This window comes from Bubalus kerabau, chromosome 4, assembly GCF_029407905.1.
Source record: "Bubalus kerabau isolate K-KA32 ecotype Philippines breed swamp buffalo chromosome 4, PCC_UOA_SB_1v2, whole genome shotgun sequence".
NCBI classification, from domain to species: Eukaryota; Metazoa; Chordata; class Mammalia; order Artiodactyla; family Bovidae; genus Bubalus; species Bubalus kerabau.
The window spans coordinates 56,591,128-56,735,306 of record NC_073627.1 but is presented as its reverse complement, the minus strand read 5'-3'; the positions used below and the strand labels follow the sequence as shown (position 1 = coordinate 56,735,306).

At 44.4% G+C, this 144,179-nt stretch overlaps 3 protein-coding genes, 1 long non-coding RNA gene and 1 pseudogene across 7 annotated transcripts in view; 3 read left to right on the top strand and 2 right to left on the bottom strand.

The window, feature by feature from the left end:
* Positions 1 to 16,749, bottom strand: part of COIL (coilin) — a 22,730-nt gene extending 5,981 nt beyond the window's left edge. The window contains exons 1-4 of one of the 2 annotated variants that reach the window (XM_055577559.1): positions 16,405 to 16,749; positions 2,916 to 4,026; positions 2,711 to 2,797; positions 2,176 to 2,223 (exon numbers count right to left, since the gene is read on the bottom strand). In XM_055577559.1, the coding sequence (XP_055433534.1) occupies positions 2,176 to 2,223; positions 2,711 to 2,797; positions 2,916 to 4,026; positions 16,405 to 16,649 (1,491 nt within the window). In that variant the 5' untranslated portion in view covers positions 16,650 to 16,749. The remainder of the gene's footprint in view (positions 1 to 2,175; positions 2,224 to 2,710; positions 2,798 to 2,915; positions 4,027 to 16,404) is intronic. The other variant, XM_055577560.1, reaches the window with a different exon arrangement.
* A 12,060-nt stretch (positions 16,750 to 28,809) lies between these two features.
* LOC129650880 (histone H2B type 1-K-like) lies at positions 28,810 to 43,972 on the top strand. The gene is made up of 2 exons (XM_055579670.1): positions 28,810 to 29,052; positions 43,739 to 43,972. Exons 1-2 carry the CDS (start codon positions 28,810 to 28,812, stop codon positions 43,970 to 43,972), a joined length of 477 nt encoding a protein of 158 aa, XP_055435645.1.
* Positions 43,936 to 77,065, top strand: SCPEP1 (serine carboxypeptidase 1). 3 transcript variants are annotated; one of them, XM_055577558.1, is made up of 13 exons: positions 43,936 to 44,082; positions 47,009 to 47,157; positions 56,843 to 56,932; positions 58,947 to 59,102; positions 59,485 to 59,559; positions 63,771 to 63,843; positions 69,004 to 69,041; positions 69,546 to 69,674; positions 70,565 to 70,658; positions 71,465 to 71,578; positions 73,566 to 73,703; positions 75,357 to 75,520; positions 76,468 to 77,065. In XM_055577558.1, exons 1-13 carry the CDS (start codon positions 44,019 to 44,021, stop codon positions 76,528 to 76,530), a joined length of 1,347 nt encoding a protein of 448 aa, XP_055433533.1. In that variant the 5' UTR covers positions 43,936 to 44,018; the 3' UTR covers positions 76,531 to 77,065. The 3 variants fall into 3 exon arrangements, with proteins under 3 accessions (XP_055433533.1, XP_055433531.1, XP_055433532.1); XM_055577556.1 differs by lacking the exon at positions 43,936 to 44,082 and adding an exon at positions 44,120 to 44,148 and having other exon boundaries at positions 46,932 to 47,157; XM_055577557.1 differs by lacking the exon at positions 43,936 to 44,082 and having other exon boundaries at positions 46,906 to 47,157.
* A 14,241-nt stretch (positions 77,066 to 91,306) lies between these two features.
* LOC129650879 (eukaryotic translation initiation factor 3 subunit F-like) lies at positions 91,307 to 104,693 on the bottom strand (annotated as a pseudogene).
* A 34,102-nt stretch (positions 104,694 to 138,795) lies between these two features.
* LOC129651436 (uncharacterized) overlaps positions 138,796 to 144,179 on the top strand; it is a 15,015-nt gene continuing 9,631 nt past the window's right edge. The window contains exon 1 of the long non-coding RNA XR_008714139.1: positions 138,796 to 138,858. This is a non-coding gene — a long non-coding RNA (uncharacterized LOC129651436). The remainder of the gene's footprint in view (positions 138,859 to 144,179) is intronic.

The following is a 144,179-nucleotide window of genomic DNA, read 5'->3' as shown; positions in this document are numbered from 1 at the left end:
AAAATACATATAATGACCAACATCTATTTAATATGCATTTTAAAAATCTGTATCATCTAGAATCAGGGACTGATACAGGTTGTGGGACATATAAATTCTATGTTTATTTCCATTTCCTCACATACTGCAGAATTAAACTAATCATCTGCAGTAGGCTGAACACACACCCTGGTCTGCCCAAGACAGGTCTATTTATGTTTCCCTTCAGTATAAATTATCAGTACAATAATAATCCTTTTCATTTGCAAGTGTTCTGATGTACATGGTAAGTTATGTGGTCACTTATATTAAGGGACTAAGATGAAAAGATGGAAATACACCAACTACCCAGAACTAACCAACCAAATCTCTTCATGAACTGATTCTTCTTCTAGCCTGCTTTTGAACAAAGATTCTTAACACGATTTTAAAAGACTTCCAAGGTATCAATTCAGATTGATTCACCGTTGTACCTTATCTATATTGCTATGTTAACATATCGATTATTTCCTTTAAAAATGGACTTACATTCTGAATCTCACATCAAAATAAGAAAGTATGCATTTTAACAAGATTTTAACAAAATTTTGAATGGGTAAGAAAGGGAAGAAAACATGTAATTCTATAATCCCACTGAGTCACACTTTTGCTGAACTGTGATGAAGTTCATATGCCAGTATGAAGTCCCACACAAATATTAAATGAGGAAATTCCAAGGATAATATTTGTGAATTACCTGTGGTTAACTGGTAAGGCAAAAGAAACCATATTAGATCATAGTAACCAATAGGAATGCCGGGCTGGATGAAGCACAAGCTGGAATCAAGATTGCCAGGAGAAATATCAATAACCTCATATATGCAGATGATACCACCCTTATGGCAGAAAGTAAAGAACTAAAGAGCCTCCTGATCAAAGTGAAAGAGGAGAGTGAAAAAGTTGGCTTAAACTCAGCATTCAGAAAATGAAGATCATGGCATCCGGTCTCATCACTTCATGGCAAATAGATGGGGAAACAATGGCCAATAGATAGGGAAACAATGTTTTCTTGGGCTCCAAAATCACTGCAGATGGTGACTGCAACCATGAAATTAAAAGACACTTGCTCCTTGGAAGAAAAGCTATGACCAACCTAGACAGCATATTAAAAAGCAGAGACATTACTTTGCCGTCAAAGGTCTGTCTAGTCAAAGCTGTGGTTTTTCCAGCAGTCACGTATGGATGTGAGAGTTAGACTATAAAGAAAGCTGAGTGCCAAAGAATTGATGCTTTTGAACTGTGCTGTTCGAGAAGACTCTTGAGAGTCCCTTGGACTGCAAGGAGATCCAACCAGTCCATCCTAAAGGAAATCAGTCCTAAATATTTATTGCAACTCCAATACTTTGGCCACCTGATGTGAAGAACTGACTCATTGGAAAAGACCCTGATGCTGGGAAAGAATGAAGGCAGAAGAAGGGGACAAGAGAGGATGAGATGGTTGGATGGCATCACCAACTCAAGGGACATGAGTTTGAGCAAGCTCCAGGAGCTGATGATGGACGGGGAAGCCTGGTGTGCTGCAGTCCATGGGATTGCAGAGTCGGACACGACTGAGGCATTGAACTGGCTGAACCGATAGGAATTCATAAATATATGAAACAGATTCCCATGCCGAAAATAATCAAATTTTCTGGCTGAGTCTGTGCGTGCGTGCTCACCCGGCAGGCTCCACTGTCCACAGGATTCTCCAGGCAAGAATACTGGAGTGGATTTCCATTTCCTACTCCAGGGGGTCTTCCCGACCCAAGGATTGAACCCATATCACCTGCATCTCCTACGCTGGCAGATAGATTCTTTACCACTGAGCCATCTGGGAAGCCCTTTCTGACTAAGAGCTATTTTATTTCCTTTCAAAGATGAGGATCATGGGGAGGGATACTCAAATAACTTTGTGTATCTAAGCTGATTAGAAAAAACTGAGTAAAAAAAAAATCTGTCATTCTCATTCTATATTCCTCCTAGGTATTAAGAAAAGTAACACTGGGAGACTTCAAAGTGATATTATTAAAAAGTTTACATTTTGAGAATGTTTTTATTTTCTACTTTACGGCACTGTTTACTCCATAAAAACCTGTTATCTGTAATTAGCAGCATTAAACATGACTTTAGCTTCTTTAATGTACTGACATTTGATTATTTGTAAATAAAGACCCTTACCTTGTAGTCAGAGACATCAGGAGAATAATTGGATGTTAGTTCCAAAAGCTAAAAAAGAAGAAAAAAACTCACAAATACAGATAGCCCGTGCTTCCCTTTCCTTACTCCTGAGAAAACCAAGCATGCCATGTCTGGGCGCTTACTCCATCACTCAGGTAGCCCTACCAAGGGCCTGTAGCAAAACAGGGCTTCAAGTGGGAAAGGTTCTTTGGGGGGTTTTGGGAGGTTTGGAGGTGACATGTAGAGCCTTTTTTTACTGAGCACTTGCTGTGTTCCAGACATCAGGCTGAGCCATTTTTATTCACTCGGAAAATAATTACTGGGCACCTACTACATGCTTGGCAAGAGAACAGGAAAGATAATGATTCAGGAAGAGTTTTTATAAATATAAATTAGTTTAATAATTCATTAAGTTTTATTAACATAAATTATATTAACTTATAAATACAAATGTAACCTAATGTGTTAACGAATAAGTTTATTGGGAAGAGGAATAAACTCTTTTGTTGTTAACTGTTGTTTTTTAAATATATACCTTAAATGCAATCTTTTCTCCGACTTGAGGGGCAGCTGCTAACAGTGGTAAGAGACTGTAGTCCTTCTTTTGTGTCTCTATGGGATTCTGAAAAACAGTATTAGTCATGAGATTTTGTTACTGGTGAGAAAACGTGAACCCCAACATCAACTCCAGACACACAACATGAGGAAAGGGGAAGACGTGAGCTCACAGCAATACCTACCTGGATGACGGCAGATGAGTTTGTCACTATTTCATTCAACTGCTGTTGCTTCTGATAGTCGGTGTTTCTATTTAAAACGTAGGGAACAGCATGCCCTCGTCCTCGACCTCTCCCCCGCATACCCCGGCCCCTTGCTCCCTTCCAGGAAAGAAGGTCCTCTCCTCTACCCCAACCTCTTCCCAAACTGGCGGGGAGAGTCACGTTGGGAGGAGGACAGAGGACTGTTTGGGCCCGACTGCCACTGTTTGGGTCCGACTGCTTCCACCCAGCGGCGTTTGGAGCCTGTGATGATGGCCCTGGACAATCTCTTCCTACAAAGAGGCCTACAGTTTTCAAGAGCTCTGCAGTACACTCTGGGGTGCTTTTTGGCATCACGCATTGATCGTCTGACTCTGAACTAGAGTCTGAACTAGAAGAGGATGTTCTGGAGGTCTTGCCCTTAATGGGGACAGAGGTAAAACCAGGTTTTGGAGCCGCTTTGTTTGCAGCTGTGGTTTTCACAGAGGATCCGTCCTTTGACACGTCAGTCAAGATTTTCCCTGAGGAATGTCTGACCTCCAAGATGACGTTGCTGAGACCATCACTGGTTGATTCGTGGTAAGACTCAGACTCCGAGGAGGAATCAGGACTGTCTTTTGTTCGGACGGCCATGCCACCTTTCCTGTTGGCTCTCACAAGGCTGTTTCTAGCAGGAAGGGCTTTAGGGCTGCACTTCTGGATGGTCCACTCTTTCACAGACTGTGCTTTAGAAGACTTGGGAGTCTTGGCATGTTTTTTATATTCACGTTTCTCCTTTTTCTTTGGCAATTTTTTTTCAGTCTCTCCATCATCAACCTCCACTGCATCACACATGGCTTTGTTTTTCCTCTTGTTTTTTTTACTCACACTCTGGTCTGTGGTGGCTTTCGGTTCTAAATCCAAGGTCTTCTCACTGTTATTGTTCTCATATCTCTTCCAATGCTTCTTTGAATTTCTGTAATCTAGTTCAGTTTCTTCATCTTCGTCCAACTTAAATGCCCGCTTCTTTGCTTTTCTAGGTGATAAACGAATACTATCCCCATTACTAACTGTTACAGGACTCTCAGCAATTCCTCTCTCTTCTAATTTAACTCTGTTAAAAGAACAAGAGAGAAAGCTTTAGTAATTCATAAGCATGTCTCCAGGACATAGTTATACGCTAACATGACTACATCAGGCAATGAAAAAAAGGTCAAATCACTTCAAGATAAAAGGCTCTTTTTAACAAAATGATCTATGGTGTCACTTATGGTCAACTTTCAAATAACTAGTTTTATTTATTGATCATCTACTGCATCCTAACATTAGATTTTCTTTCATCTAAACACCATTATGAAGTAGGTTTCTTTTCATTTTAAAACTGATCACAAAATTACAGTTCATACAAGTAACTGCCCAGGATCCACAGCCAGTAAGTCACAGAAATGTAACTCAAGCTTGTTTGTCTAATTCCAAAGCTCACAGCCTTTCCACTATGTTATGTGCCCACCCTAAGTGGTGGCTATGCTGATCGCCCATTTTGTTTTGAGTTGTAAGCTGTTTTTTTTAATCAGATTTCATTTTTATTTTGTTTGAATTTAGGAAAACACTGAACCTGTTTTAAACTGTACTGACAGCCATTATAAAATTCTATAACATTTGGTGATTATTAATTTCATGTATCAACCTGGCTTCCCTGGATAGCTCAGTCAGTAAAGAATCTGCCTGCAATGCAGGAGACCCCGATTCAATTCCTGGGTCAGGAAGATCCCCTAGAGAAGGGATAGGCTACCCACTCCAGTATTCCTGGGGTTCCTGCCGGGAGCCGGCATATTGCATATTGAGTGCATATTGCATATTGAGTGCAGTACTTTCCACAGCATCATCTTTCAGGATCTGGAATAGCTCAACTGGAATTCTATCACTGCCAGGAGCCAGCGTGAGGAACTCCGCCCATGACAAAGGTCATGAGGAAGGAGGCTCGGCATACGCAAAGGCGGGATCGAGCCTCAGGAGTCCCCCTGGAAATTCTCGAGCATCTACCCCCCAAACCAGAGTCTGCCTACTTTCTGCTTTGTGCTTTCACCTACACCTCTGACTTTACAGGGGGCTGTCCCCCACTACCTCTCTCTGAAAAAAAGAGTTAGCTTACAGCTCCAGTTAATAATTCCTGGGTGTGACAGTGTTTCAACCTACAAACTCCTTTGGAAATCCTCTAGCCTGCCTGAATGGGTTTTTCCGGCCACATGTGATTGTTCAGAGCCTCCCAACTGTGAGAGGCAGGAGATGTTCTAAACTGCCTAAACACAGATTCCTTTGAGTAGTTAAAAGATTGATTAGAAATTGTATTGGTGAAGGGTTTTTCACTTGTTGGGCCAATGTTTGCTGCTAAGTCTCCATACTCCTTACCTACTGTGTCCTTGGCAGTGTATTGATTGATATAATGGGTGTATAGAAATGTAAAATGCAGCTTTGTCCAATGCTTTTTGGAAGGCTGGTGCCTGACTTTGGAATAATCACCTTTAGAGAAAAATAAGTTTCTTAAAATGTTAACAGGCCTCCGGGCCAGAAGATGATGTCAATCACCTGAACTTTTGCATATGATAAGTTTGAAAGCCTGGCTTAGATTAGAACCAGGAACTGCTGTCCTTGCATGACTCCACCCCTTCCCCCATTATCCTCTATGCATAACTTAAGGTATAAAAACTACTTTGGAAAATAAAGTGCGGGCCTTGTTCACTGAAACTTGGTCTCCCCATGTCACTCTCTCTCCCAAATTCTAGCTGAGTCTCCATCTGGAGCGCGGAACCCACCATGCTTGCTAATTATGCCTGGGCTTCTAAGATCTGACCGGGGAGGCCTCAGTGTCTCCTCTCCTTCGGGAGAATGGAAGGACGCCTGCGGCCTACGTAAGTGGTGCAAACTTCTTGTCTTGAAGTTTTATTGGTCTCCCGCGTAAACCAAGCTACTCAGCCTCTTTTCTCCACTGAATTTTCCTACTGAGCTATCCTCATTCTATTACTCTTTATTATCTCTAATTAACATTTGAATAGGTCGCCTAGCCGTCTCTCCTTTGAATACCCTGGATCAGCCGGGGCTGGACCTCGGCTGGTTCCCTCTCGGCTCAGCTGGTAAAGTATCCACCTGCAATGTGGGAGAACTGGATTCAATCCCTGGGTTGGAAAGATCTGCTGGAGAAGGGAACAGGCACCCACGTCAGTATTTTGGCCTAGAGAATTACATGAACTATATATAGTCCATGGGGTTGCAAAGAGTCAGACATGACTGAGTGACTTTCACTTTCAATCGGATCCTATTGACCCCAGATTGGTCAACAGGCCCTGGGGTACCCAGATATTTGGTTAAACATTGTTCTGGGTGTGTCTGTGGGGGTGTTTCAGAATGAGATTAACATCTGAATTTGTACACTAAATAAACTGACTGCCTTTGTCAGCATGTGTGTGTGCTAAGTCACTTCAGTCGTGCCCAACTCTTCGTGACCCTATGGACTGTAGCCCACCAGGCTGCTCTGTCCACGGGATTCTCCAGGCAAGAATACTGGAACGGGTTGCTGTGCCCTCCTCCAGGGGCTCTTCCCAGCCCAGGGATCGAACCCCCATCTCTTAGTCCCCTGCACTGGGAGGCGGATTCTTCACCACCAGGGCCACTGGGAAGCCCGCCTTTGTGAGCAGACGGTCCCAATATGAATGGGACTCAGAATAAAAGGCTGAGCAAGAGGATTGCCAGCCCCTGCCTATCTTTCAGCTGGGACATCAGAAGAACGTCTCTTCGTTTAGACTAGGAATCAGACTGAAATATACCATCAGCTTTCCTGGTTCTCAGGCCTTTGCACTTGGGCTGGAAGTTTATCATCAGCTTTCCCCGGTCTCCAGATTGCCAACTGCAGATCTTGGGACTTCTCAGTCTCCATAATCTCATGAGCCAAGTCCTTACTGAAAACCTCATTTCTACATCTACAGCTCATGTCTGTGTCAGCTCGTATTGTTTCTGTTTCTCTGGAGAACTCTAATACACAGTTCACCCAACAGCACTTTACTGTAGTAAAGGAATTCCGTTCCTCCATGGACTGGCGACACTTAATTCTAATATGCACAGCCAGAGTGACAGAAACCTGAGTGAGCGTCGCCAATGTCAAGCACACAGTGGGTGTTTAAAAATGCCTGCTAAAAACAAACATTATTCTTTCAATATATTTACATCCAGCTGTACCTTTCATCGAGTACTTTTAGTGACCAGGGAACAATGCAGACAATCATATTTGAAAATAAAGTACAACCAGTGAGTAATACAATAGATTATAAGCATTCTTTATATTTTTGAAGGTACATTAATCCTATGGATTTATCTCAATGTGGTAGTTGAAAAAAATCCTCCGTTATTCTTCAGAATACACAAATATACAGACACATACACATAAAGATAAAATAAAAGCTACTGATACCAGAAGGAGGACACAGAGAGAAATAAAACTCTGAAATAACAGGGACTTACATAATAAAAACTCATTGCCTGCTGTTCTCAGCTGTGGACATCGGCACCTAGCAGCAAGGAAGTAACCCTTAAACTGGCAAACGCTAGTCTGGCATACTGTGAATCTAAGAACAACTGAGGAACTTGCCGGATACGGAACTTTCCATCACATCTTTGATCAATTTGTTTTCACTTGTAGCAATGCAATGATTCAGGTTTGAATTCTGAGATGATAATTAGTACCAAACTTTTCATCACACTTTGAAAATAGATGCAGGAAATCCACGCACCTATGGACACCTTATCTTTGACAAAGGAGGCAAAAAAACATATCATGGAGAAAAGACAATCTCGTCAACAAGTGGTGCTGGGAAAAGTGGTCAACTACATGTAAAAGAGTGAAACGAGAACACTTTCTAACACCATATACAAGAATTAACTCAAAATGGATTAAGGACCTAAATCTAAGACCAGAAACTATAAAACTCTTACAGGAAAACATAGGCAGAACACTCTATGACATAAATCACAGCAAGATGCTACATGACCCACCTCCTGGAGTAATGGAAAGAAAAACAAAAATAAACACATGGGACCCAGCTGAACTTAAAAGCTTTTGCACAACGAAGGAAACTATAAGCAAGGTGAAAAGACAGACCTCAGAGTGGGAGAAAATAACAGCAAACGAAACAACTGACAAAGAATTAATCTCCAAAATATACACGCAGCTCATGCAGCTCAATACCAGAAAAACAAACAACCCAATCAAAAAGTGGGCAGAAGACCTAAACAGACATCTCTCCAAAGAAGCCACATAGATGGCTAACGAACACATGAAAAGATGCTCAACATCGCTCATTATCAGAGAAATGTGAATCAAAACCACAGTGAGGTATCATCTCAGACCGGTCAGAATGAGCATCATCAAAAAGTCTACAAACAATAAAGCTGGAGAGGGTATAGAGAAAAGGGAACGCTCTTTTATCATTGGTGGGAATGCAAACTGGTACAGCCACTATGGAGAACAGTGTGGAGATTCCTTAAAAAAAAAAAAAAACTGGGAATACAACTGCCATACGACCCAGTAATCCCACTGCTGAGGATACAACCCGAGGAAACCAGAAGTGAAAGAGACACGTGTATCCCAGTGTTCATCGCAGCACCGTTTACAATAGCCAGGACATGGAAATAACCTAGGTGTCCACTGACAGAAGAGTGGATAAGGAAGCTGTCATACATACCGCAGTGGAATATCACTCAGCTATAAAAAGGAACACATCTGAGTCAGTTCAAATGAGGTGGATGAACTTGGAGCCTATTATACAGAGTGAAGTAAGTCAGAAAGAGAAAGACAAATACTGTATATTAATGCATATATATGGAATTTAGAAAGACGGTACCAACGATCCTACATGCAGGGCAGCAAAGGAGACACAGATGTAAAGAACAGACTTTTGGACTCAGCGGGAGAAGGAGAGGGTGGGATATTTGAGAGAACAGCACTGAAACATGTACATTACCGTATGTAAAATAGATGCCCAGTGCAAGTTCGATGCATGAAGCAGGGCACGCAAAGCCGGTGCTCTGGGACAACCCAGAGGGTAGGGTGGGGAGGGAGGTGGGAGCGGGGGTTCCAGGTGGCGGGGGACACATGTATGGGACATGTATACCTGTGGCCAATTCAAACTGATGTATGGCAAAAACCGTCATAATACTGTAACTATCCTCCTATTAAAATAAATAAGTAAATGAAAAGAAAACAGATGTAAGACTTTCTGTTCGGTCACTGCGGCTCATTAATTCACTGGAACGCCACACGTGCTGCATCCGCTGCAGGCAGGACCCCTGGCCTTCAGAGGAGCCTTCCAGAGCAGCTTGAGCGTCCCCTCACCCATTCTCAAGACCAAGGATCTGTGGGTACTCGACCTGTGACTGCTGCAGCCTTGCTATCTGCTGCTACTGAAGATAATTTCAGTTTGGAACAAAGACTGAGAAACTAAATGCCAGCCAGGGAACGAGAAACGGCTCACTTGCCCAGTTACCCTTCTTATTAGGGTGGACAATTTTCTGGCAATGCTCTTCATTTCTCCACTTGGATCACAGACAACAAAGTAACTCTCCGCTTACAAACAGAAGTGAACGAGGCTGTCCTTTTACAAAGAACAGTGAGCGACCTGTATAATTACCAGTGGAAACAGACTACCTGTATAGTTACCTGTCTTTGATTCCAAGAAATTTTTAAGACAGACTCCCTGTTCACTCAAACTCTTTGCCAGGCAAACTGGGTAAAATGTATTAAAATGTAAGGGATTCCCTTTAAATCTGCAAGTTCACTTTGAGGATTCTATCATGTATAAATAAAGACATGACCATTTGTACTGCCTGACACCTCCCCACGCCCCCTAGTCATTGCCTGCCAAGGCCAAAGTGACTGAATTCAAATCTTCTTCTGCCTTCGGTTTAAAGTTTAAAATATCATTATTTCAACTTTTCTCATCTGTGAAAATGAGGGTAATAATTATAGTACTCAAATGAGCTACCATATCTAAATGTTAGCTCTAATTTTTATTAATACAATGAATGTATTAATAAAATGAATGTCTTCTGGGGACAGGAGTTGGTGGGTTTTTAATGAACTTGTCCCATCAAATGGAGGTGAATTCAAAAAAGTGGGTGTACGCAGGAATCTGCGATCTCTTGGGGTCCCATCTGTCCCCGGCATCACCACCTACAGAGAAGTCAGTCATCTGAGCAAGGGCACACAGTTAATGAGTCGCAGAGCCAAAATTCGAATCCAGAGCTCTGAATCCAGACCCTGATCTCTTAATCACTCTGCTCTCTTACCTTTCACACAATAGTGAACAAAGGTAACCCACATATTCTTGGCATAAATACAGACCTGTACAACTTTTCTGGAGGCCAACCTGACAGTACTTATCAAATTTTAACATTTGACCAAGTAGTACCCCTTCTAGGAATGATCTGAATCATTGCTCACATACACAAAGATACAGAAGAATCTTCACCACAGAAGTATGTACAGGGAAAACCCAAGGGCATTAGACAAGCACGCTCCTCAATATGACAGAGAAGAGTGCCCGGCATTCTATATTCCTCGAACCATCAGCATGCCACAAAATGAGATTTAGCATCAAGAGACCAAGAGCTGCACAAGGAGCAGCAGCCTTAATGGCAAGGACCTTCTCTGGCATCCAAGATTTCCAGAAACCAGACTGCTCTGAGTCTGGCTCAAACACTGTCTTCACACTCTGCCAGCCTCACAGACATGTCAGAGGGGCTTGGCTGGCCATCCAAGGAGCTATTGATCACAGCAACATGAAATGAGAACTCGTCTCTAATGTTCTGTATTTAATAATAAGCATCAAATGTCACAGGGTCAAAGAGTAACAGAGGAGAGAAGGCACTTTGTTTTCTCACAGAATGACTCTTCAACAGAGAGATCTCACCTCACCTGGTCACAGGCAGGCACCTGTGAAGCTCTCTTCAGGGAGTGTAATAGGCTAAATTGTGTCCCCTTAAAATTCTTCTGTGAAGCCCTAACCCAGAGTACTCTAAAGTGACTGTATTTAGAGACAGAGCCTTTGAAGAGGTAATAAAATTAAGATAAGGCCGTTAGAGTGGGCCCTAGTCCACTGTGACTGGTGTCCTGACGAGAGAGAAAATTTGGACACATAAGGAAACATCAGGTCATGTGCCTTTTTGTGACAACAGAGAAAAGGTCGTGTGAAGACACAGTAAGAGAGATACCCACAAGCCAAGGACAGAGGCCTCAGTAAAAACCAAAACTTGCCAACATCTTAATCTTAGATTTTCAGGCTCCAGAATAGTGAGAGAGAACTTTTGGTTGCTTAAGCCTGTGGTATTTCATCAGAGCGGCCCTCGCAGACTAACGGGGCTCCAGGCAAACGGAGTGCATCCTCTTCCCAAGGGAGATGGAGACCACCTGCAGGAGGCCACTGTCAGCAGCCTGGGGGCAGAGGAGTCAGCTTCTGGGGGTTCAAAAGAAGGGGCTGTGAGGAAGTGACCGCGGCAGACAAGTGTGGAGATGCTCTTGGGCCTCAGGGCTTATTTCTCATGATTCCCACAACCAGGCCCCATGTTGCCTCATGAGAATTCTCTAAGCACTCCTGGCAATCCCAACAAAGCCCTTCTGCTGGTCAAACTCATCTATTCACCAAGTTAGTATTGCTTCTGTCTCCACAACTATACAGGGCCATCCAACGTTTCCCTACCTACCCTTCAGTTACTGCTGAATTCCCTGATCATTTGTGTTCCATAATGATCTCTCCTTTCTCAACCATCTTCTGCACTTAGCAGCAAAACGTGGAATAATTACCCAGTCCACATGACACAACAAGATAATATACAGAAACACAAAACTAGTTTGCTCTACTCCAAAAATATTAGGTACCGTTGAGAAAAGAGATTGTTTTCTTCTGTAGCTCTGAAGAAAAGTGAGTCTGTCTGAGGAAGACAAGCAAATGACTGGGGACATGAAACCACAAAAACATACAAGACTTTTCCAAATTCAACATTTTCCTAAGGTCTGCCCCATTTACCACTGAAGCCAGCTGCAAAGATATTTCTTGACATATGCAACTGTGCACTTGGTGTTTAGGAAGAATTTTGCCTGCCATTGGTGCTGTATGTATTTCCTACAGGAGCTTTCATAGTTTGCCTTTGACATTGCTAACTTCATTATAAAGAGTTTAATTTTCAGATGATTCATTAAATGAAGTACAACTGCAGTTAGCTATCAGCAAGTTATTAATTCATGAAGCAGGAGAGAGATAAAAAAGTAAACCTAACAGGACAGGATGCATTATTTATAATAAACAGTCCCTGAATTGCAGAGAGAATGGAATGAATAAAAAAGAATAACAACTTTTTTTGAAACCAGGACTATTTCAAATTGTCATTGGAAATAGCTAAACATTATTAGTAAATCATAGTGTTCCTGCTTTTATAAGAAAGACAGAAAGATACAAACATGCACTCAAAGATACAGCAACTGTTCCAAATTAAATTCCCTGATGCTATGAAAAAAATCGTATGAATCTGACATACTCTGGGAAAACGAATATTCAACATTCAACAAAGAGCAAGCACAAGGAAGTAGCCGGTTCACAACTCTAATTTTTTTTCACTGTAAATGAAGCTTTTAAAAAGAAGCCTTGATTTTGTACATACAAAATTAATACACAGAAATCACTTGCATTCCTATATAGTAACAATGAAAAATCATAAAGAGAAATTAAGAAATCAATTCCATATACTACTGCAACAAAAATAATGAAATACCTAGGAATATACCTGCCTAAGGAGACAAAAGAAAACTGCAAGACACTGATGAAGAAATCGAAGATGACACAGACAGATGGCGAGACGCGCCGTGCCCCTAGACTGGAGGGTCAGCATTGCGAAAGCGACTGCTCTACAAATGCAACCTACAGACGCGACGTGAGCCCTAGTAAACTGCAAGAGGCATTCTCCACAGAGCTAGAACAAAAAGTCTCACAATCCATACGGAAACACGAACCATCCCAAATAACCAAACAATCTTGAGAAAGAAGAATGGAGCTGGAGGAATCAACCTTCCTGACTTCAGACTATCCTACAAATCTAGTCATCAAGACAGTTTGGAACTGGCACAAAAACAGCAATATAGACCAATGGAACAAGATAGAAAGCCCAGAAACAAACCCATGCAACCTATGGGTACCTTGTTTTTGACAAAAGAGACAAGAATATACAATGGGGCAAAGATAGTCTTTTCAATAAGTGCTGCTGGGAAAACTGGACAGCTACATGTAAAAGAATGAAATTACAACACTTCCTAAAACAGCATACATAAAGATAAACTCAAAATGGATTAAAAACCTAAACGTAAGACCAGAAACTATAAAACCCTTAGAGGAAAATATAGGCAGAGTACTCTATGACATATATCACAGCAAGATCCTACATGACCAACCTCCTGCAGTAATGGAAAGAAAAAGAAAAATAAACAAATGGAACCTTATTACACTTAAAAGTTTTTGCACAGCAAAGGAAACTATAAACAAGGTGAAAACTCAACGCTCAGAATGGGAGAAAATAATAGCAAATCAAACAACAGACAAAGGATTAATTTCTACAATATACAAGCAACTCATATAAATCAATACCAGAAAAACAAACAACCCAATCAAAAAGTGGGCAAAAGACCTAAACAGACATCTCTCCAAAGAAGCCACACAGATGGCTAATAAACACGTGAAAAGATGCTCAACATCGCTCTGTATTAGAGAAATGCAAATCAAAACTACAATGAGGTATCATCTCACACTGGTCAGAATGGCCATTATCAAAAAATCTACAAACAATAAATGCTGGAGAGGGTGTGGAGGAGAGAGAAACCTCTTGAACTGTTGGTGGGAATATAAACTGATACAGCCACTATGGAAGATGGTACGGAGAGTCCTTTAAAAACTAGGAATAAAACCACCATATGACCCAGCAATCCCATCACTAGGCATATACCCTGAGGAAACCAAAACTGAAAGACACACATGTATCCCGATATTCACTGCAGCACTATTTACAACAGCTAGGGCATGGAAGCTACCTAGATGTTCATCTGCATACACACAATGGACTATTACTCAGCCATAGAAAGGAACGCATTTGAGTCAGTTCTAAAGAGGTGGATGAACTAGAGCCTATTAAACAGAGTGAAGTAAGTCAGAAAGAGAAAGACAAATATATATGAACGCAAATATATGGAATCTAGAAAGATGCTACTGATGAACCTATCTGCAGGGCAGCAGTGAAGATGCAGATATAGAGAGCAGACTTACAGCCACGTGGTGGGGCAGGCGGGGAAGAAGGAGAGGGTGGGAGGCATGGAGAGAGGAGCATGGAAACATACACTCTACCCTATGTAAAACACCCAGCCAAGGAGAATTTGCTGTATGGCAGGGAACTCAAACTGGGGCTCTGTAACAACCTAGAGGGGTGAGATGGGAGAGTGAGGTGGGAGGGGGATTCAAGAGGGAGGGGACACAGGTATACCTATTGCTGATTCATGTTGATGTTTGGCAGAAACTAACACAATATTGTAAAGCAATCATCCTTCAATTTAAAATAAGTAAATCTAACATTAAAAAAAAAGAAGCCCTAAATAAATCATTCCAATATATGAATCTGAACTGAAACTGTTAGGGGAAGCACACTGATTGAAACCACCCACCTTGGCAAGGCACCATAGTAACCGTTTGCATGTGTTGTTTTAGGACAGGAGGTCCTGGTAAGGAACATGGAACTAATAAATCTCTTGATGAAAGTGAAAGAGGAGAGTGGAAAAGTTGGCTTAAAGCTCAACATTCAGAAAACGAAGATCATGGCATCTGGTCCCATCACTTCGTGGGAAATAGATGGGAAAACAGTGGAAACAGTGTCAGACTTTATTTTGGGGGCTCCAAAATCACTGCAGATGGTGATTGCAGCCATGAAATTAAAAGACGCTTACTCCTTGGAAGGAAAGTTATGACCAACCTAGATAGCATATTGAAAAGCAGAGATACTACTTTGCCAACAATGGTCCATCTAGTCAAGGCTATGGTTTTTCCAGTGGTCATGTATGGATGTGAGAGTTGGACTGTGAAGAAAGCTGAGTGCCGAAGAATTGATGCTTTTGAACTGTGGTGTTGGAGAAGACTCTTGAGAGTCCCTAGGACTGCAAGGAGGTCCAACCAGTCCATCCTTAAGTAGATCAGTCCTGGGTGTTTATTGGAAGGACTGATGCTGAAGCTGAAACTCCAATATTTTGGCCACCTCATGCGAAGGCTTGACTCATTGGAAAAGACTCTGATGCTGGGAGGGATTGGGGGCAGGAGGAGAAGGGGACGACAGAGGATGAGATGGCTGGATGGCATCACCAACTCGATGGACATGAGTTTGCGTGAACTCTGGGAGCTGGTGATGGACAGGGAGGCTTGGTATGCTGTGATTCATGGGGTCGCAAAGAGTCGGACACGACTGAGCGACTGAACTGAACTGAACTGAACCAGAAGAGTTTGGGAAAGGTCAAAAGGAGACACCACCTGTTCACCCACCTCCCAGAATCCTTTCTGGCATCCTTCTTGGCTGAACAACCCTGCACCACCAGGAAGGACTCTGAGTCAGAATGATTGGCTAAGGACAACCCAGAAACTAATCCCATCACCATAAAACTGCAAGCCATGAGACAGACATGTTCTCCTGGGTTTCCTTACCCTACTGCTCTCCACCGGGTGCCCTTTCCCAATGAAATCTCTTGCTTTGTCAGCACACGTGTCTCCTTGGACAATTCATTTCCTACTGTTAGACAAGAGCCCAGTTTTGGCCCTGGAAGGGGATCCCCCTTCCTGCAACAAAACGACTGTCTTACCATTTTACTGAGATATGAGCCACACGTGACCAATTTACACAACTGCACCTTCACACTCATGTCAGTGTCTTTTTTTTTTTTTAATTTCCAAAAGCGTATTTAAAACTTTGGTTTCCCAATTCAAAGCCAAAAGGTCCCAAACACCAATTTAACTGAACCCAAATGGGACAGAGAACTAGGCCCGCAGGCGGTAAGGCAGGCGCTCCGAGACAGGAGAAACCGCACCTGGGGAAGAAGACACGCCTGTTGGGGTCTGCTCGGCCCGCGAGCCGCCAGGGCAAGGCCGAGTCCAAGGCAGGCCCGCGCCGCGCACCTAACAACGGTGCCCGGTTGAGCAAGCGGTGGGCAAACCGAGGCTGGAAGAGACGCGGGCCCCGCCCAGAGTGCAGGCCGGGGCTTTTCCACGTTCGGCCCCCCACCCTGACTAGACCGGCCAGAGGGCCCCGGGTTCACAGAAGGGCCGCTCGTCAGCCCCCGCCCAGCCGGCCCCTCAGCCCCGCGGCCTCCGGAGCCGGCGGCGCCCCGGCGTGCGCAGGCGCCCGGCCCCGCCGCGCCGCCGCGCCCGCGCACCTGAGGCAGTCGTTGTCTCGTACCAGGCGCGCGCTCTCGGCGGGGGGCAAGAGCGCCCCCTCCAAGTAGAGGCCCAGGAGGGCCCCGGAACTGAAGCCGAAGCGCTGGCGGATCAGACTGATGAGGTCCGTGACGACTCGGCATCCGTTCAGGTCGATGAGAAGCCAGAAAGACGTGCAGTGCGGGGCGCCGGGCGGCGGGTAATCGAATTGAAGCCGTAGCCGAACCGTCTCGGAGGCTGCCATCTTGCTCGATGCGCAACGGAAGCCGAGAGACTCGACCGGGCGACCGAGAGGCGAGCTCGGGGCCCGCCCCCGGGAGCCTGTGAACGTGCGCCCCCTACTGGTGGGGAGTGGTTGCGACAGAACTCTGAAGGGCAACGCGGGGCGGAGGGGATTCCATTCAGTTCAGGGCAGGACGGCGGAAGAGGATAACAGATAGGCGTTTGTTCCTTTTCTCCTGACCACTAGGTAGGGTCCGAATTTAGTCAACTGTCTAGACAAACACTGCTGAACAGTGCTCTTTTTCTAAGATATTTGCTCATATACGTAAAATAACACAGTCTGTTCTGGATTGAGTTATTATTTCTAGTGGGACATCGTTGATCAAAATAGCATGAAACACCACACATTTTGTCACATAATTATTAAACAGGAAAAATAAAATGGACATGGCAATATAGCTATTAATAAATGCAGCCGTGTGTGTGTGTGTGTGTGTGTGTTTTAATCTGAATCTTTGTGAATGAATATTACTAAATAAGACAGGACTCACCATCAATTTTGGACCTGTGTTTTTGGTTTGTTTTTATAGATGTCAATCCCTGAGAAAACTTGCTGACTTATGTAAGTAGATAAGTATGGAGGGCCTTATGTTACTGGCAGTATCAGTCAATTCCTTAAACTCCTTCCAAGGTACATGCTAAACTCACCTACAAATCATGCTTTAAAAACTATTTGCAGTATTCCATTAGCCCATCAACAGAAAATTGGATTAAAGATTTACTGAGCAAGGCCCTGCCCATCAAAACAATACCCAGGTTTCCCCTCAGTCAGCCTTTTTCATCAGGAAGCTTCCAATAAGCTCTCCATCAGAGGTAAGACAGAATGACAACCACAATCACAGAAAACTAATCAAACTGATCACATGGATCACAGCCTTGTCTAACTCAATGAAAGTATGAGCCATGGTGTGCAGGGCCACCCAAGGCAGATGGGTCATGGTGGAGAATTCTGACAAAACGTGGCCCACTTGAGAAGGGAATAGAAAAACACTTCAGTATTCTTGCCTGGAGAACTCCATGAACAGCATGAAAAGGCAAAAAGATAGGACACTGAAAGATGAACAACCCAGGTCAGTAGGTGCTCAATATGCTACTGGAGATCAGTGGAGAAATAACTCCAGAAAGAATGAAGAGATGGAGTCAAAGTGAAAACAACACCCAGTTGTGGATGTGACTGGTAATGGAAGTAAAGTCCAATGCTGTAAAGAGCAATATTGCATAGGAACCTGGAATTTTAGGTCCTTGAATCAAGCCAAATTCAGTTCAGTTGCTCAATCGTGTCCAACTCTTTGCGACCCCATGAATCAGCACACCAGGCCTCCCTGTCCATCACCAAATCCCAGAGTTCACTCAAACTCACGTCCATCGAGTAGGTGATGCCATCCAGCCATCTCATCCTCTCTTGTCCCCTTTTCATCCTGCCCCCAATCTCTCCCAGCATCAGAGTCTTTTCCAATGAGTCAACTCTTTGCATGAGGTGGCCAAAGTACTGGAGTTTCAGCTTTAGCATCATTCCTTCCAAAGAACACCCAGGACTGATCTCCTTTAGAATGGACTGGTTGGATCTCCTTGCAGTCCAAGGGACTCTCAAGAGTCTTCTCCAACACCACAGTTCAAAAGCATCAATTCTTCGGCGCTCAGCCTTCTTCACAGTCCAAATCTCGCATCCATACATGACCACTGGAAAAGCCATAGCCTTGATTAAACGGACCTTTGTTGGCAAAGTAATGTCTCTGCTTTTCAATATGCTATCTAGGTTGGTCATAACTTTCCTTCCAAGGAGTAAGTAATTTCATGGCTGCAGTCACCATCTGCAGTGATTTTGGAGCCCCCAAAATAAAGTCTGACACTGTTTTCACTGTTTCCCCATCTATTTACCATGAAGTGATGGGACCAGATGCCATGATCTTCGTTTTCTGAATGTTGAGCTTTAAGCCAACTTTTTCACTCTCCACTTTCACTTTCATCAAGAGGCTTTTTGGTTCCTCTTCACTTCCTGCCATAAGGGTGGTGTCATCTGCATATCTGAGGTTATTGATATTTCTCCCAGCAATCTTGATTCCAGCTTGTGTTTCTTCCAGTCCAGCATTTCTCATGATGTACTCTGCATTTAAGTTAAATAAGCAGGGTGACAATATACAGCCCTGACGTACTCCTTTTCCTATTTGGAGCCAGTCTGTTGTTCCATGTCCAGTTCTAACTGTTGCTTCCTCACCTGCATACAGATTTCTCAAGAGGCAGGTCAGGTGGTCTGGTATTCTCATCTCTTTCAGAATTTTCTGTAGTTTATTGTAATCCAATGGAACCCCACTCCAGTACCCTTGCCTGGAGAATCCCATGGATGGAGGAGCCTGGTAGGCTGCAGTCCATGGGGTCGCTAAGAGTCAGACATGACTGAGTGACTTCACTTTCACTTTTCACTTTCATGCACTGGAGAAGGAAATGGCAACCCACTCCACTATTCTTGCCTGGAGAATCCCAGGGACGGGGGAGCCTGGTGGGCTGCCATCTATGGGGTTGCACAGAGTCGGACACGACTGAAGCGACTTAGCAGCACACAGGCAAAGGCTTTGGCAAACTCAATAAAGCAGAAATAGTTGTTTTTCTGGAACTCTCTTGCTTTTTCTATGATCCAGCGGATGTTGGCAATTTGATCTCTGGTTCCTCTGCCTTTTCTAAAACCAGCTTGAACATCTAGAAGTTCACGGTTCACATATTGCTGAAGCCTGGCTTGGAGAATTTTGAGCATTACTTTACTAGCGTGTGAGATGAGTGCAATTGTGCGGTAGTTTGAGCATTCTTTGGCATTGCCTTTCTTTGGGATTGGAATGAAAACGGACCTTTTCCAGTCCTGTGGCCACTGCTGAGTTTTCCAAATTTGCTGGAATATTGAGTGCAGCACTTTCACAGCATCATTCAGGATTTGAAATAGCTCAACTGGAATTCCATCACCTCCACTAGCGTTGTTCGTAGTGATGCTTTCTAAGGCCCGCTTGACTTCACGTTCCAGGATGTCTGGCTCTAGGTGAGTGATCACACCATCGTGATGATCTGGGTCGTGAAGATCTTTTTTTGTACAGTTCTTCTGTGTATTCTTGGCACCTCTTCTTAATATCTTCTGCTTCCGTTAGGTCCATACCATTTCTGTCCTTTATCGAGCCCATCTTTGCATGAAATATCTCCTTGGTATCTCTGATTTTCTTGAAGAGATCTCTAGTCTTTCCCATTCTGTTGTTTTCCTCTATTTCTTTGCATTGATCGCTGAGGAAGGCTTCCTTATCTCTTCTTGCTATTCTTTGGAACTCTACATTCAGATGCGTATATCTTTCCTTTTCTCCTTTGCTTTTCGCTTCTCTTCTTTTCACAACTATTTATAAGGCCTCTCCAGACAGCCATTTTGCTTTTTTGCATTTCTTTTCCATGGGGATGGTCTTGATCCCTGTCTCCTGTACAATGTCACGAACCTTAGTCCATAGTTCATCAGGCACTCTATCTATCAGATCTAGTCCCTTAAATCTATTTCTCACTTCCACTGTATAATCATAAGGGATTTGATTTAGGTCATACCTGAGTGATCTAGTGGTTTTCCGTACTTTCTTCAATTTAAGTCTGAATTTGGCAATAAGGAGCTCATGATCTGAGCCACAGTCAGCTCCTGGTCTTTTTTTTTGCTGACTGTATAAAGCTTCTCCATCTTTGGCTGCAAAGAATATAATCAATCTGATTTCGGTGTTGACCATCTGGTGATGTCCATGTGTAGAGTCTTCTCTTGTGTTATTGGAAGAGGGTATTTGCTATGACCAGTGCGTTCTCTTGGTAAAATTCTATTAGCCTTTGCCCTGCTTCATTCCGTATTCCAAGGCTAAATTTGCCTGTTACTCCAGGTGTTTCTTGATTTTCTACTTTTCCATTCCATTCCCCTATAATGAAAAGGACATCTTTTTTGGGTGTTAGTTCTAAAAGGCTTGTAGGTCTTCATAGAACCATTCAACTTCAGCTTTCAGCGTTACTGGTTGGGGCATAAACTTGGATTACTGTGATATTGAATGGTTTGCCTTGGAAATGAACAGAGATCATTCTGTCGTTTTTGAGATTGCATCCAAGTACTGCATTTCGGACTCTTTTGTTGACCATGATGGCTACTCCATTTCTTCTAAGGAATTCCTGCCCTCAGTAGTAGATATAATGGTCATCTGAGTTGAATTCACCCATTCTAGTCCATGTTAGTTCGCTGATTCCTAGAATGTCAACGTTCACTCTTGCCATCTCCTGTTTGACCTCTTCCAATTTTCCTTGATTCATGGACCTAACATTCCAGGTTCCTATGCAATATTGCTCTTTACAGCATCAGACCTTGCTTCTATCACCAGCCACATCCACAACTGGGCATTGTTTTTGCTTTGGCTCCATCCCTTCATTCTTTCTGGAGTTATTTCTCCACTGATCTCCAGTAGCATATTGGGCATCTACTGACCTGGGGAGTTCCTCTTTCAGTATCCTATCATTTTGCCTTTTCATACTGTTCATGGGTTCTCAAGGCAAGAATACTGAAGTGGTTTGCCATTGCCTTCTCCAGTGGATCACATTCTGTCAGACCTCTCCACCATGACCTGCCCGTCTTGGGTGACCCCACAGGGTATGGCTTAGTTTCATTGAGTTAGACAAGGCAGTGGTCCTAGTGTGATTAGATTGACTAGTTTTCTGTGAGTATGGTTTCAGTGTGTCTGCCCTCTGATGCCCTCTTGCAAACACCTACCGTCTTACTTGGGTTTCTCTTGCCTTGGGCGTGGGGTATCTCTTCACGGCTGCTCCAGCAAAGCGCAGCTGCTGCTCCTTACCTTGGACAAGGAGATCTCCTCACTGCCGCCCCTCCTGACCTTGAACGTGGAGTAGCTTCTCTCGGCCCTCCTGCTCCCGCGCAGCCACCACTCCCTGGACATGGGATAGCTCCTCTCGGCCACCACCCCTGGCCTGGGGCGTGGGGTAGCTCCTCCCAGCCACTGCCCCTGCCCTCGGGAGGGGGGTAGCTCCTCTCAGCTGCTCTTGTGCGCCGTCGCAGCTGCCCACGCCCAAGGCAAATTAGAAGTGGTCAAATACGAGATGGCAAGAGTGAATATTGACATTTTAGGAATCAGTGGACTAAAATAGACTGGAATGGGCGAATTTAATTCAGATGACCATTATATCTACTACTGTGGGCAAGAATCCCTTAGAAGAAATGGAGTAGCCTTCATAGTCAACCAAAGTGTCAAATGCAGTATTTGGATGCAATCTCAAAAATGAAAGAATGATCTTTGTTTCTTTCCAAGACAAGCCATTCAATATCACAGTAATCCAAGTCTATGCCCCAACCAGTAATGCTGAAGAAGCTGAAGTTGAACAGTTCTATGAAGACCTACAAGACTTTCTAGGACTAACACCCATAAAAGATGTCCTTTTCCTCGGAGGGGACTGGAATGAAAAAGTAGGAAGTCAAGAGATGCCTGGAGTAACAGGCAAGTTTGGCCTTGGAGTACAAAATGAGGCAGGGCAAAGGCTAACCAAGTTTTGCCAAGAGAACGCACTGGTCATAGCAAACACCCTCTTCCAAAAACACAAGAGAAAACTCTACACATGGACATCACCAGATGGTCAACACCGAAATCAGATTGATATATAAGAATATATCTTTGCAGCCAACAATGGAGAAGCTCTATACAGTCAGCAAAAAGAAGACTGAGAGATGACTGTGGTTCAGATCATGAACTCCTTATTGCCAAGTTCAGACTTAAATTGAAGAAGGTAGGGAAACCACTAAACCATTCAGGTATAACTTAAGTCAAATCCCTTATGACTATGTTAGGTAGTTAGAATAGGAAACAGGAGTCCAAAATGGCGGTGGCTAAAAGACAAGGACAGGAAAAGCCTGAGAAAATAGAGCAAAGGAAGGTCAAAGGAAGGTCCGAGGTTCGGAGTGAGGACATCAGGTAGAACAAACAGCACTTCTGGCTAGCCCAGTTTACATAGGGCAGGCCCAGGGGGGAGAAAAAAAAAAAAAAACATAAAAAGAGGAGCCCTTGCACTCTTCAGGGTGTGGGCCATTGCTGAGGGCAAGGGCTCTGGCCATGGAATGCAGCCTGGCTAGGTTTTGCCTTCGGGGTGAATTCATATGCTGATGAGGGGGAGGCTCATCCCAACCATTGGGGAACCACCCACTCCTCATCTTTTGACAGTGCCTTAGAGCTGTCCTGCCACCTCTGGATGTGTCTTTTGGCTTATAGATTGGGGATTAAGGTTTACTTGAATTTGACTTGTCATCCTGGACCCAATTGATTTTAATCGGTTTATGTTATGCCCTTGTGCTATGTCACTCTGTCAAAGGTTGTGCCCTGCCCCCTTCCCTCCTGTTTCATGCTCTTTTCCTCAGGCCCATCTGGGCCCACAATGTTGCCTCTACAATCTTCTGGAGGGACAACCAGAAAATAGATGGCCCTTGGGAGGGAAATACTGTATAATATCCAATCTCTCTAGATAGTCAGGCCTTCATCTTCCATTTTTCCTACAACTTGTACAACACCAGCATCTCCCAGTGAACCCACTAGGGCTGGCGACAGGCACACAATGCCGGCTAGAAGTCCCTCACTTGGCAACCCTTCAAAGGCAATTGGGCTTCCAGGGATAATGTTTGCCACTTTGGGAGTTAGCCCTGCAGGCCGTTTGGGCCCAAACCCTTACCACCCTTCTCCTAAAGTTACAAACATACCCCTGGATCAAATCTCCACTCCACTTTTATGGAACATCTGGTCTGTTGCCTCTTAACAATTTGTTCTTAAGCCAATTACTAATTCCTACAATCAGGACCCTGCCCCCTTGTAGGCTCCACCGAGACTATTATTAACATACCTTAATGCCCCAACAGGGCCAGATAACCCACTCCTTTATTATGTCCTTAATCCCCAATCTATAAGCCAAAAGACACTTCCAGAGGTGGCAGGACAGCTCTAAGGCACTGTCAAAAGATGAGGAGTGGGTGGTTCCCCAATGGTTGGGATGAGCCTCCCCCTCATCAGCATATGAATTCACCCCGCAGGCAAAACCAAGCCAGGCTGCATTCCATGGCAGGTCATTATTTCTGTTATTACCTAAAGTGGGTCTATGACAACGAAACATTTACCATTGGAGACACCCTAACCTGCTCTTATGAAGGACTAGGGGAAGAAATCAGTGACTTGCAATCCCTTAGAGCAGTAAGAGGACAAGGCTTATGACTGTTTCACTGTTTCCCAGCCTCAGGGCACAAGCTTGGATTGCTTTACGTCATGATATCTATTCCCACCCACAGTGGACAAACCAGCAATGAGTTAAGATTACAACCCCTTAATCCTACCCAGCACTGGTCATGCTGGAGACCTTGAGGATGCCCAACTCCAGTCCGGGGGCCCCAGGAGGTCAACCTGCTTTGACCTGCCTAGGGATCTGATCCTCAAAAGGTTGTCACGCCTCAACCTGCTCGGGATCCGCCAGTCCAGGGGTCCCAGGAGGCCGTCACGCCTCGACCTGTCTGGGAATTCGATCTCTAGGAGGCTGTCATGCCTCAGCCTGCCTGGGGATCTGCACCCTGACCCGGGGACGCCTGGCTCTCAGGTTGCAACAGTACTGGGTAGGATAAGCTTCAGAAAGACTCACCCCTAAGGAAGTCCACCCATGGAAATAGAAGGAAGCCTATTACTTATGGGACTGTGCCTAGTCTCAGCAATAACTCAGGAGCCCAACGAGAACCCCATTGCCTTTCTGGAAAGGCTAAAAGAGGCCCTCCTAAAGTTTACCAATCTGGACTTAGACTCTTACGAGGGACAGGTGATTTTAAAGGACAAATTCCTGTCCCAATGTGCATCAGATATCAGAATTAAGTTGCAACAGCTACAACAGCCGGACCCTGCTTCCTCTTTAGATGAGATGGTCCAGACAGCCACCAATACCTTTTATAACAGAGAACAGGAGAAGCAGGCCAAGGCCCAGGAAAGGGAGAAAAGGAAAGAGACAAGGCACGCCCAGATGCTGGCCACCCTCCAGGGGAGCCCTATGGCAAACCCCGAGTCCTTGAGGGACAAGGCACGAGACAGATGCCTAATCTGTAGACAGGCGAGGCATTGGGCCAAAGACTGTCCAAACCATGACAAGTCTCCTAAAACAGCTTGCTACAAATGCCATCAACTGGGACATTGGGCGGCACTCTGCCCTTGGGACCCAAGAGCCTCAAGGTCAAGGGCCAAGCCTACCCTCACGATGGTTCAACAGGACTGAAGCGGCCCGCTCCAGCCAGTCCACCTGTCACAGATAACCATCACGGGGCTGGAGCCAAGGATGCAACTGGATGTGGCAGGTAGGTCCGAATTTCTTGGTTGACACGGGGGCTACCTACTCTGTCTTGATCTCCTACTCCGGAGCCTTCTCCTCCCACACCTATACCATTTTGGGTGCTACAGGAAAAATAACAACTAAAAGATTGACCCAAGCACTTCTTTGTTGCTGGGATGGACAAATATTTTCCCACCAGCTTCTGGTGGTCCCTGAGTGTCCCTATTCCCTTACTGGGAAGAGACATACTTACTAAACTGGGGACCACCCTTGTGATGGGAAGCTTTTCAGCCCCTAGAGCCCTATAGCTTCTGGTTACTACTGAAGAACCCATTACACCTTCTCCAATAGAGAGGGACCAAAAACTTTGGGAGGACAAAATTAACCCCCAGGTGTGGGACCAGGGGATTCCTGGATGAGCCCACCAAGCTGAACCGGTCATCACTGTCCTCCAAGATCCCACTCGGTTTCCTAACGGGAAACAATATCCCCTCAGAAGAGAAGCTCGGGAGGGACTACAGCCTTTAATAAATGAATTCCTTGCTTGTAGGCTATTGGTCCCCACCAATTCGCCATGTAACACCCCAATCCTCTCAGTAAAGAAAAAGTAAAGAAAAATTATTAATGGTTAATGGTTCAAGATTTCCAGATCATAAACAAAGCTGTAGTTCCCCTCCATCCCACAGTACCCAATCCCTATGTAATTTTGGGAGAAACCCCACCCAGTGCCAAGTGGTTTACAGTCTCGAACCTCAAAGATGCATTTTTTTTTTTTTTTTTTGCATGCCACTGGCTAAAGAATCCCAATATCTTTTTGCCTTTGAGTGGAAGGCCCCAGGAGAAAAACACCAACAGATGATAGTATTACCTCAGGGGTTCAGAGATAGCTCCCACCTGTTTGGACAGGCCCTTAGCCGGGATCTCCTATATCTGGACGTAGATAACCTACTAATCTGCTCTCCAGATGAGAAAAATGCCCAACAACATGCAATTCAGGTTCTAAACCTTTTGGCAAAAAGGGGATATAAAGTCTCCCGTGCTAAGGCACAGATGGTTGAGACAAAGGTCACTCTCACCTGGGAGTTCAGATTACACTCGGGTCCAGGAGGCTGTCCTCTGATTGGGTACAAGGAATCCTCCAGGTGCCCTCCCCAATGACTCGAAAACAATTGCAAGCTTTCCTGGGGCTAACTGGGTATTGTAGAATCTGGATACCCAATTGCCCAGCCCTGATATGAAAGCTTAAAGGGACAGGGTGATTTGATCCCACTGATGTGGGGAACTCCTCAAAAGAAGGCAGAGACTACACTAAAACAGGCCTGAACTCAGGCACCTGCCTTGAGGTTGCCAGACCCAGAAAAAGCATTCCAACTTTACGTCCATGAAAGAGAGGGAAAATAGCCTTGGGAGTGTTAACTCAAAGGCTGGGATCTGAGCCCAGCCTGTAGTTTACTTATCTAAGAGGCTCGATCCAATGACCCGAGGCTGGCCCCCCTGCCTTCGAAATCTTGAGGCTATTGCAATCATGATAGAAGATGCTTTAAAACTCTCCTTTGGGGGCAAACTAACTATTTTTACCAGCCACCAAGTGAAACAACGCCTAAATGGGAGAAGCCATTTATGGATGTCTGATCAAAGAATCCTCAGATATCAAGTAATGCTGATGGAAAATCCAGGCCTCACTATATCCCCTTGTGAGGTTCTTAACCCAGCCCCCCTCCTGCCTATCCCTGAAGGCTCTCTCCCCTTTCGCTCTTGCCTAGAAACCTTGGACCACTGGACAAAACCCCGAGAGGGATTGTCGGAAGATTCTCTGACCAATCCTGAGGAAATCTGGTACACTGATGGAAGCAGCTTTGTCTTGGATGGAAAAAGAAGAGCCGGGTATGCAGTAGTCTCCAATTTTTAGACCATAGAGGCTAAGCCTCTGCCACAGGTACTTCAGGCCAATTAGCTGAGCTCATAGCCCTGACTCAAGCTTTACAGCTGGGAAAAGGAAAAAGAATAGCCATTTACACTGACTCCAAGTATGCCTTTCTGGTGCTACATGCACATGCAGCTATCTGAAAAGAAAGGGGCCGCTTGACCACCCGAGGGTCCCCAATCAAATATGGTAATCAAATTCTTTGACTCTTGGAGGCAGTCCATCTGCCCACTGAGGTTTCAGTCTCCCACTGTAAAGCACACCAAAAAGGGATCACAGAAGTGGCACGAGGGAACCAAGCAGCTGATCAGGCAGCTAGGAGAGCAGCATTACAGAACCATGACCTAATAGGGGCAGCCACCTTAGTTCCACAGACTAATTTGCCAAAAACTCCTTCATATACTGAAGGTGAGACTCTTAAAGCTAAGACTGAGGAGGGCTTTCAAGAAGATCATATGGGGTGGTTGCAAAAGGAGGGACTCCTTTTTCTGCCCGGGAACCTCCAATGGAAGTTGGTTAACTCCTTACATGCCACCACTTATTTAGGGGAAAAGACCCTCCAAAGATTACTAGAAAGGCCCTTCAGAGGAGCAGGCCTCCAAACAACTATAAGGCAAGTGGTCTCCTCTTGTCCCACATGCCAATTAAACAACCCCCAAGGAGCTCGAAGACCCCAGCTGGCCCAGCCCATCCAATGATGTGAGACCTACCCAGGAGAGGACTGGCAGATGGACTTCACCCAGACGCCAGTTTCTCAAGGGTATAAATACCTATTAGTCATGATAGATACATTCACAGGATGGATTGAAGGCTTTCCCACCCGGACAGAGAAGGCTGAGGAGGTGGTAAAAAAACTGCTCCATGAAATCATCCCAAGATTTGGTCTGCCCAGGTCATTACAAAGTGACAATGGGACATCATTTACTTCTAAGGTCACCCAAGGGGTCTCAAAAGCATTGGGCATTACTTATTATCTCCATGGTGCCTGGAGGCCTCAGTCTTCAGGAAAAGTAGAAAGAGCCAACCAATTCTTAAAATCAGCGATAAAAAAGATAACCCAGGAGACCTCCTTGGGGTGGAAGGAGGCTTTACCAATAGCTCTCCTCCACACCCATATTGCCCCTAAGGAACAGGTTGGTCTTGGTCCTTATGAGATGCTATATGGGAAACCTTTGGTTGTGTCAATGACCTCTTCCTAGATCCAGAGGCTCAGACGCTCCGGTCTTATACCATGGCCATTGGGCAATTCCAACAGGATATATGCTTGTGGGGTATGAACCAGGACCCAAAAGATTCTAAGGAGTCACCACTATATGCTCCAGGGACTCAAGTCCTAATTAAAGTCTGGAAAAATGGGTCCCCAAAGGCTCAACTCCAGCCCACATGGAAGGGCCCCTACCCTGTAATACTTTCTACCCCCATAGCAGTTAAGATACCAGAATGTGACTCCTGGATTCACTACTCATGAGTCAAGCCATGGAAGAAAACAGAAGAGGACACTCAATACACCTGTGAGCCCCTGGGAGATCTCAGATACCTATTGAGGACTACAGATGAGTGCCATTCTAATGAACACCCCCAAAATCAATACACCTGTGAGCCCCTGGGAGCTCTCAGACACCTGTTCAGGACTACAGATGAGTGCCAGCCTAATGAACACCCCCAAAATCTAGTTTCTGGGGATAAGATTTCTCAGGACAGCTCTAAAGAGCCAACACAGCTTGGTAGGGACCATACTCCAAAACAGGCAGGAAATAAATCTTCTGATCCCTGAACAAGGAGGGACTTGAGCCATCCTGGAGATGGGAATTTGGAATTGGCTAATGCCCATACTGTGTTGTTGGGTGTTGTCATTATAGACATGCCTGAACCGGCTAAGTCTGCTCCTGCGCCTAAAAAGGGCTCTAAAAAAGCTGTGACCAAGGCCCAGAAGAAGGACGGCAAGAAGCACAAGCACAGCCGGAAGGAGAGCTACTCCGCGTACATGTACAAGGTGCTGAAGCAAGTCCATCCGGACACCGGCATCTTGTCCAAGGCCATGGGAATCATGAACTCCTTTGTCAATGACATTTTCGAGCGCAACGCTGGCGAGGCATCGTGCCTGGTGCATTACAACAAGCGCTCGACTATCACATCCAGGGAGATCCAGACCGCTGTGCGCTTGCTGCTACCTGGGGAGCTGGCCAAGCACGCCATGTCCCAGGGCACTAAGGCTGTCACCAAGTATACCAGCTCCAAGTAAATGTAATATGCCTAGCCGCTGTTAATGGAGAAGGCAATGGCACCCCACTCCAGTACTCTTGCCTGGAAAATCCCATGAATGGAGGGCCTGGTGGGCTGTAGTCCATCGAGTCGCTAAGAGTCGGACACACTGATTGAGTTCACTTCACTTTCACTTTCAATGCCCCTACTAGTCCTTGTTATACCATATTGATGCTGCTTATGATTGTTCCATGTATTATCAATTGTCTAACCTGTTTTGTCTCTGCCCAGGTCGACAAGCTACAACATGCAGTGCCAGTTCCACAAAGATATAAAACTACAGCTGACCATGGAAAATATCACTCACCTTAGATGGACACCGCTATAAGGACTCTGAGGTCTGAGACTAGCAAGAAACGGAGGCCCAATACCACTTGCCATCCCAGTTCAGTAGGAAGTAGGCAGAAAGACCTCAACACCCCTATTCCCAAAGAATTGCACCTCCCATCTCTTGGGGGAATGTTAGGTAGTTAGAATAGGAAACAGGAGTCCAGAATGGCAGGGGCTAAAAGACACGGAAGGGAAAAACCCACAAAAATAGAACAAAGAAAGGTCAAAGGAAGGTCCGAGGACCAGAGGGAGGACCTCAGGTAGAACAAACAGCACTCCTGGCTAGCCAGGAGGAGAAAAAAATATATAAAAGGAAGGACCAAAGGGTCAGGGCTCTCCCGTGTGCTGGTGTGCTCTCCCACTCTCTTCTCTTCACGTCTTTGGGTCCGCATGTCCTCATGCCTCGAGAATGGATTCTCCTGTTATTTTCTAAATAAAATAGAGCTGTAACATGGAGCTGTAACACTGATTTGTCTGAGAGCTGTAAAACCATCTGTCCAAGACCCGAGAACTGTGACGCGCCGAGGTCTTTAACGTCCATCACTCCAAATCTTTGTTGTGACGAGACAGAACCGAGGAGCATACACTCGCCTGACAATTATACACTGGAAGTGACAGATTCAAGGAATTAGATCTGATAGAGTGCCTGAAGAATTACAGACAGAGGTTCATGACCTTGTACAGGAGGCAGTGATCAAGACTGTCCCCAAGAAAAAGACATGCAAAAAGGCAAAATGGTTGACTGAGAAGGCCTTACAAATAGCTGAGAAAAAAAGAGAAGTGAAAGGCAAAGGAGAAAAGGAAAGATATACTCATTTGAATTCAGAGATCCAAAGAATAGCAAGGAGAGGTAAGAAAGCATTCCTCGGTGATCAATGCAAAGAAATAGAGGAAAACAATAGAATGGGAAACACTAGTGATCTCTTCAAGAAAACTAGAGATACCAAGGGAACATTTCACGCAAAGATGGGCTCGATAAAGGACAGAAACAGTATGGACCTAACAGAACCAGAAGATATTAAAAAAAAGAGGTGGCAAGAATACACAGAACTATACAAAAAAGATTTTCATGACCCAGATAACCACAATGGTGTGATCACTCACCTAGAGCCAGACATCCTGGAAGGCAAAGTCATGTGGGCCTTAGGAAGCATCACTATGAACAAGGCTAGAGGAGGTAATGGAATTCTAGTTGAGCTATTTCAAATCCTAAATGATGATGTTGTTAAAATGCTGCACTCAGTATGCCAGCAAATTTGGAAAACTCAGCAGTGGCCACAGGACTTGAAAAGGTCCATTTTCATTCTAGTCCCAAAGAAGGCAAATACCAAAGAATGTTCAAACTACCGCACAATTGTACTTATCTCACACACTAGCAAAGTAATACTCAAAATTTTCCGAGCCAGGCTTCAACAGTAGGTGAACCATGAACTTTCAGATGTTCAAGCTGGATTTAGAAAAGGCAGAGGAACCAGAGATCAAATTGCCGACATCCATTGGATCATTGAAAAAGCAAGAAAATTCCAGAAAAACATCTACTTGTGCTTTATTGATTCCACCAAAGCCTGTGACTGTGTAGATCACAACAAACTGTGGAAAATTCTTAAAGAGATGGGAATATCAGACCACCTTACCTGCCTCCTGAGAAATCTGTGTGCAGATCAAGAAGCAACAGTTAGAACTGGACATGGAACAACAAACTGTTTCCAAATTGGGAAAGGAGTTCGCCAAGGCTGTATATTGTCACCCTCCTTATTTAACTCATATGCAGAATACATCATGTGAAATACCAGGCTGGATCAAGCTGAAGCTGGAATCAAGATTGCCAGGAGAAATATCAATAAACTCAGATATGTAGATGACATCACCCTAATGGCAGAAAGTGAAGAGGAACTGAAGAACCTCTTGATGAAGGTGAAAGAGGAAAGTGAAAAAGCTGGCTTAAAACTCAACATTCAGAAAACTAAGATCATGGCATCTGGTCCCATCACTTCATGGCAAATAGATGGGGAAACAGTGGAAACAGTGTCAGACTTTATTTTGGGGGCTCCAAAATCACTGCAGATGGTGACTGCAGCCATGAAATTAAAAGACACTTGCTCCTTGGAAGAAAAGCTATGACCAACCTAGACAGCATATTAAATAAAACGCAGAGACATTACTTTGCCAACAAAGGTCAGTCTAGTCAAAGCTAAGGTTTTTCCAGTAGACGCATATGGATGTGAGAGTTGGATCATAAAGAAAGCTGAGCGCAAAAGAATTGATGCTTTTGAACTGTGGTGTTGGTGAAGACTCTTGAGAGTCCCTTGGACTGAAAGGAGATCCAACCAGTCCATCCTAAAGGAAATCAATCCTGAATATTCATTGGAAGGACTGATGCTGAAGCTGAAACTCCAATGCTGTGGCCACCTGATGAGAAGAACTGACTCACTGGGAAAAGACCCTGATGCTGGGAAAGATTGAAGGTGGGAGGAGAAGGGGATGACAGAGGATGAGATGGTTGGATGGCATCAGTGACTCAATGGACATGAGTTTGAGCAAGCTCCAGGAGTTGGTGATGGACAGGGAAGCCTCGCGTGCTGCCATCCATAGGGTTGCTTAGAGCCGGACACGACTGAGCGACTGAACTGGACTCCATCAGTCAACAATTCAGTTAGGTTAAATAACGTTAAGAACACAGAATTGGGAATCACCTGACTTGCAAAGAAAGTGTTTAGCCAGTCATTAGAATTGCTCACTTTCCCAACATCTGGGAAGGCACTACTAAGACTTAAGTGATTATTATACCACTTGCTCTTGCATTTAGAGAGTGCCTGGTCTATGGAGTTAAGATGAAGGGTAAAAATGACAATTCCATAAAAATAAAGATATGATCGAAGACCCATGTATTGATGACAGGTGAATAGAGAGATAAATGATTCTGAACTATTATATATAGGTTTGTTAGCAATTTAATCTTATATATGGATATGCATTTTACTTCTGAATATTTTTTGCTACAAATTGTGTAAAAATACATGCTCTAGATATTTTTTCCACTTTTTTCAACGAAATGTACTTCAATATATTAAGCAAAAGAAGACTTGAGTAGCCAAACAAAATTTATCATCTCTCTGGGGCTTCCCTGGTGGCTCAGACGGTAAAGAATCTACCTGCAATGCAGGAGACGACCTAGGTTCCATCCCTGGGTCAGAAGGATCCCCTGGAGAAGGGGATGACTACCCACTCCATTATTCTTGCCTGAAAAATCCCATGGACAGAGGAGCCTAATGGGCTACAGTTCATAGGATTGCAAAGAGTTGGACATGACTGAGCAACTAAGCACTTATAATTCCAAGTTGTATAGAAACACTGCATTCCAATTATGTTAATAAACATTCCACTGTTTCCCCATCTATTTCCCACAAAGTGATGGGACCAGATGCCATGATCTTCGTTTTCTGAATGTTGAGCTTTAAGCCAACTTTTTCACTCTCCTCTTTCACTTTCATCAAGAGGCTTTTTAGTTCCTCTTCACTTTCTGCCATAAGGGTGGTGTCATCTGCATATCTGAGGTTATTGATATTTCTCCTGGCAATCTTGATTCCAGCTTGTGCTTCTTCCAGCCCAGCGTTTCTCATGATGTACTCAGCATAGAAGTTAAATAAGCAAGGTGACAATATACAGCCTTGCCATACTCCTTTTACTATTTGGAACCAGTCTGTTGTTCCATGTCCAGTTCTAACTGTTGCTTCCTGACCTGCATACAGATTTCTCAAGAGGCAGGTCAGGTGGTCTGGTATTCCCATCTCTTTCAGAATTTTCCACAGATTATTGTGATCCACACAGTCAAAGGCTTTGGCATAGTCAATAAAGCAGAAATAGATGTTTTTCTGGAACTCTCTTGCTTTTTCGATGATCCAGCAGATGTTGGCAATTTGATCTCTGGTTCTTCTGCCTTTTCTAAAACCAGCTTGAACATCAGGAAGTTCATGGTTCACGTATTGCTGAAGCCTGGCTTGGAGAATTTTGAGCATTACTTTACTAGCATGTGAGATGAGTGCAATTGTGCGGTAGTTTGAGCATTCTTTGGCATTGCCTTTTGTTGGGATTGGAATGAAAACTGACCTTTCCCATCACTTCATGGGAAATAGATGGGGAAACAGTGGAAACAGTGTCAAACTTAATCTTTTTGGGCTCCAAAATCACTGCAGATGGTGATCGCAGCCATGAAATTAAAAGACGCTTACTCCTTGGAAGGAAAGTTATGACCAACCTAGATAGGATATTCAAAAGCAGAGACATTACTTTGCCAACAAAGGGCTGTCTAGTCAAGGCTATGGTTTTTCCTGTGGTCATGTATGGATGTGAGAGTTGGACTGTGAAGAAAGCTGAGTGCCGAAGAACTGATGCTTTTGACCTGTGGTGTTGGAGAAGACTCTTGAGAGTCCCTTGGACTGCCAGGAGATCCAACCAGTCCATTCTAAAGGAGATTAGTTCTGGGTGTTCTTTGGAAGGACTGATGATAAAGCTGAAACTCCAATACTTTGGCCACCTCCTGTGAAGAGTTGACTCATTGGAAAAGACTCTGATGCTGGGAGGGATTGGGGGCAGAAGGAGAAGGGGACGACAGAGCATGAGATGGCTGGATGGCATCACTGACTCGATGGATGTGAGTCTGGGTGAACTCCGGGAGTTGGTGATGGACAGGGAGGCCTGGCGTGCTGCGATTCATGGGGTCGCAAAGAGTCGGACAGGACTGAGCAACTCAACTGAACGGAAACATTCATTTGATAGAATTGGAATAGTATATCAACATCTCAGAAAGAAGAGTTACTCCCAATACAGTGAAGCTGTTTTCTCAAATTCAGGCATTACTATCTTTCACGTATCAGTGCTGTTATGTGCTTGATTTACAGCAGAATCCACTACATGTTTTCCTAAAGTTAATCTATGTTTAATATTAGATGGTGAAAAAACAAGTATAGTATGTGCCGTAAGGCTATGTAGATGGGATCAGGAGGGAGAAAGATACTTTTCTGTGGGGATAAAAAAGACAGTGCACAGGCTCATTGTCAGGGAATTGTCTTTAGGAAGGTGTCCCAGTGAAAAAGGGAGATGAACTGAATTTTCTTAAAAGCACGCATCCTTTTAGGGGAAGAACACTGACTGAAACCGCCCACGCTGGTCAGGCACCATGGTAACCGTTTGCATGAGTTGTTTTAGGACAAAAGATCCTGGTAAAGAACATAGAGCTAACAAGCCACCACCGACCAGAAGAGATCAGGAAAGGTCAAAAAATCCTCCTCGCTGGCATCCATCTTGGCTGAGCAATGCGTGCACCACCAGAAAGGGCTCTGAGTCAGAAGGATTGGTCAGAGACAACCTGGAAACTAATCCCACCACCATAAAGTCCGAGACTGCAAACCACGTGGCAGAGCTGTTCTCCTGGGTTCCCTTACCCTGCTGCTCTCCACCCAGGCACTCCTTCCCAATAAAATCTCTCGCTTTGTCAGCCCAAGTGTCTCCTTGGATAATTCATTTCCGAGTGTTAAAGCCCACTTTTGGGCCCTGGAAGGGGTCCCCTTTCCTGCAACATACCTACCTCTTCTTAGTGTGTTATACCCCTTAGGACACTCCTCAGGACTCCAGTCTGAAAACTTGAGGCATTTTTCAGCCATGATTTCTTTGGGTACTTTTCCAGTCTCTCTTTCTAGGACTCTAATGGCTTAAATGTTAGAACTCTTTATTACAGTCCAACAGATCTTTGTGGCTCTTTTTTTTTTTTTCCTCAGTTCAGATTGGGTACTTTATATTATTCTTTTAATCCACTGATTATTTCCTCTGTCACCTCCATTCTGCTGTGGAATCCTTCCACCGAGCTTCTTATTTTGGTAATTGTGTTTTTCAGTTCTAAAATTTCCTTTTAGTGACAACCTAGAGCAAATGGACAACTTTCTAGAAACATACAGCCCACCAAAACTGAATCAAGAAGAAACAGATGATTTGAACAGACCAGTCCCCAGAAGTGAAAGTGAATCTGTAATAATAATACTTTTTTTTAAACTCCTAACAAAAGTCCAGACCAGGTGGTTTCACAGGCCAATTCTACCAAACAAACAAAAAAGAACTTACACAAATTTTTCTCAAACTTTTCCATAAGACTGAAGAGGAGGGAATACTCTCAAAGACAGTCTGTGAAGCCACCATCAAACTGATACCAAAACTAGAACAAAGATACCACTGAAAAAAGAAAATTATAGGCTAATATCTTTGATGAATATAGATGTAAAAACTCTCAACAAAATATTAGCAAATCAAATCCAACAATTCACAAAAAAAGATCATATACTATGAACAAGTGGAATTCATCCCAAATTCACAGGGGTGGTTCAACATTTGCAAATCAATCAATGTCACATACCACATTAACAAAAGTCAAAAACCACATGATCATCTCAATAGATGATCCTGGGGTAAGGGGACAGAAAACAAAGCAGGAGGCATAACTCTCCCAGACATCAGAAAATACTGCAAAGCTAAGATAATCAAAACAGTGTAGTATTGGTACAAAAACAGACATACAGATCAACAGAACAGGATAGAAAACACAGAAACAAACCCACATATCTATGGTCAATTACTCTCGACAAAGGAGACAAGAATATAAAATGGGAAAAAGTCTGTTCAGCAACGGTGCTGGAAAAGTTGGACAGTGCATGTAAATCGGTGAAGTTAGAACACACCCTCACACCATGCACAAAAATAAACTCAAAATGGCTTAAAGACTTGAACACAAGACATGATACCATAAAACTCCTAGAAGAGAGCATAGGCAAAACATTCTCTGACATAAATCGTACCAATATTTTCTTAGGGTCAGTCTCCAAAGGCAACAGAAATAAAAACAAAAGTAAATAGAAGTGATGTAATCAAACTTACAAGCTTTTGCACAGCAAAGGAAAACAAAAAGACAACCTCCAGAATGGGAGAAAATATTTGCAAATGATGCATCAGACAAGGGCTTAATCACCAAAATATATCAATACAAACAGCTCACACAATTTAACAAAAAAAAAAAAAAACAATGCCATTGAAAAACGGGGAGACACCCGTAACAGAATTTCTCCAAAGGAGACATATAGATGGCCAGTAGACATATGAAAAGATGTTCAACATCACTAATCATTAGAGAAATGCAAATCAAAACTACAATGAGGTACTGTTAGCAGGAGAGTCTAGAGACCCTTCCTCCTGTGGCCCTGGTTCTTAGTAAAGATGCAAAGAAGAATCTAAGGTCTTACCCATTGCAAGAAAGTCTGTTAACAGTAAGAAAAGAAAGAACAGGTTGTAAAGTTGGACACGTCTGAGCAACGTGAGAACACACAGAAAGGACAAAGAGAACCTCTCAAGAGGGAAGCCCCAAGAGAGAAGTGGGCCATGCCAAGAGAGGCAAATGGCCTTCGAGGGCTGAGAGACAGAGTTTTTACTGCAGGGCCATTTGCATAATCCAGAGGGGTCATTGATTGACAGCCACAGGTTATATTAATATAACAGGATGCTCTACTGCACATGTCCTTCCCATAATTCAGTCTAATTATATGTGTGTATTCAGGGAATATCTATGAGCAGTTAATGAGTCTAATGGCTGCCCAAGGTTAGTTTAGTACAGGATAGTGAGAGGGAACCCACTCCAGTATTCTTGTCTGGAGAATCCCATGAACAGAGGAGCCTGGTGGGCTACAGTCCATAGGGTCACAAAGAGTCGGACACAACTGAGCAACTAACACACAGTGTGATTTGTGCCCACCCATGGGCTAGAATAGGAAAAGTCCAGCCAGTCAGCGGATGGGGGTGTTTTACAGTCCCCTGACTATTTCTGGAGTACTTGTGGGGGTTTATTAGGGGTGGAGTTGGTAAATTGTTTGGTGGGATTAGGTGGCTATTAGATCCTTAGCTGAAGGGGTTGCCTCTTGTTCCTCTCAGCTAACTTCCTGCCTAATAGTATCCCCTCATGCTGGTCAGAATGGCCATCATTAAGAAGTCTACAAATTAACAAATGCTGGAGAAGGTGTAAAGAAAAGAGAACCCTGCGACATTATTAGTGGAAATTCAAGTCCGTGCAGTCACTATGGAGAACAGTGTGGAGGTTCCTCAGAAAACTAAAAATAGGTTCTAGTTTTAGATCAATTACAATATGATCCAGAAATCCCATTCCTGGGTGTATACCCAGACAAATGCTATGCTAAGTCACTTCAGTCGTGTCTGACTCTGTGCGACCCAATGGATGGCAGCCCACCAGGCTCCCCTGTCCCTGGGATTCTCCAGGCAAGAACACTGGAATGGGTTGCCATTTCCTTCTCCAATGCATGAAAGTGAAACGTGAAAGTGAAGTCGCTCAGTTGTGTCTGACTCTTAGTGACCCCATGGATTGCAGCCTACCAGGCTCCTCCGTCCATGGGATTTTCCAGGCAAGATTACTGGAGTGGGGTGCCATTGCCTTCTCCGACCCAGACAAAACTTAAATTCAAAAATACACATGAACCCCTAAGTTCATGATAGCTAAGATGTGGAAATACCCCAAATGTCCATCGACAGAGGAAGAGATAAAGAGGCTGTGTCCTATATATAATAGAGTATTATTCAGTCATAAAAAAGAATGAAATATTGCCATTTGTGGCAACATGGGTGGATCTAGAGATTATCATACCAAGCGAAGTTAAGTCAGAAAAAGAAAGACAAACACCGTATGATATCACTTACATGTGGAAACTAAAATACGACATAGGACTTTCCTGGGAGTCTGGTGGTAAGAGTCTGCCTGCCAATGCAGGGGGCACGGGTTTGATCCCCAGTCTGGGAAGATTCCACGTGCCACGGGGCAACTAAGCCCAGGTGCCGCAGTTTCTGAGCCTGCTCTCTAGAGCCTGTGCTCTGCAACAAGAGAGGTCACCACAGTGAGAAGCCAGTGTATCACAACTAGAGAGTGGCCCCTATTCACTGCAGCTAGAAAAAGTCCACTCTCAGCAGTGAAGATCCAGTGCAGCCAAAGTTAATTAGTTAATTAAAAAATTAAAACCTAACAAACTCACAGAACATTGACTTGTGGTTGCCAAGCGGGGAGGGCGCTGGGGAAGGGAAGGACTGGGAGTTTGGGGTTAGCAGATGTAAACTATTACAGACAGAACTGATAAACAACAAGGTCTTACTGTATAGGAGGTCCTCCAGGGAACTATATTCAATATCCTGGGATAAACCATAGTGGAAAAGAATATTGTAAAATAATGTCTATATATGTATAACTGTTCGTAACAGTTATACATATATAGACATTATTTTACAGTTAGAACTGGACATGGAACCACAGATTGGTTCCAAATAGGAAAAGGAGTACGTCAAGGCTGTATATTGTCACTCTGCTTATTTAACTTCTATGCAGAGTACCTCATGAGAAACGCTGGACTGGAAGAAACATAAGCTGGAATCAAGATTGCCGGGAGAAATATCAATAACCTCAGATATGCAGATGACACCACCCTTATGGCAGAAAGTGAAGAGGAACTAAAAAGCCTCTTGATGAAAGTGAAAGTGGAGAGTGAAAAAGTTGGCTTAAAGCTGAACATTCAGAAAACGAAGATCATGGCATCTGGTCCCATCACTTCATGGGAAATAGATGGGGAAACAGTGGAAACAGTGTCAGACTTTATCTTTTTGGGCTCCAAAATCATTGCAGATGGTGACTGAAGCCATGAAATTAAAAGACGCTTACTCCTTGGAAGGAAAGTTATGACCAACCTAGATAGCATATTCAAAAGCAGAGACATTACTTTGCCAACAAAGGTCTGTCTAGTCAAGGCTATGGTTTTTCCTGTGGTCATTTATGGATGTGAGAGTTGGACTGTGAAGAAGGTTGAGCACCGAAGAATTGATGCTTTTGAACTGTGGTGTTGGAGAAGACTCTTGAGAGTCCCTTGGACTGCAAGGAGTTCCAACCAGTCCATTCTGAAGGAGATCAGCCCTGGGATTTCTTTGGAAGGAAGGATGCTAAAGCTGAAACTCCAGTACTTTGGCCACCTCATGTGAAGAGTTGACTCATTGGAAAGACTCTGATGCTGGGAGGGATTGGGGGCAGGAGGAGAAGGGGATGACAGAGGATGAGATGGTTGGATGGCATCACTGACTCGATGGACGTGAGTCTGGGTGAACTCCAGGAGTTGGTAATGGACAGGGAGGCCTGGCGTGCTGTGATTCATGGGGTCGCAAAGAGTCGGACACAACTGAGCGACTGAACTGAATTGATGTATAACTGAGTCACTTTGCTGTACAGCAGAGATTGGCACAATATTGTAAATCAATTATACTTCAATAAAAATTTTTTTAAAAAGAAACAAAAATAAACACGAGAAAATTTCCTTTTGGTTTTTCTTTGCATCTTCTATTCCTTTGCTGGGACTTTCTATTTCCTTGCTGAGTCTTTCTATCCTTTCATGCATCTCAAGTGTGATAATTCTGTCTGCTTTAAAATGCTTGTCAGATAATTCTAACATCTCCCTTACCTCACTGTCAGCATTTATAAATTTTTTTTCAGTCTGATGTCTTACTGGTTCTGGGTATGAAATTGAAGAAGTTGGAATCTGAACATTTTCACATTACGGTCAGACATTCCAGATCTTATCCTGCTGGCTTTCTCTGATTCCGCTCTGGTGGGGAGGGGAGATACTGCCAGGTGGGGACTGAAGTCCAAGTTCCTTACTTGGGCTCTGTTAGCACAGGTGGGAGTGGCAGGGAGGCTTCATTGCTGCTGCCAATGGTGGGACTTCCTTATATAAGGCCCTGTCCTGGCTGACAAGTATAAATGGATTTAAGCAAGCTCATTTGTCTCTGGCTCCTAATTTATTTTTATATGAGTTTGGAAATTTGAAAAACAAGCTGCATTCTGATACATCCCACGTATAGAGGTAGCACCTACCAGACTTAAACTTAGAAACTGAAGCTGAAAATAGGGAGCATGAAAAATAGCTTTGGCTTCTCTGGGTTTTCCTCACTCCTAAGAATTATTTCCAATCCATTTCTTTTCCTATATTTTCCTGTCCTCATTCAGCTTTGTCATGCCCTTTATATATTCGCTCCTCCTTGACTTGTGGGCTTTGTTCTGGTTCCCTGCCTGCTATGATCCTGTTTGAGTTTTGGAAATCAGTTGCTGTGCCCTTCAGCCCTATTCCTTCAGGAAATTAGCCCTGAAGAAGAGAAAATACACTTTTGTTGCAATTATGCAACAAAATTGCCTACCACACAGATCTGGTAATGAGACTGCCTGCCTACACCTCTTTCCAGATTCACACCACAGGCAGGGAATTGGTAGCTTGTAAGGGGCTTCCCTGGTGGCTCAGTGGTAAAGAATTCACCTGCCAACGCCTGCCAATGCAGGAGATGCAGGTTTGATCCCTAGGTTGTGAAGATCCTCTGGAGAAGGAAATAGCAACCCACTCCAGTATTATTGCCTGCAAAGTCCCAGGGACAGAGGAGCCAGAAGGGCTAAATAACAGCAGCAGTAGTCAGGATCCCACCTTCTGATCCAGACTTACCCAAATCCCCTTATACCTTATTCTCCAACAATTCCCCCATGACTGTGTGTGGTGTTGTGTGCTTAGTCGTTCAGTTGTGTCCAACTCTTTTCGACCCCATAGACTGTAGCATGCCAGGCTCCTCTGTCCGTGGAGATTCTCCAGGTGAGAATACTGGAATGGGTTGCATACCCTCCTCCAGGGGATCTTCCCAACCCAGGGATCAAACCCAGGTCTCCCGCATTGCAGGCACATTCTTTACCATCTGAGCCACCAGGGAGGCCCAGACTGTAGCTCCCTGAATATGCTGTGGCCTCTGAGGCCCTACATACAGTAAAAGTATAATTTATCCTAAACGTGGAAAAAGGAAAAATGCTGTTTGCCTCCCTGACATCATGGCAGAGTAGTTTCAATAGGCCCACATGGCTCTCACAGGGTACTCTCAGATCTGACTTTATGGTCCTATTTGGCTAACCACCCAGTACGGCCTGATCCCCAGTCTCATGGAGTCCACAGATTAGCGAGGAAAAGAAAATTAAAATAAATAACTGCACATGATGATTTTAAAACAATTATGATGAGTATCAGAAGGTAGTCAGTCAGTCCAGTCACTCAGTCATGTCTGACTCTTTGCAACCCCATGGTACAGTATGCCAGGCCTCCATGTCCATTACCAACTCCCAGAGCGTACTCAAACTCACTTCCATTGAGTCGGTGATGCCATCCAACCATCTCATCCTCTGTCATCCCCTTCTCCTCCCACCTTCAATCTTTCCCAGCATCAGGGTCTTTTCCAGTGAGTCAGTTCTTTGAATCAAGTGGCCAAAGTATTGGAGCTTCAGCTTCAGCATCAGTCCTTCCGATGAATATTCGGGGCTGATTTCCTTTAGGATTGACTCATTTGATCTCCTTGTAATCCAAGGGACTCTCAAGAGTCTTCTCCAACACCACATTTCAAAAGCATCAACTCTTCGGCGCTCACCTTTCTTTATGGACCAAATCTCACATCCATACATGACTACTGGAAAAACCATAGCCTTGACTAGACGGACCTTTGTTGGCAAAGTAATGTCTCGCTTTTTAATATGCTGTCTAGGTTGGTCATAGCTTTCCTTCCAAGTAGCAAGCGTCTTTTAATTTCATGGCTGCAGTCACCATCTGCAGTGATTTTGGAGCCCCCCAAAATAAAGTTTGTCACTGTTTCCATTATTTAATTGCAGGGACAAATATCAATAACTTCAGATATGCAGATGACACCACCCTTAATGGCAGAAAGCAAAGAAGCACTAAAGAGCTTCTTGATGAAAGTGAAAGAGGAGAGTGAAAAATTTGGCTTAAAACAACATTCAGAAAATGAAGATAATGGCATCCAGTTCCATAACTTCATGGCAAATAGATGGGGAAACAATGGAAACAGTGACAGACTTTATTTTCCTGGGCTCCAAAATCACTGTAGATGGTGACTGCAGCCATGAAATTAAAAAACGCTTACTCCCTGGAAGAAAAGTTATGACCAACCTAGAAAAGGAAAAGTAAACCGATGGGACAGCATATTAAAAAGCAGAGACATTACTTTGCCAACAAATGTCCGTCTAGTCAAAGTTATGGTCTTTCCAGTGGTCATGTATGGATGTGAGAGTTGGACCATAAAGAAAGGTGAGCACCAAAGAGTTGATGCTTTTGAACTGTGGTGTTGGAGAAGAGTCCCTTGGTCTGAAAGAAGATCCAACTAGTCCATCCTAAAGGAAATCAGTCCTGAATATTCATTGGAAGGACTGATGCTGAAGCTGAAACTCCAATACTTTGGCTACTTGATGCAAAGTACTGACTCACTGGAAAAGATCCTGATGCTGGGAAAGATTGAAGGCAGGAGAAAGGGATGACAAAGGATGAGATAGTTGGATGGCATCACTGACTCTATGGACATGAGTTTGAGCAAGCTCCAGGAGTTGGCGATGGACAGGGAAGCCTGGTGTGCTGCAGTCCATGGGGTCACAAAGAGTCGGACAGGACTGAGCAACTGAACTGAACTGATTTAGGAGTAACCTGACCCTCACACAGCCCTGCAGGTTTGTTTCCTAGCTGTTAAAGGAGTTATTCCGTACACCCTAAGATAAAAATGACCTACACACACACACTTGCATCCTTTTTTCCCTTCCCCTTCCCAAGCCTCTAATTGTCTGTTTGAAACGACTGTTGTCATGTTAACAACTCAGAATTAAGCTAATGACAAATTACCAAGAAAAAAAAACAAAATAAAAAACATTTACTATTGTATTTTAAAGGATGACGTAAAGCACTAGAGGCGGAAAAAAATCTCAAATGCTAACAATGTTTACGTAGTGTCTAAATTTTTTCCAAATTTCCAATATGTCTATAATATGCGTAATTTTAAAGGAAAAATAATTTTAAGAACAAATCTGTGAAAATGGAAGCCCACAGCTTCCAATGACCATCTGACCATTCTTAATCTGATGTGGGGCAAATTCAGCAGTTTGAAAGGCAAGATCTTTTGTTGGGGAAGGAAGAGATGGGCGGGGCAGGAAGAACAATCCTCTGGTTATTTCTCTGTAGCGTCTCAGTCCTGTCGTACAATCTAAGTCAAATCAATGCATTAAGCGCCTCTTCCTTTCTGCTTGTCCCCAACACGGAAAGACAGGCGTAGCGGGGCGAAACGGAACACCCCGGACGCGGCTGCAGGGATGCCGCTGGGACCGATCTGCAGAGGGCGCCCGGAATGCTGTCAGCCGCTCAGCCCGCCCAAGCTTCTCCCCAAGCCCCACCCAAGCCTCTCACAAGCCCCGCCCACCCGAATCCCCGCTCCGCCCCCGCTCAGACCCCGCCCCCTCCCCGCCCGGCTTTGCTCCGCCCGCCCCAGTCACGTGGTGAGGCGCCGAGACCAGCCGGTAGCTGATGCAGTCGCGGGGTATTCATCATGGAGCTGGCCCCGCGAAGCTGTCCTCTGCTGCTGCTGCTGCTGCTTTTGGGCCTGAGCACGGGTAGGTTCGGGCAAAAGATGCTTCAGCGCCCGATGCCTCCTCTCCTCCAGGGATGAGAATCAGTTAGTGGGTTTGTGCTTTTTAAACCGTATTCCTTTGCCGCTGTTTCTACCTTCTGGAATTATTTTGCTTTTGAAACTCATTCAGTTTTTTAAATTCAGAGTTATTTTTCTACTTTTTTTCTGACTCTGGGTATTCTGATGCTTCCTTTCTTCCCTGCGCATAGTTAGAAGCAGTTTTGCAACATGTAAGGTTTGGAGAAGCTGATGATCAATGAAGTTTCCACTATCTAAGGGCCACCTCCCTCTTCCTGCCGTGATTGGCTGCAAAATGAGATTATAAAGTTGTTGTTGTTGTTGTTTTAAGCTGAAACACTCTGTCCAGAAGACTGTAAAAAATAATACCACGAATGGGACACTTTATTGAGAGTAAGACTTCTCCCTGTACCTAATCAGAACAGGCAAGATAATATCTTCCCTCATTGCAGTCCTTTTTGACAGAAACCAGTTCGTGTTTAATATGATGACTTGCAAGTTGATTTTCAGTCTTTTCTTCAAGCAAAATGACTCCTGATCTGAATCAAGAACTGAGAATTACAACTGGCCAGAGACTTGTCTTGTGATCTGAGGCCAGTTGCTTAACTTGTTTTCCCTTCTGTAAAATGGGGATCATATGACCCTTCTGCTTGTATCTGGGAACTATCCAATAGGTTGCCCACCAGATTTTAACAGTGGTCACTGGCAGGGAGGCTTCCCTGGTGGCTCAGCGGTAAAGGATCTGCCTGCAATGCAGTAGATGCGGGTTCGATCCCTGGGTTGAGAAAATCCCCTGGAAAAGGAAATGGGAACCCACTCCAGTATTCTGGCGATGGCACCCCACTCCAGTACTCTTGCCTAGAAAATCCCATGGACAGAGGAGCCTGGAAGGCTGCAGTCCATGGGGTTGCTGAGGGTCCGACACAACTGAGCAACTTCACTTTCACTTTTCACTTTCATGCATTGGAGAAGGAAATGGCAACCCACTCCAGTGTTCTTGCTTGGAGAATCTCAGGGACGGGGGAGCCTGTGGGCTGCTGTCTATGGGGTTTCACAGAGTCGGACACGACTGAAGTGACCTAGCAGCAGCAGCCAGTATTCTTGCCTGGGAAATTACGTGGACAGAGGAGCCTGGTGGGCTATAGTCCATGGGGTCCCAAAAGAGTTGGACCGAACTTAGGGTCTAAACAGCAACCACAAACATTATCAGGAAAGGGAGGAGTGCCAGAGTTTAAGTTAAAACAGACCAAGCCTTATCTGCCATTTTCAAGGAGACTGGAATTTTGTGTTACTTGGTGTGTACTATCTTACAGCCCTATCTATAATAAACATTCCAGCCTTTCTGTTTTGCTCATCAGACCACTTTCTGGTTGCCTTAATCTCCATCCTTATTAAGTTTCAAAACAACATTTTCTCCTCACCTACTCTTCTTATCTTGGGGACCAGTTTTTGTCCTTTTACTTGCCACAGAGGCATGAAATTCAAAAAAGAGGAAGTAGAGGCAGAAAACTCTGATAACCCAGGATCATGCTTTCGTCACAGTTTAACATTAGCCTTTTTTACCCACAGAGTGGTATTTGAGAAAAGACAAGGTGTCACAGCTTGGAGGTTGTTACTTTAGCAAAGGTGACATAGTTAATGTATTTAACCTACTCTTTTCTGATACATATTTTGCAAATGCTAAAAAAGTTAACTTTGGTTAACTCTAAATTGGAGGAAAATTGGAGTTGTGGGATTAAAGAATATATGTATGGCTTCTATAAATTTTCTGCCAAGTTGCCTCCTCAGAAAATTTTGTGCCAGTATGCACTTTTGCCCACAGTGGTGAGGCCAGTCTCCTGACTCATGCAAATAGAGCCACAGCCATCTGTCAAATAAGCAAAGATTTTTTAGTGACTTCATTATTGCTTTAATTTTCATATCTTTGAATATTAGTGATTTTTTTCACGTATTTATGACATTCATATTTCTGTTTTCATGAATTATTTTCTTGTGGCATTTATCCATTTAATTATTAGGATCTTGTTGTTGTTATGACTACTGTTATTTATTGAATGCCTACTAAGTGCTAGGAATTGTCAGCTATCTTGATTGTTGCAAAGATCTTATATTTTTTAATTGATCTAATGATTAAGGAAGTACCTTTCTTCGTATTTATTTCTGATCTTTATTTGTTGTTTTGCCTTTTATTTTCATTGTATGGAAATGTAACAAGTTTCTGTCCTCAACACTCGCTATTTTGCTCTATAGTCCCTGGGAGTCTCTTAAATCATTTCCCCATCCAGAGATCAAAAAACATTCAACTCTATTTTCATATTTTTTTCACATCTAAATTTTAAAAATGAAATATTTGATCCACTGGGAATTCATTTTGGTTAATAGTGTTAAGAGAGGATCTATATTTCTTTTTTTTTTTTTTTTTTTTTTTGCTTCAAGAAAGCTAACAGTTGCCCTGGCATAATATATTGAGTAATTTTGCCCCACTAACTTGTCGATGCCTCTTTAATTGTATACTAAATGAGAAACCAAAATCGATGTGATGCATTTTGAGATTTTTTTTCTTTTTTCCCCTAAATGTAAATCTCTCTCTCTCTTTTAAACAATTATGAGCATGTTTCATGCCTTCCTGTTAAAAATCCAAACATTACAGAGGGTGTAGAGGAAAATGTGAAAGTTTACAGCCCCCTGGGCCTCTGTTAAGTTGGGTTTGCTTTTTCATAAGTTGAAAATTTATTCAATCTAAGTTGAATTTTTTTCCTTTATCTCCACAATGTATTGAAGTAAATACATTAACATAAACCAAATGACCTGCAGCCTAGCCCAGCCGTCCCTCCTAGGCGTGGCATTTACCTGGACATGGACATTCTTCAGGAAAACCGTGTTTGTTTCAGGAGCTGTCGTCAGCCAGCCCCCGGAAGACAGCAAGGAAGTCTGGGGTTATGTGACTGTCCGGAAGGATGCCCACGTGTTCTGGTGGCTCTATTATGCCACCAGCTCCCACAAGAACTTCTCAGAACTGCCCTTGATCATGTGGCTTCAGGTAAAAGTTTTACTGCCTGACCTGAGGTTGAGGCCAGGCTTCCCCCACTTACCATCTTGCTTACCTTTAAAGGCTCACAGCTCAGCAGAGAAGAACTGATGTGGTTCAGCAGCGAGGTAGGGGTCTCCTAGACTTGAGGATTCAGCATCCTTCTGAGGCAGATGAAGGCAGTGTTATTGCCAAGGAAGCCAAATCAGAGAGTGAGCGGTTCTGGCCTTTTGCTGGGGTCCTTTTCTACTAAACCCAAACCAGATAGGGGCAGGAACCCTTACCAGATGCTCTTAAAGTCACATTTGACAATATGCTGATGCAAAGTGTTTCTAGAAGGTTCCAAAGCAAAAACTGAGCTATCCTGACCAGCCCTTCATCTCCCTATCCCCCCAGTCCTTTCCTCGACCTGAATTCCGTGCCCTAGAAAATTGATATTTTGAAAGAAATCAGCCTTTTGTATCAGTGTTGAGTGTTGGACCCTCTCCTTCTCCTTAAAGTACATTTGCATTTTAATCTTGAGCTCTGGTGGTAGGATTGAAGACTAGAAACTGGTTGAAAGTTCTTTGAGGGGCAGGCAGAGGATCCTTCCTTCCATTCCTAAAATGTCTCTCAGAAGTTGGCCCACACCCACCTGGAATCCACAATCTAGGGAGGGGTTGAGGAACGAAGTCTTGCTTCACCTTCTGGAAACTACAGGCTCGACCTGGCTCGGATGCCGGGTTGCTTACCAGTATGTGGGGGTGCCCTGGTCCTCATCCCCATGAGATGTAAATGTCAGTTCGTCCCAAAATGTTGTTATTCCTAAGCAGCTTCCCAGTTCTCCCAGCTTTGCCAGTGGATACAGACTTTTTTTTTTAATTGATTGATGATTCCTTTACAGTATTGTAAAGGTTTGATTTCTGTCATACCCAATGTGAATTAACCATCAGTGTACATATGTCCCCTCTCTCATCAGTCTCCCTCCCACCTCCCAACCATTCCCACCTCTCTAGGTTGCTACAGAGCCCCCGTTTGAGTTCTCTGAGTCTTATAGCAAATTCCCATTGGCTGCCTATTTACATATGTTAGCGTGTATGCATCCATGCTACTCTCTCCATTCATCTCACCCTCCCCCTCTTCTCCCCACCCTTGTCCATAAGTCTCTTCTCTATGTCTGCGTCTCCATTCCTGCTCTGCAAACAGATTCATCAGTGCCATCCTTCTAGATTCCATATATATGCATTAATATATGATATTTGTCTTTCTCTTTCTGACTCACTTCACTCTGTATAATAGGCTCTAGGTTCATCCACCTCATTAGAACTGATTCAAATGTGTTCCTTTTTCTGGCAGAGTAGTATTCCGTTGCGGAGAAGGCAATGGCACCCCACTCCAGTACTCTTGCCTGGAAAATCCCATGGACGGAGGAGCCTGGTGGGCTGCAGTCCATGGGGTCGCTGAGAGTTGGACACGACTGAGCGCCTTCACTTTCACTTTTCACTTTCATGCATTGGAGAAGGAAATGGCAACCCATTCCAGTGTTCTTGCCTGGAGAATCCCAGGGACGGGGGAGCCTAGTGGGCTGCCGTCTATGGGGTCGCGCAGAGTCGGACACGACTGAAGTAACTTAGCAGCAGCAGCAGCAGTATTCCGTTGTATATATGTAGCACGGCTTCTTTATCCATCTGTCGACCAGGTCGCTTCCATGTCTTGGCTATTGTAAATAGTGCTGCAGTGGACACTGGGGTACATGTGTCTTTTTCAGTTTTGGTTTCCTCAGGGTATATGCCTAGAAATGGTATTGCTGGGTCATATGGTGGTTTTATTCCTAGTTTTTTAAGGGCTCTCCCTACTGTCTTCCATAGTGGTTGTATCAGTTTACATTCCCACCAGGAGTGCCAGAGGGTTCCCTTTTCTCCACACCCTCTCCAGCACTTGAGGTTTGTGAATTTTTTGTTGATGGCCATTCTGTCTGGAGTGAGGTGATATCTCATGGTAGATTTGCTTTGCATTTCTCTGACAATGAGCAATGCTGAGCATCTCTTCATGTGTTTATTAGCCCTCTGGGATACACAGTTATTGATGAGATACTGAAGATGAACAGTTTGCAGGGAGGGGCCTTTCTCTCTTAGGATTATGGCAAGTATTCTCCCTGGGAGCTCAGCTGAGGGTGCAGGTAGAAAAATGCCTCCGAAGAAGAAGGCGTCTGTGTGGCCCAGGGGACTTCTGCACCTCCCGGGGGGCTGGAGATGGAGACACGGCAGAGCTGTCAGCGAAGTCCATGCAGTGGGCACATCCAGGTCTGCCTTACTGCCCCTTATAGTTGAGGCAAAACACTTCCCTTTTTCTGGGCTTTGGTTTTCTAATCTGGGAGATTTCAGTGGTTTTCAAACGTTTTATTAATCAGCAGAACTGTTTCCACTCCAAGTGAAAGCTTACAGACCAGCCAAAGCAGAAGGAAGCAGTGTTGGGTGGAGGTGGGGGGCGGAGCGCCAAGCCCACCCACTCAGCCTCCCCTGGTCCTGCAGCCCCTCAGGCACTTTCTGGGCTTCTGGGAGCAGTGTGAAAATCACTGAATTTCAGAAACTGCAGACCTTTTCCTTTTGGTTGAGCGCAGACTAGGGCGATTGTTTTATTTGAATGAGTTGCCAACAGTGCCAGTCAGGACATTTCCTCCTTTTTTCCAAAAATCTAATGACTCGGGGGCTGAACTTGCCTTCCCAAGGCTGAGTGGTGGGGACCCCGCTTGCCGACAAGCAGGAGCTCCTGACAAGTGGCCACACCTGACCTCTCTGCTCCCTGAGGTGCGCCTCTGGCCCCTGGAAACCATCCGGTTTGTGACCTTTGATTACTGTGAGCTGAGATGTTATTTGATGGTTTTCAGCTGGCTAATGAACTGGCTCTTCATCCCCCAGAAACCCAAGGGAAGCTGAAAAGAGTAGGTGTAAGAAAGAGATAATTAATGCAGGTTCAAAGAGGCTCTGTTTCAGCAGCCTGCTGAGAACGTGGACACTAGCTTCTCTGGGCGGGTCTTTGAGAACTTAGGTCGTGTCCTCTGAGTGGAGTAGCTCTGAGTGATGTCATGCGCTGCTTTAAGCACACTTTCAAGTCATTTAAAGTGTTTCAGTTTGTCCCCTGACACATTTGCCACAGAGTCACTGCACAGCCCTGGGCCATGCCCCATCGCAAAGTTCTAGGCAGAAACGATTTTGCAGTAATACAGTCTTGAGTAAAACAAAACAGGAAAATGGGATTTCTCCCACAGAGACCACACCCCTGAGGTTCCAGCCTCCCTCCCTTTCGCTTTGGTTCTATCCCAGCCTAGCAAGTCCACTAGGGTAAAGGGGCCCAGCTTTCACTCCAAGGACCTTTACTCTTTGTGTGTGTGTGTGTAAATTGAAGTATAATTGGTGTACAATATTATATAAGTTATAGGTATGCTACTGCTGCTGCTAAGTCACTTCAGTCGTGTCCAACTCTGTGTGACCCCATAGATGGCAGCCCACCAGGCTCCGCCGTCCCTGGGATTCTCCAGGCAAGAACACTGGAGTGGGTTGCCATTTCCTTCTCCAATGCATGAAAGTGAAAAGTGAAAGTGAAGTCACTCAGTCGTGTCCGACTCTTAGCGACCTCATGGGCTGCAGCCTACCAGGCTCCTCCGTACGTGGGATTTTCCGGAGTACTGGAATGGGGTGCCATTGCCTTCTCCAAGTTATAGGTATACAATATCGTAATTCACAACTTTTAAAAGATTATGCTCGATTTATGGTTCTAGAAAATATTGGCTACATTCCCTATGTTCCACAATATATCCTTGTAACTTACTTATTTCACACGTGTAGTTTGTACCTCTTAATCCCCTTCCCCTGCATTGCCCCCTCCCCCCCTCCTCTTTCCCTACTGATAACCACTGGTTTGTCATCCATAGCTGTGAGTCTGGTTTTTTTTGTTATATTCAGTAGTTTGTTGTATTATTTAGATTCCCCATAAAAGTGACATCATGCAGTATTTGTCTTTCTCTTTCTAACTTACTTCACTTAGCATAATACCCTCCAAGCCCATTCATGTTGCAGCAGATGGCAAATGTTTGTTCTTTTTATGGCTGAGTAGTATTCCGTTGTATATATGTACCACATCTTCTTTATCTGTTCATCTGCTGATGGACACTTAGGTTGCTTCCATATCTTGGCTATTTATAAATAAGGCTGCTATGAACATTGCGTTGCATGTATTTTTTCGGATTCGTGGCTTTGTTGTTTTTAGATATATACCTAGGAGTGGAATTGCTGGATCATGTGGTAGCTGTAGCTTTAGTTTTCTTGAGAAACCTCCATACTCTTTTCCACAATGGCTGAACCCATTTATATTGCCACCAACAGAGTACAAGGACTCCCTTTTCTCCATATTTGTTCTTTTTGTTCTTTTTGATGATTGCCATTTTGGCAGGTATGAAGTAATTTCTCATGATGGTTTTGATTTGCGTTTCCATGATTATTAGCAATGCTGAGCATCTTTTCATGTGCCTACGGGCCATCTGCATTTCCTCTTTAGAAAAATGTAACGTTCTTTTGCCCATTTTTAAATCAGTGTTGTTTTTGATACTGAGTTGCGTGAGCTGTTTATATATGTTGGGTATTAAGCCCTTTTTGGTTATATCATTCACATATTTTCTCCCGTTCAGTAGGTCTTTTCATTCTGTCAGTGGTGAGGACCCTTGCTCATTTCACTGTGTGTTGCATGCATTTTTCAATGTTGTCACATAATTTCTCATGGTTTATGACCCTAGTGTCACATTCCATCGTTTAGGTGATCGTGGTTTACTAACCCATTGCCCTGCTGGGGGACATTGGAGTTGCACCCTTTTGCTGTTCTAAATATGACTTTAATGAACAGCTCCCTCTGACTTGTGAGCTTTTTACTGCTGCATTAGGAAATCTTAGGGTATAGAGTGCATATAATTAAAGAGATTTATAACCTCTCAGTTTTGTAATCGTTAGCTTGGCATAGTTTCAGCACATTAGGTAGTTTCATAACGTCTTTCCCTGTCGGGGTCCTTTACATACCCCTGAGCCCTGACTCTGTGTTGTTCCTTGTTCTCCTTCGGATTTCCCTCTGTAGACTGGCCTGGCTTCTGTTTTGCTGAGCTGTTTCCTTCCATCTTTGCGTATCTCCGTTTCCTATCCATCTTGAACAGGGAGACGGTATCCTTTTACTTGAGGCTGGTTGTTGGGCCTCCCAGCCTCTGAGGTTTTATCCAGAAAAGCACCAACCATCCTTTTCCCCTCACCGTCTCCTGAAGGACCTCCTCCCTTCTCTTAGACCTGAGAACCTCTGCCTCTTATATTCTGAGGCTCCAGCCCTGAGCTTCTGCCCTGAATCCTGCCTCGCCCCGGCCACCCAGGGGACTGAGTGCTTCCTGCCCTGGGACTTCTGTGTTTGCTGCATTGTATCCTGGGGATCGTCTTGATCAAACTGCCCCTTGGTCTGGGTCCCTTGTAAATCCTCAGGGTCACAAGGCCAGTCCCGGTGGCAGCCCTAATTACACGTCCCCTCCATGGGCCCTACTGCTCGTCTGCAAAGGGAGAGTGTTTGGATGAGATGTCTTGAAGTCAGCAAACCCTACATCAGGCCGTGGCTCAAGCTCAGAGAATCAAAGATAGGAAAGCACCCTCTGGGAATGCTTGACCTGGGCACCTCCTATCAGCAAGACTTCAGCAGTTACTAGGGGGCTCAGTGAGTCCAGACGTCCCTGGTGACCCTGTGAGGGCCCTGTCGGGCTCCTGAGCATAAGGCCTTCCTGTGTTCCTCGTTTCTTTGATTATAGGAAACTGCTTTCATTCAGCCTCCATAACCTTCTCTGAGTTCCAGTGGGCAGATTCAAGCAGTTGATAGTTAAGGAAGGGAGGGGGTGCGAGACCAGGGAGAAACAAACCATCAAGAGCAGCCTTGGGGTAACATCCTGTTTCATCATCAAAGGATGTTGTTATATTTCAGTCACTAAGTCCTGTCCCACTCTTTTCGACCCCACGGGTTGTAGTACACTAAGCTCCTCTGTCCTTCACTATCTCCCGGAGTGGACTCAAATTCACGTCCATTGAGTCACTCATGCTATCAAACCATCTCATCCTCTGCTACCCCCTTCTCCTTTTGCCTTCAGTCTTTCCCGGCATCAGGGTCTTTTCCAGTGAAATGCATCTTCACTTCAAGTGCCAAAGTATTGGAGCTTCAGCTCAGCATCAGTCCTTCCAGTGAATATTCAGGAGTGATTTCTTTTAGGATTAACTGGTTTGACTCCTTGCTGTCCAAGGGACTCTCAAGAGTCTTCTCCAGACCACAGTTTGAAAGCATCGATTCTTCAGTGCTCAGCTTTCTTTATGGTCCTGTTCTTACACTGTACATGACTACAAGAAAAACCATGGCTTTGAATCTACAGACCTTTGTTGGCGAAGTGATGTCTCTGCTTTTTAATATGCTGTCTAGGTGTGTCGTAGCTTTCCTTCCAAGGAGTAAGCATCTTTTAATTTCATAGCTGCAGTCACCATCTGCAGTGATTTTGGAGTACAGGAAAATAAAATCTGTCACTGCTTCCATCTTTTCCCCTTCTATTTGCCATGAAGTGATGGGACGAGATGCCATGATCTTAGATTTTTTAATACGGAGTTTTAAGCCTGGTTTTTCACTCTCTTCTTTCACCCTCATTAAGAGGTTCTTTAGTTCCTCTTTACTTTCTGCCATTGGAGTGGTATCATCTGCATGTTTGAGGTTGTTGATATTTCTCCCAGCAATGTTAATTCCAGTTTGTGATTCATTCACCCTGTGTTTTGCGTTATGTACTCTGCATAGAAGTTAAATGAACAGGGTGACAGGATACAGCCTTGTCATACTCCTTTCCTAATCTTGAACAAGTCAGTTGTTCCATGTCCAGTTCTAACTGTTGCTTCTTGACCTGCATACAGATTTCTCAGGAGACGGATAATATGGTCTGGTATTCCCATCTCTCTAAGAATTTTCAACAGTTGGTTGTGATCCCCATTGTCAAAGGCTTTAGCATAGTCAATGAGGTAGAAGTAGATGTTTTTCTGAAACTCCCTTGCTTTCTCTGTGATCCAGTGAATGTTGGCGGTTGATCTCTGGTTCCTCTGCCTTTTCTAAATCCAACTTGTACATGTGGAAGTTCTTGATTGATGTGCTGCTGAAGCCTAGCTTGAAGGATTTTGAGTAGAACCTTGGTAGCATGTGAAATGAGTGCAGTTGTGCAGTAGTTTGAACATTCTTTGGCATTGCCCTTCTTTGGGATTGGAATGAAAATTGACCTTTTCCAATCTTCTGGCCACTGCTGAGTTTTCCAAATTTGTTGATATATTGCATCATCTTTTAGGATTTCAAATAGCTCAGCTGAAATTCCATCACCTCCACTAGCTTTGTTTGTAGTAATGCTTCCTAAGGCCCACTTGACTTCACACTCCAGGATGTCTGGCTCTAGGTTAGTGACCATACCATCATGGTTGTCTGAGTCATTAAGACCTTTTTTGCATTGTTCTTCTATGTATCCTTGACCTCTCTTCTTAATCTCTTTTGCTTCTGTTAGGTCCTTACTGTTTCTGTCCTTTATTGTGCCCAAACCTTGCACGAAATGTTCCCTTGATATCTCCAGTTTTCTGAAAGAGATCTCCAGTCTTTCCCATTCTGCTGTTTTCCTCTCTTTCTTTGCATTGATTGCCGAGGAAGGCTTTCTTCTCTCTCCTTGCTGCTCTTTGGAACTCTGCATTCAAATGGATGTATCTTTCCTTTTCTCCTTTGCCTTTAGCTTCTCTTCTTTTCTCAGCTATTTGTAAGGCCTCCTCAGACAACCACTTTGCCTTGTTGCATTTCTTCTTCTTGGGGATGGTTTTGATCACTGCCTCCTGTACAATGTTATGAACCTCCATCCATAGTTCTTCAGGCACTCTGTTTACCAGATACAATCCCTTGAATCTATTCATTGCCTTCACTGTATAATCATAATGGATTTGATCGAGATCACACCTGATTGGCCTAGTGGTTTTGCCTGCTTTCTTCAATTTAAGTCTGAATTTTACAATAAGGAGCTCATGATGTGAGCCACAGTCAGCTCCCAGTCTTGTTTTTGCTGACTATATGGAGCTTCTCCATCTTTGGCTGCAAAGAATATAATCAGTCTGATTTAGGTTTTAACCTTTTGGTGATGTCCATGTGTAGAGTTAACTCTCGTGTTGTTAGATAAAAATGTTTGCTGTAACCGGTGTGTTCTCTTGGCTAAACTCTGCTAGCCTTTGCCCTGCTTCATTTTGTACACCAAGGCCAAACTTGCCCATTACTCCAGGTATCTCTTGACTTCCCACTTTTGCATTCCTGTCCCCTAAGATGCAAAGGACATCCTTGTTTGGTGTTAGTTCTGGAAGGTCTTGTAGATCTTCGTAGAACCAGTCAACTTCAGCTTCTTTGGCATCAGTGGTTGGGGCATAGACTTGAATTACCGTGACTTTGAATGGTTTGTCTGGGAAATGAACTGAAGTCATTTTACCTTTTTTGAGATTGCATCTAATTACCCCATTTTGGACTCTTCTGTTGACTGTGAAAGCTGCCCCATTGCTTCTAAGGGATTCTTGCCCACAATCATAGATATAATGGTCTTCTGAATCAAATTCACCCATTCCCATTCATTTTAGTTTACTGATTCCTAAGATGTCCACGTTCACTTTTGGCATCTCCTATTTGACCACTTCTAATTTGCCTTGATTCATGGACCTAACATTCCAGGTTCATATGCAATATTCTTTACAGAATCAGACTTTATTTTCATCAGCAGGCACATCCACAGCTGAGCGTCATTTCCACTTTGGCCCAGTCTCTTCATTCTTTCTGGAACTATTAGTCATTGCTTTCCGCTTTTCCCCGGTAGCATATTGGACACCTTCTGACCTGGCAGGATCATCTTCCAGTGTTATATATTTTTGCCTTTTCATACTATTCATAAGTTTCTCAGCAAGAATGGTTTGCCATTTCCTCCTCCTGTGGGCCACATTTCATCAGAACTCTTCACTGTGAACCACCTGTCTTGGCCCTGCCTGGCATGGCTCATGGCTTCATTGAGTTACACAGGCCCCTTTGCCACAGCACGGCAGTGATCCATGAAGGCATCATCAAAGATTACATACGACAATACCTTTGAACTATTTTGCTTATATTGAAACACCCTCCAGGTAGGAGAAGGTGATGATTAATTATAATATGCCGCCCTCCAGCATGTAGACTCCAGACCAGTTGGACCTGAAGGTTGATGAGGTTGACGCCTTACCTTACCACCAACCCATGAGAAGAGTGTCCATGAGCTGATCACACCCTCTTTGGACAATTTCGGTTAATATAAAACTTGTCACTGTCTTCCCCAAGTTGGGATGCTTGGTTTTGAGGGCATTAGCCTGCTGTGTCCCCCATTACCTGGTGAAGTGATAAAGCTGCCCTGTCCTACTTCACCCACAACTCTGTCTCTGAGATGTGATTCGGCACCGGTGCACAGAGAAGCTGAACTTTCAGCATCCCTGGCTCAGTGGGCCAGCTGTGTCCTGTGTGTAAGGTTGACCCAGCCATCGCCAGGTCATAGATCATTTACAGTGAGTGTGGTCGTTAATGTAATGATGAAGGTTTAACAGACATTTTCTCCGAGTTTATTTTTGCTTCTTTCTTTCTTCCTCAGGGTGGTCCAGGTGGTTCCAGCACTGGCTTTGGAAACTTTGAGGAAATCGGGCCGCTTGATAGGAATCTCCAGCCACGAAAGACCACCTGGGTACAGTGAGGAAGGCCCCGCACTCTCAGTGCCACGTGGCCTCTCGCAGACTGAGCCCCACCTGATCCCATCCCATCCCCAGGTTGAGGGGCTCCACCCTGCCCCCGCCCTCTTCCTCTGTATGCAGGGGGGCCTTGGGTGCTTGTCCACAGGCCTCCTCTCCACCAGCTGCTTCCATTTCTGAAGGCAGCTTGTCCTACACCGGTCACCTTCCCAACTCCGTGACCTTTCTCTCCACTTCCCTGCAGAAACCTCCGTCTGCTCTCGCAGACACCTGGGCCTTGGCATTACCCAGGTGCTAGACCTTGCTACAGTCTCAGACACCAGAGTCCCACCCTCTGGCCACGACCTCCAGTCCTTTCTTTCTTCTCCTTCCCTCCTATCTCAGTGCTTGTCTTCCTCCAGACCTCAGACCCCTTGTCTTCTGCCCTTTTGATGCCTCTCTCGTTCTCTGACTCTGCGCTGCTCCTTCATTCTCAGCTTCACCTCCTCACCTAGCCCCTCTCTGACCAGCCCCCACCCCCCCGGCTCCCTTGTTCTTCTCCCTCCAGTCTGGGGTCCGTCCCGCTGTCCCCACGCTCGACCTCTGCCCCCAGGCTGCCCGATGCTGAGGGGCTCGGTGGGTGGGGGTTTTGCTCTGGGCTCGTGGCCACCCTCTGCTCTGTGCCTCTGCCCCTCCCCCATCTGCTGATGGACCCTTAGGTTATTTCCACCTTTTGGCTGTGATGAGTAATGCAGGCAACATTAGCGTACAAATACTGGTTGCAGTTTCAGTTTGGGGGGGAATTTCTGGGTCCTTTTGTAGCTCTGTGTTTAATACCCAAGGTTGTTAATATTTTTCATCCACCCCTCTTTCACTGCCTTTCAGGGGTGCTTTCAAAGGTCTCCCCCACTCCCACCCTGTAATCTACATGCCACACAAATGAAACTCTCCAATGCCAGTCCCTCCTTCGTTTACCGTCTTCAGATTCCCAAAAGATCAGATCCAGTTTCCGACACGGAAATTGGCTCCTGCTGCCCCCAGTCACACCTCCCAGCTCCTCTCCAGTGCCCTCTTCCTTCAGGCCTTTGCAAGGGCGATTCCTGGGCCTCGACTTCATTCCTGGGGCCACCCAGTCACACCCAGCTCACCATGTTCACCTGAGACGCACTTCAGGAACACCTCCTCCTGAAGCGCCCCTCAGAGTCCTTTGATTTTCTTGTCTGTCTCCACACTGGTCCTCAAGTGGATTTACTTTTGACTCAGGGTCTTTGCACAGGCTCTTCCCTCAGCCTGAAACATTCTTACACATGCTTCCAGGTGAAATATCACTTCCACTTGCAGTAGCAGAGTGCCCCTCTGGCTTGTCCCCAAGCCTCCCATGACAGAGAGAGTCACGTGACTGGGGCAGAGAGCTGGAACAGGAAGTGAGGAGAAGCTGCCCTTGGTCCTGATGCTGACATTACCTATCCAACTTTGTGACCCTGGACAGGTCCTGGGCCTTTTCTGGGCTTTGATTTCCTAAACAGTAAAGGACATGGCTGGACTGTGTTATTACTAGGGATCCTTCAGGATATAAAATTCTAAACTTTTGTGGGAAAGGTAGTAGAATAAATTCTGTTTTTGTAGTGTTCAGCAAAGCCAGCCAACGTGGAAACTGGATTCATCTTAAAGAAAACACATGTGTGGTCCAGACCTCCTCCTTCTGCTTTGAGCTGTTGCTCAGACTGACACCGCACAGTTGTCCCTGTGCTAGGGCATTACATCCAGGACGTTCATATTGCATCAAAGTGACAGCCTGGATGCCTCAGTCCCCATGCATATGTGACTTTCCCTTCTTGGCTCTCCTTTTCTTTGCTGTGCTAGTCCGTGTCCCTAGTCCAGATTTTTTTAGAACCCATTTTAATAACAGACCATAACCACACTGATATCCTCACATGTGTGGCTTTTGTTGAGCTCACAAAAGATGATCAAAAGATGGTTGGGGACTGGCTGGCTGATTGCAACATCTGACTTTCCTGGGGTGGCGTGTAGCTCCAGTCGGCCAGCCTCCTGTTTGTGGATAACCCCGTGGGCGCCGGATTCAGTTATGTGAACAAGACCAATGCGTACGCCAGAGACCTGGCCACCGTGGTATCAGACATGATATTTCTCCTGAAGAGCTTCTTTGATCTCCACAAAGAATTCGAGGTAAGCGGGGCCTCAGAAACAGCTCAGCGAGGGGCTCGCAGTCATAGCACTGAATCCATCAGGTGCAAACACCCACAAAGAGTTACACGCCCAGCTCATTCCAGAGAAAACTTTTTTGTACCCAGGGATCAGGTTGTGGGTTTCTGTCGTCTCTAAAGATGGTTTTAGCTTGAAAGAATGACCCTGCACCCAGTATTCTCCTGACACATAAAAATCAGATATGGGAGGAAAGATCAACAGAAGCAGATTTGTTTTGCCTGGCCATTACATGCAGTAGAAATTTGAAATGGATTCATGTGAATTAAAAGGCATTCAGGAAAAAAAAAAAAAAAAAAAAGGCATTCAGGATATTTAATTCTTTATAAATTCTTTTTCTTCCTAGAGGATTCCATTCTACATTTTCTCAGAGTCTTATGGAGGAAAGATGGCTGCTGGCATCGCTCTAGAACTTTATAAGGTAACAGGGACGATGACTTTGTTGTTTGGTTCCAGACCGAAACTGATTGTTACTTGTACTCACCTGATAATTAGATATACTTTGAATAAGACCTTGTACATGGAAAGTAAGAGTAAGTCTGTAGAGGGTGAGATGGCTGGATGGCATCACTGACTCGATGGACGTGAGTCTGGGTGAACTCCGGGAGTTGGTGATGGACAGGGAGGCCTGGCGTGCTGCGATTCATGGGGTCGCAAAGAGTCGGACACAACTGAGCGACTGATCTGATCTGAATGACCATAAAAAGTTTCAAAAAGAATGGTGAAGTTGGCACAGTTCCAGTATTAAACAAGCTATTGAGCTGAGAGAAGCAATGTGGTGCTGGTGAAGCAACAAACGCAGATAAATGTAGCAGGTCAAAGAGTCTGGAAGCATATTTTATCTGTACTTGTATATATGTGTGTATATGCATGTGACTGTATGTGTATGATACATATATATCATACTTACATAAGATCATATATAAATGATAGGGTGGTATTTCATATCACTGAGGGAAAGACAGAAGGTTCAGCAAATGGTTTGAAGACAAATGGCTATTACTTTGGAAGTTGGTAAAGTTAGATTCCTGCCTTGCATGAAACATCAGTGTTTTGCTTTGACTGCGCTGGGTCTCTGTGGCCGCACATGGGCTTTCTCTAGTTGCGATGAGCAGACACTGCTCTTCGTTGCGGTGCACAGGCTTCTCATTGTGTTGGCTTCTCCTGTTGTGGAGCACGGGTCGAGGGTGTGTGGGCTTCAGGAGTTGCGGCTCATGAGCTGCAGGGCTCAGGAGTTGTGGTTCGTGGGCTTAGTTGCCCCGAGGCATGCGGAATCTTCCCAGGCCAGGGATGGAACCCATGTCCCCTGCATTGGCAGGGGGAGTCTTAACCACTGGACCACGAGAGAAGTCCAGAACAGCAGTTCTTGATAGATTAAAAATTTTAATGTAAAAATCAGAACTATAAGAGTACTTGAAAATATAGAAGAAAAGATTTATAATCTCGGGTAGGAAAGTTTTCTTTCATAAGATGAAAAGCCAAAAAGAATAATTTTGACATAATTTAGATCTAGAAATTTAAAACTTCTTAGAGTTCTATAAATAATTTTAAAAGATATATATACAGACTCACAAATATATAATAGAAAAAGTCTTCATGTCAATAAATCCACTTAAAAAAGGATATCATAATATAAATTTGCCAAAAGATATGGGGAAATAATTTATTGAAGAAATGCAAACAGTCTGTGGACATGTGAACGGTGTTCAACTTTTATTAGTAAATCAAAGCTGTGAGATTTGCAAATATTTTAGAAAATTGGTAACCCCCAGTTTTAGTAAGAAGTTTGTTTCTTGGCAGGAAAGCTATGACAAACCTAGACAGTGTTGAAAAGCAGAGACGTTACTCTGCCACCAAAGGTCCGAATAGTCCAGGCGATGGTCTTCCCAGTAGTCATGTGTGGATGTGAGAGCTGGACTGAAAAGAAGGCGGAGGGCCGAAAAACTGATGCTTTCAAACTGTGAGAAAACTCCTGAGAGTCCCTTGGACAGCAAGGAGATCAAAGCAGTCAATCTTAAGGGAAATCAACCCTGAATACTTGTTGGAAGGACTGGTGCTGAAGCTGGAACTCCAGTATCTGATGCAAACAGCTGACTCGGAAAAGTCTGTGATGCTGGGAAAGATTGAGGGCAGAAGGAGAAGGGGATGACAGAGGATGAGATGGTTGGATGGCATCACCAAAACAGTGGATAGGACCTTGGGCAAAGTTCGGAAGATAGGGAAGGACAGGGAGTCCTGGCATGCCTCAGTTCATGGGGTCGCAAAGAGTTGGACGTGACTAGGCGACTGAATAACAGGGAAGTAAGTGCGCTCATTCACCTTTGTTAGGAAGGAAAATTGGTAAATCATTTTTAAAAGGGCAGTTTGGCTATATCTGTCTGCTTATAAAATGTATGTGCCTTTTGAACCAATAATTTCACATCTAAGAGTCTGTCCTGTGGGAATACTTATACATGCATGTGTGTTAGAGGATGTTTAGTTCATCATCGTTTACAAAGTCCATAAAAGGAAAACAAGCTCAGTGACTATCTGTTCAGTTCAGTTCAGTCACTCAGTCCTGTCTGACTCTTTGCGACCCCATGGACTGCAGCATGCCAGGCTTCCCTGTCCATCACCAACTCTCGGACCTTGCTCAAACTCACGTCCATTGAGTTGGTGATGCCATCCAACCATCTCATCCTCTGTCGTCCCCTCCTCCTCCTGCCTTCAATCATTCCCTGCGTCAGGGTCTTTTCAAATGAGTCAGTTCTTCTCATCAGGTGGCCAAAGTATTGAAGTTTCAGCTTCAGCATCAGTCCTTCCAATGAATATTCAGGACTGATTTCCTTTAGGATGGACTGGTTGGATCTCCTTGCTATCCAAGGAACTCTTAAGAGTCTTCTCCAACACCACAGTTCAAAAGCATCAATTCTTCAGCACTCAGCTTTTTTTATAGTCCAACTCTCACATCCATACATGACCACTGGAAAAACCAAAACTTTGACTAGGTGGACCTTTGACAGCAAAATAATGTCTCTGCTTTTTAATATGCTGTCTAGGTTGGTCATAACTTTTCTTCTAAGGAGCAAGCGTCTTTTAATTTCATGGCTGCAGTCACCATCCGCAGTGATTTTGGAGGCCAAAAAAATAAAGTCTCTCACTGTTTCCATTGTTTCCCTATCTATTTGCCATGAAGTGATGAGACCAGATGCCATGATCTTAGTTTTCTGAATATTGAGTTTTAAGCCAGCTTTTTCACTCTCCTCTTTCACCTTCAAGAGGCTCTTTACTTGTTCTTCCCTTTCTGCCATAAGGGTGGTGTAATATCTGAGATTATTGATAAGCTTGGGCTTCCTCCAGTCCTGCATTTCTCATGATGTACTCTGCATATAAGTTAAATAAGCAGGGTGACAATATACAGCCTTGACATACTCCTTTCCCAATTTGGAACCAGTCTGTTGTTCCATATGCAGTTCTAACTGTTGCTTCTTGGCCTGCATATGGATTTCTCAGGAGGCAGGTAAAGTGGTCTGGTATTCCCATCTCTTTCAGAATTTTCCACAGTTTATTGTGATCCACACAGTCAAAGGCTTTGGCATAGTCAATAAAACAGAAGTAGATATTTTTCTGCAACTCTCTTGCTTTTTCAATGATCCAATGGATGTTGGCAGTTTGATCTCTGGTTCCTCTGCCTTTTCTAAATCCAGCTTGAACATCTGGAAGTTCATGGTTCACCTACTGTTGAAGCCTGGGTTGGAGAATTTTGAGCATTATTATCTATAGAGGATTACTTAAGTGAAATACATGGATCTTTCCATGATGGACAGTTTGCAGCCATCGGAAAGAATGGGTAGATCTGTGTATATATACACATACAAATATATATATGTTTATGAAACCAAAGGAAGAAGTTAGAATAATATATACCATGTTAACTGTGGTTAACTCATGGTGGGGCAGAGGTAAAGTTTTTTTCACATTTTTCTCCTGTCTCCTTCTGTGAGTAAATATTTTACAGTGAACTTGTATGACCTTTTTTTTTCATTGAAGTATAATTGATGTTCAATATTATATGCTCCCTACGTACAGTATAGTAGAGGCAGTGTTAGTCGCTCAGTCGTGTCCGACTCTTTGTGATCCCACAGACTGCAGCCCCCCAGGCTCCTCTGTCCATGGGATTCTCCAGGCAGGAATACTTAAGTGGATTGCCATTCCATTCTCCAGAGGATCTTCCCAACCCAGGGATCGAAGCCAGGTCTCCCGCATTGCAGGCAGATTCTTTACCATTTGAGCCATAGGGAAGACTCTCATGTACAATATAATGATTTACAATTTGTAAAGATTATACTCTGTATATTCCATGTGTCCCTTCTAAAGAAGACAGGGGCTACACCAGAGCCCACACAAATCCTGCCAACACCCTTGGGAGAACTTCACAGTTCCTATTCATTTTGCAGATGGTGGGCGGCAGGACAGTTACCCTTGTCCTCTAGTGGATGTCTGAGGTCTTTGGGTCCCCAGAGCATCCCGGGTGGGCAGAAGCGTTCTGTGCTCAGGAAAGGCCGTGTGTTAAGGCCTGACTCCCTCCTGTTGAGGAAGGGAGGGAGGCCCCTAGGTCTTCTTGACAAGGATGTTTCTTGGCTTCTCTTTCAGGCTATTCAGCAAAAGACCATCCAGTGCAACTTTGCCGGGGTTGCTCTGGGTGACGCTTGGATCTCTCCCATCGGTAAGTAGGACATTTTCGGATTTCTTTTTTGGCAGGGGGCAGGGGTGGGGGTTGGGGAAAGGTGTGTTGGCGGGGCTGAGCTGCACGATGTGCAGGGTCTTAGTTCCCTGACCAGGCATCAAACCTGGGCCTCCTGCACTGGGAGCGACTGGGCTGGCAGGGACATCCTCAGTCCCCATTGTGAAAAGCACTGCCCTTTGTGTGTCCTTTCTGGATGAACGTCCTAGGACACTGTGACGTTGCAGAAGCCTTGACCCGAGACCTAAGGGGTCAGCGGGCATCCTGCCAGCTGTCTCGCTCAGAGTGACAGAACTGGCCTTCCGCGTCCTTTGAGGGTCTCATCACAGCTGCGTTAACAATACTAAACACTTTATATGTGTTAACTTTGCTGAAGCTTAACAACATCTCCATGGGATGGTTGGTGTTATGGTCCCAGGTTTGGAGGTGATGAAACTGAGACTCAGGTTAAGCAATTTTCCTGAAGTCACACAGCTAAACCCAGGACGCACATGAAGGCAGCAAGCACTTAGCCGTCGCCGTGCGTCCCTCCTTGGGACCAGTAGGTCAGCCTCCTCCTTTGCATGTGCTCTTTGTCTGGTCCCAAACCTCCCGAATTCAGCTCGCATGACCCACCTGCCCTTATGAGTCTGTCTGCCCAGCCCTGAATCCCTTTGTCTAGGTGCACCTTACGTATCGCTCTTCCACCCCAGAAGTACTCCCTTTTTGGAGGAGGATTACTGTTCACTTCCATGTGCAATTATTAATTGCTTGCTAGGGAGCACCTGTTGTGCTCAGTGCTAGGAAAGATACACAGACCTGCTTCATGCCTTCAAGAAGATCTGCACAGTTCAATGTGGTAACCATAGCCACAGTACCGAAATCAGATTGATTATGTTCTTTGCAGCCAAAGATGGTGAAGCTCTATACAGTCAGCAAAAACAAGACCAGGAGTTGACTGGGGCTCAGATCATGAACTCCTTATTGCAAAATTCAGACTTAAAGTGAAGAAAATAGGCAAAACCACTAGACCATTCAGGTATGACCTAAATCAAATCCCTTATGATGATACAGTAGAAGTGACAAATAGATTCAAGGGATTAGATCTGATGGACAGAGTGCCTAAAGAACTATGAACAGAGGTTTGTGACATCATACAGGCGACAGGGATCAAGACCATCTCCAAGAAAAAGAAATGCGAAAAGTCAAAATGGTTGTCCAAGGAGGCCTTACAAATAGCTGAGAAAATAAGAGAAGCGAAGGGCAAGGGAGAAAAGGAAAGATATACCCATCTGAATGTAGAGTTCCAAAGAAAGCAAGGAGAGATAAGAAAGCCTTCCTCAGTGATCAGTGCAAAGAAATAGAGGAAAACAATAGAATGGGAAATACTAGAGATACCAAGAGAACTTTTAATGCAAAGATGGGCACAATAAAGGACAGAAACAGTATGGACCTAACAGAACCAGAAGATATTAAGAAGAGGTGGCAAGAATACACAGAACTATACAAAAAAGATCTTCATGTCTCAGATAATGATGATGGTGTGATTACTCACCTAGAGCCAGACATCCTGGAATGCGAAGTCAAATGGGCCTTAGGAAGCATCACTACAAACAAAGTTAGTGGAGGGAATGGAATTCCAGTTGAAATATTTCAAATCCTAAAAGATGATGCTGTTAAAGTGCCGCACTCAATATGCCAACATATTTGGAAAACTCAGCAGTGGCCACAGGACTGGAAAAGGTCTGTTTTCATTCCAATCCCAAAGAAATGCAATGCCAAAGAATGTTCAAACTAGTGCACAATTGCACTTATCTCACACACTAGCAAAGTAATGCTCAAATTCTCCAACCTAGGCTTCAACAGTACATGAACCATAAAATTCCAGATCTTCAGGCTGGATTTAGAAAGGGCAGAGGAACCAGAGATCAAATTGCCAGCATCTGTTGGATCATCAAAAAAGCAAGAGAATTCCAGAATAACATCTACTTCTGCTTTATTGACTATACCAAAGCCTTTGACTGTGTGGATCACAGCAAACTGTGGAAAATTCTTCAAGAGATGGGAATACCAGACCACTTTACCTGCCTCCTGAGAAATCCGTATGCAGGTCAAGAAGCAACAGTTAGAACTGGACATGGAACAACAGACTGGTTCCAAATTGGGAAAGGAGTATGTCAAGGCTGTATATTGTCACCCTGCTTATTATTTAACTTACATGCAGAGTACATCATGCGAAATGCCAGGCTGGATGAAGCACAAGCTGGAATCAAAATTGCCGGGAGAAATATCAGTAACCTCAGATATGCAGATGACACCACCCTTATGGCAGAAACTGAAGAAGAACCAAAGAGCCTCTTGATGAAAGTGAAAGAGGAAAGTGAAAAAGTTGGCTTAAAACTCAACATTCAGAAAATTAAGATCATGGCATCTGGTCCCATCACTTTATGGCAAATAGATAGGGAAACAATGGAAACTGAGAGACTATTTTTTTGGCCTCCAAAATGACTGCAGATGGTGACTGCAACCATGAAATTAAAAGATGCTTGCTCTTTGGAAGAAAAGCTATGACCAACCTAGACAGCATATTAAAAAGCAGAGACATTACTTTGCCATCAAAGGTCCATCTAGTCAAAGCTGTGGTTTATCCAGTAGTCATGTATGGTTGTGAGAGTTGGACTATAAAGAAAGCTGAGCACTGAAAAATTGATGTTTTGAACTGTGGTGTTGGAGAAGACTCTTGAGAGTCCCTTGGACTGCAAGGAGATCCAACCAGTCCATCCTAAAGGAAATCAGTCCTGAATATTCATTGGAAGGACTGATGCTGAAGCTGAACCTCCAATACTTTGGCCACCTGATGAGAAGAACTGACTCATTTGAAAAGACCCTGATGCAGGGAATGATTCAAGGCAGGAGGAGAACAGGACAACCGAGGATGAGATGGTTGGATGACATCATTGACTCGATGAACATGAGTTTGAGCAAGCTCTGGGAGTTGGTGATGGACAGGGAGGCCTGGCGTGCTGCAGTCCATGGGATTGCAGAGTCAGACATGACTGAGCGACTACACTGAACTGAGCCACATATGACTATTTATATTATAAAATACAATAAAAATCAAATCTTTTGTCTGCACTACTATCATTTCAAAGTATCCAGTAGCCACAGGTGGCTGTGGACTTGTTGTGGACCACACAGATACAGAACGTTTCCGTCACTGAAGAAAGTTCTGTTGGACATCAGAGGTACACATCCAGGATCAAACTACGGCTTCTAAGTCAAGTCTGTCCCGCCACCCTGCTTTAGTAAATAAGCTTTTTGCTGGGACACTAGCGTGCCCATTCATTTGTAGAATACAGGCCATCTGTTTGGAGCCTGCAATAACAGAGTTGAGTAGTTGCAGCAGAGACCAGCTGACCTGCAAAGCCAAACACATTTACTGTTTGTCCCATTACAGAAAAGGTTTGCCAATCCCTGGACTAGATAAAGCAGGAAATGGGATGCCTTGGAGGACTGCAGTTGATTCTTTATAAGAAACCGAGGCCCAGGCTTGATGGTTTAGCTGGAGAGGAGAATGACAGCTAGTTTCTGAAGAACCTGGTGTGTCTGCATTTCTCAGGGTGTGTCCTGAAGAATACCAGCCCAATTAAGTGCTATGCAAAGGGCTCCATGGCCAAATAAGTTTTGCAAGTGCCAAATACTGGCCCCACCTCCTCAAGGTTCACAGGCATATTAAAGGCTCTGATAAGTCCTGCAGTTTAAAAAAAAAAAACGTTGTCTTTTGCATAACCCCAAAGGTATTTAGCCAACAAATCATATTTCTGTATTAATACCTAGGGTAACATCCTGCAGAAGTGAGGTTATTTGAAACAGACTTTGAGATGCTTGGGCTTTGGGGGAACTGTTGAAGGCTTTGTAGCAAAGGAGTGGTGTATTAGCCATTGTGTCATCTTAATGCCCTCTTGTAAGTTAAAAATGTTCCTGTTGCTCGACATCTCCAGTATGATGGCTATCAGGGATATAAAAGAGAGACATTGAATATATAAGGGCTGTGTTTTCATTTACTCTTTTCTCCTTTTGGAGAAGCTATTTTGTTACCCTACCCTAATGATTGGAGTAGGAAGTGACAGCCTGCTCCAGTATTCTTGCCTGGAAAATCCCATGTACAAAGGAGCCTGGTGGGCTGCAGTCCATAGGGTCACAAAGAGTCAGACATGACTGAGTTACTGAGCATGAGTGCCATGTATTCAAATGTGCTCTATAAGTTACGGTCCTTGATAGAAGTCAAAGTGTGTGTGAGTCACTCAGTCGTGTCCAGCTCTTTGTGACCTCATGGACTGTAGACCACCAGGCTCCTCTGTCCATGGAATTCTCCAGGCAAGAATACTGGAGTGGGTTGCCATTTCCTTCTCCATTGATATAAGTCAACTATACTTCAATTTAAGAAAAATTACAGAAAACAAAAGAAAACCACATAAGAAAAAAAAAAGTTGTGCTTGCTACCTTCTTAGCACTTCTATCAATGGACTAGCCTTAGTTACGGTAACTGTGAACTTGTCCAAACCAAGCCCAACTGTTCTCTGTGAAGTTGGGTGTTGTCTTACTCATATTTGTCTCATAAAACTCATTGGCTTTACTCCAGTTCTCACGCCTTTAAATTCTCAGTGTACTTTTGGAATTGAAATGAATTGATTGGCAGTATAGCCCCAGATACTTGATGCAATCAGTATTCGTCCTTAATTAGCTCCTTGGTGGAAACTTGTGTCCTCAAATTGGAGGAGCGGGCAGGGTGCAGAGCAGAGCGGAGCAGAGGGCAGGGAAACACCTTGTACCCTCACAGTCTAGAAGCGTGCAGATAAGCGCTGCTGCTGCACACGCACGGCCTGTCCGTGGAGCCGTCCCTGGCGCTGACTCACTGGCTGGGCCGGTATCAGGCCAGATTAATGTGGCCCTTTAGCCCTGACTCAACAGAAAGGTTCCACACCCTCACCCCACCTCCCAGCCACCAAGACATGAGCCCTGGTGGGTTAAGGAGCCTTCAGACCCAAAGCCACTGTGTTTCTTGCTTCTGTCTCTCTCTGCTTTGGGAGGAAAGCTGGTTAGGTATTTTGAGGGGAGGACAATCACAGAAAACTCACTCTGTCCCTACGTGGTGTCCTTTAGATTCGGTGCTCTCCTGGGGACCTTACCTGTACAGTGTGGTAAGTAGACGAGTCCAAACTCTCACCCTGATAGCCCAGCTGACTTCCTCTGGCTCTGTCTGCAGGAGGGACCAAACTAGTTGGGTTTGTCTGTGCGGTTGACACTGCCCCTTCGGGACCTATTTAATAATCCGTATCAAGTTGAAAACCCTAAGCAACAGCCAGCCTTGGGGACAAATTTAAAGAAACATCAACACAGTTATCCCATTGCTCCAGGTACTAGACATGCACATTTTAAAATCTCCCCAGATTTTTATTATAGACATTTCCAGATACGCAGAAAGGTTGATCGATCATGGTGAACACCCATATAGCCATCACCTAGTCTTGGTTGCTATTTTCTGGCATTTCCCTCATCAGTAAACACAGCGCTTGTTATGCTGTGCTTTTCTATGAACGTCCCCCTTGCTCCTGCCGCCCACTTTTTCTGTTACCCATCCCTACCCTGAGTGATGCCAGAGTTCTGTCTCTTGCCAAGTAGGAGTGTTCTTGTTTGCATTCCAGTCTCTTCTAGATGACCAGGGTTTGGCAGAGGTGTCTAATGTTGCAGAGGAAGTCCTGGATGCCCTGAGCAAGGAACTCTACCAAGAGGCCACCAGGCTCTGGGAGAAAGCAGAAATGGTCATTGAACAGGTAAGAGGGGACGCGTTTGGGCCAACCTACTTGGCTTTTCCCTGGGGGTGAAGGGACCTTGGTTGGTATTGTCAGGGCTGGGGTCTATCCGGAGACTGCCCACAAGTCTGGAAATGATGTCAAGCTAAACAATATATCTGACCAGTCTGAGCAGTGACAAGGTCAGAAAGCCACCCAGCCTGCAAGACTTGCCTGTCCCTCAGCTGAAAGTATGGATTCTATAAGAAAGAATATGACCCGCCAAGGTGAGTGTTTGGGTCCTTGCCAGCCAGCATTCTGGCCGCACTGAGCCAGGAGGAAGTATCCACAGGTTGAGGACTTGAGTGTGTAGGACCCTCTGCAGATTCTTCCTGGAAATTAACACACAGGCTCTTGGTTTTCTCCTGTGGCTTTGGAGCCATCCTTGGATGAGCTACCCCCAGGAGACCGGGTTGGCACTGCTGATCTCGGGGCCTCCAGAGCTTATTTCTTTCTGGTCTGAGCAAATGTACAAAATTAAAGCTGTCCTTAGACAATATGGAGAAGGCAATGGCACCCCACTCCACTACTCTTGCCTGGAAAATCCCATGGACGGAGGAGCCTGGTAGGCTGCAGACCATGGGGTCACGAAGAGTCGGACACGACTGAGCGACTTCACTTTCACTTTTCCCTTTCATGCATTGGAGAAGGAAATGGCAACCCACTCCAGTGTTCTTGCCTGGAGAATCCCAGGGACGGGGGAGCCTGGTGGGCCGCCGTCTATGGGGTCGCACAGAGTCGGACACGACTGAAGCGACTTAGCAGCAGCAGCAGTAGACAATATGGGGAGCCAGGTACCTTACTGTTTTGCAGCTCTGGGAATGGATAAACAAAGAAAAGAAATAACACAATTCATTTCTTGTGTATTTCAGAACACAGATGGGGTGAACTTTTATAACATCTTAACTAAGAACTCTTCTGCGTCCAGAGTGGTGTCGAGTCTAGAATTCACCCAGAAACACCTTGGTGAGTGGACCTTGACGTTGTGAGACCATGTCTCAGCTTCCCTGCGTCTACCAATTTTTTGAAAAGTTTTATTGACATATAAAGTTTTATTGACATAAAAACGTTTTATTGACATAACATTCACCCATGTTGTATAATTCAGTGGGTTTTAGTGCATTTAGAACATTTCATCACCACAATCCTGTTTTAGAACATTTGCATCACCCCAGACAGATCCCACATGTCTGTCTGCAGTCAGTTTCTTTGCCCACTTCCAGCCTCAGGCAACCACTAACCTGCTTTCTGTCTCTCTAGATTTGCCTTTTCAGGACATTTCACATAGATGGGATCATGCATGAGGTAGTCTTGCACTTAACACGGTGTTTTTGAAATTTGGAAACCAGCTTCTACACGTTGAATTACAATGTTAAGCCTCCTAAAGGCTGGATTGAGTTGTCTTCACTGCGGGTGCTGAATGCCTGATAGCCTCCCTCTATATAGAAGCTGCCAGGTTCCACTCAGGTGGATGATTTCCTTAGACTCATGGTCCATGATTTCCATGGACTCAGGTCCATGATTTCCTTAGGCCGTGCTGGAAAACCTTATTGGCCCCAAAGGACATAAAATGCACCAGTCAAAGTCAATAAAGCCTCTCCACTTGGAACACGTTCCTGACTTTCTCCCCATCTGGGGGGAATCAGGGGACCACTTTTCATCTTCCAGGTGCAAGCCTCCCTCTCACAGCATCCCTGGCAGCTTAGAAAAGAGGGAGGGCCTCTTGGTCTTGTTTCCAGTCCTTTGACTCACCGTGTACCAGTTTGTTTTAGTTCATCTTTTCCAACGCCACGTGAGACAGCTCCAGCAGGATCCCTTAAGTCAGCTCATGAATGGTCCCATCAGGAAGAAGCTCAGAATTATTCCTGAAGACTGCATCTGGGGAGGTAACTTGTGTGACTTCATGAAGTGTTGTTTGTAGAGCCGGGGGTGAAAGAGGTGACAATTCAAAGCCTCAGTTTGTAGAATGGGTGTTAGTGGTGGTGATAAGTGTGTTTAGTTGCAGGTAGAACATTATTACCATTCACATTTGATAGATGGGCAGACATACAGAGACAGTGAACGGCATGCCAAAACTGGCTCAGAATAAAGGATTGGTGAGGTAAGTGGGTGGGGAAAGAAATGAAGCGGTTGGTTGTAAGTTGATCACTGTTGAAGCCAGGAGTGGGTCCATGAGAATCATCATCACTCTCTCCTCGTTACTTTTATGTCAATGTGAACTTTTCCGTCATAAAAACTTGAGAGTTTAAAAAGCCGTGCCCAAGGCCACGGTTGGTTGTGAGTGTATTGGAAAAAAAAAAAAATCATTTTTCGACAGGGTTTGAGCAGGTCGGCCTCTGCAGGCATCCTGATGTGGATGATGAGGTCTGGCATCTGTTGCCTTCTGGTCTGAAGGTCATAGGGGGAAATATGGGGGTCCTCAGGGACCAGGATGAGGGAGAAATAATCTAGCAAAAGTTCCTGCTCAATCTTACGGGGAAGCCATGAGCAAGCGGGACTCCCATGCTCCTGGAGGGGGAACCCGCCAAGCTGAGGAGGGTTTTGTTCATGTCCAAGCGCCCCCAAAGCTATGCTCCGTGGGGTGGAACCTTGACAGCTGCAGAGAGACTGGGACTGGGCCAGCCTCCCAACCCTCAGAGAGGTCAGCAGAGTACTCGTCCTAGACCTGGTGTCTTCAAGTCCCCGTCACCCCCTGGAGTTCTTTAGAAATGAAGGGAAGGTTCGCTCAAATAAAAGAATGCAGTTTCAGAGCCGTGAGGGGTGCAGACAGCCGTGGGGGGCTGTGGCGCTGAGGAAGAGCAGATGTGAGCATCCCCGGGAGGCCAGGTGCAGGCCAGGCTCACGAGAACACACCTTGTCAGCTCAGCCCCCTCCTCTTACCCTCATGGCTGTGTCATCTGGCCCCAGCTTCTCTTGTTACAGGGACTTTTGCAGATGAAAACTGCTAAGGACAAACTCCCTCTGGCTCTGGGTGTGCCCGTGTAGGGTCTGGAAAGGAGACTCTCCTTTCTGGGCACCCTCGGTGTCCTGAGCCCAGTCTGTAGTCTGCCAGCTGTGTGTTCCTATCCCAGCTTACCACGCGCTGTGTTGCCCAGGGCGTGTTTCTCAGCCTCTCTGAGCTTCATTTCCTTGCACAGAGTTGATGAAAGAAGGAGGCCATGGGATGTTGCTGACACAGGATGTACTTAGCACAGTGACTGGCAGATAAAATTCAGTGGTGGCTGTTGCCCTTGTTTTTCATCGTGGTCAGGGATCCAACAAGAATGCTGTGCAAACTGCCTCCCCTGTTGCCCGGGGCTGGTCATCCATGTGGCTATACCAGGGACAAGCTCCAGCTATGTTCAGGGCCGGTTTGTTGATGATTTCAGTTAGCCCTACTTGTTGAGAACTTAACACCTGGCCCTGGGGGAAAGCAAACATCAGAAACCTTAGCCTTGGTGTTACTCAGTAAAGGAGGAAAACTCAGCTAACCCCAAAGCCGTGGTGTTGGAGAAGACTCTTGAGAGTCCCTTAGACTGTAAGGAGATCCAACCAGTCCATGCTAAAGGAGATCAGTCCTGTTTCCTTGGGCATTGGCCTTCTCTCGGTTTCCAACCCTCATGACAAACAGCATCTGCTCTCGTCACAAGCACCTGAGTGAATAGAGTGTGTGTGCTGTTAGTACTCGCCTTCTGCACGGCCAGCCTGGGGCACGGATTTCTGGGCCAGCGGGTTCTGGGCCAGCGGGTTCTGTTGGGGAAGCAGCTGTGTGTTCAGTCTTCCTCACATGGTGCGTGGCGGTCACTCTTGAGGTCCTGGAGGCTCTGGACTGAAGAGTGCCTCTTGTTCAGGCAGGATCCAAGCCGCTCTCTCTTTTTCCTTCCCCTTGTGCAGGCCAGGCCCCCATCGTCTTCCTGAACATGGAGGGGGACTTCATGAAGCCGGTCATCAGCATTGTGGACGAGCTGCTGGAAGCCGGGGTCAATGTGACCGTGTATAATGGACAGCTCGACCTCATCGTGGACACCATGGGTAGGAACCAGTCTGAGGGGAGCAAGGAGGCGGTGTCGTGGATGGAGCTGGCCCCTTGCTCAGGGGAGGGAAGTGACATTGATGTGGCAGGAGGAGGGCCATTTTCCGTTACCTGCATCCACCTCTGACCTTGGCTCTTTGAAGAGGGCAGGGCTGCCCAAGGTGGTGACCCCCTCAGAGAAGTCCGGCCTGTCCTTCTTTTGAGGTCTTCAGTCAGTCAGTTCAGTCGCTCAGTCGTATCTGACTCTTCGTGACCCCATGAACTGCAGCACGCCAGGCCTCCTTGTCCATCACCAACTCCCAGAGCTTGCTCAAACTCATATCTATTGAGTCGGTGATGCCATCCAACCATCTCATCCTCTGTCGTCCCCTTCTCCCGCCTTCAATCTTTCCCAGCATCAGAGTCTTTTCCAATGAGTCAGTTTTTCTCATCGGGTGACCAAAGTATAGGAGTTTCAGCTTTAGCATCAGTCCTTCCAATGAATATTCAGGACTGATTTCCTTTAGGATGGACTGGTTGGATCTCCTTGCAGCCCAAGGGACTCTCAAGAGTCTTCACCAACACCACAGTTCAAAAGTGTCAATTCTTTGGCGCTCAGCTTTCTTTATCGTCCAGCTCTCACATCCATACATGACTACTGGAAAAACCATAACTTCAACCAGACGGACCTTTGACGGCAAAGTAATGTCTCTGCTTTTTAATATGCTGTTTAGGTTAGTCATAGCTTTTCTTCCAAAGAGCAAGCGTCTTTTAATTTCATGGCTGCAGTCACCATCTGCAGTGATTTTGGAGCCCAAGAAAATAAAGTCTGTCACTGTTTCCGTTGTTTCCCCATTTATTTGCTATGAAGTGATGGGACCAGATGCCATCCATGATCTTAGTTTTCTGAATGTTGAGTTTTTCTGAATGTTGACCTTTAGAGGTATGATTAAAGAAAAGGTTAATTCCCACCCCCACCTCAGAATTTAGAAAGATGTTTCCTTGACCATTGGACAAAGATACCAGTTAGCTAAGGGAAAACCTCTCTTTTTGTGTCAAGGAGAAGGTAACACTGCAAGGGGAAGGCTGCTGACCCTAAACAGCTAGGACCCAGGGGACGTGGTCTTTGTGGGGTCACTGCCATGCTGCCTGCCACCCTGTTCCCACCTCCTGGTTTCAGGAGGGCCAGGGAGAGGCTCAGATTGAGACATGTGATCTGGCGAGCGTGAGCAGCACTGAATATTTCTGCGACTTGTGAGCCAAGATCACTGAGGACATTTTGAAACGGTTCTGCATTTCTTCCATGTACTCCCCACGTGGTCCACCGTCTGCCTACCTGGGGCTTCTCTGTCCTCCTGGCAGCCCTGTCTGCCCCCAGAGGTCCCAGGCTCCTTCCTTCAGAGCGGGGGAGCCATGGGAGGGTCATGGGCAAAAAGCACAGCTGTTAGGTTTGTCCTGGGCAGCCTGGCTGTGGCTGGGGCACCTAGTGCTACAAATGCAGAGTCTCAGGTCCCACCCGATGTACTACATTGGAATTTGCATTTTAGAAGGATCCCAAGTGCATTTTGTGTGCCTCCCCGCTTTCAAATTCTGTGCCAAGTTATAGGACCCAGATTTCGGTTTCTGCTCTCCTCAGCTCTTCATGCTCGGCCATGCTTTGTCCCTCTTGCCAGGGCAGGAGAACTGGATGCGAAAACTGAAATGGAAAGAATTGCCCAAATTCAGGCAGCTGAAGTGGAAGCCCCTGCACAGTGACCCCACATCTTCAGAAACATCTGCCTTTGTCAAGTCCTACAAGAACCTGGCTTTCTACTGGATTCTCAGAGCTGGACACATGGTGAGAGTCAGCGTCTGTCCCAGATTCACGGCTCTGGGGGTGGAGGGAGCCACATGCGCTGGTCTCATAGGTGCCTGGGGCTTGGTGTGTTTGCTTCACTGAAGTAGTCAATCTGCTGAGAGATTTAATGCTGGGATCTCTACCCTCTGCTCTTCAGGTTAAATGAGTTGAATGTTGCTTTCCTCTGGACAGTTTGTCCTGAATAGGAGAGAGGGAGGAATTGTCTTTCCCTAATGTTTTTTGCTTTTTTTTTTAATTTTTATTTTAACGGCTGTACTGTTTTGTTTTATTTATTTATCTGATTTTTTGACTGCGCTAGGTTTTTCTCTAGTTGCGGTTCACAAGAGAAAAACAGTGGATTCTCTCATGGCAGAGCAGGGGCTCTAGGCACACAGGCTTCAGTCCTTGCAGGTCATGGGCTCCAGAGCACTAGCTCAGTAGCCTGGGCTACAAGGGCTGAGTTGCCCTGCGGCATGTGGCATCTTCCCAGACCAGGAATCGAAGCCATGTCCCCTGCTTTGGCAGGAGGATTTTTAACCACTGGACTACCAGGCAAGTCCTCCCTGATGTTTTGAGGGAGTGATATTCGAGCTCAGTCATCTGTAAGGCTGAGCGCAGTGCAGGGTGCAAGGCAGGGAGTGCATGTTAGCAGCAGTGGTCCTGGAAATTACGGAAAAGGAGGCATGTTTCCGTCCTGAATGTTGTCTGGACCCCTGCAGCCCAGCATCATGGGAGCTTGGAAAAGTGTGTGTCCAGCACGGGGGTCATTTCACAGAAGGGGTGCTCTCTTGGGTGCTCTCTTGAGGATGGCACCCAGGCAGGGCTGTCCTCCCAGGGTGTTATCACAAAGCTGGTCCCCTTCCCGGGAGCAGGGTCTCGGAGCCAGCCCTGACCCCAGCCCCAGGCAGAGAGCCGGGAGCACTAACGCGGATCCTCCTTGCTTCCAGGTTCCTTCAGACCAACCAGACATGGCCCTGAAAATGATGAGGCTGGTGACTCAGCAAGAATAGGCTGGCCTGGGCTGGCTGCAGGTGAACTGCTTGGCCTCAGGGCGGAGCCTCTGTGAGCAGTCTGCTGCTGTAGGAACCACCCTTCTCCCCTCGAGTCTGACTCCAGGGAGAAGCTGACTTGGGCTGATTGTGAAAGTTTCCGTCAGCTTTGGCAGAGAACAGAATCATTGCCTCTGTAGCAACTTGCAAATCATTTCTGCTTGTGAAGACTTTTTTTTTTTAATGGATTTGTTTTAATCAAAATGAAGAGTTGAAATAGCTTAATATTTTCTTATTATAAAAGCACATTGTGTGACTTACAGAGAAAACCGGAGATGCAAACAAAGAACCAAATAAATATCTATATGCTCCTTTCCCAGGGAAAAGCACTGTTACCAGTTAAGTGTTCTTCCTACAACCCTTTTTTTGCTATATATACATACATTTTTTTTTTACAAAAACACAATCATTGCTGTGTTATGTCATGGTTCACTTTGTTCACACATCAGTATGTCCTAAACACCTTTTCGTGTCAATAAATTGTTCTCCTATAACATTTTAATGTGTGCTGAGATTCAATTTTATAGCTGTACCATAATTTACCTACTAAATACTCAGTTGTTTCCCATAAGCAGTTTCTAGTTTGTTGCTTTTATAAATGGTGCTCTGGTGATTTATTCTGATAGTTACATTTTTATACACATTCTTATCATTTTATTACAAAAATTCCCCAAAAGTATACTGGTCAGGTCAAAGAATTGTAACATTTTTTAACTGCTGAGTTCGGGACTTTTAAGTGTAATTCATGGCTTATGATCTACAAAGGCTTCGATGATAGCCTTGAAACAAATACCACTTCTGATAGTTGTGGGGCTGAGGTTTTGAAAACCCAACACAGAGTCTTATCCTGCTGAGTGTGGGGAAAGAGTTACAATGGGTTAGGCCTGCAGTGACCAGCCCCTTCTGACCTGATGCTAAAACAGACTTCTTGGGTGGTGCTCCACACTTGCCCCCATGAGTTGGTTTGCTGTTGGGGAGAGAGCAACTCCTGTGTGTCTACTCCTGTGTGGACCAGGAAGAACTGAGAGTCTTGTACTGGGTCCCCCTAGACTCCACCAGTGAATGGCGGTCTCCTGTCGCTTCTGCTGGGAAAAAATTTCACTATGAGTATAACTAGTTACTGAGTCTTATGAGCCCTTGAGACATTGAAGTGGACAAGTTGAATTCCCAACCACACAGGGTCTTTTTTGTTAGAAGTTAGGGTATGTTGGGGAAAGGAATGCAAGTTTGAGCATTAGAATATGTCATATGTGTGGCAGAGTCCAATGAAGCTGGGACTGCAAAGCTTTTTTGCCCCGGAAGCCCTTCTGTCGCCACCTGAGGAGGTTAGTCTCTTGCCCTGATATCCTATAACCAATTCCCAGACTTGCCTAAGGCCTCTGTTGCTGCTATATTATATCCTCTCTCAAGCTGTGCCCATGGCTTCATGGGGATTTTCTGCGAGTGGACTCAGGAAGAAGAGTCTCAGGTTGGTTTTCAGATGGTTCTGCATGATTGCCGTGCATCACCTGAATGTGAGCAGCTTTGGCACTGAAGCTCCTCTCTGGGACAGCCCAGATGGTGGTGAAGGGGAGTCCTCCCGGTGGGCAGAACTTGGGGAACTTGGTTTATTTTGCCTGCAAGGAGAAGTGGCTGAAAGGAAGGGTCTGCACCAAATCATGGTTTGGTTGGAGAGTGGAACTGGAAGGAGCACAATGAAAAAATGGAAGGGTCTGAAGAAGAGGTCTGAGGATAGAGCCCTCTGAATGGCAGAGCAGGAAGATATTTCAGTTCCATGGCATGCTCATCACAGGGTAGAGGAAGGGCTTGATAATCGAGTGGTTGGGATGACCCATTTGGTAGACATCAGACAGTGCCCCCCACCCCAGCAACTCCTGTGAGCTCATGAACAAAGTGGCCCTGGCTATGATGGGGGCTATGTATGGGCTCAGTACCAGGAGCGTGTGTCCATCAAGACTGACCTGGCTACACCTATTGCTGAGTGCCCAATCTGCCAGCAGCAGAGGCGGCACCGAGCCCCTAACGTAGCACCATTGTTGCAAAGACTCAGCCAGCCACCTGGCATCAGGTTGATTACCCTGAACCACTGTCATGATGGAAGAGGCAGCGAGCCACTCCTACTGGAACTGCCACTTGTTCTGCATGTAGATTTCACTGCCCACAAAGCTTCTGCCAAAACTGCCATCTGTGGGTTTCCAGGACGCCTCATCCGCCATCGTGGAATTCACAGCAAATGAAATACAGCCGTGGGTTCTTGCTCTTGGAATTCACTGGTCCGTCCTTATTCCCCATCATCTTGAAGCAACCCCTTTGACAGATGATTGACTGGTGGCTTTTTGAAGATTCAGTTATATTCCCAGGTAGGTAGTGACACCGGGCAGGACTGGGACAGTGTCCACCGGTTTGTGATGAATGCTTGAATGCTCTAAATCAACATTAGTTTCTTCCATACCCTGGATTCTGAAGTTCAGGAATCAAGGGATAAATACGAACGTCAGTCTTCTCAGGGTTAACGATCCAACAAAGTTTTGCTTCCCATCTCTGCAGCTTTAGCATCTGTTGGTCTAGAGATCGTCATTACAAAGGGAAAAATGCTTTCACTGTGTCACTTTGAGAAACAGCAAAGACTGCATTAAATTGGAACTTGAAGCTGCCATCTGGCATCTTTGGGCACTGAATCAATAGGCAAAGTACTGGCTGGGGTGATTGACCGGACTAGTAAGGGGAAAAAGGGTTGCTGCTACACAGTGGGAGTGAGAAGGGATACTGCAGGAGACCCTTTGGGGTGCCTCTTAGTACTCCCATATCCTCTGATTAAAACCAATGGAAAAGGGATAAACAATAAGATCCTACTGTACAGCACAGAGAACTATATTTGGTATCCTAAACAAAACGGATAAACAATAACGGAAAAAAAAATTTTAAGAATATATATATAACTGAATCTATATATAAATATAACTGAATCACTTTTCTGTACAGCAGAAATTAATACAACATTGTAAGTCAACTAAACACCAATTAAAAAACTAAAAGATAAATGGAAAACTACAACAACCCAGTTTAGACAGTCAATGTCCCAGACTTCACAAAAGGCTGGAGTCATCTCACCAGGCAAGAATCGAACAACTGAGGTGCTTGCTGAGGGCAAAAGAAATACGAAATGAATAGTAGATGATAGTGGTTGTAAATACTAGCAGGTGGCCTTGTGACCAGCTCTGGAATGAGCCCTCTAATAGTTACAAATATTTCTTCCTTACTTTGATGTGAATATATTTTAATAAATATTAACTACAATGGTTTTATCTCCTCTCTCTATCATTGAATCTCACGTGACTCATAATCACTTTATATGTAAGTATTTTAAGTTACAAGAAGTCAAAACAGGAGTGTAAATCAGCTAGGAAAAGAATGAACATTCAGTTCAGTTCAGTCACTCAGTCGTGTCCGACTCTGCGACCCCATGAATCGCAGCACACCAGGCCTCCCTGTCCATCACCAACTCCTGGAGTTCACTGAGACTCACATCCATCGAGTCAGTGATGCCATCCAGACATCTCATCCTCTCTCATCCCCTTCTCCTCCTGCCCCCAATCCCTCCCAGCATCAGAGTCTTTTCCAATGAGTCAACTCTTCGCATGAGGTGGTCAAAGTACTGGAGTTTCAGCTTTAGCATCATTCCTTCCAAAGAAATCCCAGGGCTGATCTCCTTCAGAATGGACTGGTTGGAACACCTTGCAGTCCAAGGGACTCTCAAGAGTCTTCTCCAACACCACAGTTCAAAAGCATCAATTCTTCAGCGCTCAGCTTTCTTCACAGTCCTACTCTCACATCCATACATGACCACAGGAAAAACCATAGCCTTGACTAGACGGACCTTTGTTGGCAAAGTAATGTCTCTGCTTTTGAATATCCTATCTAGGTTAGTCATAGCTTTTCTTCCAAGGAGTAAGCGTCTTTTAATTTCATGGCTGTAGTCACCATCTGCTGTGATTTTGGAGCCCCAAAAAATAAAGTTTGACACTGTTTCCACTGTTTCCCCATCTATTTCCCATGAAGTGATGGGACCAGATGCCATCATCTTTGTTTTCTGAATGTTGAGTTTTAAGCCAACTTTTTCACTCTCCTCTTTCACTTTCATCAAGAGGCTTTTTAGTTCCTCTTCACTTCCTGCCATAAGGGTGGTGTCATCTGTATATCTGAGGTTATTGATATTTCTCCCGGCAATCTTGATTCCAGCTTGTGCTTCTTCCAGCCCAGCATTTCTCATGATGTATGCTGCATAGAAGTTAAATAAGCAGGGTGACATTATACAGCCTTGACATACTCCTTTTCCTATTTGGAACCAGTCTGTTGTTCCATGTCCAGTTCTAACTGTTGCTTCCAGACCTGATACAGGTTTCTCAAGAGGCAGGTAAGGTGGTCTGGTATTCCCATCTCTTTCAGAATTTTCCACAGTTTATTGTGATCCACACAGTCAAAGGCTTTGGCATAGTCAATAAAGCAGAAATAGATGTTTTTCTGGAACTCTCTTGCTTTTTCGATGATCCAGCAGATGTTGACAATTTGATCTCTGGTTCCTCTGCCTTTTCTAAAACCAGCTTGAACATCTAGAAGTTCACAGTTCACGTATTGCTGAAGCCTGGCTTGGAGAATTTTGAGCATTACTTTACTAGCGTGTGAGATGAGTGCAATTGTGCGGTAGTTTGAGCATTCTTTGGCATTGCCTTTCTTTGGGATTGGAATGAAAACAGACCTTTTCTAGTCCTGTGGCCACTGCTGAGTTTTCCAAATTTGCTGGCATATTGAGTGCAGCACTTTCACAGCATCATCTTTCAGGATTTGAAATAGCTCAACTGGAATTCCATCACCTCCACTAGCTTTGTTCATAGTGATGCTTTCTAAGGCCCACTTGACTTCACATTCCAGGATATCTGGCTCTAGGTGAGTGATCACACCATCGTGATTTTCTTGGTCATGAAGATCTTTTTTGTACAGTTCTTCTGTGTATTCTTGGCACCTCTTCTTAATATCTTCTGCTTCTGTTAGGTCCATACCATTTCTGTCCTTTATTAAGCCCATCTTTGCATGAAATGTTCCCTTGGTATCTCTAATTTTCTTGAAGAGATCTCTAGTCTTTCCCATTCTGTTGTCTTCCTCTATTTCTTTGCATTGATCGCTGAGGAAGGCTTTCTTATCTCTTCTTGCTATTCTTTGAAACTCTGCATTCAGATGCTTATATCTTTCCTTTTCTCCTTTGCTTTTCAGTTCTCTTCTTTTCACAGCTATTTGTAAGACCTCCCCAGACAGCCATTTTGCTTTTTTGCATTTCTTTTCCATGGAGTTGGTCTTGATCCCTGTCTCCTGTACAATGTCACAAACCTCAGTCCATAGTTCATCAGGCACTCTATCTATCAGATCTAGTCCCTTAAATCTATTTCTCACTTCCACTGTATAATCATAAGGGATTTGATTTAGGTCATACCTGAGTGGTCTAGTGGTTTTCCCTACTTTCTTCAATTTCAGTCTGAATTTGGCAATAAGGAGTTCATGATCTGAGCCACAGTCAGCTTCCGGTCTTGTTTTTGCTGACTGTATAGAGCTTCTCCATCTTTGGCTGCAAAGAATATAATCAATCTGATTTCCAAAGGCAAAAAAGGGACCCTGACCCTGATGCTCTCCTGGGGATGTTGTGAGAATGGTTTTGGTTGTAAAAGTGGTAGTGTGTCATGTTAAACAGAAGCATGGCTTTGTTTTTGTCTCTATTTGAGAGTAAATGTGGTTTCAGGCAATGTGTGGATACCAAGTTAAAAAGGGGTCGACCGTAGTCTTTGTAATGTTCCAACTTACTTCAGCCAAACTGTTTTCCAGAATTAAATTTCCTCTGTGTTTCTGATTAGAATGGCCCACAAGACTGGAGATTCTATAACATTTGTAGGATGGAATTGTAGGGAAAAATTGATTTTTCCCTATATGTGAGCTGCTGCTTCACCTTATTAACTCTTGTCTTCTCATCTGTTTCTTAATTTCTTGTTTCATGAACTCCGTGTTTGCTTTAATTTCCTTGAGTGGGAGCAAAGTATTTAGCATTGCCTAGTGCAAACCTTCCAAGGACTGTTCCTCGTCTATTTCATCCGTCTTTTGTGTTTTGTGTTAATTTCCTCCATTTTAGTTGAGATTGGTTATGGGTATTTTTCATGCTTGTTTGTTTATGCATATGAATGAGGGTACCCTTTGAATGAGGGTAGTTATAGCATAATCTCATTCCCCATCCTGTTTGTTTGGTTAACTTTCAGATTGTTCCCTGAGTTTTTATTCTGGAAGATTGGATGTCGTGGGTCCATATGGCCTGTTTAGTTGTTATCTGCCTAAGGGAGGTAGATGCTGGGATCTCAAGCGATAAGAACAGATCTTCCTCAACTTTCGATGGGGTTGCTGCTGCTGCTAAGTCGCTTCAGTCATGTCCAACTCTGTGTGACCCCATAGACGGCAGCCCACCAGGCTCCCCCGTCCCTGGGATTCTCCAGGCAAGAACACTGGAGCGGGTTGCCATTTCCTTCTCCAATGCATGAAAGTGGAAAGTGAAAGTGAAGTCGCTCAGTTGTGTCCGACTCCTAGCGACCCCATGGACTGCAGCCCACCAGGCTCCTCCATCCATGGGATTCTCCAGGCAAAAGTACTGGAGTGGGCTGCCATCACCTTCTCTGTTTGATGGGGTTACATCCTGACAAACCCATCACGTGTTATAAAATAATAAGTTGAAACTGCATTTAATATACCTACCTTACCTATCTTATCTAGCATAGCCCCAGCCTATCTTAAATAAGCTTAGAACACTTACATTAGCCTGCAATTGGGCAAAATCATCTAACAATACAATAGAGCTATTGTATAATAAAGTACAGACTGTCTCATGCGATTTGTTGAATACTGTACTGAAAGTGAAAACCAGAATGGTTGTCGATGTCTCACGATCGTGTGGCTGACCGGGAGCTGTGGCTGCTGCCGCTGTCCAGCATCCCAAGAAAGCGTTGTAGCAGGCATCCCTACCCAGGGAAAGAGCACAGTTCAGCATAGGATGGAACTTCCCTGGTGCAGTGGATAGGAATCCACCTGCCAGTGCAGGGGACATGGGTTCGACCCCTGGTCCAGGAAGATTTTACCTGCCACGGAGCAAGTAAAGCCCATATTCTGCAACTGCTGGACCTACACTCCACAACTGCTTGAGCTTGCACACTCTCGGGCCTAGAGCCACAACTACGGAGCCCACGAGAAAGGGCAGCTCCTGCTCACCGCAACTAGAGAAAGCCCACGCACAGCAACAGAGACCCAGCGCAACTGAAAACAAGTCAATAAATAAGTAAATAACTTTTAAAAAGAAAGCAAAATCTGATGTATGGTTTCTACTGAATGTAATTTGCTTTGCATCATCATTGGAAAATTGGAAGGCAAACTGTCGCAAGTCATGGGCTATCTGTATTGGGAACCTTCCTTAGGGCCCTATTCACTAATGGCAGAGGTGCCTAGATTTTGCTGTGGTCCCCTGCTGTAGGATGAACCAACCACTTTTTGCTTTTTGTTTTTGGGGGGTTTTGTTTTGTTTTTTTGGACCAATCACTTTGGCAAAAAGCAAAGTCCAGAGAGACCTAGGGACTCCTTATTTGCTTCATCAGAGCAAGTGAGAGAGAAGAGTCAGGGAGAGAAGGTGAGCAAGGTGGAGGTCACCTTCCTTCATAGCCTGATCCCAGAATGCTATCTTATCACCGGCTCTTAAGAAGCAAGTCAGTAGGTCCTGCCCTTGTGTAGGTGAAGGAAATTACACAAGGATGTGAATACAGGAAGCAGACATCCCTGGCAACCATTGACAGACTGTCTACCAGGTGGCTTAACACTCATTTTCTACTGCCTCCCTCTATCTTTTTTCACCTCGGAACTCTTCTTGTCAAGAGAAGGGGCAGAGGAGAAAACATGATGATGTATAGACTTTCAGGATCTCCTCAAGTCTCACACACCTGAGGTAGAAGGGGCTTCCCCGTGGCCTTAAGTTCAACTCCAAAATCCTTAGTTAGTTCAGTTCAGTCGCTCAGTCATGTCCAACTCTGCACAAGTGTAGCTTCAGCATCATTCCTTCCAAAGAACACCCAGGGCTGATCTCCTTTAGAATGGACTGGTTGGATCTTCTTGCAGTCCAAGGGATTCTCAAGAGTCTTCTCCAACACCACAGCTCAAAAGCATCAATTCTTCAGCGCTCAGCTTTCTTCACAGTCCAACTCACATCCAACTCTCACATGACCACTGGAAAAACCATAGCCTTGACTAGACCTTTGTTGGCAAAGTATTGTCTCTGCTTTTGAATATGCTTTCTAGGTTGGTCATAACTTTCCTTCCAACGAGTAAGCGTCTTTTAATTTCATGGCTTCACTCACCATCTGCAGTGATTTTGGAGCCCCCAAAAATAAAGTCTGACACTGTTTCCACTGTTTCCCCATCTATTTCCCATGAAGTGATGGGACCAGATGCCATGATCTTTGTTTTCTGAATGTTGAGCTTTAAGCCAACTTTTTCACTCTCCACTTTCACTTTCATCAAGAGGCTTTTTAGTTCCTCTTCACTTTCTGCCATAAGGGTGGTGTCACCTGCATATCTGAGGTTATTGATATTTCTCCCGGCAATCTTGATTCCAGCTTGTGTTTCTTCCAGTCCAGCATTTCTCATGATGTACTCTGCATAGAAGTTAAATAAGCAGGGTGACAGTATACAGCCTTCATGTACTCCTTTTCCTATTTGGAACCAGTCTGTTTTCTATGTCCAGTTCTAACTGTTGCTTCCTGATCTGCATATAGGTTTCTCAAGAGCAGGTCAGGTAGTCTGGTATTCCCATCTCTAGGGAGATGCAAAAGTATGGGCTCACAGAAGCACTCCCATGATATGCAGCTCAGCTATCTGGAACGGGTATCCTGTGTTTTCACAGCCTGAGTTTCCTCAGGGCTCACCGTAGGGAGTGACTGCAGGCTGGTGGCTGATAGGTGGCAGGAATTCTTTTCATCCCTGTGTTCCCTCAGCACTCACTGGCTCACTGCAATCAGAGATGAATTCGACATCCTCTGTCCACTGCTATGGCAGGAAACAGTCCATTTCTCTGGAATTTCAACCCTCAGCGATACTCACTTTTGGCCTTGTCTGCACATGAAATTTGTCACGTTCTCTCTCTCTCTTTAGGCCATGCCACGTGACCTGTGGGATCTTGGTTCCCGACCGAGGCTCAAATCGGGTCCTCAGCAGTGAGAGTCCTAACCCCTGGACCGCCAGGGAGTTTCCTGCCACATTTTCTCATTTCAGAAATGTGGTGTTTTCCTTTTGCTCTGTTCTCTTTTCAGGTTTCTTGGCAGATGTAGCAGTTCACTGTCGCAGAAGTCTTGGGAGCACCACCTTCAGCGATAGCGAGGAGAACTGCATTTCTCACAAGGAATTGTGACTTAGGGCCATCCATTGCATGGTTAGCTGCACTTTTTGGAGCCTATGCTGTAGGGTAGGTAATCAGGCAGATTGTAGGCTGAGTGTCCAATATGAGAAACTTTCTGAATGAGGAATCACCTGGCACTGGTCAGAAGGGCCATTATCAAAAAGACTGCTGGAGAGAGTGTGGAGAAAAGGCAACTCTCCTACACCTACACTGTTGGTGGGAACATAAATTTGTATGGCCACTTTGGAGAAGGATGGAGGTTTCTTTAAAAACTAAAAGTAGAACTATCAGATGATCCAGCAGTCCCATTCCTGGGCATCAGATCAGATCAGATCAGATCAGTCGCTCAGTCGTGTCCGACTCTTTTCGACCCCATGAATCGAACCACGCCAGGCCTCCCTGTCCATCACCAACTCCCGGAGTTCACTCAGACTCACGCCCATCGAGTCAGTGATACCATCCAGCCATCTCATCCTCTGTCGTCCCCTCTTCCTCCTGCCCCCAATCCCTCCCAGCATCAGAGTCTTTTCCAATGAGTCAACTCTTCGCATGAAGTAGCCAAAGTACTGGAGTTTCAGCTTTAGCATCATTCCTTCCAAAGAAATCCCAGGGCTGATCTCCTTCAGAATGGACTGGTTGGATCTCCTAGTATATTGTCACCCTGTTTATTTAACTTATATGCAGAGTACATCATGAGAAACGCTGGACTGGAAGAAACACAAACTGGAATCAAGATTGCTGGGAGAAATATCAATAACCTCAGATATGCAGATGACACCACCCTTATGGCAGAAAGTGAAGAGGAACTCAAAAGCCTCTTGATGAAAGTGAAAGTGGAGAGTGAAAAAGTTGGCTTAAAGCTCAACATTCAGAAAACGAAGATCATGGCATCCAGTCCCACTTCATGGGAAATTTCTGGGCATACATCCAGAGAAAACCATAATTTGAAAGGAAACATGCACCCCAATGTTCATTTACGATGGACAAGACATGGAAGCAACCTAAATGTTCATCAATAGAGGAATGGATAAAGAATATGTGATACATATATACAATGGAATATAAAAAAGAATGAAATAATGCCTTTTGCAGCAACATGATGGACCTAGGGATTATTATACTAAGTGAAATAAGCAAAGACAAATATCATATGATATCACTTATATGTGGAATCTAAAAGGATTATAAAAATGAATTTCTTTACAAAACAGAAACAGACTCATAGACTTCAAAAACAAAACTTATGGTTACCAAAGGGGAAAACTGTGGGCAGGAGCAGGGGGAAGGGATAAATTAGGAGTTTGAGATCAACATACACACACTGCTGCTGCTGCTGTTGCTAAGTCGCTTCAGTCGTGTCTGACTCTGTGCGACCCCATGGACTGCAGCCCACCAGGCTTCTCTGTCCATGGGATTCTCCAGGCAAGAACACTGGAGTGGGTTGCCATTTCCTTCTCCAATGCATGAAAGTGATAAGTGGAAGCAAAGTCGCTCAGTTGTGTCTGACTCTTAGCGACCCCATGGACTGCAGCCCACCAGGCTCCTCCATCCCTGGGATTTTCCAGGCAAGAGTACTGGAGAGGGGTGCCATTGCCTTCTCCGATACACACACTACTATATATAAAATAGATAATCAACAAGGATCGACTACATAGCAAAGGGAACTCTATTCAATACTCCAGTAATAACCTATTTGGGAAAAGAATCTAAAAAAATGGACCTATGTATATGTGTTAATATAACTGAATCACTTCACTATACACCTGACACTAATATAACATGTAAATCAACTATTTTTAAGAAAAATTAAATTTAAAAGAGAAGTCCTCTGTCTTAAAATGAATCTGTCTTCTATTTTAGGCTACTTCAACCACCTGGGCAAGTCTTCCCTGACTGTAGCCCTCTCCCATCTTGTCCCCAGAGGACTAAGGCTCTCACTGCTCAGAGACCGACTCCCTTGGATCGCCACTGCTTTCTCACATGTTTCCCCATCAGACTGTAGAGCTCTTCTGGGAACAGAACGCATCTCACTCATCTTCAGATCCTGTAGCTTTCCCAGTCCCTAAAAGCACAGGGCAAACCCTCGACAAACCAAACTAAATTTGAGCATCACGCAGCAGCCTGGAACCTACTTGAGAAATGGAGAAGTGCATCTCCAGTTGAATGCTTGCATTTTCATTTGGGACTTAGGTGATGTCAGACTTCCCCTCACTGAGCAGCCCTTTCACCCGTCTCTCATATCACTCGATAACCTTAGGGGGATTCTTGCCTGGGGCATATTCATTGCATCATTTGTGTTACATCTGTTTGACATTTAACGTGGACCAACTTGAAATCTAGCTTGGGTTGCATTTTTTTCTGTCACCTCCTTAGAGTCTTGATGAGCTTCTTGATATGCCAAGTCTTACTGGAGATACGTAGGACTCCAGTCCATCAACAGATACGTGGTATTTTTTTAAGTTAAAAATGTTTTTTTATAATTATTTTCTTATCACTGGTTGATCTCGAAACCACTTTACAAAAAAGTATTTTGCCCTTCTTGACTCTCCATCTTACAACGATTTACATTTCTTCATACACGCTGCTAATAACTAACCATTGCCATGTACGAAACACTGGGGCAGGTGTTTACATGCCTCATCTCATTTATTCTTCACATCAACCCCAAGAAATGGGCACCTAAAAACACCACCGTATTTTATTTATGAGAAAATGGGTTTACTGAGATTAAGAATAATCTCTTCCAATCTCGATCCATATGGAATCTTTCCTCCCAGTTTTAAGGTAAAGGTCTGCAGCCTTTAATAATCTCTCTGTACCATGAAAAGATTACCACGGTGAGTTTGGTGAACATTCATCATCTCATATGGGTTTAAAATGAAAGAAGCTATATTTGCCTTGTAATGAAAACATTTAGGATTTACTCTCTTAACAACTGCCATGTAAAACATTGTTGTTCAGTCGCTAAATTGTGTCTGACTCTTTTGCAACCTCATGGATTGTAGCCTGCCAGGCTCCTCTGTCCATGGGATTTCACAGGCAAGAATACTGGAGGGGGTTGCCATTCCCTTCTCCAGGGGATCTTCCTGACTAAGGGATCAAACCCACATCTCCTGCACTGCATGTGGGTTCTTTACTGCTGAGTCACCAGGGAACCCCCTACAACAGTGTTAATTATACTTACTACGTTGTACATTACATCCCTTGTACTTTTTTATTTTATAATTGGTCCAGTTTCCCCGACCCCATCTCCCACCTTTGCTGCTGCTGCTGCTAAGTCGCTTCAGTCGTGTCCGACTCTGTGCGACCCCATAGACGGCAGCCCACCGGGCTCCTCCGTCCCTGGTATTCTCCAGGCAAGAACACTGGGGTGGGTTGCCATTTCCTCCCACCTCCAGTAAACACCAGTCTGATCTCTATTTCTATGAGATTGTTTGTTCATTGTTTGTGAAGTATAATTACCCTACAACACAATGCTATGTTAGTTCATGTTATACAAAATAGTGACTGAAAATTTCTGTATGTTTCAAAATGATCATCACAATGTGTAGTTACCATCTGTCACCATACACAGATGTTATATAATTATTGATTATATTCCCCACACTATAATTTTCATACCCATGACTCATTTATTTTGCAACTGAAAGTATGAGCCTCTTAATCTTCCTCACCTATTTCTCTCCTCCCTCTGCCACCTCCCCTGTGGCTACCACCAGTTTATTTCTATATCTATTGTTCTCTTTTGTTAAGTTTGTTCACTTGTTTTGTTTTTTGGAATCCACATATAAGTGAAATCACGCAGTATTTGTCTTTCTCTGACTTGTTTCACTTAGCATAATACCCTCTAGGTTTGTCCATGTTGTGGCAAATGGAAAGATTTCGTTCCTTTTTACGGCAAAGTAAAATTCCACTGTGTGTGTGTGTTTGCAGTGACTCGATGGACGTGAGTCTCAGTGAACTCCGGGAGTTGGTGATGGACAGGGAGGCCTGGCGTGCTGCAATTCATGGGGTCGCAAAGAGTTGGACATGACTGAGCGACTGATCTGATCTGATCTGATGTACATATATCATATCTCCTTTATTCATCGATTGATGGACACTCAGGTGGCTTCCATATTTTGACTATTGTAAATAATGGCACAGTAAACATAGGTGCACGTATCTTTTCTAATTATTCTTTTCATTTTCTTCAGATAAATTCCCAGTAGTGAAACTGATGGATCATTTGCTAGTTCAATTTTTGACTTTTTGAGGAACCTCTATACTACTGTCCATGGTGACCACACAATTCACATGCTTATCCACAGGTTATAAGAGTTGCCATTGCTCAGGACTTCCCTCCTGGGCCAGTGGTTAAGAATCCACCTGCCAACGCAGGGGACTTTGATCGCTAGTCTGAGGACTAAGATCCCACATACCGCAGGGCAACTAAGCCCATGTGCCCTAAAGCCTGTGCTCCACAACAGGAGAACTCACCGCGCCGAGCCACTTGCACACCCAGCTGGAGGGTAGCTCCCGCGCACTGCAGCTAGAGAAGGTACGTGCACAGCAATAGAGAACCTATGTGCCACGATGAAAACCCAACATGGTCAAAAATAAATAAATAGAGAACCTATGTGCCACGATGAAAACCCAACATGGTCAAAAATAAATAAACAAAGATTAATTGACAATAAAAAAGAGTTCTCATTTCTCCACACCCTCACCCACACTTGGCATTTGTTGTCTTTTTAATAATAGCCATTCTATATTTAAAAAAACAAACAGTAGCCGTTTTGATAGCTACGATGTGATATCTCATTGTGGTTTTTTTTTTGAAGTATAGTTGATTTACAGTGTTCAAGTGTATAGCATAGTGATATGTGTGTACACACATACATTTAATGGTGAAAAGTGGAAAGTACTTCAACTTAAATATATACTTTTTCAGAGTCTTTTTCCATACAAGTTATTACAAGACACTGACTATAGTTCCCTATGGTATACAGTAAGTCCTTATTATTTATGGTTTTCATTTACATTTTCCTTATGGTTAGTGATGTTGAGCATCTTTTCATATGCTGGTTGGCTGTATGTATGTCTTCTTTGGGAAAATATTTAGATTATTTGCTCACTTTTTTTCTTTCACTTACAAAAGGTAGCCTGTGTTTCTTTAGAGTCACAAGCAGTTGACTGAGTCAGTGTGACTCAAACCACAAAGATACCATTTCTCCTTCGCTCCTTTCTGGGTCCCAGGGTTGGCTGGGGCCCAGCATGGCAGGAGGGCTGCCTTCACAGATTCACAGGTTCCTCATTGCGGGCAATGTGACTGCGAGAGGTTGACCAGATAGTTCACCATCAACAGGTCATTGATGTTGTTGTTCAGCATGGTCTGGAAGTCCTTGGGAACTCTACTGGGTACTTGGTTAACCAGACTTATCAAGAAGTGGCCCAGGGTATTGTTGGCTGACACCTTTCCAGACAGCGAGCCCTCCACACACTGCAACAGAGTGCTGGGGGGCCGCCGACTTGCCGCAGGTCACTGGAGAGGATGACCACCCGGTAGGGACTAAAACAGGTCAGGTCAACTCCAACGCGTCCAGTGTCTAACATGGGTCTTTCACCGTCAGAAGGTGACCATCGCCCCCAGGACCCTCCGAGGAACATGCATTAAAGTGCTGACAAGGCCTGGACGCTGGTGTCCACCATGAGGTGGATGGGGTTGGGGGCTTCTGGGCTGCAGTACTCAATGGATCAGCACTGAGTGCCCCGTGATGCTGTGAGCCGAAGCGTGCCAGCCCAGAATGGGCTCCTCTGGAGAGACTTTCCTGTGCACTTGATACATGTTCTTAGCGAATTCCACGTCAGCAGTCACCTCATCTCCTGACTCGCTGTGTGGCACTGAAAGGCAATTGGTGACTTCCACTGAGTGCGTGTCAACAGATCCCAGCAGGGTCCAGATAACTCAGGCAGCTCCCTCGTTGCGTCGCTCATAGCTGTCCACGATGGAGGCCAAGATGACCACGCGGCAGCCGGGGAAGGGGCCTGGGAGGGCAGGGCCAGACAGCAACTGTGAGGGGGGTCTGCGCTGGGGCCGGGGATGAGGCCGCAGCGGGGGCTTTGGGTGGGGTGGCGGGAGGCGCGCTTGCCGGTACTGCTGGTGTGTGACCATCTTGTCGAGATGGTATTTGCTCACTTTTTAATTGGGCTGTTTTTTGTGTTTTTATTGTTGAGTTGTATGTATTCTTTGTATATTTTGGATATTAACGCCATATAGGAAATACTGTTTGCAAAGATTTTTCTCTCCCTCTATAGGTGATCTCTTCATTTTGTTGACAGTTTCCTTCTCTGTGAAAAGCTTTTTAATTTGATGTAGCCCAATTTATATATTTTTGCTTTTTTTCACCTGAGGCAATGTATATTAAAAATATTATTAAGACTCAATGTAAAAGTATACTGGTTATATTTTCTTGTAGGAGTTTTATGGTCTCAGATCTTACGTTTAAGTCTTTAATCCATTTTGAACTTATTTTTGTCTGTGGTGTGAGACATATTCAGCATGTAGCTGTCAAGTTTTTTCAACACCATTTATTGAAGAGGCTATCTTTTTCCCATGATATATTCTTGCCTATTTTGTCAGAGATTAATTGCCCATATAAATGTAGGCTGATTTCTGGATCTATATTCCATTCATTGATCTACGTGTCTGTTTTTGTAAGAGTATGATACTGTTTTGATCACTTTAGCTTTGTAGTATAGTTTGAAATCAGAGCACATGATACCTCCAGCTTTGTTCTTCTTTCTCAAGATTGTTTTGACTATTCAAGATCTTTTGTGTTTCCCTACAAAGTATAGAATTATTTGTTCTAGTTCTGTAAAAAAAAAATAATGCCATTGGTATTTTGATAAGTATTGCATTGTATCTGTAGACGGCTTTGGGTTGTATGGTCATTTTAACAATATTCATTCTTCCAGTCCATGAGCACAGGATATCTGTCCATCTCTTTGTGTCATCTTTAATTTCTTTCATCAGCATCTTATAGTTTCCAACTATAGGTCTTTTACCTTCTTAATTAAATTTACTTCTAGGTATTTTATTATTTTTTAATGAAATTTGACTTTTTAAAGATTTAATTAAATTAAATTATTTATTTAAGTTTTGGTTGTGCTTGGTCTTGGTTCTGCCTGGGCTTTTCTCTAGCTGTGCTGAGCCGGGGCTACTCTCTAGTTGAGGTGCACAGGCTTCTTTCTGCGGTGGCTTCTTTTCTCGGGAGTATGGGCTCTCGGCCGTGGGGGCCTCAGTAGTTACGGCATGCGGGCTCCGTGGTTGTGGCTCCCAGGCTCTAGAGCACAGGCTCAATACTTACAGCCTACAAGCTTAGTTGCTCTGAAGCATGTGGGAATCTTCCCAAATCAGGGATTAAACCCCTGCATTAGCAGGCAAATTCTTTACCACTGAGCCACCTGAGAAGCCCTTTTGATGGGATTTTAATTGAGACTATTTTCTTAACTTCTCTTTGTAATAGTTAAATAAACTATGAGTTTTTAGAAGCACAACAGATTTATGTATATTAATTTTATATCCTGCAAATTTACCAAATTCATTGATGAGTACTATTAGTTTCTTGATGGCATCTTTAGAATTTTCTATGTATATTAGCATGTCATCTGCAAACTGTGACAGTTTTACTTATTCTTTTCCAATTTGGATTCCTTTTTTTTCTTTTTCTTGTCTGATTTCTGTGACTAGGAGTTCCAACACTATGTTGAATAAAACTGGAGAGAGGGGACATCTTTGTCTTGTTTCTGATCTTAGAGGAACTTTTGGCTTTTCACCATTTAAATTTTATTTATTTATTTATTTATTTTTGGCTGTTCTGGGTCTTCAGTGCTGTGCATGGGCTTTCTCTAGCTGTAGTGAGTTGGGGCTACTCTCTAATTGCAGTATGTGGTCTCCTCACTGTGGTGGTTTCTCTTGTTGCAGAGCTCTAGGGTGCACAGACTTCAGTACTTATGCTGCATGGGCTTAGTTGCTCCATGGCATATGGGATCTTCCCGGACCAGGGATCAAACCCATGTCCCTTGCCTTGGCAGGCGGATTCTTAACCACTGGACCACCAAGGAAGTTCCAGCTTCTCACTGTTCAGTATGGTGTTAAGCTGTAGGCTTGTCATATATCACCTTTATGATCTTAAGGTATGTTCCCTCTATATCCACTTTCTGGAGAGTTTTTAATCATAAATTTAAATCATAAATTATGAATTTATCAAAAGCTTTTTAATAAAATTTTTGTGTTTCTATTGAGATGAGTATACGATTTTTGTTCTTCAGTTTGTTAATATGATATGTCGCATTGACCTGTGAATATTGATCCATCCTTACATCCCTGGGGTAAATCCCACTTGATCATTGTCTGTGATCTTTTTAATGTATTCTTGAATTCAATTTGCTAATATTTTGTGGAGGAATTTTTCATCTATGTTCATCAGTGGTATTGGCCTTTAATTTTTGTGTGTGTGGTAGCTTTATCTGGTTTTGGTATCAGGGTGATGCTGGCCTTGTTGATTGGGTTCAGAAACATTTCTTCCTCTGCAATTGTTTGGAATTATTTGAGGAAAATAGATGTTAACTCTTCTCCAAGCAATTGGTAAAATTCACTTATGAAGCCATCTGGTCCTGGACTTTTGTTTGTTGGAAGTTTTAATATTATTGATTCAACTTCATTACTGGTAATTGGTCTGTCCATATTTTCTATTTCTTCTTGATTCAACCTTTTGTACATTTCTAGAAGTTTGTCCATTTCTTATAGGTTGTCCATTTTATTGTTGTATAATTGTTCATAGTAATTTTGTTAGTAATATGATCCTTTCTATTTCTGTGGTGTTGGTTCTAATGTCTCATTTTTCATTTCTGATTTTATTAATTTGGGCCTTCTCTATTTCTTTATTGATGAGTCTGGCTACAGATTTATCAATTTTGTTAACCAGCTCTTGGGCTTCCCTGGTGGCTCAGTGGTAAAGAATCTGCCTATCAATGCAGGGGACATGGGTTCAATCCCTAGCCCAGGAAGAGTCCACTTGCCATGGAACAACTAAGCCCATGTATGATAACTACTGAACCAGAGTTCTAGAAGCAACTTCTGAGCCCACATACTGCAACTACTGAAGCACATGTGCCTAGAGCCCATGCTCCATGAGAGAAGATGCTGCAATGAGAAGCCTGTACAGTGCAACAAAGAGCGGCCCCCACTCACAGCAACTAGAGAAAGCCTGTGTGCAACAACGAAGCCCCGTAGCAGCCACAGACAAAGAAGTCTTAATAAAATAAAAACAGTTGCTAACATACTTTAAAAAAGAACCAACTCTTAGTTTCACTGATCCTTTTTTTCCTCTCCATTTCATTTATTTATGCTCTGATGTTTTTATAGTTCCTTTAGGTGTAAAGTTAGGTTGTTTGCATGAGATTTTTCTTGTTTGCTGAGGTTAGCTTGTATCACTATAAACTTTCCCCTTAGAACTGTCTATGTTATATAGACTTCGGATTGCTATGTTTTCATTTTCACTTGTCTGTAGGTACTTTTTGATTTCCTCTTTGATTTCTTCATTAATCCATTAGTCACTTGAGCTGATTTTCTCTATCCTTGATGATCGTTATCTGAATACAGTTGTAAAAAATAGTTAACTCTCCAAATACTTTTTCTGGATTCATGGTACAGTTTCATACCTTCTTCTACGGTCAAGAAGAGAGAGTTCAAGCTCAGGAACCATATGGAAATTTAATTTTTTAATGTTTTTAATCATCATGTATTTATATTTTATGCTCTACCTTTTTTTTTCATTTAATAGTATTTCAAATGAAACTTTCTAGTTATTGGAACTTCTGGATTGGTGAACACATCAAGGTGCTGGGAGAACCATGTGTTTAGAGAGGGCATGGAAACTGCCCTCCCTCACCCCATACTGCGCCCTATGCATGTCTTCCATTTGTCTATCCCTGAGTGGTATCCTTTGTAATAAACCAGTAATAGTAAGAATGTTGTTTCCTGAGTTGTTCTAGTGAATTATTGAAACTTGGAGAGGTATTTGTAGGAACCCCCCAATTTGTAGACAATTTAGATAGAATTGTGAGTACCCTGACCACCCATTTGTGACTAATGTCTGAATTATGGGACTAAACCCTTAAACCTGTGGTTTCTGATGCTAACTCAGGTGGTTAGTGTCAGAATTATACTGAATTGTAAGACACCTAATTGGTGTTAGAGAAACAGAGAATTGGTTGTTGGTGAGGGAAAAAAACCCACACATTTGGTATGAGAAGTATTATGAGTTAAATAAGTTCTTTCATTGTATGAAGAAAATATGGTATTTGTTAAAACGGTCTTTGCTCAGTGAAACATGCTTTGGGAAGAGGGAAAAATGAAAGAATTGGGTATGAGGAACCTTTAATCCCTGGTGGTCACATGGTCACCCACAGTATGGAGCAGCTGCTGTGCTAGGATAAGTTATTGATACTAACAGTAAAAGTTAATAATTCATGGGGAGTTGGTCCACTAGATACATAGGAACTACAAACTAATAAGAAAAAAAAGTCAAATACACAGTCCTTTGGTTATTACTACCTGTAAAGACTAGAATGAAATTAAAAGAGTGCTGAATCAGAACTTGATGCTGAACCAAACTCAGATGTCTATCAGTCTGAGGTTCAGCCTCTAGACTCAAAGCTACTCCCAAAGGGAAGGATTGATTATGTGGGGAAACAGAGCAACTCTAATACCTCTGGTCACCATGGAGGTGGTCCACATTGGCAGAGGGCAAAATCAAGAAACTATTGAAACAAGAGGGTATAGTATGAAGAATCTGCCTTATTTTGTGGATTGGTGTATCAGCTTCCTGTAGAACCATTAGTAGAGTGGATTATGAGAATAATTTAGGGGCACTGTCTTTGGTTTTGAAGGTTGCAAAGTGGAAGAGCATGTTTAGGTTGATGTAGGACCTGCAGCTCAGTATGGAACAATCACAGATGGCGATTCAAGATCCAGAAATGCTGTAGGTTATTCCCAAGGAAACACCAGTCTGGTGAATGAAAGCCAACATAAATTCTGTTTACCCTGAGAAGGGAGGCTATCTGACTCTCCCTATAAATTCCAAATGAACATCACACATGAGACAGCTGATATGTTCTGATGCAAGCTGTGTGGGACCGGCTTTATGATAACTGGTATGGTCACCTGCTGAATATGCCCGTGTTAATATAAAACAATAAGACAGAAGAAAAATGGGTTTATTTGGGAACACCAAAGAACTTCAATTCAGGACATAAAATCCTTGATGAAGCACCAAGTCTTCAGAAAAAGAAAAAAAAAATGCTGGGTTTTGGTTTTTTTTTTAATATAGGAAAAGGGGGAGTTGGGAACAGCTGTTGCAGATAGAGTCCATTGGTGGACTTGCCGGGTGTTCCAGTGGTTGAGACTCTGCCTGCCAATGCAGGGGACACAAATTCGGTCCCTGCTCCGGGAAGACTCCACAGGGCAAGTGGAACCAAGCCCATGCACCACAACTACTGAGCCTCAGTGCTCTGCAACAAGAGAAGCCGCTGCGAAGAGAGGCCCCACACGCCTCGACAAAGAGCGAAGAGCAGTCCCTGCTAGCCCCAACTAGACAAAGTCCCCACGCAGCAACAAAGACCCCAGCACAGCCAAAAATAAATAAATAAATAAAAGACTTGACCATCAGGGATTTAAAAACAAAAAAAAGAGCCCATTGGAGGAACATGGAAGCTCCAAATATAGAGGCTTTTCATTGGCTGAGTTATGACAAGCTCTCATTGACTGGGCTGTTGCTGGGCAAGGAGAAATTCTTCCTCTGCTCGCTTGGTGTAAAGCATTAACCTTTTTCCCGTTGGATATACAAGGGTAATATCTCTTCCTATAGGGCCTACAATTGACTTCAGGTGCTAGTGCCTGAGAGCTCCCCCTTCTGGCCTCCTGACTCCATTTTAAATGAGAGTTCTGTTTATTAATTTTCAACCTGTTACCCAGGTCATGATAAAAGCCGTGGTTAAGGTGGGTGCTGCTGCTGCTGCTGCTGCTAAGTCGCTTCAGTCGTGTCCGACTCTGTGGGACCCCATAGACGGCAGCCCACCAGGCTCCCCCGTCCCTGGGATTCTCCAGGCAAGAACACTGGAGTGGGCTGCCATTTCCTTCTCCAATGCATGAAAGTGAAAAGTGAAAGTGAATTCGCTCAGTCGTGTCTGACTCTTAGCGACCCCATGGACTGCAGCCTACCAGGCTCCTCCATCCATGGGATTTTCCAGGCAAGAGTACTGGAGTAGGGTGCCATTGCCTTCTCCAAGGGGTAGTGGGGTGCAAGGAGATCCAACCAGTCCATTCTGAAGGAGATCAGCCCTGGGTGTTCTTTGGAAGGAATGATGCTAAAGCTGAAACTCCAGTACTTTGGCCACCTCATGCGAAGAGTTGACTCATTGGAAAAGACTCTGATGCTGGAGGGATTGGAGGCAGGAGGAGAAGGGGACAACAGAGGATGAGATGGCTGGATGGCATCACCAACTGGATGGACGTGAGTTTAGTGAACTCTGGGAGTTGGTGATGGACAGGGAGGCCTGGTGTGCTGCAATTCATGGGGTCGTAAAGAGTTGGACACGAGTGAGCGACTGAACTGAACTGAACTGAAGGGGGGTGCCCTATTTCACTGGGCACCATGTGTAACTTTACTGCTGCAAAATCAGCAATAATCCCAGAAGCCTTTTTGAATCTGCTGTCTCAGCTTCTCCTCATGGGCTTTGCAGTTGCCAATAAAAACACCAGGTTAATGAACAAGCGAATGTGGAAATGTTGAAGTTGAAGGAGGGTCAAGGAACACAATCCAGCAGGGTGGAAGTCTTTCGAAATGAGATAAATTAAACTGAACATTGATTGGATTGAAACAAAAGTCTTAATACAGCAGGATTGAAGGTTGGGTGGACAAAAGGGAACCCCCCCCACCCCCCAGGGGGCTCCAAATAAGTCCAAAAGGGACCCCCTGGTGGGACCCAAATAAGTTCATTCTATTTACTTTCAGTTTGAAGAGCTTTTTTTTTTTTTAATTTATGAAGCTGGCATACAAAGAATTGCAATGAGAAACCTGACCTGGGATGGGGCAATAGCTAGGCAGTGAACCAGGATAAAGGCTGTTAAAGTAACCAGATTAGGGCCAAGATGGAGTCATTCATGCTAAGCCACTTGTCAGCAAACCAAAACTGCACTGAGTGTTTATGCTGGGCTCTCCCAGGAAAGAAGAACCTAGGCAGACCGTCAGCTTTTGGCCGCTCAGCGCAAGTTACCTGGCCCAGCGCTTCTAAGACTTCCCTTTCCGCCATGCAAGGAAAGAAACCCTGCCTTAACCAGTCTGCAAATGCCCAGTGTAACTTCCCTCTTCCTACTCCCTTCTGCCTATAATTCTTGCCTTGTACAGCTCTTTGAAGCTCCTATATATTGCTAGATTGATGCTCCCCAATTTATGAATTTCTGAATAAAGCCAGTAAGATCTTTACATTTTACTCGGTTGAATTTTTTTCTTTAACACACCTGACAAAAGGCCAGAGTCCCCAGGCTCAGCCCCTTGCAGCAAAGCGGACCCAACACTTTATGTACTTGAGTGGGTGAAATAAGGGAATGAAGGAGAAAACCCTAGGACTCATTGACATGGAAGCCCCATGCCCTGTATCAGTGAAGCCTGAGGCAGGCTTCAGTGAGATGGAGAGAATACAGTGATAAATGGGCTGATAGGATGAAGATGAAGATTTGGGTGAAAATTGTAAGGCTGACGTGGACTTTATGTGAAAAGAGTGTGTCTTCTTTACATGAACGTTCTGAGGGATGGATATCATGTCTGAGCGGGGACCACCTCCCTTACCTACAGTTAGAGATGTGAGGATTGATGGGGTTAACGTGAAAGTTTAGATGAAAATTTGTATATTTGAAGTGGTTGCATCCTTTTTATCTGAATGATTATGGGGCTGGACATTATGTCTGACTAGGGAACTGTTTCTGAAAACAGAAAGTTTGTAAGTGTGTAATACTGCCTTCAGGCAGTATTAATTGGATGTGCCAAATTGGAACCAATAAGACTGCCTGAACTCAAACAGTATAGAGTACAGACTGGAGTCCTGACGTGGACAAATTCTCTATGCAGTAGCTGTGTGTGGTGCAGACTGGGACTTATTGCAAAAGCCTGTGAGCACCTCCCAGGGCTACGCACTAGGATTTTAATGAATTTCCATCTGAGGGGCAATACTAGCTTGCTATCAGACATTAATCAAAACTGCCCATAAGATTTAAGGATAGGAAAAAATCTTTATACCTGAAATGCCTATGATGTCTTGGATGACATCAGAAAAATACTATCAGGGAGGGCATTGCCCAGAAGAGTTCCATAATAAAATGGAAATTAAAAAAAATCAACTATATTACAATTAAAATAGACTAAAGTGAAATGGTTTTTTTCCATTTGACTGTGTGGATCACAATAAACTGTGGAAAATTCTGAAGGAGATGGGAATACCAGACCACCTGACCTGCCTCTTGAGAAACCTGTATGCAGGTCAGGAAGCAACAGTTAGACCTGGACATGGAACAACAGACTGGTTCCAAATAGGAAAACGAGTACGTCAAGGCTGTATATTGTCACCCTGCTTATTTAACTTATATTCAGAGTACACCATGAGAAATGCTGGGCTGGAAGAAGCACAAGCTGGATTCAAGATTGCCGGGATAAATATCAATAACCTCAGATATGCAGATGACACCACTCATATGGCAGAAAGTGAAGAGGAACTAAAAAGCCTCTTGATGAAAGTGAAAGAGGAGAGTGAAAAAGTTGGCTTAAAGCTCAACATTCAGAAAACTAAGATCATAGCATCTGGTCCCATTACTTCATGGGAGATGGGGAAACAGTGGAAACAGTGTCAGACTTTATTTTTGGGGGGCTCCAAAATCACTGCAGATGGTGACTGCAGCCATGAAATTAAAAGATGCTTACTCCTTGGAAGGAAAGTTATGACCAACCTAGATAGCATATTGAAAAGCAGAGACATTACTTTGCCAACAAAGGTCCATCCATGGCTCATGTACGGATGTGAGAGTTGGACTGTGAAGAAAGCTGAGCTCTGAAGAATTGATCCTTTTGAACTGTGGTGTTGGAGAAGACTCTTGAGAGTCCCTTGGACTGCAAGGAGATCCAACCAGTCCATTCTAAAGGAGATCAGTCCTGGGTGTTCATTGGAAGGACTGATGCTGAAGCTAAAACTCCAATACTTTGGCCACCTGATGTGAAGAATTGACTCATTGGAAAACACCCTGATGCTTGGAGGGATTGCGGGCAGGAGGAGAAGGGGACAACAGAGGATGAGATGGCTGGATGGCATCACTGACTCGATGGACATGAGTTTAAGTGAACTCTGGGAGTTGGTGATGGACAGGGAGGCCTGGCGTGCTGTGATTCATGGGATCACAAAGAGTTGGACACGACTGAGTGACTGAACTGAACTGAAAGTGAAATGGTTTATACAGCATCATGCTATCAATGGAAAGCAAGGACTCACAAGCAAGGAGCCTCTTCTCCCCTAGCACTGACTTTGAAACTGTATGAGGAGTTGCCAGATTCTGCCATTACTTGGACAGTGCCCTGTAAATGCCTTGTAAACCATTCTCAACTGGCCAACAAAAAGTTGCTTCGTTTATGAATCACAGTCATAAGGTGAACAGATAGCATCATGTTTGGAAGGCCACCACTCTGATCAAAGAAGTGAAGTGAAGTGAAAGTTGCTCAATCGTGTCTGACTTTTTGTGACCCCATGGACTGTAGTCCATGGAATTTTCCAGGCCAGAATATCGGAGTGGGTAGCCATTCCCTTCTCTAGGGGATCTTCCCAATCCAGGGATTGAAGCCAGGTCTCCCAGATTGCAGGTGGATTCTTTACCAGTGGAACCACCAGGGAAGCCCCTGATCAAAGAAGGCAAGAACAAGTCAGCAAGGTGAGCTGGACTGCATGCTGTTTTCCTAGCAGTGGTGGGAGAATCAAACAGTAATAAAAGCCCCTGTGTTTTGGGTTTCCCCTACTTGTGGGCAAAGATCTATGCCTAAAAACAAACAAACAAACAAACAAAAAAACCTATGCCTGTGTAATGAAACCTGCACAAAACCCCCATACAACAGGATCCTAGGAGCTTTCAGACTGGTGACCACATCATGGTGCTGAGAGGCTGATGCACCCGGAGCGGACACGGAAGGTCTGTGCCCTTCACCCCCCGCCTTGCCCTGTGCATGTCTTCCATCTGAAGGTGAAAGTGTTAGTCGCTCAGTCGTGTCCTGACTCTTTGTGACCCTATGTTCTATAGCCCGCCAGGTTCCTCTGTCCATGGCGTTCTCCAGGCAAGAATACTGTAGTGGGTAGCCATTTCCTTCTCCAGGGAATAATAAACCAGTAACAGTAAGTAAACAACAACAATAAACTTTCCAGTTTATTTATATAATTTATGTAATTTATTTGTTCATAGCACTTCTATGAAATTAATATATAATAGTTTATGTCATTCATCTCTTGTTGGCTTCTTTTTATATTTACGGCCACAAGCATCCTGTATCTACAGCAAGATAATATTTTGAAATATTCATCTTTATGGTTTTCTTCTCTACTGATCCAGAGACATCTTAAATGTCATAGGAAGAATTGCAGTTGTTAAAACAGGAATGCGGGCAAGAAGAAATAGTTAACTTTTGATTTTCCAACCTAAGGGCCTGAAGCCTACTTAAGAAACATTAGGAAACCACAGTCTTTGATTTTGCAATGGAAAATAAAGGACATTTGAGGATCAAAAGGATCCTGCAAAAAAAAAAAAGGGCAGGGAATGTGTGCCTGAACAACAGACGATATCAAAGATAAACAAAGCTGAATACTAGCTCAAGTGGTGAGGATAGATTTTATTCAGTAATACTATTGCCACAGGGAAGAGAGTTCAGCATAAACTCAACTTCAGTTTTGCAGGGGTTGAGACAGAATTATACATTTGGGATCAGTGGTACATAAATGGCATATTAACTGGCTCCCCAATATAATTTCTCTTTTTCTCCCCAGTTGAGATGTAATTGACCTATGACCTGTGTAAGGTATGCAGTGTGTTATTTTGATAATTTGTATGTTGCAATATGATTACTACCGCAGTGTTTGCTAACACCTCTATCATGTTACCTAATTGTCATTTCTTTTTTGTGACAAGAACTATTAAAATTTAGTCTCTTAGCAACGTTGACGTTTATAGTACAGCATTGTTGATGATAATTACTTGCTGTGCGTTAGATCTCCAGAACATATTTACTAGTTGCGAATTTGCACCCTTAAACATCTTCCCAGTTCCCCCATTCACTCGGCTCCTCCCACCCGCAGCCCCTGGTAACCACCATTCTGCTCAGTTTTTCATGAGGTCACCTTTTTAGGTTCCACCAAGTGACACCACTCACTGTTTGTCTTTGTCTGGCTTGTCTCCCTTAGCACGAAGCCCACAGGCTCCATCCATGTTGTTGCAAATGGCTGAATTTCCTTCTTTCTCTTGGCTAAACGGTATTCCACTGTGTGTGCATATATATAAATTTTCTTCATTCTATCAGAGTCTTAACTTTGTTCAGGACACCATGTCTCAGGTAAAAGATACTTTCTCTGACTTCCTGGCTGCTGGAAATGACCAGTTCTGACCAATGACAGGTAAACAGAAGTAGCCAGGTAAGAGTTTCAGGAAACTTTATACAAAGTGATAGATTGGACTTTCATGCATTTTTGTCATTCCCCCATATACCTGCTTTGGGATATGGAAGCTGGGGGCAGAGCATCTATCTTGTTATTTAAGGCAAAAAGAGCTTGCGAATGAAAGCTACATGTGAGTGTGGTAGAGGGGATCAAGGGCCCCTCGGACGCTGATGACTTGGCAGGCTGCTGTGCCAGCCCCAGATCGTATATTTTTAATCTTACTAGAAAACAAGCCCCTCTTTGGTTGAGCTAGTAGTCACTTTTTCAGCTGTACAGTTGTCCCTCTGTATCCGTGGGGAATTAGTTCTGTTGCAGGAAAGAGGACCCCTTCCAGGGCCTGAGAGCAGACTCTTGTCCAACACTTAGAAATCAATTGTCTAAGGAGACACAGGCTGACAAAGCAAGAGACTTTGTTGGGAAGGGGTGCCTGGATGGACAGTAGCTGGGGAAGGGAACCCAGGAGAACTCCAGCACGTGGCTCGCAGTCTCAGGTCTTATGATAATGCGGTTAGTCTCCCGGCTGTCTCTGGCCAATCATTCTGACTCAGAGTCCTTCCTGATGGTGCGCCTCACTCAGCCAAGGTGGACTCCAGTAAGAAGTCTCGGGGGTTGGTAGGACATCAGGACTGGAGTCTCATCTCTCCTTTTGACCTCGACCAAATTCTTCTGATTGGTGGTAGCTTGTTAGTTCTGCATTCCTTGCAGGGCCTCCTGTTGTAAAATAACTCACACAAGTGGTTACATCGTGTCTGGCCAGAGCAGGCAGTTTCAGCCACTGTTAGGTTCCCCTAACAGTTCCAGGACCCTGCCCACAAGGACACCAAAATCCAAGGATAGATCATACAAAGCTGGCCCTCCACACACCTGTGGGTTCCACATCCATGGTACAGGTCAACTATATACAGGCAAATGCGGTCCTGATACTGTTGGCAACTGAACCCAAGGGCCTTAATGCAATTGCACAGGAGTATGTCTAGACTCGGAGAAGGTGATGGCACCCCACTCCAGTACTCTTGCCTGGAAAATCCCATGGATGGAGGAGCCTGGTAGGCTGCAGTCCATGGGGTTGCGAAGAGTCGGACACGACTGAGCGACTTCACTTTTCACTTTCATGCATTGGAGAAGGAAATGGCAGCCCACTCCAGTGTTCTTGCCTGGAGAATCCCAGGGACGGGGGAGCCTGGTGGGCTGCCGTCTATGGAGTCGCACTGAGTTGGACATGACTTAAGCGACTTAGCAGCAGCAGCAGCAGGTCTAGACTGTAAGAGGAGGGCTTAGGAAGACTCCTGTGAGAACTTGTAACACTAACTGCCGGATACTGGAGGCTGACTCGCAAGGGAGAATGTTCAAAAGAGTGCTTAGAAGTATTGGCAAGACCAAGAAGCAAAGTGGGTAAAAGAACAAGCTCTGTCACCAGAATTCAATCCTGGCTCATGTCACTACTAGCCAGGTGACCTACAGTCATTGACTTAATTGTTCTGTGCTTCAATGTCCTTATTTGTAAAATGAGGTTAACATAATAATAGGGTTATTATGATGAAGAAATGCGGAGCTTATACAGTAAGTTCTCAGTCAACACTAGCTGTTGTTATTGTCAATCATTCCACAGAAAGAGGATTTTCTCTTTTTTTGGAAAGACTTATCTCTTGGGAAGCCTGGCAAAGGGTACTACCCGCCATGGGATTATCAGACATGGGTCATGGGAATAGTCTAAAGAAATTTCTCTCCATGGTGTCACAAAATTCCTTTTCCAAGTCTGCCTGGCTGGCCGTGAAGTTGTACACTGGCAAAAAGTTTTCCATTCAATAAAACATTTAGAAGTGTTTGTGGAGCCCCTTTCACGCACATGGAGGGTGTTGGGTGATGGTGGGATACAGAAATGAATGTAATATAGTGTGTGTGAGTGTGTGTATTTATGGGAGAGTGGGTGGCCACAGCAGCTGCTGCTCTCTTGTTTTTGCTGGACTTGAACCAGAGCAGGTGTGAGCCTGAGGAAGCACCGCATGAAGTCCAGGGATAAGGCCAACTTGGCAGAAGGCAGAGCCAAGACAGATGCAGTGTGCCAGCGCAACGGCACGTTTGAGCCCTGGGTCAAACAGCACCTTGTGAAACCTAATAAAGGGAAACCCTACGAAAATGAGTCAGGAGAGCAGAAACGGGAGATCCCGTGGGGTAGGAAATGGCAACCCACTCCAGGATTCTTACCTGGGAAATCCTGTGAACAGAGGTGTCAGGACGGCTACAGTCTATGGGGTTGCAAAGAGTCAGACACCACTGAGCAACTGAGTATGAGTACATGAGCAAACAATTCAGATCCCAACAGGAGAGAGGTATCTTGAATCTCCAGCAGGAAGTAACACTGCTTTACCACCTGCAGAAAGAAGAAAAATGATTCTCCTTGCCTGGTAACAATATACAGCCTTGACATACTCCTTTCCCTATTTGGAACCAGTCTGTTGTTCCATGTCCAGTTCTAACTGTTGCTCCTGACCTGCATATAGATTTCTCAGGAGGCAGGTCCGGTGGCCTGGTATTCCCATATCTTTAAGAATTTTCCACAATTTGTTGTGATCCACACAGTCAAAGGCTTTGACATAGTCAATAAGCAAGAAATAGATGTTTCTCTGGAACTCTCTTGCTTTTTCGATGATCCAACAGATGTTGGCAATTTGATCTCTGGTTCCTCTGCCTTTTCTAAATCCAGCTTGAACATCTGGACGTTCACGGTTCACGTACTACTGAAGCCTGGCTTGGAGAATTTTGAGCATTACTTTACTACTGTGTGAGATGAGTGCAATTGTGCTGTAGTTTAAACATTCTTTAGCATTGCCTTTCTTTGGGATTGGAATGAAAACTGACTTTTTCCAGACCTGTAGCTGCTGCTGAGTTTTCCAAATTTGCTGGCATATTGAGTACAGCACTTTCACAGCATCATCTTTCAGGATTTGAAACAGCGCAACTGGAATTCCATCCCCTCCACTAGCTTTGTTCGTAGTGATGCTTCCTAAGGCCCACTTGACTTCACATTCCAGGATGTCTGGCTCTAGGTGAGTGATCACACCATCGTGATTATCTTGGTCATGAAGATCTTTTTTGCACAGTTCTTCTGTGTATTCTTGCCACCTCTTCTTAATATCTTTTTCTGTCCTTTATTGTACCCATATTTGAATGAAATATTCCCTTGGTGTCTCTAATTTTCTTGAAGAGATCTTTAGTCTTTCCCATTCTATTGTTTTCCTTTATTTCTTTGCATTGATCACTGAGGAAGGCTTTCTTATCTCTCCTTGCTATTCTTTGGAACTCTGCATTCAAATGGGTATATCTTTCCTTTTCTCCTTTGCTTTTCACTTCTCTTCTTTTCACAGCTGTTTCTCAGACAGCCATTTTGCCTGTTTGCATTTCTTTTTCTTGGGGATGGTCTTGCTCCCTGTCTCCTGTACAATGTCATGAACCTTCATCCATAGTTCTTCAGGCACTCTATCTATCAGATCTAGTCCCTTAAATCTATTTCTCACTTCCACTGTATGATCATAAGGGATTTGATTTAGGTCATACCTGAATGGTCTAGTGGTTTTCCCTACTTTCTTCAATTTAAGTCTGAATTTGGCAATAAGGAGTTCATGATCTGAGCCACAGTCAGCTCCCGGTCTTGTTTTTGCTGACTGTATAGAGCTTCTCCATCTTTGGCTGCAAAGAATATAATCAATCTGATTTCAGTATTGACCATCTGGTGATATCCATGTATAGAGTCTTCTCTTGTGTTGTTGGAAGAGAGAGTGTTTATTATGACCAGTGCATTCTCTTGGCAAAACTCTGCTAGCCTTTGCCCTGCTTCATTCTGTACTCCAAGGCCAAACTTGCCTGTTACTCCAGGTGTTTCTTGACTTCCTACTTTTGCATTCCAGTCTCCTATAATGAAAAGGACATCTTTTGGGGGTGTTAGTTCTAGAAGGTCTTGTAGGTCTGCAAAGAACCGTTCAACTTCAGCTTCTTCAGCGTTACTGGTTGGGGCATAGACTTAGATTACTGTGATATTGAATGGTTTGCCTTGGAAACGAACAGAGATCATTCTGTTGTTTTTGAGATTGTGTCCAAGTACTGCATTTTGGACTCTTTTGTTGACTATGATGGCCACTCCATTTCTTATAAGGGATTCTTGCCCACAGTCGTAGGCTGCACAGACCTTATTTTGGGGGGCTCCAAAATCACTGCAGATGGTGACTACAGCCATGAAATTAAAAGACACTTGCTCCTTGGAAGAAAAGTTATGACCAGCCTAGACAGCATATCAAAAAGCAGAGACATTACTTTGCCAACAAAGATCTGTGTAGTCAAAGCTATGGTTTTTCCAGTCATCATGTAAGGATGTGAGAGTTGGACTATAAAGAAAGTTGAGCACCAAAGAATTGATGCTTTTGAATGGTGTTGGAGAAGACTCTTGAGAGTCCCTTGGACAGCAAGGAGATCAAACCAGTCAATCCTAAAGGAAATCAGTCCTGAATGTTCATTGGAAGGACTGATGCTGAAGCTGAAACTCCAGTCTTTGGCCACCTGATGCAAAGAGCTGACTCATTGGAAAGGACCCTGATGCTGGGACAGATGGAAGGCAGGAGGAGCAGGGGACGACAGAGGATAAGATGGTTGGATGGCATCACTGACTCGATGGACATGAGTTTGAGTAGGCTCCGGGAGTTGGTGATGGACAGGGAAGCCTCACGTACTGCAGTTCATTGGGTCGCAAAGAGTTGAACATGACTGAGTGACGGACGGAACTGAACTGTCTGGTAACATCTCAGCCAATGAGAGACTGCCACAACTCAGCCAATGAAAACCCTCTATTCTAGAAAACTCCCAGTTTTCCTCTAACAGACTTTTATAATAGTTCCTCTCAACTTCCCCTTCCCCTTTATAAAAGTTTTCCTCTCTTTTGCTTTACTGGGACTTGCATGTGGTTTTCCATAACTGCATGTCACAAACTATAATTTTTGCTGCCCCCAAATAAACCCGTTTTTTTGCTGATAAAAATTACTGGCTGTTTATTGTTTTAGGTTAACAAGCTGAAGTGAGAAGTGTTTTCCAACTTCTCATATATGGGATCCAATAAATTGTTTAAACCATTTTGAATCAGATTTTCCTTCACTTACAATTGAAACAGACCTTACTGAGGCAGGTGATAACACTTGCCTCCTGCCTTAAAATTTACTGATGGCCTTGTTCCCAGTTGTTAAAACCCTAATTAAATGAACTGTTGAAATTGCATAACTGGCCAGTTTTAGAACGTGGAACAAATTCTAAGTAAATATATTTTTTAAATGGAAAATTTCAAACAAAAGTAGAGGCAATGATACAACGAATCACCATGCATCTATCACTCTTTTCCAACAATTATCAACTCACGAACAAATTTATTTCACCTATTCTAGCCTCCATCCCCTGAAATGAACTGTTTTAAAGCATATCCCATGCTTTGTGTCATCTGATTAGTGTGCCTGGACCATAGCAGTGCATCATATCTGCCAAGGAGCAGGGAGAGGGGACATCTGGCCCCCTTGAGACCCCAGCTCTTCCAGCAGAGAACTCCCCTTGATGATGGTGAGTCAAAAAAGCTGGCTCTCCATTTTAAGTGGTAATAATAGTAACACAAAAGAAACATGGGGTGACCAGGAAAAGCTTTTGTGTAGGAGGAAGAATTAAACTGAGCTCGATGAGATGGGTAGAATGTAGGTACCTAGAGAGAGAGACGAACAGAGAAGGCAATGGCACCCCACTCCAGTACTTTTGCCTGGAAAATCCCATGGATGGAGGAGCCTGAGAGGCTGCAGTCCATGGGGTCGCTAGAGTCGGACACGACTGAGCAACTTCCCTTTCACTTTTCACTTTCATGCATTGGAGAAGGAAATGGCAACCCACTCCAGTGTTCTTGCCTGGAGAATCCCAGGGACGGGGGAGCCTGGTGGGCTGCCGTCTATGGGGTCACACAGAGTCGGACACGACTGAAGTGACTTAGCAGCAGCAACAGCAGAGAGACGAAAGAAAAGGATGGATTTATTACTTCTAATATAATATTAAGAAGTAAGAAAAATTGCAAAAATAAAGAAATGCAGGAAAAACAGTCATTAAAATTCTCTTTAACCAAAAAGCCACTGGGGTTTGGATTTTAATGTTTGATTTTTGTTTGCTTGTTTTCTGTGTTTCTTTTTTATATATAGGTTAGGACTTCCCTGGTGGCTTAGACAGTAAAGCGTCTGTCTACAATGCGGGAGACCTGGGTTTGATCCCTGAATCGGGAAGATCCCCTGGAGAAGGCAATGGCACCCAACTCTAGTACTATTGCCTGGAAAACCCCATGGACAGAGGAGCCTGGTAGGCTACAGTCCATGGGGTCACAAAGAGTTGGACACGACTGAGCGACTTCACTTTCCTTTCCTTAGTTGTAACTGTACTGCAAGTTTACATCCCTATATTTTTATTTAACAGGGTAAGCAGTTTTCTAAGTTACTGTGAATTCATTGTAAACTTTTTTTTTTTTGGCACAGCATGTGGTTCACGGACCTTAGTTCCCTGACCAGAAATTGAACCTGGGCTCCAGTAGTGAAAACACCAGGTCTTCACCACTGGACGACCAGGGAATTCCCTGTAAACATAACTTTTTAAAGATGCATAATATTTCCTTAAGGACATGTTGCATGGTTTATTTGATCAATCTCTCATATTTTGGCATTCTGATTCCTTTTATTATGTGTGATTATATATAACTATGCAATGAGTACTATTTTCGTTTAAAACCTTTTCTGAAATTTTGAGTTAATTACTTAGTGTAGGGACTACCAAAAGCAAAATTACTGGTAAAAGAGTGTGAATATTACAAAATAGGGCATTTCTAATACTGATTTATACCGTCTCATATCATTATCTCAAAAGGGGATTCAAATTCCAGATAAAATTGATAAGAAACATTAAATTTAAGAACATAGGACTTAGAGTGTATGTCACAGAAATGTAATTGAAGGTTTTTTTGGTGGGGAGGGAGGGCTGCACCGCATGACTCGTGGGCTTTTAGCTCCTCAACCAGGAATTAAACCCCGACCCTGGGCAGTGAAAGCCCAGAATGATCACCACTGGACCACCAGGAAATTCCCTTAGAAATATAATTTTTAACTGTGCATGCAGCTATTCAGGAAAAAGAAAGACTACATTTTCCAACCCGCCTTGGAGCTAAGTGATGACATTCTGACCAGTGGGATATAAGCAGCACAAGAGTCTCTTGATGGGCTTTGCTGGTGTCCCAGTGACAAAGAATCCACTTGCAATGCAGGAGCTAGCTACAGGAGACTCAGGTTCAATCCCTGGGTCAGGAAGATACCCTGGAGTAGGGCATGGCAAGCCCCTGCAGTGTTCTTGCCTGGAGAATCTCATGGATAAAGGAGACTGGTGGGCTACAGTTCATAGGGTCAGATATGACTCTGATTTACCCCGTACACACACGCACATTCTCTTGGCAGTAGCTGGAAACCTTCTTCAATGAGTGCCTTCTGCCTTATTTTAACTCTTTTTTTTTTTTTTAACTTTGCCGGCTAGTGATATGGGTACAATCATTCAGGATGATGAACATAAGGACAAGAGCCTAGGCTTGGTGGGGTGACAACCTGGAAAAGGCCAGGGTCACTGAGAACTTTGAAGAGTGGACCCCCCTTTTCCACTGTTTCTCCTCTCTTTGCACAGGAGAGAGAAAGTCCATTGCAAGCCACTGGTGGTTTGGGATTTCTACCAGAACAGCCAAACCTAATTCAAACACAATGTGGTTTTAGAAACTGGAAACAACAGTGTTACAGATGCTTTATTTTACCAGCCCAGAGAAGGGAAGAGTTACTGCCATGGGAAAAAGCATTTCAAATGTACTTTGAGACCATGTTATGAGGTTTGGTTTACATATTCCTGATTCTAACAAAAAAGAAAACTTCAGTGTCAATAGGAGGAAATTCCAAGTAAGACTATGGAATTCATGACATCCAACTTCCAATTTAGTTGCCTCAAGTGTAAAAGAAAAGAAAGGAGTAGGAGAATGATGAATATCTCCCAATTTATCTTGTTTCCAGAGATTACCATCCGTACTCTAAGAACTATTAAAAGGCCCTCTTGAGAGAACAGCAACCAAAAATAAAGTGGCATTTGGCATTTCTCTGGGAACACATTTAACTCTCCTCTGAGAAGAATAACCTGCTTTAATTTGCTAAAGCCCAAGTCTAGCCCTGTTTTCCTCTGAGCTGGGAAAAAGAAATCCCTGAGAAAATATTTTGAAACAACGTCGATCTGAAAAAAGAGAAGCAAAATGCCAAGTCAAAAGAAAGTTGTGTTAGAATGCATTTTGGTGAAAACACAGATACTTGGGGGCTCAGATCTATGATCTGTTGGGAATGGGGAATCAGGGATTTTGTTGTTGTTCATCAAAAAAAAAAGGGACTCATTTCTGGAAGCAGCAAAGGGAGTGAAATATTTTGCTGAGAGGTTTAGAAGCAAGCCTGGCCCTTGCTCTTTCCTGCCAATGGAATTTGTCAGCAGTCAAAAACAGGATCAGATTCAAAAGCAAAGAGCAGCCTCTCCAGAACGAAATATCATCAGCAATGACATAGCGTCATTGGATGTCCTCTGGTATAAAGAATTCTCTCCAGGCCAAATCTCCCCAGGCTCATGGTTCTCGCTGCCAAACCATGTGTGATAGGCCTGGCCAGTTCCTACAAGATCTACTTTTTCTCTCTAACTCATCCTGGTTGAAGTTTTGGCTGCTTGCAGTCACCTCTCAAGCAAACTGTAGAGGGTATATCCAGTTTGTGTTTATACAAAGCAAAATGTTAATCTGAGCCAATTTCTTCTCACCAGTCTGCACGCCTCTGAACTACTCCAATCAGGGTTAACCTGTGAAAAGCGAAGTGGAGTGTTGTCTTAGGCAAAGCCTAGCAGAGATAACAAATCTGTTTCCAAAAAAAAAAAAAAAACACAGTGCATCTCAAAGCCAATAACATTAAAAAGAAATCTGGCACCATTCTCAGCCATTCTGTTATATGATTATTAACCTTCAGAAATTCAAATTATCCATTTATGTATGGACTTTTGGAGGTTTCTGATGTCATCAGTCTTTTTTGAAATAGACAATTCACCTCTGGGGTAAAGGAAGGAGTTGTAGAACTAGGGAGTGAAATCTATAATCTCTTGGAGGGGAAAAGAAAAGGACTGGGCATGCAACTTTAATCACTGATGGATTTTAGAATCACATGCCAGTGTGTTCCACCAGCAACACAGCTCATTATTATCTTGGGCTTTTTCTTAAAAAGCCACCTGCCTGTTGTCCCAGAGGCCAGAAGTTTGTTCTTGCTCCTTGCTCACTTTCCCTTTAAAGACTGTTAGCGTTTCAGCTGGTAAAGGTCCAAGTGCCCTCTGGACTCGTTGGCATGACATGTGCGTTTTCCAATTTGGAAGCAAAAGAACGTGTTCTCCAGGGAGGGCTCTTCAAGGTAATTGCTCTCTGAGAGATTCCTGCCACTGCGTTAGGCAACCTTCACCGCAGACCAATCCCTCTCACTGTTAGAATGGGCTAGAAATCCAGAGATGGAAAGATGGGAGCTCAGGACAGACTTGCCGAGACCTTTGAAACCAGTGACCTTTCCACACAGAGGAGATGGGGGAAAGGCCAGCCCAGGCCAAGGCAGCTGAATGCCTCCCCTGCCCTCCCCTCCCAGGCACAGCAGCTTTCCACTGCCTTCCTTTTTCGAAAGAGCGTCAGTGAAGGAGGTTGGTAGAGGAGCTACTGTGTTAACCAGGATTCCAAGCAGAAGGAGAACACCACTTCTTTGGAATAAAGTCTTTAACAAATCACCGGGGCTGGAGGGCTGCACCCAGGGGATGTGGTTCGCCAACTCAAGTGAGAGAGGCTGCAAGAGGAATCTGGGTGTGTAGCGAGTGAGAAGGGGAGGGGAAGAAGGAAAAACCCAAAAAAGCGCTAAGTCCTCCCTGGGCCATTACCTGCCACCTCAGGCAGGGAACGTGGTGGGGGTGAGGAGGTGGAGAGGCTGGGGTGAGGGGTGACCAACAAATGGGCTGTGGGCTGGAAAGAAGTATGGAAGAATAAAAATGAAATTGTTGGGACTTCCCTGGTGGCCCAGTGGTTGAGAATCTGCTTTCCAATGCAGGAGACTTGGGTCCGATCCCTGGTTGGGGAACTAAGATCCCACATGCCTTGGGGCAACTAAGGCTTGGGGCAACTAACTAGGTCCACAACTAAGACCCAACGCAGCCAAATAAATACTTAATTTAAAAAAAAATGAAATTGTTTCCTGTGAGTCATGGGCTCTGCTCTGAAATCTTCAGTAATGTTTCCGTTGTTTCCTGTTGTGGCGAGTGCATCCTTTTAGGAGACACTGAGGAGCTGCTGAGTTCGGCGGTCTGCAGACCCTGGGTGAAAGAGGGAGCAGCTGGACGCAGGAGACAGAAGAGCCCCGGCTAGGTTACGGCACTTTTGTTCCTCATGTGTGTGCGCATCGCCACCCTGGAAAACAACAGCCAGAGTTGTTTGGGGGTGGAGAAGGGATGCTGGAAGCCCCCAAGGTGCGGGTAGATGTGAAGTTGAAACTGCTTGACTGCAAAGCTCATGCTTTCACTGTCTGTATAGCCACATCCCCTCCCCCGCCGCCTCCACACCCCAGCCCTGCCCAAAGCCCCGTGGTAGTTCATGTCTACCAGCTTCTGGCCCCTGCTTCTGGCAGGAGGGGCATAAATGGAGTGGGTTTTGGAGCCAGACTCTCTGGGTTTGAATCCTAGCTCAGCTGTTTGCTAGTAGTATGATGTTGGGCAAGGTATTCAGTCTCCCCATCTCAGTCTCCTTATCTGCAAAGGCAAGAAAATAACTGTGCCTGCTTTACAGAGGTTTTAGTGCACAATGCACTAAGTGTTAGCTGTTATCGTGATTTCTGACAACAACACAGGATCATGCCGTGGACAGCCCTGTAGATCCAGCTTCCTGAGCCACAGAAAGAATTCAGGTTTTGAGGCCAGACTGGGTTCCAACCTCAGCTCTGCCCCTTCCGCTGAGTCACTCTGGGCAAATTACTTAACGTCCCTGTGAAAGGGGTGAAAAACACCTCCCCTGAGGTGCAGGGTTGTTGGGAAAGTGGACTAACTTGAAAAGGAGCTGGCCAGGGACTGTCCATCTGTTTTAATCATGACACGGTCTGGCGGCTCCCATACCCTAACTCTGCTTTACCACGCACATGTTCTAAACAGCTCTGGGGGCTCCCAGGACATCAGACGGTCCCCCGTTTGGTCCAGTTTTGTTGCTGCTGCTGTACTGGATCTTCATTACAGCACATGGGCTCTAGCTGTGGCGTGCAGGCTTCTCTTGCTGCCCAGCACAGGCTTAGTTGCCTTGTAGCATGTGGGGTCTCAGTTCCCCGACCAGGGATCGAGCCACATCCCCTGTGTTGCCAAGTGGGTTCTTAATCACTGGACCACCAGGGAAGTCCCTGGCTACGTTTGATTGGAGTCAAACTCATGTCGTGCGAATTGTTTCCTCTGTGTTGTCTGGAAACCCAGTTGGCCTCATTTTAGCATCTTGCTGGGCAGATTGGCTGAACAATGACAAAGGCTGTTTTGAGACCGCTGGAAAAACCTCAATTGGTTGAGACAGAATAAACTAAGTCAAACACATTTATTTGTAGCTCAGCTGGTAAAGAATCCACCTGTAAAGCAGGAGATTCTGAGTCAATTCCTGGGTAGGGAAGATCCGCTAGAGAAAGGATAGGCTACCCACTCCATTCTACTTGGGCTTCCCTGGTGGCTCAATTGGTAAAGAATCTGCTTGCAATGCAGGAGACCTGGGTTCAATCCCTGGGTTGGGAAGATCCCCTGGAGGAGGGCATGGCAACCCACTCCAGTATTCTGGCCTGGAGAATCCCATGGACAGAAGAGCCTGGCTGGTTACAGTCCATAGGGTTGCAAAGAGTTGGACTCGACTAAGTGACCTTCACTTCACACACATTTATTATGTATGAGTCAAATGTTCCCCCCTTTCCTCCAGCTTGGGGCTGTTCTCCATATTAACTGCCTCTTCCTCCTCTTCCAAGGACCTCCCCAAAGGCTTTGGTCCCTGACTGCCACCGTCATAACGCTTACTCCTCTAGGATGCCAAGCCCATTATAGCCCCTCTAGAAGGCTTGAGTTCCCTTTGTCTGTTGCATGGGGACCAAGGTGTTTTGTTTGGCTATTGTAACTCCAGAAAGTTGAAGGACTTAGAAACATATATATCATTATATATGTGGGTAGAGATGCATTGAAATCGCCCTAGAAGAATACCTCTGAAGACTAATGTCGCTATCTCTAAATGTGAGATAACACGGTTATTTAAAAAAATATTTGTTTTCTGTTGATCTATTTGGCTGTGCCAGGTCTTAGTTGTGACACACGGCATCTTTTAGTTGCAACATGTGGGATCCAGTTCCCTGACCAGGGATTGAACCCAGCCCTACCTGCTTCGGGAGCACAGAGTATTAGCCAACAGGAAAGACCCAATAATGTGTTTTTAATTTTGTAAAAAATCTGTACCTTCTAATCTTTTTTACAATGAAAAGTGTGGCTTTTGCAACAGGGGAAAAAATAATTAAGTGGTGTTCCTAACTAGAAAACCCATCCAACAGATATTTATCAAGGCTGTATTGTGGCTAGCACTGGGAGTGGCGCTGGATGAACAAAACAGATAAGACCTTTGCACTCAGAGAAACTGTAACAGGCTGAGGGAAACCCTCAGTAAACAAATGAATACATCAAGACAGCATGGGGTGCGTTGTTCACTTACGAAGGTGTTCTTATCGCTCCTTGCTGTTCTCTGGAACTCTGCATTCAGCTGGCTATCTCTCTCTTTCTCCTTTGCCTTTTGCTTCTCTTCTTTTCTCAGTTATTGTAAGGCCTCCTCAGACAACCACTTTGCTTTCTTGCATTTCTCTTTCTTTGGGATGGTTTTGGTTACTGCCTCCTATACACTGTTACAAACCTCTGTCTATAGTTCTTCAGGCACTCTATCAGATCTAATCCCTTGAATCTGTTCATCACCTCCAATGTATAATCATAACTGATTATAGGTCATATCTGAATGGCCTAGTGGTTTTCCCTACCTTCTTCAATTTAAGCCTGAATTTTGCAATAAGGAGCTCATGATCTGAGCCACAGTCAGCTCCAAATCTTGTTTTTTGCTGACTGTATAGTGCTTCTCCATCTACAACTGCAAAGAATATAAGGAGAGGAAAGAAAGCCTTTTAAGTGAACAATGCAAAGAAATAGTGGAAAACAATAGGAAAGACTAGAGATCTCTTCAAGAAAATTAGAGATACCAAGGGAGCATTTCATGCAAATAAAGGACAGAAATGGCAAGGATCTAACCAAAGAAGAAGAGATTAAGAAGAGGTGGCAAGAATATACAGAAGAACTGTACAAAGAAGTTATAATGACTGGGATAACCATGATGGTGTGGTCACTCACCTAGAGCCAGACATCCTGGAATGTGAAGTCAAGCAGGCCTTAGGATGCATTACTACAAACAAAGTTAATGGAGGTGATAGAATTCCAGGTGAGCTATTTCAAATCCTAAGAGATGATGCTGTGAAAGTGCTGTATTCAATATGCCAGCAAATCTGGAAAACTCAGCGATGGTCATAAGACTGGAAAATGTCAGTGTTCATTCCAATCCCAAAGAAAGGCAATGCCAAAGAATATTCAGACTACCACACAATTGCATTTATTTCACATGCTAGCAAGGTAATGCTCAAAATCCTTCAAGCTAGGCTTCAGCAGTATGTGAACCGAGAACTTTCAGATGTACAAACTGGATTTAGAAAAGGCAGAGGAACCAGAGATCAAATTGTTGGATCATAGAAAAAAAATCAAGAGAATTCCAGAAAAACATATACTTCTGCTTCATTGACTGCACTAAAGCCTTTGACTGTGTGGATCACAACAAACTGTGGGAAATTCTTAAAGAGATGGGAATACCAGACCACCTTACCTGTCTCCTGAGAAACGTGTATGCATATCAAGAAGCAATAGTTAGAACTGGACATGGAACAATAGATTGGTTCCAAATTAGGAAAGGAGTATGTCAAAGCTGAATATTGTCACCCTGCTTATTTAACTTTTATACAGAGTACATCATGTGAAATGCCAGGCTGGATGAATCATAAGATGGAATCAAGATTCCCAGGAGAAATAGCAACAACCTCAGATATGCAGATAATGCCACTCTAATGGCAGAAAGTGAAGAGGAACTAAAGAGCTCTTGATGAGGGTGAAAGAGGAGAGTGAAAAAGCTGGCTTAAAACTCACCATTCAAAAAACTAAGATCATGGCATCTGGTTCCCCTGTAAATAGATGGGGAAAAAATGGAAACAGTGACAGATTTTATTTTCTTGGGCTCCAAAATCACTGCAGACAGTGACTGCAGCCACAAAATTAAAAGACACTTGCTCCTTGGAAGAAAAGCAATGGCAAACCAAGACAATGTATTAAAAAACAGAGATATCACCTTGCCGACAAAAGTCCATACAGGCAAAGCTACGGTTTTTCCTGTAGTCATGTACAGATGTGAGAGTTGGACCATAACGAAGGCTGAGCACCAGAGAATTGATCTTTTTGAACTGTGGTCTGGAGAAGACTCTTGAGAGTCCCTTGGACAGCAAGGAGATCAAACCAGTCAATCCTAAAGGAAAGCAACCCTGAATGGTCATTGGAAGGACTGATGCTGAAGCTGAAGTGACAATATTTTGGCCACCTGATATGAAGAAGCCACTCATTGTAAAAACCCTGATGCTGGGAAAGATTGAGGGCAGGAGGAGAAGGGGATGACAGAGGATGAGATGGTTGGATGGCATCACTGACTCAGTGGACATGAGTTTGAGAAAACTCTGGGAGATGGTGAAGGACAGGAAAGCCTGGTGTGCTGCAGTCCACGGGGTCACAAAGAGTTGGACATGACTTAGCAACTGAACAACAGCAGCAGCAGCAAAGTGGGATGCATGCAGCAGAAAAAATGACCTGAGTGCTGCAGTTGAGAGTGGTGGAACCTGCTTGAGAAGGCGGTTAACAGAGGATGTTTAGGCTCAGGTTTTTTAGGAGGAAAAAGAGGCTGCAATGCACACAGTGCGTGGAGGACAGTTCCAGACACTGGAAGTGGCTCTGGGATGGTCCTAAGACAAGCGCAAACTTGACATAAGGGAGGGAGTGTTTGAAAGTGCAGATGAGATTTGGAGGGAGGAGCCAGTTCACGCAGAGCCTCTAAGCTTTGGTGAAGTGTTTGCTCTTTAGTCTGAATGCAAGAGGAAGACTGTTAAGAGGCTCTTGAAAGAAAGGAGGCTAGGGTGGTACTCATGAGATGGAAAGAGGTCCATGGATTGAGGGCATTTTGAAAGCAAAAACATGCTGTTGGATTGGAGGTGGGGAATGAGGAAGAGGGGAGTGCCACTGACGGCTTCCCGTGCTGACTTGGATTTTCCATCAAAGTGAGACAGACTGTGGGAGGAACAGGTTCGGACAGGTTAAATTTCACAGGACTGGGTTTATTAAAAGGGCAGCATTCAAAGTGACTCAGCCCTCTGATGTAATCAAGTTCAATGTAAACAAAAGTTGCTTTGGCATAACTCAAAAGCTTTATAAAGCTTTGGTTCCTTATTTATAGACCTGTGAAGGACTTGAGTCATGTATTCCTTTGAGTTGTACTTGATTTCATTTTATGGATAACCATACGTGCTACGGGGGCAGTTGGTAGTTGAGGGTTTCATAAAGATAGCAGGTATAACCCTTGTGAAATAAATGTCATATTTTTATGGCAAGACTAGAAATTTAAACAAAAAATTGTGTCTGCCCTGCAGCCTCCTCTCTGCCCTATTGTGACTGTGTGTCTGTGCGTTGACCAGACCTTTCCCATCAGCAAGAACACCTGCTTTAGAGCAGCATTCTCATAGTATCGATCAGTGCATGTGAGCACAGACGCTTCAGTCGTGTCTGATTATTTGCTACCCTATGGACTATGGCCCACCGGGCTCCTCTGTCCATGGGATTCTCCAGGCAAGAGTACTGGAGTGGGTTGCCATGTCCCCTTCCAGGGGATCTTCTCAACCCAGGGATTGAACCTGTGTCTCCTGCACCTTCTGCTTCACAGGCAGATTCTTTATCGCTGAGCCACTGGAGAAACACAGTATCGACCAGACAACGCCTTAAAAGATAGCACTCCTTCCTGTTCTTGTAAGCAGTGATGGGACCCACCGTGATGACGTTTAGGTCTGGCTTATATAAACTGTCAATAATATGTCATTTGAAGTACCGCCCTCTGTCTCATAAAACTTAGATAACCGAGTCTTGATTTCTAAGGGGTGGAGCAGTCCTCAGAATTCTGAGATGCTCTTCCAAGATTATGATCCTCAAATTAGGCTCAAATAAAATTTTCCATTTCTTTCTTAGATCGATTGACTAATTTTTTTTGTCAACACCCTCATGGATAGCAAAGGTCTACTATAGATAGATAAATACTAGACAATATGTTCTGGAGAAATTATTGGAATAATGTCCAATAAAACTTTATGGAAAATATAAAGTGGCTGGTTGGTATGCAGTCTCTGGATAGAAAATAGCTGTCCTTTATCTAGCACTCACTAGTAATATGTGTTGCTCATTCTGTTATACATTGTAAATAAAAGTCCTATTTGAGTCACATGTTATTTATCATGCAATTTACATATGAGAAAAAAAGGCTCAGGAAGGTTAAGTAACTTGCACAGAGTCACGGAGCTAACAAGGGGCGGAATCTGCATTGGACCCAGGTCTCGCCTGACTAGAAAGCTTGGGCTTCTATGAGGCATATATCTTTGGTCTGGCTGCATGGGATTTGGAACAAGGAAGGGTTTGCGGGGAGTGACACCCATGGAAAGGCATGACTGCTGAGCAGACCTGTCAAAGTCTCTGGAGCCCAGCGTGGCGCTCTGTAAGCAGACTGCCCTTCAGAGGGCTCCTGAGTTGGGTGGAAATGGCCAGGTCCTGGCTCCCCTACTCCAGCTCACCCGTGGGCTGGGAGGGCGCCTAAGAAGAGCGTGATCTCAGCTCGAAAGCTGGGCTGGACCTCGATGACTGCCAGTTAGCTGTCTTCCGTGCGTCTGGGCAGGAGCCCATCCTGCAGTGGGGATGTGAACGCAGCATCTCCTTGTTTGCCACATGCTCTACACATTGCCAGTGCCCCTTCACCCAAGAACAGCCAGTCTGCTGGTTATCCACTGCTGTGTAACAGATTGCCCCCAAATGCAGCAGCTTGAAGCAGAAACCATTCATTATCTCATAGCTCCTGCGGATCAAGAGTCCAAGCCTGGTTTGGCTGGGAGCCTCCAGCTAAAGGTCTCTCATGAGGTTGCAGTCCAGTGGTCCTGGGGTTGCAGACTCGTCTGAAGGTTCCTCTGAGGAGAATATGCCTCTGAGCTCACTCGTGTGTGGTTGGCAGGCCTTTGCCCCTCCTCACGGGGGCCTCTCCACAGGACTACCCCATGGCATGGCAGCAGGCTTCCCCCAGGGACAGAGAGAAAGAGGACCCAGGGTGGAAGTCATGGCCCTTTAAAACTGAATCTTGGAGATGACATCCTATCACTTCTGCCACATTCTATTTGTCAGAAGAGAGTCCGTTAATCCAGTCTATAGTCAAGGGATGTGAGTACAAGACGGTCAGAAGGCAGGGTCCACTGGCAGCCACTGTAGAGGCTGACCCCACAGGAAGGTGCATATTCAGACAAATACCAGTGATGACAATTATAATTTTTGCTACCGTGTTTTGACCATTTGCTATGAATTAGCCATGGGATTCGGAGAAGGCAATGGCACCCCACTCCAGTACTCTTGCCTGGAAAATCCCATGGATGGAGGAGCCTGGAAGGCTGCAGTCCATGGAGTCGCTAAGAGTTGGACATGACTGAGCGACTTCACTTTCACTTTTCACTTTCATGCACTGGAGAAGGAAATGGCAACCCACTCCAGTGTTCTTGCCTGGAGAATCCCAGGGACAGGGGAGCCTGGTGGTCTGCCGTCTCTGGGGTTGCACAGAGTCAGACATGACTGAAGCGACTTAGCAGCAGCAGCAGCAACAGCCATGGGATTTGGCCCTGACATATATCATTTTATGATTCCTTCATTCATTCAAGACTCATCAGATCTCAGGCCCTGGGAGCCTCTGAGAACAGAATGATACACGAAGTGAATTCCTGCTCTGGACATGAGGTCCTTAAATTATAATTTGTTGTAATTTGACAAAGGAGGGAAAGAGCAGTCACACAGATAGTAGGTAAGTGGCTGAGCCAGGAAGGCAAAACCGGTCAGTGTGTTTTCTGAAGACACGTCAGTAATTTTTCTGAAGACACTTCACTACTCCTGAAAACATCTTATTCTGAGATTGTTCTCAAGTGTGAGGAAGGAATAAGTCACAAAGAATTCACGTACTGTGATTCCGGGTGTACGAAGTTCAAAAACAGGGGCTTGCTTAGCAGGATACAAATAGTGTTGACACTGAAGATGAAAGAATGGAAATGAAGCCCACAAGTTAGGGAAGCAGCCTCTTCTGGAGGTGGAAGGGAAAGTGGCTTGGGGTGGGGGGTTCACAAGATAGTTCCGGGGGCAGGGTAGTGCGGCTGAGTGCCCTTCTAGACCTCACTGATGCTTATATGGGTGTCCAATTTATAATGATGCATTAAACTGTACATGTGCTTTTATTTATTCCTTTGTATGTATCAGATGCTTGATAAGTTGCTTCAGTTGTGTCTGACTCTTTGCGACCCTATGGATCGTAGCCCACCAGGCTCCTCTCTCCCTGGGATTCTCCAGGCAAGAATACTGGAGTGGGTTGCCATGCCCTCCTCCAGGGGGTCTTCTGATCCCAGAGATTGAACTCATGTGTGTTATGTCCCCTGCACCGGGAGGCGGGTTCTTTACCACTAGCGCCACCTGGGAAACTCTCACAATAAATGAAACGACGATAAAAAAACAACTGTGTTGGGACGTCCCTGGTAAGACTCCGTGCTTCGGCTGAACGGGGCACAGTTTTGATTCCCGGTTGGGGACCCAAGATCCCACCTGCCTCAAGGTGCAGCCAAAAACTTTGCATTGAGTAGGACATTATTTGCCAGGTGCAGACACCTGTGATGGAAGGTAAAGCGCTCCCTGTTACAGACCAGGGGGCATAAAGTCTTTTTGCCTTTGGCACAGATGGACCCACAGTCTTGAGACGTTTGGGTGTTGTTTCCAGGGCTCCGAAGAGCTCTGGCACCACAGTTCTTTATGGGTCAGTGCAGAAAGGAATTCAGCGAGAGGCGAAGGGATAGACAAGAAGGGATTTGCTAGAACAGGATGCTTGTAAGGTTCACAATTAGGCAGGCGAGCGTTTCACTACCCCAAGGAGTCTGTGGGTTACATTTTTATAATCAGAGGAAGGGAGAGGAAAGGGAGAAGCTCCCCTTTGTCTTTCTTGAGTAGACATAACGTTTCCATCATCAGTTCCTCCCCTGGATGGGGGAGGGAAGTCTTCTCGTCCCTGAATAGTTGGGCCCATACTGTCATAGCGCTTCAGGAAAATATATTCAGATCTCGGCACAACGGCCGTCTTTCATTTTGAAAAGTCACCTTTCGGTAAATGATTGATCTTTTGTGTGCACAGGGCCTGTTTGGCGGATCATTAATTTGATGATGCTGGGTAGGTCGTAGGCCTTATTTTTCTACTATTGTTTTATTGTTTGGGGGGTGGGCACTGTGCAAAGAACATGTCTTAGGGGCCAAAGGGCATGTTTGTGGGGGGCTGGTTATGAACTCACTGAGCTTACTGGGCAGGATGTAGGTCTCACGCCACCATTGTTTTATTGTTTTGGGGTGTCTCCTGCTTTGTTGCACGGTTTTGTTGCTAAGCAAGTTATCTTGATTCCATCGTTAAGCACAGTTTTGTTGCTAAGCAAGTTATCTTGATTCCATCGTTAAGCAACCCAATCTGACTTTGAGGCTAAGTGACCTGTTTTGCTTTAGGCTTCAAACAAGCCCACATTGTTTCAGAATTTTCCCATTACTTTCTGGAGTGATCATTAGTCTTACTGTGATCTCTCAAAGCCCTCTGAAGTTCCCTTTCTATCTACAATTCCCTAATGGGGTTTCTAAGCTAACTATTTGATTATCCTATTCTAGCCCTGTCAGCCTGGCTCACCACTATATTCTTAACATGTGTTACACTCAAAATAAATTAGGAGAAAGACAGTGCTTAGTGAGATCATCTTGCGATTTGATACAACATGTCTGAGCAAGTGGGGTTTTCTATTTCTGAAAGGACTGCTGGAGACTGAAACGGGATTCCCATTATAACAATGGCCACTTAGATCATTACAAAGAAAAGAGCAACTTTGTATAAAAGTGCCAGGGAAAGCTCACTCCCAGGGTGTGCAAGCCTGAATGCTAAGTCACTTCAGTGGTGTCAAACTCTTTGCAACCCTATGAACTGTAGCCCACCAGGTTCCTCTGTCCATGGAATTCTCCAGGCAAGAATACTGGAGTGAGTGGGTTGCCATTTCCTACTCCAGGGGATCTTTCCAACCCAGGGATCAAACCCGTGCCTCTTTGGTCTCCTGCTCTGGCAGGTAGGTTCTTTACCTCTAGCCCCACCTTTGATGCCCCCATTTCCAGGGTGCCTCAGATTAAATTGGGCTTAAATTCACCTCTTTTCAGAACCGGTTGAAAAAGCAGAAGGGTCTTTTAAGTTGGGTTCTTTTTGAGGCTGCAAAGTCAGATCAGCTGGAAATACTTGAAAGGGATTTGTCCACCAGGAGGGATAGAGGGCTGGGGATGGAGAGCGGGGAGATGTCCTATCTCTTTGGGGGATTTTGAGTGCCTTCTACCCAGTCCCACTTTGGTTAGATGGAGCTTTGCTTTCTGAGTCACCAGCCTCCTAGATGCCCTCATGACAGTGGCCTTCTTCTATCAGTTGCAGCGGAGGTAGGGTTGCCAGATAAGTACTAGATGCCTGTTAAATCTGAATTTCAGAGAAATGGTGAGTCATTTTTTAGTGTTAAGTATGCCCCAAGTATTGCATGGGATATAATTATTTTTACTTATTTATGTGGGCTTCCCTGGTGGCTTAGACAGTAAAGACCCCACCTGCAATGCTAGGAGACCTGGGTTTGGTCCCTGGGTCAGAAAGATCCCCTGGAGAAAGAAATAGCAACCCACTCCAGTATTCTTGCCTGGAGAATTCCATGGACAGAGGAGCCTGGCAGACTACAGTCCATAGGGTTGCAAAGAGTCAGGCCTGACCGAGCAGCTAACACTTTCACTTTCAAGTATGCATTTACTTATTTTTGGTTGCACTGAGTCTTCATTGCTAAGCGTGGGTTGTCGGTCAGGGGCTACTCTTGGCTGTCGTGTGCGGGCTGCTTGTTGTGGTGGCTTTTCTTGTCGTGAAGCATGGGCTCTAGCCACATGGGCCCCAGCAGTTGCAGCACTCGGGCTCAGTAGTTGTGGCTCGTGGGTCCAGTTGTGGCATGTGGGATCTTCCCAGACCAGGGATCGAACCCGTGTCTCCTGCATTGACAGGTGAATTCCTGTCCACTGTACCACCAGGGAAGTCCAGGATATACTAAAAGAAAATTATTCGTTGCTTATTTGAAATTCAAATCCAACTATTCAACTGAGCATCCTAACATTTTCATTTGTATATTTATTGGCAACTCCCAGTAGAGGGCATCCAGCATCTAGCAGAGGAAAGGACAACTGGATGCAGGCGACACGCTCCTGGGCTCCACGCAGCCAGCTGTGCATTCTGCTTGCTTGATCTGCTCACAGTGCCCTCCCTTTTGCCAACACTTGGAGGTTTCTACCTAGTGTGTAGGATGCACACCTGCTCTGCACAGGATATTTGATGATATTAAGGGATCATCATTAACTATGCAAGGAGATCCAACCAGTCCATTCTGAAGGAGATCAGTCCTCGGTGTTCTTTGGAAGGAATGATGCTGATGCTGAAGCTGAAACTCCAGTATTTTGGCCACCTCACGCGAAGAGTTGACTCATTGGAAAAGACTCTGATGCTGGGAGGGATTGGGGGCAGGAGGAGAAGGGGACGACAGAGGATGAGATGGCTGGATTGCATCACTGACTCGATGGACGTGAGTCTAAGTGAACTCCGGGAGTTGGTGATGGACTGAGAGACCTGGCATGCTGCGATTCATGGGGTCACAAAGAGTCGGACACGACTGAGCAACTGAACTGAACTGATGAAGTATAATAATGACATTGTATATTTTTAAGATGGTCTTATCTCTTAGAAATGTATACTAAAATGTTTATAGATTAAGCAATGTCTGACATCAGCTTCAAAATAATATGAGGAAGAAACATATGTTGTCAAAAAGGAGAAGGTAGATCATGCGACTTCCCTGGTGGTCCAGGGGTTAAGAATCTGCCTGCCATTGCAGGGCACACCGGTTTGAGCCCTGGTCCAGGAAGATTCCATGTGCCGCGGGGCAACTAAATCCGAACACCACAACTACTGAGCCTATTGCTGCAACTACTGAAGACCCTGTGCCCTAGAGCCCCTGCTCTGCAATGAGAGAAGCCACCACAACGAAAAGCCCACACACAGCGACAAAGACCCAGCACGGCCAAAAAAATAAATAAATAATTTTTTTTTTTTTAAAGGTAGGTCATGCATGCTGCTGCTGAGTCACTTCAGTCATGTCTGACTCTGCGACCCCATAGATGGCAGCCCACCAGGCTCCCCCATCCCTAGGATTCTCCAGGCAAAAACACTGGAGTGGGTTGCCATTTCCTTCTCCAATGCATGAAAGTGAAAAGTGAAAGTGAAGTTGCTCAGTCGTGTCCAACTCTTCACAACCCCATGGACTGCAGCCTACCAGGCTCCTCCATCCAGGGGATTTTCCAGGCAAGAGTACTGGAGTGGGGTGCCATTGTCTTCTCAATGCAATCCCTATCAAGCTACCAATGGTATTTTTTTGCAGAACTAGAACAAATAATTTCACAATTTGTATGGAAACAGAAAAAACCTTGAATAGCCAAAGCATCTTGAAAAAGAAGAATTGAACTGGAGGAATCAACCTTCCTGACTTCAGACTATACTACAGTATAGTCTTTACAATATAGTAGCTTTACAGTCTACTAAAGCTACAGTCATTAAGACAGTATGGTACTGGCACAAAGACAGAAATATAGATCAATGGAACAAGATAGAAAGCCCAGAAATAAATCCATGCACCTAAGGACACCTTATCTTTGACAAAAGAGGCAAAAATATACAATGGATAAAAGACAATCTCATTAAGAAGTGGTGCTGGGAAAACTGGTCAACCACCTATAAAAGAGTGAAACTAGAACACTTCCTAACACCATACACAAAAATAAACTTGAAATGGATTATAGATCTAAATGTAAGACCAGAAATTATAAAACTCCTAGAGGAAAACATAGGCAGAACACTCACCGATATAAATCACAGCAAGATCCTCTATGACCCACCTCCCAGAGTAATGGAAATAAAAGCAAAAATAAACAAATGGAGCCTAATTAAACTTAAAAGCTTTTGCACAATAAAGGAAACTATAAGCAAGGTGAAAAGACAGACTTCAGAATGAAGAAAATAAAATCAATTAAACAACTGACAAAGAATTAATCTCCAAAATATGTAAGCAGCTCAATACCAGAAAAATAAATGACCCAGTCAAAAAATGGGCCAAAGTAAACAAACATTTCTCCAAAGAAGACATACAGATGGCTAGCAAACACATGAAAAGATGCTCAATATCACTCATTGTCAGAGAAATGCAAATCAAAACCACATGAGGGACCATCTCACACCAGTCAGAATGGCTGCCATCAAAAAGTCTACAAACAATAAATCCTGGAGAGGGTGTGGAGAAAAGGGAACCCTCTTACACTGCTGGTGGGAATGCAAACTGTTGCAGCCACTATGGAGAACAGTGTGGAGATTCCTTAAAAAACTGGAACTATAACTGCTATATGACCAAGCAATCCCACTGGGAATACACACCGAGGAAACCAGAATTGAAAGAGACACATGTTCCCCAACGTTCATTTCAGCACTGTTCACAATAGCTAGGACATGGAAGCAACCTAGGTGTCCATCAACAGATGAAGGGATAAGAAAGCTGTGGTACCTATACACAATGGAATATTACTCAGCTGTAAAAAAAAAAAAAGAAAAAAGAATGCATTTGAGTCAGTTCTAATGAGGTGGGTGAACCTGGAGCCTATCATACAGAGTGAAGTAAGTCAGAGAGAAAAACACCAATACAGTATATTAACACACATATATGAAATTTAGAAAGATGGTAATGACCCTATATGCGAGGCAGCAAAAGAGACAGATATGCAAGGAACAGACTTTTGGACTCTGTGAGAGAGGGCGAGGGTGGGATGATTTGAGAGAATAGCATTGAAACATGTATATTACCATATGTGAAATAGATCACCAGTCCAAGTTCAATGCATGAAACAGGGCGCTCAAAGCCTGTGCACTGGGATGACCCAGAGGGATGGGATGGGGTGGAGTTCGGGATGGTGGACACATGTACACTCATGGCTGATTCATGTCGATGTATGCCAAAAACCACCACAATATTGTAAAGTAATTAGCCTCCAACTGAAATAAATTAATTCATTAAATTAAAAAATTAAAAACAACAAAAAAAAGATAGAGCATGGTTTCCTGGGAATGGCAGTAGAGAGGGACTGCAAAGGGGCACAAGAAAATTGAGGGATGATAGAAATGTACTGACTTTTGCTTACAGAAGTAGTTTCAAGGATGTATACATCTGTTTTGTGCATGAGCAGCCGCTCAGTTGTGTCTGACTCTTTGTGGCCCCATGGACTGCAGCCCACCAGGCTCCTCTGTCCATGGAATTCTCTAGGCGAGAATACTGGAGTGGGTTGCCATCTCCCAACCAAGGGATTGAACCTGCATCTCCTGTGCCCCCTGCATTGGCAGGCGGATTCTTCACCACTGTGCCACCTGTACATCTGCTGCTGCTGCTGCTGCTGCTGCTAAGTCGCTTCAGAATCCCTGGGATTCTCCAGGCAAGAACACTGGAGCGGGTTGCCATGTCCTTCTCCAATGCATGAAAGTGAAAAGTGAAAGGGAAGCCGCTCAGTCGTATCCGACTCTTCGCGACCCCATGGACTGCAGCCTACCAGGCTCCTCCGTCCATGGGATTTTCCAGGCAAGAGTACTGGAGTGGGGTGCCATTGCCTTCTCCGTACATCTGTTAAATCTCATCAAATTGTCCACTAATAAATGGATGTGGTTTATTGTATACAAAATGTACCTTAATAAAGGTATAACCTCAATAAAAGTACTAGTTGAAAACTAAAATATGGAGGGGACATGGCTAGGGGTGTGGATGAGACAGGATTGGTCATGGATTTCTGGCTTGGGGGTGTGCTGCTTACACACAGGGCTCATTACACTGACCACCTGCTTTTTGAACTGTGTTCAGAATTCTCCATGATAAAAAGATTTCAAAAGATAATACGCAAGGGGAAGAAAATTCCAAATTAGATTTTTGGGGATTTCTCAGAGAAATGTTAGTCGTTCATTCATGTCTGACTCTTTGAGATCCTATGAACTGTAGCCTGCCAGGCTCCTCTGTCCATGGAATTCTCCAGGTAAGAATACTGGAGTGGGTAGCTGTTCCCTTCTCCAGGGGATCCTCTCAACCCAGGAATCGAACCCAGGTCTCCTGTATTGCAGGCAAGTTCTTGACCACCTCAATAAAAGAAAGTGGTTAAAAAAATAGAGTTGATTCATATAACTGCAAATGACTGAAAGATGGCTATTATCTGGAAGGATGCTATACTTGGATTTCCTCTAAGTGACTGAAAATTCTCATTACACATTAATGAAAAAAAATGAGAATCCAAAAGAGTAGGAATGTAAAATAATACAGTCACTTTGGAAGATAGTCTGGCAGTTTCTTAAAAACTAAACATAGTCTTACCATATGATCCAGCAATCACATTTCTTGGTATTAACCCAAATGAGTTGGAAACTTATGTCCACACACAAACCTGCATACAAGTGTTTCAGTTCAGTTCAGTTCAGTCACTCAGTCGTATCCGACTCTTTTCGACCCCATGAACTGCAGCATGCCAGGCCTCCCTGTCCATCACCAAGTCCCGGACTTCACTCAGACTCACGTCCATCGAGTCAGTGATGCCATCCAGCCATCTCACCCTCTGCCATCCCCTTCTTTTCCTGCCCCCAATCCCTCCCAGCATCAGAGTCTTTTCCAATGAGACAACTCTTCACATGAGGTGGCCAAAGTACTGGAGTTTCAGTACTTTTCAGTATTTTTAGCATCATTCCTTCCAAAGAAATCTCAGGGCTGATCTCCTTCAGAATGGACTGGTTGGATCTCCTTGCAGTCCAAGGGACTCTCAAGAGTCTTCTCCAACACCACAGTACAAAAGCATCAATTCTTTGGCGCTCAGCCTTCTTCACAGTCCAACTCTCACATCCATACATGACCACTGGAAAAACCGTAGCCTTGACTAGATGGACCTTTGTTGGCAAAGTAATGTCTCTTCTTTTGAATGTGCTGTCTAGGTTGGTCATATACAGGCTTTATTCATAACTGCCAAAACTTGGAACCAAGCCAGATGTACTTCAGTAGGTGAATGGATAAACAAATGATGGTACATTCATACAATGTAATACTAGTCAATGATAAAAAGAAGCAAGCCACTCGGGGGCGGGGGTGACGGAAGTGGGGAAAATATGGGTCAAAGAGTGTAAACTTCCAGTTAGGAGATGAACAAGTTTGGGGATCTGAGGTACAGTGTGGTGGTTATGGCTGATAATACTGTTTAATTTACTTGAAAGTTGCTAAGAGAATAGATCTTCAACAGTCTCATCACACACACACACACACACAAGAAATGGTAACTATGTGGTGGATCTGAGGTGGTAGCTAATATTACAGAGGTTATCATTTTATAATTTATAAATATGTCAGATCAACACATTGTACGCCTTAATGTTACACAATGCTTTGTGGAATGATGCTGAAGCTGAAACTCCAGTACTTTGGCCACCTCATGCGAAGAGTTGACTCACTGGAAAAGACTCTGATGCTGGGAGGGACTGGGGGCAGGAGGAGAAGGGGACGACAGAGGATGAGATGGCTGGATGGCATCACTGACTCAATGGACGTGAGTCTGAGTGAACTCCGGGAGTTGGTGATGGACAGGGAGGCCTGGCGTGCTGCGATTCATAGGGTTGCAAAAAGTCAGACACGACTGAGCGACTGAACTGAACTGAACTGATACCTCTTCAAGGCTAGAAAGAAGGAAGGAAGGAAAGGAGCTGGGGAGGGGCCCACCAAGCCAGGCAAAGCCTTGGAGGAGGCATAAATGCTTACTGCTGAATGAAAGAAGCCACTCTGAAAAGATCACAAACAGTGTGACTCTAGATCTATGACATCCTGGAAAAAGCAGAACTGCAGAGACAGTAAAAAGCTCCATGGTGGCAAGAGGTCTGGGGAAGGGGAGGTATAAGTGGAGCACGGGATTTTTCAGGCAGCGAAAGCATTGTCTGATATTCTGCACGACGTTACATGCTTGTCAAAACCCATGGAAATGTATGACACAAAGATGGAGACTTAGCATCAACTAGGGCCCTTCGTGAATAATAACGCATCAATATTGGTTCATTAATCGTAACAGGTATAACACACTAATGCCAGATGTTAATAAGACAAGGAAGCGTGCACTTGGGGAGAGGGGCTGTATGGGAACTCTGTACTTTCTGCTCAGTTGTTCTATAAACCTAAAACTGCTCTAAAATATGTCTGCTAACTTTTCTAAAGATAAGGAAAATAGAAGAAGCAAATCCAAATGAGATATTTTGGAATTTTTCAATAAGGGAGACGTGCTTTTAAAAAAAACAAATTGGAATTAGATTTGGTTAAGATAATTGTGAATGCCTGGAAGAAAATTATTACCATCTAAAGGGATTTTGCGGAGAAGGCAATGGCATCCCCACTCCAGTACTCTTGCCTGGAAAATCCCATGGATGGAGGAGCCTGGTAGGCTGCAGTCCATGGGGTCGCTAAGAGTCGGACACGACTGAGCGACTTCACTTTCACTTTTCACTTTCATGCATTGGAGAAGGAAATGGCAACGCACACCAGTGTTCTTGCCTGGAGAATCCCAGGGATGGGGGAGCTTGGTGGGCTGCTGTCTCTGGGGTCGCGCAGAGTCAGACACGACTGAAGCGATTTAGCAGCAGCAGCAGCAAAGGGATTTTGGCTTCCCAGGTGGCGCTAGTGGTTAAGAATCGGCCTGCTAATGCAGGAGACAGAAGAGACTCAGGTTGGATCCCTGGGTCTGAAAGATCCCCTGGAGGAGGAAGTGCCAACCCACTCCAGTATTCTTGCCTAGAGAATTCCATGGACAGAGGAGCCTGGTGAGCTACAGACCACAGGGTCGCAAGAGTCGGACAGGACTGAAGTGACTTAGCACACATGCGCTCAGAGGGATTTTACGCGCAGATTTTCTGCACACATGTGCCCTCCGGTCTCTCTGTTTAGCCCATCAGCATCTTGTAACGGTCTAGTGTATGCACCACTGTTTTCTAATTCGGAAGGGTGACTTCCGCTTGCAAATGGTAAAATTGCGGGCTGTGTAGAGGGGGGAGGCTTCCAGAAATTTGATGAGAGTGAGGATATGCTTTGAAATATTAATCCAGGGACTTCCCTGGCGCTCCAGTGGGTAAGACTCCATGCCTCCAATGCAAGAGGTGGGGGTTCGATCCCTGATCGGGGAAGTAAGATCCTACATGGTGTGGCCGAAAGGAAAGAAGGGAAGAAAGATTAATCCAGCCACACTAACCCTGCTGACAAGGCTGGGAAGTTGGGATACTGAGCTTCTATAAGCCTTCGCTTGGCAGAGGTGGCCTCCCTTAACTGTTGGAAACCAGCCTCCCACCTCCGGTTTGGGAGACGCACCCAGTTCCCAGGCTCTGACTAAAGGAGATAGTGAAAAGCTCTGACTGAATGCTGCTGGCTGGGAACAGAGCCACCTATCAGGTGGAGAAACAGGTTGTGCCTAACTCGAGGGTGCTCCCAAGTGGCTGTGGACCCGCAATGGTCCCTGGCAGAGAGAGGCAAGAAGTTTGAGTTCAGTTCCATCACCACATGCAGAAGCTTGGAATACAGAACCCTTGATGTAGCTTCCACTAGTGGGCTGGATATGAGAGCATCACAGGGGCTCAGAACTACCAATGATAACTAGCAGTTATTCAGCATTTGCTCTGTACAAGCATTATGTGAAATACCTCATTTAATCTTCCCAACCATCACGAGGCAGGTACTATTTGCATCTCCATTTTAAGAGGAGGAGGCACACAGACATTAAATAATTTTCCCAGGTCACAAAGCTATTATGTAGTAGAGCTGGGACCTGAACTCTGCCTGCTAGACCCTCCCACCTGTCCTCTTAAACCCTGTCCTAGGGAAAAACGAAAGAGAAAGTGTTAGTTGCTCAGTCGTGTCTGACTCTTTGCACCCCCATGGATTGTAGTCTGCCAGGCTCCTCTGTCCACGGAGTTCTCCAGGCATTCCCTTCACCAGGAGATCTTCCTGACCCTGGGATCGAACCTGGGTCTCTTGCACTGCAGACAGATTCAGTACCACCGAGACACGAGGGAAGCCCTCTGTCCTAGCGAAGAAGAGAGCAGACAGATTAGAAGGAGGGACTGCTCTCTTAATGGCTATAATGTCTTTGAGTCATTACTGCTTGATGAGGCTACAGTAATGTGGGTCTATCAGTAATGCAAGAACCTGAAGGGGAGGGGGCTGCTGAGGAAGGTGACCAGCTGTGATGAATGCTCTCTTGTTAGATGAAAGCTGTTCAAGGTCAGAAATGTGTCTCTTTCCCCCAACACCTTGCACGGTCATAGGCACATAGTAGATGCTCAGTAAAAGTCCGCTGAGTGAAGGCAAGAAAGACTGTCTTCTAGGCCACCAGAGCCATTTACATGGAATTATCCCCTGGGGCCCTAATAAATACTTGATTGCTTGCTGGTGATATTTTTTATTGTGATAAAAATACATCAACAGATAGAACACAATTGACCGTTTTAAATTGACTTTTTTTTTTCCCCAAAAAAATAAGCTGTCCTTTTAATGATACCTTCAGAGTTCTCATGGGTCATCATCATATAATATTTGAACAGGAGAGTGAAATTTTGAAATTCAATGTTTTTCATGATTACAGTCCAATCAGAAACCTCATATACATGCCCCTGCAATGTTCTCTGTGCTCCAATGGGATTGAGGATGGAGAGAAGTGGCTACCTCAGTCTGGTGCTGAGTGAGGTGGAAGTGAGCAATTTAAAAGCATAAAAGAAGCCGTCCTCTGGTTAAGACTCTGCACTTCCAATACAAGGGGTGCAGGTTCAGTTCCTGGTCAGGGAACAAAGGTCCCACAAGCTGTGCCAAAGTATATATATAAAATGCAAATGAAGAGCATTGTTCATGAAGGTGATTGATGTCCCAGATCTGGTACTTGGGATCATAGTCTGCAATGAAGTGGTGACAATACCTTAACCCCCTTAAATGAGCTGCGCCATTTTAACCATTTTTAAGAGTGCAGTTCGGTGACCTTAAGCACATTTACATAATTGTGCATGCTGATGATTTTAAATGATACACAGATTAACAAAGCAACAATCTCTTTCCTCTCTAAACTAGTCTGTATTAGTGTTGGTCAGGATGGCGTGGGTTATGTTCTAGTAACAAAAGCTCCGAAATCTCAGTGGCTGAAAAAAAAAAATAAAGCTTTGTATCTTGCTCATGCCGCATGTCCATTGCAGGTCAGCTGGGAGCTCTGTCCCACGTCACCCTCACTCTGGGAACCAGGCTGATGGGAAAGACACTACCTGGAGTATTGCTGATTGCTACTGGCAGAGAGAAAAGAGTGGCGGACTTTGGGCTGGCTCTTAAAAAATCTACTCAGGGACTTCCTGGATGGTTCAGTGGTTAAGACTGCATGCTCCCGAAGCACGGGGCCTGGATGCCTGGGTTCAATCCCTGGTCAGGGAACTAGATCCCATATGCTGCAACGAAAGATCCCGCACGTGGCAACGAAGACCTCTGCAGCCAAACTAATTTGTTTAAAAATCTGCTCACACGTAACTGGTCAAAGCAGGTTGTGTAACCACCCCTAACTTCAAAGAGAATGTGGAAGTACAGTCCTATCACATCTCTCGGAAGAAAGTAGTAGAGTCTTTGTGAAGAGCCCTGTGAATACTAAAGTCTGTTTCAGTTACAAATGGCAAATCATATTCGAATTGGCCAGAGCAGAAAAGACTTTGCTGACTCAGCCTAGGGGTAGCTGGCTTCAGACACAGCTGGATCTAGGTACTCAAAGACGTCTTCAGGGATCCATCTCCCTTTTGTTTGGGCTTCATGCTCTCTACTTTGGGTTTCATAGTCTCTACTCAGAGATGCCCACACTCATCCAGGGAAAGAACGAATGTCATCGCCTCTGACCTTACTCTCTCTTCTGGCTTTCCTTCTTCTGATGCTGGATTATACTGGTGTGTGTGTGTGCCTGCAAACACCCATGTACATCCATGTATATGATGCTGTGAGCAACTATATTTACATGCTTCTGTATAACTTTTGATTGTTGCTCTACCTGCTAACCTGTTGATCTATCTATGTTTCTAGTGAAAAGATTTTTAGAACAGTCAATACCTGAACTCTGTCAGCAAAGAGGACGGGGCTCCAACCTGTCATGCCATTTACTAACTCTGACGTATTTTATTTTATTTTTAAATTGATTAATTTATCTTTGGCTGTCCTGGGTCTTCACGGATGGGTGTGGGCTTTCTCTAGTTGAGGCTGCTGCTGCTGCTGCTAAGTCGCTTCAGTCGTGTCCGACTCAGTGCGACCCCATAGACGGCAGCCCACCAGGCTCACCCATCCCTGGGATTCTCCAGGCAAGAACACTGGAGTGCGTTGCCATTTCCTCCTCCAATGCAGGAAAGTGAAAAGTGAAAGTGAAGTCGCTCAATCATGTCCGACTCTTAGCGACCCCATGGACTGCAGCCCACCAGGCTCCTCCATCCATGGGATTTTCCAGGCAAGAGTACTGAAGTGGGGTGCCATTGCTTTCTCCGCTAGTCGTGGCAGGCAGGGGCTATCGTTCACTGCAGTAGGAGGGCTTCTCACTGTGGCGGTTACTCTTGCTGTGGAGGATGAGCTGCAGGCTGCACGGGCTTCAGTGCTTGCAGCATGTAGGCTCAGTAGCTGTGGCATGTGGACTTCTATCCTCCACACGTGAAATCTTCCTGGACCGGGAGTGGAACCCACGTCCCCTGTACCGGCAAGCAGATTCTTACCATTGCACCGCCAGCGAAGTCCTCTGACATATTTTAACTTACTCAGTCTCAGACTTAAATTTCCTAATCTGTGAAATGGGGACAATAATATTTACTTCCCAGGGTCACAGAAATGGTCAAATGACATAAGTGAAGTCCTTAGTAGAGTACATGACACAAAAAAGTAGCTATCATATATTGAAAATTCATTCTTTTAAAAAAATTTTTTATTTATTTAAATTGGAGGCTAATTACTTTACAATATTGTGGTGCTTTTTGCCATACATTGACATGAATCAGCCATGGGTGTACATGTGTCCCCCATCCTGAACCCCACCTCCCACCTCCCTCCCCATCCCATCATCCCTCAGGGTCATCCCAGTGCACCAGCCCTGAGCACCCTATCTCGAAATGAAAGCAAAAATAAACAAATGAAAATTCATTTTCAATAACAAGAACAATAATCGAGCAGAAAATTTGAAGCCATGAAAAAACCTTTGTAATACAAAGAGGCAGATTGCTAAAACAGCATCTACAATGTGATCTTGTTTTTAATAAAACACACACACATACAACTGAAAAGATACACACCAGAGTTTACCAATGATAGTGTGAGTAGGATACAGATTATTTTTAAAATAATGTTTTACTTTGCTCATATGCAGTTGGCTGCACATTATTTTGCTGATATGTAATTCCTCTAGTTTGTACAAGACATAGCTATTTTTATGGAATGATAAAAAATTTCCCTATAAAAGAAACAGTGGGTGATTTTTCTGGAAGACCTAGCAAAACTGCATGATCAGATGCCAGGGGATGGATAAGGTACCAGCCTATCTTGGCAGGCTTCAGTTGTCTTATTTTTTGTCTGCTTGTTGTTTCACTCTCAGTCTTTTTTTTTTTTTTAATGAATACAAGCACTGCTATCAGGGAAAGCCTCCCACAGACACTCAAGGCTGTCCCCCGGCATCAAAGAGCCTGGAGCCGTCTGTTGCTTATCCGGATGTGGGCCCAGGTTGTCACTCAGTTCTTCTCTCTGCAGCTACTCTTGAGGATCTGTGATAACAGAAGGGAGCAGTGATATAAAACACGAGGAGATGCTCTAAACCATTGGTGATTGAACCCACGGTGTTCATCTCTATATGAAAAAGAAAGTGTGTTAGTCGCCTAATAGTGTTGACATTTTGTGACCCCATGCGCCTCTGTCCATGGGATTCTCCAGGCAAGAATACTGGGGTGGGTTGCCGTTCCCTTCTGCAGGGGATCTTCCCCACCCGGGGATCGAACCCTGGTCTCCTGCACTGCAGGCAGACTCTACCAACTGAGCCGTCAGGGAAGCCCTCAGCTATACATACTTAATTTTTAGTGTCTGAACCAGCAAATGTGCTGCTCTGACAAGTGGAAAGAGCTTGTGTCCCACAAGAGAGCGGCTGATGGAAGAGGAAAGCAGGCTGGGGACCCTGGGGGAAGGTAATTCGTACAGCAGACCAATCATTTGAATAATTAATACGTGACTTCCTTAACTCTACACAGCCATTTGAGTTCACACAGATGAATGGCCATTACATAATTAGACTCTAGGTGAGGAAGATTAGTATAAATTTCCCTCGGGACGGGTACTCACAGTTACCAAATGCTTACTGAACACTGGTTATCTGAGAGTCCAGAGGGTGGGATCATTTCACCAGCTGGAACACATGTTTGACTCTGAGGCTGCTCCTCATACATGCTGGATTTAGTATGCTTCACACGTTAGGGGCTTTTATGGTAGTTATACATGTGCCCTTGTGCCTGAGACCTGATGTTACCTCAACAAAGGGCTATGTGGATCATGGAAGTAGCTGGGAACTGGTGTGACGGGGAGTTGGCAAATTGGTGTGGCTGCAAGTTGGGTTCCTAAAGACTCTGAGGCTGCAGAGCTGAGAAAGTCAGATCTGGTGGGTGGCAACTGGGTCTACACCTAACGTTGGTTGGTCCCAGGTAAGAATATAACTATTAGAATAATGTGCCATGTGTATCAGAGAAGGCAATGGCACCCCACTCCAGTACTCTTGCCTGGAAAATCCCATGGATGGAGGAGCCTGGTAGGCTGCAGTCCATGGGGTCGCTGAGGGTCGGAAGCGACTTCACTTTCACTTTCAGTTTTCACTTTCATTCATTGGAGAAAGAAATGGCAACCCACTCCAGTGTTCTTGCCTGGAGAATCCCAGGGACGGGGGAGCCTGGTGGGCTGCTGTCTCTGGGGTTGCGCAGAGTCGGAAACGACTGAAGTGACTTAGCAGCCATGTGTATAAATAATAAGAATTTATAATCAAACCAGCTAAATGGTTAAATAATATATTTATATATTAATATATACTAATCAATATATTCTAGCTCGTTATTTCAATAAAAGCAGCTTCATCACAACAAAACAAACACACTTTCGTGAAAATATTTCTTGGCTGCGTCAGGTATCAGTTGCGGAGCACAGGCTCAGCAGGTGTGGCTTGTAGGCTTAGCGGCGCCGTAGCACACGGGATCTTAGTTCCCCAATCAGAGACCGAATCCGAATTCCCTGCATCGGAAAGCGAATTCTCAACCCCTAGACCACCAGGTAAGTCCCCATGACAACAAAATTGTTAAAAAGATGCATAAAGCTGTGGTTCTTAAGTTGACCTCAGGCCAGCAAAATAACAAAAATAACTGAATGTAATTGTTACTGCAGTGAATATTAATTTCAGTTTCCTTGGTGTTTTTTCCTTCTTGTGGTTAATCCATGTATATAATACACATTACTTATTTTCCATGACTTTTCAAATATATTCCTTCATAATAATGGCTCAGACAGTAAAACGTCTGCCCGCAATGTGGAAGACCTGGGTTCGATCCCCGGGTCGGGAAGATTCCCTGGAGAAGGAAATGGCAAGCAACTCCAGTATTCTTGCATAGAAAATCCCGTGGATGGTGGCAGCTGGTGGGCTACAGTCCATGGGGTCGCAAAGAGTCAGACACGACTGAGCAACTTCATGGATAATAATAAAGGAAAAGAAATATAATACTTTTGATTATATTTTGTAAGACAATCTAAGTATTAGTCAATTGAGTCACTAAATGAAATTTACTTCTAAATATGTTGTGTATGATTTTTCTTTTACTCTACATCACATTAAATTATCTCATTTTGAGATTGCAGATTAGCTGCATTCTATATAATAATCATCTGATGCATTTTTTAAACCTACATTGCATGTTGAGCATTTTTCCCCTGCTTTTTTGTGGTTGTTTTCTCTCTTTTCTCTTTTGTTTTTCACTTTTTAAATTTATTTTTTTTACTTATCTATTTATTTATTCCCTCTACTGGGTCTTCATTGCTGCGTGCAGGCTTTCTCCAGTTGCAGCAAGCAGGGGCTACCCTCTAGTTGCAGTATGCGTGCTTCTTCTTATGATGCTCCCTTGTTCTGGTGACACTGTAAGGTGAACTCCCCAGGTCGTAGGTGCCCAATATTCTACTGGAGAAGAGTGGAGAAATAACACCAGAAAGAATGACGAGAAGGAGTCACAGTGGAAACAATGCCCAGTGGTGGATGTGACTGCTGATGGAAGTAAAATCTGATGCTGTAAATAACAATATTGCATAGGAACCTGGAATGTTAGGTTCCTGAATCAAAGTAAATTGGAAGTGGTCAAACAGGAGATGGCAAGAGTGAACGTCGACATTTTAGGAATCAGTGAACTAAAATGGACTGGAATGGGCGAATTTAACTCAGATGACCACTATATCTACTACTGTGGGCAAGAATCCCTCAGAAGAAATGGAGAAGCCCTCATAGTCAACAAGAGTCCGAAATGCAGTACTTGGGTGCAATCTCAAAAAAGACAGAACGATCTCTGTTCGTTTCCAAGGCAAGCCATTCAATATCATGGTAATCCAAATCTATGTCCGAACCAGTAATGCTGAAGAAGCCGAAGTTGAACAGTTCTATGAAGACCGACAAGACCTTCTAGAACCAACACCAAAAATGATGCCCTTTTCATTATAGGAGACTGCAATACAAAAGTAGGAAGTCAAGAGATACCAGGAGTAACCGGCAAGTTTGGCCTTGGAGTACAAAATGAAGCAGGACAAAGGCTAGCAGAGTTTTGTCAAGAGAATGCACTGGTCATAGCAAACACCCTCTCCCAACAAGACAAGAGAAGACTCTACACGTGGACATCACCACATGGTCAATATTGAAATCAGACTGATTATATTCTTTGCAGCCAAAGATGGAGAGGCTCTATACAGTCAGCAAAAACAAGACCAGGAGCTGACTGTGGCTCAGATCATGAACTCCTTATTGCCAAATTCGAACTTAAATTGAAGAAAGTACGGAAAACCACTAGACCATTCAGGTATGACCTAAATCAAATTCCTTATGATTATACAATGGAAGTGAAAAATAGATTCAAGGGACTAGATCTGATAGAGTGCCTGATGCATTCTATGAACAGAGGTTCCTGACATTGTACAGGAGACAGGGATCAAGACCATCCCCATGGGAAAGAAATGCAAAAAAGGAAAATGGCTGTCTGAGGAGGCCTTACAAATAGCTGAGAAAAGAAGAGAAGTGAAAGGCAAAGGAGAAAAGGAAAGATATACCCAGCATAGAGTTCCAAAGAATAGCAAGGAGAGATAAGAAAGCCTTCCTCAACGATCAATGCAAAGAAATAGAGGAAAACAATAGAATGGGAAAGACTAGAGATCTCTTCAAGAAAATCAGAGATACCAAGGGAACATTTCATGCACAGATGGGCTCGATAAAGGACAGAAATGGTATGGACCTAACAGAAGCAGAAGATATTAAGAAGAGGTGCCAAGAATACACAGAAGAACTGTACAAAAAATATCTTCAAGACCCAGATAATCACGATGGTGTGATCACTCACCTAGAGCCAGACATCCTGAAATGTGACACCAAGTGGGCCTCAGGAAGCATCACTACTAACAAAGCTAGTGGAGGTGATGGATTCCAGTTGAGCTATTTCAAATCCTGAAAGATGATGCTGCGAAAGTGCTGCACTCAATATGCCAGCAAATTTGGAAAACTCAGCAGTGGCCACAGGACTGGAAAAGGTCAGTTTTCATTCCAATCCCAAAGAAAGGCGATGCCAAAGAACGCTCAAACTACCACACAATTGCACTCATCTCACACGCTAGTAAAGTAATGCTCAAAATTCTCCAAGCCAGAGTTCTACAGTACATGAACCGTGAACTTCCAGATGTTCAAGCTGGATTTAGAAAAGGCAGAGGAACCAGAGATCAAAATGCCGACATCCATTGGATCATTGAAAAAGCAAGAGAGTTCCAGAAAACCATCTATTTTTGCTTTATTGACCATGCCAAAGCCTTTGACTGCATGGATCACAACAAACTGAAAAATTCTTTAAGAGATGGGAGTACCAGACCACCTGACCTGCCTCCTGAGAAATCTGTATGCAGGTCAGGAAGCAACAGTTAGAACTGGACATGGAACAACAGACTGGTTCCGAATAGGAAAAGGAGTACGGCAAGGATGTATATTGTCACCCTGCTTATTTAACTTATATGCATAGTAGTACATCATGAGAAAGGCTGAGCTGGAAGAAGCACAAGCTGGAATCAAGATTGCTGGGAGAAATATCAATAACCTCAGATATACAGATGACACCACCCTTATGGCAGAAAGTGAAGAGGAACTAAAAAGCCTCTTGATAAAAGTGAAAGAGGAGAGTGAAAAAGTTGGCGTAAAGCTCAGCATTCAGAAAACGAAGATCATGGCATCTGGTCCCATCACTTCATGGGAAATAGATGGGAAACAGTGGAAACAGTATCAGATTTTATTTCTGGGGGGCTTCAAAATCACTGAAGATGGTGATTGCAACCATGAAACTAAAAGACACTTACTCCTTGGAAGGAAAGTTATGGCCAACCTAGATAGCATATTGAAAAGCAGAGACATTAATTTGCCAACAAAGGTCCATCTAGTCAAGGCTATGGTTTTTCCAGTGGTCATGTATGGATGTGAAAGTTGGACTGTGAACAAAGCTGAGTGCCGAAGAATTGGTGCTTTTGAACTGTGGTGTTGGAGAAGACTCTTGAGAGTCCCTTGGACTGCAAGGAGATCCAACCAGTCCATTCTAAAGGAGATCAGCCCTGGGTGTTCTTTGGAAGGAATGATGCTAAAGCTGAAACTCCAATACTTTGGCCACCTCATGCGAAGAGTTGACTCATTGGAAAAGACTCTGATGCTGGGAGGGATTGGGGGCAGGAGGAGAAGGGGACAACAGAGGATGAGATGGCTGGATGGCATCACCGACTCAATGGACATGAGTTTGGGTGAACTCCGGGAGTTGGTGATGGACAGGGAGGCCTGATGTGCTGCAACTCATGGGGTTGCAAAGAGTCGGACACGACTGAGAGACTGAACTGAACTGAACTGAACTGAACTGAAGGGACCAGATGCCATGATCTTAGATTTCTGAATGTTGACTTTTAAGCCAGCTTTTTCACTCTCCTCTTTCACCCTCATCAAAGGGCTCTTTAATTCTTCTTCGCTTTCTGCCATAAGGGTGGTGTCATCTGTATATCTGAGGTTATTGATATTTCTCCCAGCAATCTTGATTCCAGCTTGTGCTTCTTCCAGCTCAGCCTTTCTCATGATGTACTACTATGCATATAAGTTAAATAAGCAGGGTGACAATATACATCCTTGCCGTACTCCTTTTCCTATTCGGAACCAGTCTGTTGTTCCATGTCCAGTTCTAACTGTTGCTTCCTGACCTGCATACAGATTTCTCAGGAGGCAGGTCAGGTGGTCTGGTACTCCCATCTCTTAAAGAATTTTTCAGTTTGTTGTGATCCATGCAGTCAAAGGCTTTGGCATGGTCAATAAAGCAAAAATAGATGGTTTTCTGGAACTCTCTTGCTTTTTCAATGATCCAATGGATGTCGGCATTTTGATCTCTGGTTCCTCTGCCTTTTCTAAATCCAGCTTGAACATCTGGAAGTTCACGGTTCATGTACTGTAGAACTCTGGCTTGGAGAATTTTGAGCATTACTTTACTAGCGTGTGAGATGAGTGCAATTGTGTGGTAGTTTGAGCGTTCTTTGGCATCGCCTTTCTTTGGGATTGGAATGAAAACTGACCTTTTCCAGTCCTGTGGCCACTGCTGAGTTTTCCAAATTTGCTGGCATATTGAGTGCAGCACTTTCGCAGCATCATCTTTCAGGATTTGAAATAGCTCAACTGGAATCCATCACCTCCACTAGCTTTGTTAGTAGTGATGCTTCCTGAGGCCCACTTGGTGTCACATTTCAGGATGTCTGGCTCTAGGTGAGTGATCACACCATCGTGATTATCTGGGTCTTGAAGATATTTTTTGTACAGTTCTTCTGTGTATTCTTGGCACCTCTTCTTAATATCTTCTGCTTCTGTTAGGTCCATACCATTTCTGTCCTTTATCGAGCCCATCTGTGCATGAAATGTTCCCTTGGTATCTCTGATTTTCTTGAAGAGATCTCTAGTCTTTCCCATTCTATTGTTTTCCTCTATTTCTTTGCATTGATCGTTGAGGAAGGCTTTCTTATCTCTCCTTGCTATTCTTTGGAACTCTATGCTGGGTATATCTTTCCTTTTCTCCTTTGCCTTTCACTTCTCTTCTTTTCTCAGCTATTTGTAAGGCCTCCTCAGACAGCCATTTTCCTTTTTTGCATTTCTTTCCCATGGGGATGGTCTTGATCCCTGTCTCCTGTACAATGTCAGGAACCTCTGTTCATAGAATGCATCAGGCACTCTATCAGATCTAGTCCCTTGAATCTATTTTTCACTTCCATTGTATAATCATAAGGAATTTGATTTAGGTCATACCTGAATGGTCTAGTGGTTTTCCGTACTTTCTTCAATTTAAGTTCGAATT

What these genes read in the sequence shown, in the direction of transcription:
- LOC129650880 (XM_055579670.1), top strand. Translation starts at nt 28,810, where the DNA reads ATGCCTGAACCGGCTAAGTCTGCTCCTGCGCCTAAAAAGGGCTCTAAA. An exon ending in CTGGCGAGGCATCGTGCCTG is followed by an intron (nt 29,053 to 43,738) that starts GTGCATTACAAC and finishes CAACACGGAAAG; the next exon opens with ACAGGCGTAGCGGGGCGAAA.
- SCPEP1 (XM_055577556.1), top strand. An exon ending in CCTTGATCATGTGGCTTCAG is followed by an intron (nt 47,158 to 56,842) that starts GTAAAAGTTTTA and finishes TTTCTTCCTCAG; the next exon opens with GGTGGTCCAGGTGGTTCCAG. An exon ending in CCTCATCGTGGACACCATGG is followed by an intron (nt 73,704 to 75,356) that starts GTAGGAACCAGT and finishes CCCTCTTGCCAG; the next exon opens with GGCAGGAGAACTGGATGCGA.